General features: G+C 42.6%; 2 protein-coding genes across 3 annotated transcripts; both read left to right on the forward strand.

The window, feature by feature from the left end:
* The first annotated feature begins 20,577 nt into the window (after nucleotides 1-20,577).
* On the forward strand, nucleotides 20,578-88,243 carry LOC147900502 (uncharacterized). 2 transcript variants are annotated; one of them, XM_087376536.1, is made up of 16 exons: nucleotides 20,578-20,769; nucleotides 21,067-21,225; nucleotides 21,368-21,464; nucleotides 21,581-21,673; nucleotides 44,728-44,832; nucleotides 45,623-45,706; nucleotides 45,967-46,082; nucleotides 48,210-48,311; nucleotides 60,071-60,184; nucleotides 60,366-60,422; nucleotides 60,571-60,637; nucleotides 60,736-60,789; nucleotides 73,959-74,033; nucleotides 87,631-87,666; nucleotides 87,752-87,850; nucleotides 87,951-88,243. In XM_087376536.1, the coding sequence occupies exons 2-15, from the start codon at nucleotides 21,209-21,211 to the stop codon at nucleotides 87,836-87,838; spliced, it is 1,104 nt and encodes a 367-aa protein (XP_087232662.1). In that variant the 5' UTR covers nucleotides 20,578-20,769; nucleotides 21,067-21,208; the 3' UTR covers nucleotides 87,839-87,850; nucleotides 87,951-88,243. The 2 variants fall into 2 exon arrangements, with proteins under 2 accessions (XP_087232662.1, XP_087232663.1); XM_087376537.1 differs by lacking the exon at nucleotides 21,067-21,225.
* Nucleotides 88,244-115,137: 26,894 nt separating this feature from the next.
* LOC147900503 (non-specific lipid transfer protein GPI-anchored 14-like) lies at nucleotides 115,138-116,195 on the forward strand. Its single transcript, XM_087377548.1, has 3 exons — nucleotides 115,138-115,551; nucleotides 115,639-115,716; nucleotides 115,823-116,195. The coding sequence occupies exons 1-3, from the start codon at nucleotides 115,224-115,226 to the stop codon at nucleotides 115,981-115,983; spliced, it is 567 nt and encodes a 188-aa protein (XP_087233674.1). The 5' UTR covers nucleotides 115,138-115,223; the 3' UTR covers nucleotides 115,984-116,195.
* Nucleotides 116,196-144,179: the final 27,984 nt, after the last annotated feature.

Here is a 144,179-nt window from a genome sequence, read left to right on the forward strand (position 1 = left end):
ACTCTTGAGATTCATCAAAAGTCTCTAATTGGTAACCACAAGAGATATTATACTCATCGGCTACAAAGAAGACACATACAATAAGGGAAAAACCAATAAGCAAGTAAACTTTTTATGGATGAGAGCTCAAGGCATCATCAATCTTTCAATATCTTGCCCATCAATTGGATTCTCATAAATAAAGCATGCTTATTCTTTTTTTTTTTTTTGAGTTGTGGGGACCTATTTTGCCTTCATAAAGTCTTGGAGTCAGTTTCCATATGTCAGCAAATTGTGTGAGAGACATTAATATTTTTGGTAGAGAAAAATGGCTACAAGGGAGTATGTGCGAGGAGCGATTTTTGGAGTGAGTTTTTTTTGGCAACCCACTATTTCTTAGTCCACCTATTCCAATTAGTCCCCTCTCTCTCTCTCTCTCTCTCTCTTTGTGACATCTCTCTCAACTATTCAAGGTTGAGGGCACCTGTTTCAACACTTGGATCATGGGATATGCCTTTGAGGCATCTTGGGATTGTTCCTACCACATTAAAACTTCTCTCTCTCTCTCTCTCTCTCTCTCTCTCTCTCTCTCTCTCATAGTCTTTTTAACCCTCTGTGTGTGTGTGTGTGTGTGTGAAACTCTCTCTCTCTCTCTCTCTCTCTCTCTCTCTCTCTCTCTCTCTCTCTCTCTCTCTCTCTCTCTCTCTCTCTCTCTCTCTCTCTCGTCCCTGTGTGTGTGTGTGTATAACTCTCCCCCCTTCTCTCTCTCTCTCTCTCTCTCTCGTAGTCCTTTCCAACCCTCTGTGTGTGTGTGTGTGTGTGTGTGTGTGTGAAACTCTCTCTCTCTCTCTCGTAGTCCCTCTGTGTGTGTGTGTAAAACTCCCCCCCCCCTCTCTCTCTCTCTCTCTCTCTCTCGTCTTTAGCAATTGTACATGGCATGTGGTTTGTAAACTCAAAAGCCTTGCATTCTATTTTTGCATGATGGGGTTTTGCAATCATTGGCCAATTAATAATGATGGTTTATGGTTTGTGCTCCAGTTTTGTGTAAGAAGAAGAAACCATTAAGAACAACAATAATTCTATGAAAGAAGAACAAGCAATGCATTCAAGTCCATGCTAATCACACATTTTTTTGGTGAATCGAACCCAACATTACAAAGGGCACAATACTCTAAATTTCTCCACGATATTGGTGTATGATACATAATTGCACCTAGAATTATGTTCCAAGGAAAAAAGCAAATAAATAGTTTTGCTACATATTTGGGGTTGTGGGAAATGTTCTCTTATTGCCAAAAAAGACTTGCAAATTGTCATCTGAAAGCATGGGTTGGTGTATGAACATGTTCACATTGGCATCATCCATCCCAAACACGTGGAGGTACACAAAATACAAATGCTTGCATGGAAGGAATGCCTTCCCCTCTGTCACTCGATCCATGAAATCCCGACAACCACATGCTGGGTTCTTGGCGACGTCGATTTCCCCCATCACTCTAGACTTTTCAGTCTCTATCTTGAAAACTTCATGTTCAAGGCTTTCAATATTGTGTGGTCCTTTACTGTTGCTTCTAGAGCAAGGCTTGAATTGATCCTTGTAGCTACAGCTTCCGAGACTCCCGGTCAATATCTTGGTGGTGCAGATGCATTCGAATGACACTATCAGCACCTTTTGTAGAACAAATCCTTCCGTCTCTAGGGAGTTTATGTCATCCTCAGTGAGATTTGTTCCACGAGCTACTGGCCATACTTGGTGGAACTTTGGCCGAGGAATTTTTTATCGAGGAGCATATATTCTAGGTATGGTCCACGTTGTCATTGCAAAACCACATGTATTGCCTTCGCAAGCCCGCTTGATTGCTTGGCTGCCCTTGCGAGGTGGACCACTCAATCATCCCCCAAAAGGATGGAGCTGGCAATCCTGCTATGTTCTTGATATTTTTATTGCACTTCCCCTGTCATGCCCCTAGCCATCCTTGACATTGCAATTTGTTGCACGGCGGAATCCTTCTAATTGCCCATATGGTATTGTGAACTTCAGTCTCCACCACCTTCTCCAGAGATTTATCGACCGTTGTGGGCTCCGTTTCCACTTGTTCTACTGCGCTTTCAAAGTTGAGTTGTCTTGCTCCTTCCTTGCAAGGCTGGTTTGTTGCCAGAAATTCTAGCCTATGAGAGGAATTTTCCTCCTCTGTTGTCACCTTATTGATGCTTTTACGCTTACGAGCCACTGTTTGTTGTAGCCCCTAAATTCAGGCTCTTGATGCATAGGAGTGCTGCTTATGACGCCCTCCACCATCCTCGACGTTACTGTAGGGGTTGGGCTTTTCCCTTGCTGAGCTCGCCTCACAAGGTTCTCCGCACTAGGGCCGGCACCATGGTACTTCCCACCAATGAATGGGGGATGAGCATTTTCTGAGCGAAATCTTCCGAGCGTCCGAGCGAAGGAAAAAAAAAGCTTCCAACTATGCATAAATATGGCAAAAATTAATCAGAAGAAAACATAGTTTCACTTAGAAATATGCAAAGTATTATAGCAATGCCTATTTTATACAAAAATCTTTAGGTGAATCTGTAGGAATGGTGAGAGCATAATGGGATGGCTTTTGAAGAAACCCACATGTAGAGTAGACTTCTCTATGAAAATTCCCTTATGATCCTTCTTACAACTTTTACTTAATAGGGGGTGACATTGAAAACCCTCTCTCAACCTATCTTCATGAAAGAGTTTCTTCAAAGAAAACTCATTGAAGCAAGCCATCCAGGTAGTTTCGCCAGCGAAACCCCTTTGAAGCAAGTCTCCCAAGGTAGTTTCGCTGGCGAAACTACCTTGGACAGCACTTTTAAAAGTGACATAACTTTCATATCCAATGTCCAAATATAGTCATTCAACCACTCAAATTGATTGGAACACCCCATTTGAGCACATCTATGGAGTTATATTTTGGAAAATCTTTCATATATAGTATTAAATATTACATGTATTTTATGAGAGTGATATATAAGCCCAAGTTAATACTTATTTATAGTAATTTAAACTTCTTTAGAAACATGTTCATAAATATGCTATAAAAACACTAAAAAGATATTGCCATATGATATGAATGTGTTAATAAGTAATTATATATGCATAGTATTATTACATTGAGAGTGATTATGAGGAATGTTTCTTAAAGGAATCAACACTTTTTTAAGGTAATAACAGGGGTACAAAGGGATGTCTCTAAATAAGAAAATTATGTTGTGTAAAAATGAATGAGTGACTAGTCTGTATATTTTTATGATAAAGAGATCTAGTTCTAGTGAAAATAAAAGTGTAAAAACCATGTTTCCTAAAGAAAAACATTTTTAAAAATCTCTTGAAAAACATGCTTGGATAAACCTGCTCATAGGTTTTTGCTCGTAAAATTGACGCATCCCAATGAATGCGTGTCTCTTGGTGCTTTGCAACAACGCATTGGCCAAGTCAGTGACACATGCATCGTACAAATTCAACGTCCCCTTGAAGCCTTCGACAGCTAGGTACAGGCTTAGCAAGATTTGTCATGGGCACGTGCGATATGTCCTCTACGTCCTATCAAGAATGAAGTATAGTGAGTGGTTCGTTTGCAAATTTTGGTGGGAAAATAAAATTTTGTATTAGTGAATGGATACTCATACCAACACAGTGCTTCCGCCAACATGGATATCGAACATGCCACCAGCTCAGCCAACAATCCATCACAGGGATGTTCGAATAAAAAACCTTCCATGTGGCCCACCAAGCCCGAATGAACCTTTGCTGTGTCACGGTTGTGTCCTCCTCTATTGATGTACACCTCCACAATCGGCACAGGTGTTTGCGATCGTCTTGGAAGCTCCTATGCACATACTGGTAAGTGTGTATCTATAGGCTTTGCTCCCAATGGAAAAGGCAATACTTATCCTAGCCATGCATCATGTTCTCTGGTCCATTATTGAAGACTGTTCGTACTGCCCTCCAGTTCTCGCCAGCCTCATTTGCCATGAAGCCATTAAAGTCCGCAGTGGGGTGCCCACACTTCTCCATGACATCATTTAGCTTCAACCAGAAAAGGATCTGAGCCTCAGTGTCCTCCTCTTTCATCTCGCACACGGCAACATGTAAAGAGAGTCAGAGAGAAGGAAGGAGTCTCACTTGTAGCTTTCTCACATATACAATGGGGGAATACACACAGAGGTGGAGGCTGAAAACAGTTTTCCTCTTTTTAGTTGTGAAAGCTAAAGGAACTCTAAGTACAAAAGAATAGGTGAACCCTATACGTGGGTCTCAAACCAAACTCAACTAACTAAGGTGGCATACTAACTGAGCCACTAACTAGAGTACATAAAGATAGCTGTCATCCAGCTATTATTCATGGGCGGTGTACCAACCGCATCTGCAGCTAACAAGTCGGTGACAAAAATGCACAACAGTCACCCTGGCATATCACGAGTGGAGCTCGATATCTCAACACTCCCCCTCGAGCTCAATCCCAATTCCTGCACACCAAGCAGGTCTCTGAACTTACGCAGCTTCTCTGCACCCAATGCCTTCGTGAATATGTCAACTACCTGATCCTCTGTGCTGACATAAACTAGATCAATAAAACCTACTAGAACCTTCTCCCACACATAGTGAATGCACCTCAATGTGTTTTGTTCTATCATGATAGACCGGGTTATTTGCCAAGTGTATATTGCTCGTGTTGTCATAATAAATGACAACTGGCCCATCTGGAGACTAATGCATATCATAAAGTAGCTTATGCAACCAAGCTACCTCACATGCAACCATTACTGCAACCCTGTACTCAGCCTCTGTGCTTGACAAGGCAACTGTAGGCTGTTTCTTGCTGCTCCAAGTGACTGCAACACTCCCAAAAGAGAACATATATCCACTTGTAAATCGTCTATCAAAAATACTACCAGCCCAATTAGCATCAGTGTATCCATGCAACTGTATCTGAACCCCAGTCTCATAAAATAGTCCATACTGCAATGTGGACTTCACATACCTCAGTATGCATCTAGCCGCATCCAAATGCGGTTTCCTTGGAGCCTGCATAAACTGACTTACCAACCCAACATCATAGCTCAAATCTGGCCTGGTAATAGTCATATAAATCAAACTTCCTACTATGCATCTGTACATAGTAGGGTCTTCCAAAAGCTCACATGCATCTACACTCAACTTCACATTCTGCTCCAAAGGAACTGAAATAGACTTACAGCCTGCTGTCATCCCATATTTGGATAGCATGTCCAATCCATAATGCCTCTGCAAGAGCCATATCTCACTTGTGGATCTAATCACCTCAATGCCCAAGAAGTAACACAGCTCTCCCAAATCCTTCATCTCAAACTTCTACTTCAATAGCATTTTCACATGAAGGATATCTTCATCACTATCACCTGTGATGACCAAATCATCAACATAAATGACAAGTAGCATAATGCATTTCTTTGTTTTTCTCACATAAAGTGAGAAATTTGCCTTGGAAATCTAAAAGCCAATAGTAACAAGATACTGTCCTATCTTGTTAGACCATGCTCTAGGTGCTTGCTTCAAACCATACAAGGCTTTCTTCAACCTGCAAACAAACTCAAGATGAACAACATGAACATAACCTAGTGGCTGCTCCATATAGACCTCTTCTTGCAAATCACCATGCAAGAAAGCATTCTTTACATCCATCTGATGTAAAGACCATCCCTTTGATGCAGCCATAGCAACGACTGCTCTTACGGTTGCCATCCTTGCAACCGGACTGAATGTTTCTTCATAATCAATGCCATATGTCTGTGCATACCCCTTGACAACTAATCTTGCCTTGTATCTGTTCACAGAACCATCTGCATTGTGCTTCACCTTATAAACCCACTTGCAACCAATTGCATTCTTGTCTTTAGGCAAAAGCACCAATTCCCATGTAGCATTTGCTTCCAAGGCATCCATGGCTTTCTCCCATTTTTCTTTTCCCATGGCTTGCTCAAAAGAAGTGGGTTCTGGTTCATGTATCACTTTGACCATATAGGCATTGTGAATGGCTGTAAATTCATCATATTTCAGCTTATCCACAAGATACCTAGCTCTGGTAGACCTGCACAAAATAGGCTCACTACTAGGTGCTCTCAAAACATCCCTTGTCTTCCTTACTCCAGGCAACAGAAGGAATACCCAACTCATCATCAAGGTTTGGACCCATGATCTGCACTCCCAGCCCTTGATCTAATCTTCAATCCAAGGGATACATTCAAATTGTTGTAAAGCACTCCCAGCCATTAGTACCGTATCCTCAATCTGCATCCTAGCAAGAATGGCATTAATGGTATTCAAGCGAGATGACATCATCATCTTGTATGATGACAAATACAATCCCATGGCTCAAGTGCACATCCATCAGACACATGAGTCGGAAGGCATTCGATCCAGCGATGGTGTCATCATTTTGTGCATGTATGAGAAGGCCCCATTGAAAGGAATCAACAAGGATGGGGCTGAAGTGGACTTCAAAGAGAACGTGTTACTCATGTGGCCCATTGAACATGTGGTGAGCTCTTATATCATGTCCTTCTTCCTTTGCATCAACTTAGAGTGGTCTTTGTTGGATTTTCTTGAACCTATTTTACCAATTTGTGTGAATAGAGACTTGATGATATAGCCCAACCTGATGTGATGGAGGACATGCCTCCGACGGGGGGTGCAACTTCTACGGGAGGAAGACTACATGGTCCCAGGGGTGCTACTTCAACGCAAGGGGGAGGTAGACAAAAAAGGACAATTCGGCTCAACCCCTCGGACGTGCAGGCTCTTATCGGTCCATCATCGATGGGAGGCCTCTCCTCAAAACTCTGCGGAGCCTCGGCAACATCTGTTGGGGCTAGTGCTGACGCTTCTAAGTGGGATTCCAAAGGAAAGAGGAAACTTGTGATGCAAGAGAGTTTAGTCGAAGAAGAGGAGGAGGAGGAAAATGAGGATAGTTCCTTCAGCGAGCATAGTGAAAGTGTGAGCACACCCTGTTCTTGGGGGCGACGTGACAAAGGCTGAGGTTGATGTGCACCAAAGCAATTGGCTAGAGAGGAGTACGAGGACAATGATGAGGAGGGTGTGCTTGGAGCGACGGCACTCAGTGCCTCCTGCGACAAGACAATCATATGGGAGTGCATCGAGGATCAGCTCTAGAATCATTCACTGTGAGTAGTTCGGTCTTTTGAAGGTCTATAATCTCAAGGCACAAAGTGAGAACAAATGTTTGGGCTAACTTTAAAAAAATCCTTTGTAGGTGGAAAAAAATATCCCTCTACCCCCGATCCCCTTGTGTCGATTGCTCCCAATGCCCACTATCTACCAGATCACCTCCCAATAACGAGCGAAAGATGCAAAAGAGAGATGTGGATGAGGATGTGAAAAGGGAGTGGAATGTGATGCAGGGTGCGGAGATTTGGCGGAACTCGCAGTGCAAGAGGGGCAGAGAGTCTTGTGCATCGCCACAGAGGGAGGGGAAGCACGATTTCTAAGAGGCAGAGTATGGATTCGAGTTTGACATCTGCATGAATGTTTGTTGAAATTCAACTACATACAATTTGGTTTTTCCTTTATGCAATATTGCACTTTTGTAATCTCATCGAGCTGGTGGCTATGAATAGTTGCCCCCAACTTTGAGGAAGCTCGTGATTTTTAATTTGAATGGGGTGTTGCTGCATAGGAGGCTAAAGACTCAGGGTGCCTTGCCGGCTAAGGCATTAGACCTGGGGAGCCACTGGATCCTATTTAGACCTGGTGTGGCTGAGTTTCTACATGAGGTGGGGAGGCAGTTTGATGTGGCTATTTGGAGCTCAGTAATATAGTACAATCTGCAGAGATTGTTGGGCCTGCTAAAGGGAGAATGTTGCCAAGCCAGTGGCTACATGCCCTTCTTTGTGTTTGAGTATAGCCAGGATAGATGTACCACACAAGCCACAGATGTAGGAAGAGGATAGGGGCATGCAAAGACCAAGTTTGGGAAGCGCTTGGCCGACATCGATTGGCCACACTTTGACCCTTTGGCAATGTTGTTTGTGGATGACAATGCAGAGAAGATGGATCAAAATCCCACAAACAGGTACATAGTCCCACCCACTTTTATGTGGGATTGCATGGATACAGTTCTCCACTCAAGTCTCTTGCCCTATCTAGACCAATTAGCAAACCATGCCAGGATAGTTGAGGAAATACCACCGAATCCAATACCATTGATTGCAATTGAGCACTCAAGCCATGATCACTTCTACTATCACCACTCCTAAAACATTGCTTCAAGAAGATATGAAGACTAAAGCTTGGTAGTTTTTTTAGCATGGTCACTGCTTTAATTTTTTCACCCTCCATATACAAGCCGAAACAGACCCTTTGTTTGCTAAAAAGAAGGCTCTTGATGGTTTTGGCCAAGAGTTCTTCTTCATGTAGATCTCACAACATCACTCAAAACATGTAGGGTTGATATAATTAGAAGGTGAGACTATGTCAAGGATGGGAAATTTGATGTCACAAGCAAAGCTAATTGTAGTCAACCAAGGTGCAAGAATGAGGAGAAAAGGTGCATGGCAACAACACTATCAGGGAAGATTGTGATGAGATGCACTACGATGGAAGCCATGTTGATGCTTATATCAACAAGACTGGATCATAGAGAGTTCTTGAGGGAACTAACTAAGAAAGAAAGCTTAGTGAGATGTGGAAGCAAGGAAAGAAGAGGGGAGAGCAAAGAGGAAGAGCGAGTGGGAGGAGGCAGCCATTAGGAAAGGAGAGATGTGGAAGCAAGGAAATGAAGGGAAGATCAAAGAGCAAGAATAAGAGAGAGGAGGGGGCCATCAGAAACAAGGGAAAGTGTTGAAGAAGGATACAAGAGGGAGAAGATACATTGTGAGAGGGAGGGAGGAGGAAGGAGCAAGGAGTGGGGAGGAGGTAGCATAGGGGATTTAAAAGGAAAACCCTTAGCAATGAGGTTAGGTTCAAACTAAAATCCCCCTTTCATTAGCCTTGGTTTGATTTAGATGGATCCTACACAAGCTTACCTCCCCTCCTCTTCTTCCATTTTTTGTTTTCCCCTAAGTTCATTTCTTGTCTATATCCCCTCCGATTCTTTCTTTTTTTGCTTTTCCCATAAATTTCATTCCTTGCCTCTCCATCTTAAATTTGAACCACTACAAGGAAAAATGTAGTGTTAGTTTGTTGCCAATTCTAAGTACAATGAGGGAAAACTACACATTTTTAGCTCAACCTATCAATGATGTTAAAGCCATTGCAAAGGTCACTACTACTCCGTGCTCCATTTTGATCATTGAAGTTTATAAAATGGTCACTAGAGAGAGTCCATAGGTTCTTGCAAGGGGCTCACTTGATTTATAATGTGAACATCACAATAGGGTACCTCAAATTTGGAGATTGACCATTTCACGCATGTGGTTTGGCCCTTAGTCTATGTTAAGCCCTCCTATCACTTCCTTCCCTTCTTCTTGTATTTCTTTCATTTTTCTCTTCCTTTTGTTTCTTTGTGTCTCCCCTTTACAAAATTCAATTATGAAAATCTCCATGATAGTCCTATAATTCATGAAACCTATATGCAAGCAATGCTTTTCAATAAAAGCACATATCATACACATTTTATGTATAAAACATCTTAACCATGAAAATTGACCACAAGAGGGTTCACAAAATCAACTAGCATGCAAACTAAATTGACCATAGCTCATTTGAAAGCACATATATTCCTTCAATTCAATCATAATAGAAACATTTCATACAATTAGAAGAAAACCTATAAAAGTTTGCAAGATTCTACATGTGCAATAATAAAAATTTCCAACAAGCTCCATTGACCAAGACATGTATAAAAAGACACATTTTTTGGGTACTCAACCAATTTGGAGAGTCCCAAAATTGGGGGATCTTTCCACTTTTCCCAATATGGTCATTTTTTAGTTGCCAATAAAAGTTGAGTGTTGATATTTGTGATCCTCAACCATTTGCATGTCTAATCGTTATTTTTTCAAAAGCTTTGTTTAATTTTATTTTTGAGAGTCAAGATTCTTGATTCTTTCTTTGATTTATAAAACAATGCAAACATGCAATGTCAAGGTCAGAAACTATATTACATGTTGGTCTAGGTAGACTACTATCATCATATTCCAATTCATCTCAAAGAACTAGGATGTTTGATATTCCATATTTCCATGTACCATAGTTGTTTTTATTGAGCTTTGTTGAAGACTCTAGGTTGCTTGATGGTTATGGATCTAGAAAGTACGTATCAAACTAATACTTGGCATGGTGGATCATTGTCCTCCACCCACATGAATGGGCATCCTCCTGCTGTGGTGCTTGCACAAACTTAACAACCTTAAGATATGGTTTATAATGCAAGAGGCCAAAACATTGTTATACACCTAGAAATTCCCTTACCCTTAAGCCAATTATTTCAATAGAATCTAGCAAGTATATATTCGGAGGACAATGGTCCAAGACATCCAATAACCTTTTCACACCTCTACAAGATAAAATCCTATTGTTAACAATGGACAAGTAAACACTCAGATCTTTATTTATATGGCTAATAAAGAATAAAACATATAGATCAAGCTCCTTATGTGTTCCATAGAGGGAGTTGATACGAAATACTTGTTTTCTTGAAGATCAATATAGACTAGGCTCCAATGTTTGCTGCAAAAAAAAAGGATACATCAATGAACATTACAACAACAAATGATACAAGATATGAAGTAAAATGTCTTATCCACTTACTCAGATTGATAAGGTAAGAGGATGACAGTGATCACGATGAAGCCATAATGTTTAAACCACTTGACAAGATCATTCATAAAAATCTTTGGATTTCTTATTAAGGGAGAGATGCAAGGATCAAGTATGTGAACCTTGACTTGATATTGATCTTTTAATTCTACTCTGTACATGCTAGTAAAAATATTGTTATTAGTACATTGTATAAGAAACATAGTCCATATCATCACCCACTATTGCTAAATGTCAATATACTTCAATCTAGACCAAATTATGCAAAATATGCACACTTAAATGATGGTTTTAAATTCTTCTAAAGAATCTTTAAAATTTCTTTAAAAAAGTTGGACTTGGTTCTTAAAGACTACACTCAATTTTGATTTCAAATGACCAAGATATGATACAAAAACCAAGTGCATGGTCTAAATTCCTGTAATCATTTTCAAAATTGTGCCAAATGTCATGAAGAATGTTTGAATAAATTGGTCTTTCAATGTGCGACACCTGGGTCTAGACAGGTTTGATATGGAGTCAAAATGGATGAGATATGACCTTTGAGAATTGGGTGAAAACAATACGGCCTTTGAAAAATTGGGTGAAAATTATTACTTTTTGGCCTTAAGACTTTTGTGTTCATATGTGAATAGACTTAAGGGCTAGACCTAACAAGATTGGTCTATTCATACTAGCTTGAGACGTCCAACGTAACAGGATGTGAATAAACTTAAGGGCTAGACCTAACAGGATGGGTCTATTCATAGGAAATTGAGTCATCCACATCTAGTCATGTTGGTCTAATTGCAGTTCATATCACCTAACGTCACATTAGGCATGACCTAAATATGGTCAAATTTACTGAACCTATGTTAGTGATTAACCAATGCCGTTATCAATCCACATGGGTGGTGGAAAAGATAGATGATGTGGTACAACTATTTGCCACATGTCACATTGCCATTCTTCTCCATTTTCATTATTGCCACTCATTATTTCTACATTTGTCTGTGTTTTGTTGATTGTGTGCACTGCATGTGTTCTATGTGCTTGGCTATGCATGGGTTCACTGTGTGATGTTTGAGTTGTTTGGTTATTGTGTGTGTAATTGTTGCCTATGTCACCATGTTTGCTAGATCTTTCAATTAAAATTCTTTCAATAAAGAAATTCCTCATAAGCCCATAAGAGCATTACAAATAACCTCAAAGTGCAATATTTCATGCTCTAAGAAGTAGAATGAGGAGATTATTAAGCTAATATGGAGGGGATATCTACAAGTGGGCAGAAGAGATGTGGGATTTCTACACTTGCAATTCCCCACCATGGGAAGGCAAAAGATTGTGTGAAGACAGAGTATAGACAAGTCTCATATGAAAGGCAATGCATATACAATACCTTCCAACATTCATGAAGTGTATATGCCTCATTGGTGATTGGGCTTCAATACCATGAAAAAGTGAAAAGGGTGAGAGTGAGAGAGTAGACTAAAGAAACCTAAAACATAATGAAGGAATATACCCTTATATACAATTAGGGAATAGGCTTAGTGTTGCTCCCCATTCACCCTAGGTTTTCCCTAGGGAATAGGCTTAGTGTTGCTCCCCATTCGCCCTAGATTTTCCCTAACATGGACCTTAGTCTATGCCACTTTATTCTTGCACATTGTTAATAATATGCACATGTTACCATTTACCTGATATTAAGATTGTTCTTCTCAACACTTTGGAAATCAAAATTGAATAGAAAGTAAGGTTTTTAATGTCTTGTTTCTATTGGAGCGAAGGCCTTGTCACTTGCAATGCAAATCCATCACATGGAAGGCTGCAAGCCATCTATCTCCAAGTGCATCAAATGTGCAAGCCATCGGTCATATAGCAAAAGAGTTATGTTGCTCGTTTGTGTTGACTTCTTAGATGCTACTATAGGCTCCAGTGAATGACTACAACAAAGACAAAGATTGTAACAACCATTGATAGATATCTAGAAGTGAAGTGATGGTTGCTAAGACAAAGATGTGACAACCATCGATAGACATCTAGAAGTGAAGTGATGGTTGCCAAGTCCATGAGACAAGAAAACAATGGGCTGAAAGGGGCGATCAAATGAATAGAAGGTAGGTTGAAATGAATCCAAACATGGAAAAATGTTTCGCGGCCACCACTGGAGTTGCGCCTATTTGCCACTGCCCATCCATCAAAACCTACAAATCTGTAATCTTAGAACTTGATTATTTTTTCATTTTTCATATTGATAACTTTGTGAGAAGACTATCCTTTATATTTACATTATATGGAGATTTTAGATACTATTACACTTAGATATGACATGCATTTTGTGAGACCAGTTTACAAGACATCAAGAATCACTTTAGCATTAGAAGAAGAAGAAAACCCTTTTGCAACACGAGACTATAGTTGAAGATATGGCAATAATCTAGTCTCTTGTTCAATTGGAAAAGGGTGCAATCTTCATGGGAAAATGCATCAATGCTTTAGCTTGACTACCATTAGAAGAAGAGCTAATGTTGTTGATAAGTGAGCATCCTTTCCAAGCTCAAAAGGATTGCATTAAATAGTTTCTGTCCATGTGGCCTTGTCCACCACTATTGACTCTATGAATAAGGTAGACGAGTTGGCTTTATGCTAAAATGTCTATATTGTGGTTGAATTGCCTCAAACAACAAATAGATCTCATATTTTTGGAATGGATCAGAGGTTCGATGGCCATGTGTGGATAGCACCCAAAGAATCTTGGAGCAACGCCAAAGAGAAGAGCTTCTCACCCAAAGCCTTGAGGTCAAAAGAGTAAGTTAGGGGATGAAGAACCAACAATAGCCCCTTTGCCATGAAGAACATGATCACAAGCTCAATGCAAAATGCAAGGGGGACCAATCACCATCGCATCACCCATCTCTCCACATCAAATCCCCATGAACACGGAGTAAGTGATGAGGCGTGCAATCAAAAAGCCACCTGCTCTCTTCGCCTATGCTGTGGGAGACGATCAACACAGTAAAGTAGACGAGTGAGGCTTCCACACCATGACTTCTTGGAACAAGTGGTTGAAGAATGCATCAGCACTATGAACATGGCCACTAGCTTCACCTTCAAGTGTCCATTTAAGGAGCAATAAAGATGTAGGACAACTGTGAGGGTGAAAGTCAAGGCGCAGTAGTCAAAGCCAAGTAAAGGGTGGCCTAATACCATAGGCGGGTGAATGTCATGTTGTGAATGTAAGAGCCCTTGAACTCTTGTAAAGGCAGTGGGTAGTACCATTGCTTGTGTCAAATTCACACTAGTATAAATAGGAGTCAAAGTCTAAAAGTTTGGATTGGGAGTCTGAGAAAGATCTAAGGCATGTATCGGTGCAGCCAGGTGCTATTGTATCTAGCCAGCTGGCCATATGCAATAGAATCTCTATTCTCTCTAAGTCACTTTGATCTAGGTTTCATCTTCATTCTTTCTTTCTTCTGTGCAAGTGATCTTTCTAGTACGTTTTGCTTCATCTTCGTTGCAATCGCTTCGCCTGCGTTGCAACACTCAATCCAATATTTGGAAATGGCAATTGCCATAGTACCACGTAAAAGACAAAGGGGCCATGGGATGATACACCAACCCACAACATGAATTCCACACTTTTGTCATTTACACTAACAAGTTAAGTGTAGTATCAGTACCAAGTATCGATGGGGATCTCACAAGTCACAATTAGGTCACAATTCTATGCAATTTTCACATGCTAAGAATGGGTGAAGGATGAGCTCAATACTTAGTCCTTGTAGGCCGCCCTTAAATAAGTAGAATTAATAATAGATGTCCCTCATATTGAGTAGAGGAAAATATACACACCGTTTTGGAAGCTTATCTAAATGTCCCTGAACCTACACATGAATAGTTGTTTGAGCTTGACATCTCTATTGAAGACTATACAGAGTGAATGTCAAGTAAGTTAGGGCTTTCTGGAGTAAATAAAATATTCTAAGAAGAAATGGAGGAAAATATACACACCATTTTGGATGCTTATCTAGATGTCCCTGAACCTACACAAGAATAGTTGTTTGAGCTCGACATCTCTATTGAAGACTATATAGAGTGAATGTCAAGTAAGTTAGGGCTTTGTAGAGTAAATAAAATATTCTAAGAAGAAATGGAGGAAATGACTTCTAAGAAACCTCTTATGACAAAGCACCCATGGTATGAGTGGCTGATGTTCGAAACATGAATTTGGGAACACTTGGGAATCAAATTTAAAAAAATAAGATCAGAACCCAATTAGATCCTAGCAATCAAACAAGTTGATAGGGCTATGAATAGAATATGTTAATGTACTTGCATGTACCTATCAATACCTTAAAAGTATCCATCACTTAAGGGTTGTAATGATATCCCATTGAAGTCGAATGCCAAGCATGTTTGACAACCATGCCAAAGGCTTGCAAAATCCAAGAAGTCAATAGAGTTGATGAACCTTTAATATGTAGAGTTTATGAAACTCCTTAACGACGGTCTCATCTTTCCTATCATGTCTTTGATTGTGTGCAACCTTGTAGTGGTTGACTCTCAAAGGCAATTGAATGACCTTCCTACATTAATATGGCTCAAATGGAAGGATCACTAACAGTCATACATACCATGAAGAGAGACTTCTCAAAGTTTGGCAAGGTCTATACATGACTAGTCATCAAAGCAATCTTTGATTCCTCAAAGGCCCTTGAATGATTGTCATCCTAGTGAAAGACAAATTGTTTATTAAGAAAACTAGTGAGTAGAGATGCAATCTTAGATAAATTTTACATGAATCTTTGATAATAGCAACAGAAGCCAAGGAAGGCCCTTAATTCATGTACACTCTTAGGAATAGGCCATTCCTTAATCACTCAATTTTTTTGGGTCAACCTTGATTCCGTCTTCATTACTCACATTGCTCGGATACTTAATCTAAGATTTGAAGAACTCACTTTTACATTCAAGAAAGCTAACTCTTCTTCAAGAGTTGCATCACTTGGGAAATCTGGTTCTTGTCCTCCTTTTCATTTTAGTGATATATCAAAATATAATCGAAGAACGTGTCAACAAACTTCCCTAGATAGGGTCAAAGGAATTTCTACAATCTCTTAGCATTGTCCTTAGCAAACATTAGTTTTGAAATCTACTACTAATCTCATTGAATATACTACTAATATCACTCATTGTCCTCAGCCTTAATTTATACAATCTCTTAGCATTGTCATTAGCCTTAATTTACAAGCATAAATTTTGAAATCTACTACTAGTCTCACTCATTGAATCCCTCTCGAAATGTTGCAATCACTCCCCCTTGAGGATCTAGTCTTCCTTATACTTAAGTGGCAAGAATGTGGTCTTCAAGAGACCACTTTGTCATGGGGTTAGTAGCCTCAGATTGATGCAAAGACCACTAGAGGTCTACATCCATTTCTAAGTGTAGGGTAGCTGATGCCAACTTATCCACATCATGATGCTTTGACTTGAGTAAAGTACAAATCCAATTGGCAAATCCAATTAAGAAGTTTATCTAGATATAACAAGACTATTATACTTAGGAATTGCATATTCTAGATCACGAGACCAATCATACTTAGGAAACTCCAAGACTCGCTCGAGGTGCTCCTTAAGGTCCAACTTTGTCTTTTTCTACCTATTAGATGGTGCCTCCTTAACCTAAATAAGCTTTGCTTTAAGAGAAAAACTCATTGACTAGTATGTCCTATCAATCTAGTGATACCCTCAAGGAACTCTTGCACTGCATTGGTACGACCATGTGGAGGTGAAGTTGATACATTGTAGGAACTGTTATACTACATTAGTAGGATCGTGCAGAAGCGATGGTACTCTTAGTGGAGGTTCGATTAGCAGAGATGGTGTTCAAGGTTTGTTTTGGTGTAAAATAGTGCATATGGTGTTGGTCTTATTTGAGGTGTATACTCTTGGTTGTCATCCATTTGTTATGTGGTGTTTGAATTGGTAGCTAGGATGATTCAAATGATGTATATGGTGTTGGTCTTATTTGCGGTGTGTATTCTTGGTTGTCATCCATTTGTTATGTGATGTTTGAATTGTTAGGTAGGATGATCCAAATGGTGTATATAGTGTTGGTTTTATGAATTGCACTCTTGATTATCACCCATTTGTTATGTATGTTTGGGTTGGTAGGTAAAATGATTCAAATGTGAGTATTTTGATATAAAAGTGATATAAATAATGTGACTCGTGGAAATATATGATTAAAGAAATGTATTTCACCTTATTACAAATGAGTTCCTTATTATGAAGTGAGATTTAGCAACAAGGAGAACAATGGTACTTCCCATAAGCAATCCCTTGAATGCATGTTCAATAGTTTGCTATTGTCACTAAGCATCTTCCTTACTTTGACGAAGGTATTATAAAAAATTCATCAAAAGAAGGAAAATATTTAGCCAAATCTCTCTTCAATAACCATAAGGAATCCAAAGAAAATGTTAATTTTACACATTTATACATACATGCATGCATATACAACTCTCTCTCTCTCTTTGTGTGTGTGTAAGTGTAGGGTAGCTGATGCCAACTTATCCACATCATGATGCTTGACTTGAGTAAAGTACAATTCCAATTGGCAAATCCAATTAAGAAGTTTATCTAGATCACAAGACTATCATACTTAGGAATTGCATATTCTAGATCACGAGACCAATCATACTTAGGAAACTCCAAGACTCGCTCGAGCTGCTCCTTAAGGTCAACCTTTATCTTTTTCTACCTATTAGATGATGCATCCTTACTCTAAATAAGCTTTGCTTTAAGAGAAAAACTCATTGACTAGTATGTCCTATCAATGTGGTGATACCCTCAAGGAACTCTTGCACTGCATTGGTACGACCATGTGGAGGTGAAGCTGATACATTGTAGGAACTTTTATACTACATTGGTAGGATCATGCAGAAGCGGTGGTACTCTTAGTGGAGGTTCGATTAGCAGAGATGGTGTTCAAGGTCTGTTTTGGTGTAATGGTGTATACGGTGTTGGTCTTATTTGAGGTGTATACTCTTGGTTGTCATCCATTTGTTATGTGGTGTTCAAATTGGTAGCTAGGATGATTCAAATGGTGCATATGGTGTTGGTCTCTTTTGCGGTGTGTATTCTTGGTTGTCACCCATTTGTTATGTGATGTTTGAATTGTTAGTAGGTAGGATAATCCAAATGGTGTATATAGTGTTGGTTTTATAAATTGTACTCTTGGTTGTCATCCATTTGTTATGTAGTGTTTGGGTTGGTAGGTAAAATGATTCAAATGTGAGTATTTTGATATAAAAGTGATATAAATAATGTGACTCATGGAAATCTATGATTAAAGAAATGTATTTCACCTTATTACAAATAAGTTCCTTATTATGAAGTGAGATTTAGCAACAAGGGGAATAATGGTACTTCCCTTCACCCATTGAAGAAGTGCCTTTTCTTCGCACAAGCAATCCCTTGAATGCATGTTCAATAGTTTGATATCGTCACTAAGCATCTTCCTTACTTTGACGAAGGTATTGTACAAAATTCATCAAAACAAGGAAAATATTTACCCAAATCTCTCTTCAATAACCATAAGGAATCCAAAGAAAATGTTAATTTTACACATTTATACATACATGCATGCATATATAGCTCTCTCTCTCTCTCTCTCTCTCTCTCGCGTGTGTATATATATATGTGTGTGTGTGTGTGTACACACACACACACACACACACACACACACACACATTTAGATACACATACACATACACATACACATGCACATGCACATATACATATCCTATGCATATACATATATGTGTGTGTGTGGAGAGAGAGAGAGAGAGAGAGAGAGAGAGAGAGAGAGAGAGAGAGAGAGAGAGAGATTTTGCATCAATGAACATTTGCGATGAACACATCTTCTCTTGGATTTTCATTATTTTGAAAATTTTCAAAACTAGTCTTGATAACATTTCATATGAGCCATTGCACTTGAGTCAAGCATAGGCATTCTCTTTTGGTTCAATGTTATATTGTATGGACAATACATTTAGCTGCTTTTGAGCATTTTGATCATCAACATTGGCATAGTTTCCACTTTTTATGGATCTTTGTCCTTTTGATTAGGTGGAGGATAAGGGTAGGTTAGCACATCTGAATTGTTCCCATCTTGCCTTGATCTCCCCCTACCTTGTAGTGCAGAGGACATCCTAGGAAGCAGCCCTAGCTAGAGGACGATCGATCACATACTTTTTTTTTGGTCGAGAAACTAGGGACATGACATAGTGGAGACCCAGAGAGTCTGATTCAATTTTCACAATAAACCAGTAAACTATATACAATGGATCTAACAAAAAAAAAAACTACAAAATTTAAAGAAAACCCTTAAAAAATTCGACAACCTTAAGTTTTGTGATTTGTTGAGTTTTTTTTTTTTGGTGAGCACTGGTACAACTTGACACTCAGGTGAACCCTCACATGAGGACCTTCTTTAGTGTTTGACTTGGGGAGATAGACCACTGGCGATAAGCTAAAGATTGTAGAGGAAGAGGGAGTGGCCTAGACAAATCGACCAGGCTGAGCACCACTACGTTCAATTACAGATTTCCTTCCTCAACGGTGCCAACCCCCACAAGATTCAATCCCACTACCTTTTAGGATCAACTTGTTTATCCCTAGCCGACCTCCCATAGGCAGCATACACAAGTCCCATCACTGGAATGGTTGGTTGCCAAGGACCTCCCTCCCTTTCATCCTTTGTATTTGGGTATTCTCACGTAAAGTTGCAACAGTGCGATGCCCAGATACTAGCCTTGGGTGTGGATGCCCATTTTATTTCCTCACCTGAGATATCAACCTTGGGTGTGGATGCCCATTTTTGATGGCCCCACCCGTTAGCTTTCATTGTATCTAGTTTTCATCTCATAGGTCTTCCAAAGATGTTAATAAACTTTCTTTCTTTCTTTCTCACCCAACAAGAATTAAACACTTACTACATATTATCATGTTTACATTTATGCTACTTATCCTTTAGGATTGAGTTGGGGAAGGGTAGGCTAGGACAGGTTGGGTGGGTCAAATTTGTAATAGAATAGAGTGGGGGAAGGGTGGGCAAAAGGTAGGTAAGGGTAGGGGTAGTTCTATAAATCAACCAACCTATTATCCCTTATGTAAGGGCCACACTTCTACCACATGAAGGACAACAAAGGCTCTTAAAGTATAGTGACTCCTAGTTTAGGGATCTCAACATCAATTATAATTTGCGAGGAGAAAATGAGAAGGATGCTAGTAGGTCATCCTGATATGGATTCGTGCAACTGGCAAAGCTTTGGCACTCTTTGGAGATGCTCAAGAGAGAAGGTACACACGGCCCACCACTGTAAGCGCAAGAGGTGGCAGCCTTCAATGGGGAGGGTGTTTACACTGTGCCAAGCAAGAATCTTTTAAAATAGCCAGTAGGCAATGCATTGCTGACAATTTTAAATGGAGAGATTGAAACGCTACTTGAATTTGAGTGGTTGATTAAGTGGATGCCCAAGTTTAACTGGGGCCACCCAAGAAATTATTTATCATGAGCACGAGTCAACTGCCACCTAAGCATAGGAAACGAAAACATGTTTAACGAGGTTTTAAAAACTTTGATTGGGCCACATCGTCACCTATCTCTCGGCAGCTATGGTGTGTAGCCATTACATGAAAGCAGGCCAAAATGGTGGAGGGTTAAGACAAGGAAGATTAGGGATCTGTAGTTTTTTGTCCATAAATGGTAGGATGTTTTATTAGAGAATAATAATATAGCTCCATTTGCTTTTTACAGTCCGACCACGTTTCAGGCATTGTCCTTGGGCCCTCTGCTTGCATGTGAGAGATCAAAACCTTTGAAATTTGGCCTCAATTTGGAACACATTCGTCCGATCGCATTCTATTTCTTCTGTTTCTGGTCGATGTTTGCGTCGATCGGTCCGATTGATTGACGCTCTTGCTACTTCCGCCTGTCGATCGGAGCATCGAATCGTGTAAGAAGCCTCCCAGCCTTCATTCATCATTCGTAGCTTCCGACCATCTCTGCACAACCATGAGTTGTTTTTGAGGCTTCAGCACACAGCGCTTTCCACAAAGTCACTCTGTTGACTTAGGTGCACAAGAGACGCGTTCCTAACGCAATTGCCAGACTTTTCCTTCCTTTGGCTCGTTTTGAGCCATACTTTGTTAATTGGACTGAATCCATCCTCCAGTTTTCAATTTCAAAATCTACTGACAAAGGTTTTTGCAACTACGACGTATGGGATACGTACGCATTCGGCCCAAAAAAGAAGAAGAAGAGGTCGTTCAATTTGCAAACCTGAGTCGCATCCGGCACTCAGACCTTTGGTATATGATTACAAGTAACAACTTGTAGAATCTCGATTACGAACGCTTTGAGCTCTAAGACTGGGAGTGAAGACGGCCTCCTCGATGGTCACCACTCGCAGGTCTACAGCTGTGCATTGATGTAGTAACCAGAAATGTAACTCCGGTAGACATGGCAATCGGTGTTAGGAAAGTTCAATTCGCTCGTTCTCGGTGGCCCAAACTTCACTTTCCAGTTACTTTTTGGGATTTTCATTGCGACAGTGGTGCACCAAGGAAGCCAACGGAGATGATGAGACTTATAGTTGCTGCTGCCATCGGACTATTGATTGGCGTATTTCTTGGTGTCACCTCCACAAAGGTAATTTGGCCAAGAAACGGGAAGGCTTTTGTGCTTTTTTCTTTATTCCCCCTGGATCACATAATACTCCTGTGAGAACTTGATTGCGTGATTCTAACAAATTTTATCACATCCAGTATGACTTGATTACAAGGATTCCTTTGATACAAGCAGCTCAAAATCCTTCGATAAACTTAGGCGAGAATCGACGAACTCAAACCGTTTCCAAGGTAAGATGAGAGTTTGCAACGAATTTGTACTTGCAAATACGTTTTGCCGGACAAGAGCTTCATGGCAAGTTGGTGTTTTCCTTGATTGTAGCGTGTCCTTTTTGCAAGTTTAGATTTAGATTTAACCAGCAATAGTTTACTTGAGTATCTAAAGGTATTTCTTACTCGGAACAAAACTTAAAATTTGCAAAACACAAGTTTGGCTTCATTTGGAAGCATAACTCTGATTAAGTCTGAGACTAGTTATGGCCATGGGAAAAAGCTAGGGTAAGTTTGGTTGCTGTGCAAACTGTCATGGTTCCTGGGGTATGCATGTACTTGGGAGAGAGACCAGATTGTCTCATTGTAATTTCCCGATACAAACCAACCACCCTTAGTAGATACCTGTCTAAGAGTTTATACCTGTGTCAGAAAACAAAACAATTGGGTGGCTAGCTCACCTCCCAGCCATAGACCAAGAATACCCTAAGTCACCTCGGATGTATGTCCAACTTCACCCTCCCTAGTTAGAGCATCCCCGTCCCATACTGGATTATCCCCAACTGAACAAGTTAACCAAGTTTGTACAATCTAACTAGTAAGCTTGGGACGTTTCACTCACGTTGCAGACAAATTGACTTGAATTTTGAAAAGCTTGACATTTAGAGGCTATGATTCTACTTAAATGGCCACCATCCACCAGTGAATGCCGATATAATAGAGCTCTCATTTACCACCCTTTTGTCTTCTAGAATAACTTTGCAACTGTTCTGTCTTATAGATAAATACTGATATATTGTGAAAAGCTCGTACTTTTGGACTAATGTGGAGTTCATCTGTGCTGTCTTGTATTGATTTATGCCCATATGGTCAGGATGTTATGTCAAGGGGCAAGGCTGGGCCTTGTAGGAGGAATTATTGCATTGTTTGTTTGTATATAACCTGGTCAACCTTTTTTCGAAAAAGCAGAGCGTGCACATGCACAAGGTTTTGTACTAGGGGTGGGTGCATGAAGTGCATCGTATGCGACTTGTTAGAATGGTATACATGGGCGTTACTTTTCCTTGAAAAAAATGAGGGGTGGTGTACCTAGTTGTTTCTTCCACCCATATTGAAACATACCTCAAACAGGATCTTTCATTGTAAGAATACCTGCAGAACAACCAGGAGGAAGAAGAAACCCTTATCTCGTGTGGCTAGTGCATCACCACCCAACTGTAGATTCTTGCGAGGATCACCCCTGAGCTAGTGGTGAGGCAACACAGGGCACATGCTCTCCTCAGTAAGACTACGTGTCCCACACTATGCAGCCCCACCCACGCCCATTGGGTGTCATTGTAGAGTCACCGGTCTCAAAGGGCAACTCTCTAAGTTGGGTGCTTTTGGGAAGCCTCAATCCCAAGACGCCCCAAATGAACCTAAGCTCTCACTTTTAGAGCCTAGGATTGTCCTAATTGTCTTTACACTAAGACTGTCCTTAGTGTACCAAAGGTACCGTATGCCCTAACCTTCCCAAGGTTAGGACTTGTGTCTCTAGGCCACTTGACCTCCATAACTAGCCATGTTATGGCCAAGCATGGACATTCCCCTTTATTCAGAGAGGGTTTGTGAGATAGCTCTAGAAATTGGCATCAAAGAGAATCCACTCTCCCAAGTGTTTTTCTCCTTGGAGAGATCCTTCTACTTAACCTGTAGCTTTGAGACCATTCTTGAGACTATTCTCCTGATCAGATCTTCTAATGTTACTAGTTGATTATCGGAAAGTAAGCTATCTCTAGTACGCAATACTTCTTTCAATCGGTTGACCTCAGAGATTGGGTGTACGGAATATGATTAGATGGTTGCAACTTGCACGCTGCATCATTACTCTTTTTAAGGATAAGTATGGACGACAATAGCGGAGAGATTTCTTATAGATCATACCAATCTTCATTACTTGAGAGTCCTCGGGGATTCTCAAATAGACCCAGTAACCTTTTGAGAGAACTCAAGGTGAGTGCTTCTGATTGGCATAAAATAACGTGCTATCATGAGCACTCTTTATGTTTTCCCTTGCTAATTGCATGCAACATTTCCTATTGCTTCTGCAACCAATCAGCTGCAGCTCCAACCTTCTGCAAGCCAACTACTCATTGGGCCCTAGGCTGATATTCGTACATTAATATGAGTGACTCTCCTTAGTAGAAGATTCCTTAGCATTGTTATAAGAAAACTCTAGTAATGGAAGAAACTCTTCCCAACCAAACTGTTTCTGGAACATGTCCATTCAGTATATCTCCCATAGTCTGATTTTCTTGTTCAATCTGTCATTCTAAGATATTCTATTTAACCAAAGCCGACTTTCTTTGACTGGAGTCAATAAAAAGAATTCTCTTTATTTCTTAGAAGTACAAATTCGTGATGTCCACTTCATATACTGGACTGGTTTTCAGCTCTTATGGCCCAGCAATGCCTTCCATCCTCCACCACAAAGTCAAGCTTTGTGCTCCACTCCTTGATCTCTCATGTACCGTGTCACTTGTGGGTCCGCAAATCTATCTCAGTGGCACATGGTGTCATCACTAAGAATAGCTCCTCTCTTACCACATTGTTTGAGTGGGATGATCCACCTAATCCAACTTTCCTTCAAGAGATTTTTCAGCCCATGTGCCATGCAAGGAATGAAGGTAAGGTGAGGGCTCTTCTCCTCAAGAATCTTCCCCACTGCCTTGTTGGACTTTGCACCATCGAAACAAACTGAATAACATTATCTGCCCCTGCATCCTCAATAAATGCTAGCTAACCTCTTGGCTGACTTTCCCTCCTGTGAATTAATCATTAGCTTTAATAAACAAGCGAGTACAAGTACTTGTGAGCACTGCCCTTAGAGGGACGAGTTGATTTGGGACGAGAGAGAGAGAGAGAGAGGGAGAGAGAGAGAGAGAGAGAGAGAGAGAGAGGGACCATTTGATTTGGGAAGGGGTGAGGAAAGAGGGAGGAAGAGAGAGAGAAAGAAAGTCTATTAATGTCCACGGGAGACCAAGAGGTTTATGGGACAACATGAAAACCAACTAGTACATCAGCTCAGGGAGGGCACAGGGCAGCTCCATTTGATTTAAAGTACCTAGGTGATAATCTAGATAAAACATACGTAGATAAAGCTGGCCATACATCAGTTTAAGACTGAGAGTCTTTACTCTTTAATGAGTGCTACTCTTTCACGATAGACTGCCCATTTACCGTCCTTCCTTGCAGCCCGAACCTTTGCTAATTCCTTTGCCTTATACTTCAATTGAGCTCTTGTGAGTTCTTCGGCTATCCATATCTTAGTCCCTTTCAGCCTATGAGATTGTCATAGTACTTGTATACGTAGGTCTCGTGAGTTGAATGTAATGATAGCATGACCATTACACCTACCGATCTGGACTGCTCGAGCTTCACCACCATCATTAGGATTGTCAGGATTGTCATCTGCGTCAGCTGTCCAATCAATAGTAGGCATGGCTGCTTTGACGTGTGCAAAGGTATCTACTATCACTGAATGATTCCTCTTCTTTATACCATTCATCTGGAAGCCCCCCAATTCTGATTTTCAAAGCATTATCCTTTCTAGCTGCATGTTCTTTAATCTCTTCCTGAATTTCAGCTTTGTTGACCTTTGCATCAAACTTCACAATCACTTCTTGCTTGGCTGTCTGCACTTCTGTTTGAACTAGATTTTTGACTGTAGAGACTAGTTGGGGGGTAGGGGGGGAAGCATTACATGACTTTACAAGCTTGTCAATGACTTCCTTCTTAGTAGGTCCTTCCAAAACTTGAATTCTAGTTATGGCATCCGCCAGTTGCTTCTTCAAGTGTCTCACTTGATCCTGTAGGAAGCAAATTTGTAGGGAGAAAAGAAAGAAAGAAAGATGCATTAACGTCTGCGAGAGGCCTCGCGGGCTAATGAGACAAAGTACATGCCAAAAAGGTAACTCATACAAGCCACTGAGGGCTGAACCAAAGGGTTCACTAAGACCCTTGCTGAAAGCTAAAAAGCTAAAGTGCTAAAACTAATGAATCAAGTGTCGAAATGCTAGAGTAGTGAAAGCCAAATAACAGAGGAGTGTCAGGTGCTCAGAGCTAGCACTCCTACTACATGCTCAGGTTCTCTGCCTATAAATGCTTCTGTGGGGCTCTCTTCTAGGGCCTTCGGCCCATACTCCAAGGCAGGGGCCCAGCCCCTAGGTCAACCCTATAACTGGCCTGGTTGGCTGGCTCCAACCAGCCCAACCAGCTCCCCCATGTGGCCAACACTCCTGCTGGTTCCCCCCGCCATTAATGCGCCATGTGCTGGCCTTGCTGCTGGTTGTACACCTGCCCACAGGCCTGCCAAACAAATCACCTCCAACGCGTCTATTCCCCAGGATACCTTTGTCCTTTGGTGCTGCTCCAAACTTGCCTTTGACAAGCCAGTGAACCTCCATAGCCAACTTTCTGTCCATGAGCCTCATTTATCAGGTTCTTCTTTCTTTTTCTGATCTCTGCCCCCATGGCAGCCATAGTGCTGTCCATGTGGCCGCCTCTCAGCTCCCAGGTCCACCCCCCCCATGCTCTCCTCACCTCATATGGGGGCTTACAGATGGGGATGTGACCCTTTCCAACATGAGTATCTTCCCCTTGTTGTCCACCATAGCCTTCGGCTTCGCTTCCACTCCCGTTGTCAGTTTCCACAGCTTCCGAGCCACTAAATGGCCCCGGATCTTCATCTTCCAGATTGGGTAATTTGTCTCATCCAGTTTCCCAGACTCTCCAAGGTCCAGGATGGTGAAAGAAAGAAATCTGGAGTAGGAAGGGAGAGAAGGGGCTGAAGAGGCTTCTGAGATTGACATCTCTGCTGCTAAACCACACAGCAAAGTCGAACAAACTCAACCTTCCGTAGCCTTGACCTGGTCTTTTCCTAGCCCACACTTCAAGGCAGGGTCCCAGCCCCCTAGGTCAACCCTATGACTGGCCTGGTTGGCTGGCTTCAACCAGCCCAACCAGCTCCTCCATGTGGCTGACCCCATCTGCTGGTCTGCCCCGCCCTGTTGTGCCATCTTCACGGCCCTGCTGCAGGTCGTACACCTGCCCACAGACCTGCCAAACAACTCACCTCCAAGGAGGGATACCCTCGCCCTTTGGTGCTGCTCCAAACATGCCTCTGACAAGCCAGATCCAGGCTGAACCTCCATAGCCAACTTTCCATCCATGAGCTTCATTTGTCGCAGCCACCATGGCAGCGATAGTGCTGCCCATGTGGCGTTCCATCAGTTCCCAGGTCCACCCCCCCATGCTCTCCTCATATGGGGGCTTATAGATGGGGAAGTGACCTTTCCAGCAGGCTCACCTCTATAGGAAGATGGTGACTATCCCGGCAATGGAACCACTGTAGCCGGCCTTCAAGAAACTAAAGGGCAGTAATCTTCGTCTACTCAATCATAGACCTCATAAATAGCGACAATGCAAGCTTTAGTCACTTCAGTCACTTAACAATACTTAGAAATAAAGCTCAACAATGGGGAGGCTAGAATGCCCCTGCTTAGAATGCCCCTGCTTAGTGAAAATAGTACACAATACGCCCATTGGCCCCAAATGCCTTGGCGCCTCTTTTGGTATTTATTTAATGCTTCCGAATGGAAATGCTTTACACCAGGGGCTAACCCCTGCACTGTTTCTCTCTGCAAATCCTATGTTTGTCTTCTTGGCATCTAATCCACGTGCACCACTAGAATCCAACTGGCAAGGAAATCTTAGGCCTTGACCCAACTAAAAGGCATCCAATCATCCAAACCACTAGCAAACTGTACCCAAGCAACCTCAAGGCTTTCACATGCAACACACTGGCCCTCTGGCCTTTCCCTAGGCACACCCTTTGCTTCTGAGTGCTCGTTTAAGCCCGTGGGGACCAGAAAGGACTCCAAGCACAAGAAAAACACTGCAACTAGCTTCAAAATGAGAAATAACAATCAAAAGGAAGACAACAACCAAATACCCGCTGTTCGTGGCAGTGGGTCGAGCTCAGTCCTTGCGCCTATCCCGTGACCAGGCTCCTAGCTGTATGGACACCTAGCACACAGTAGCTGGGCTGCTGTAGGTGAGTGCAAGAGTTGGAGCAACAACAAATGCGGGTACAGAGCATTAAAAAGCAACAGCCCAAGCCAGAAAGAGAGTCAATTTTGCTAGGAGAGCTTCAGCTAGGCCCTGCAATGCTCTTGGAGGGTGAGGGGAGAGAGAGATGGTAGGCGGTAGAAGGGCGTGCACCTGCATGCATGACACTTGGCCCTTCATTAAATCTCTAACCCACTTGACCAAGGAGTTGGTTGTCCTTGGGCCCAACTTTTAGACCCCTCTCTAGTGCACCACTAGGATGAAAGGGACCTAGTGGTGCACTTAGACTTTGCCCCGAGGAACTTCTAGGAAGTTTGCACTTCCTCTAGCCAGTCCCTCATGGCCAAACCATTATTAGACTTAACCACGGTTAGCGTCGATTAAGCGTGGGTTGAGTTACAAAATACATTACATTACATCCACTCTAGGGATATTTCACAGTCATTTTATTTAAGTCTCTATAACTAATGGAGAGCGTTTCACAGCTTGTTGACTCAGACGGGGTTTTACAGACACATCAAGATATCGTCTTGCAGGTAGCTACAGATTTCTATGCCTCCCTTCTTATAGTAGATCTTGACACTCAAGCCAGAGATGATGCTCGAGTTGTTATTTGGCAACACTTACCTATGTTGCTGACTGGAGATATGATGGTCTCACTTGATGCACCATTCACCAACATAGAGTTCATGATTGCTCTCTCTTCCCTTCACAAGGGCAAGTGCCTTGGTTTAGATGGGCTTACACCCTCTTTCTTTATTTCATTTTGGGATTAGATTGGGGATCACATTACCTCAGCCTTGCAGGGCATTTGGGACTTGGGTGAGATGCCAGACTCACTTATTCAGGGCCTCATTCATCTTATTCCGAATTCAGTGTCGTAGTGGAGACCAATCACTTTGTACAAAATCCTAGCAAAAGCAATCAGTCTATGTCTGACACGCAGACAGGTTTTATGCATGGCAAGAGCATACATGATAATATTTTCTCATTTTGGGAGGCTTCTGAATGGGCCATACATAATGGCCATAGGCTTGTCATTCTACTCTTGGACTTTGAGAAAGCTTATGATAAGAGTAGACTGGGGTTTTCTAAAGGGTACCCTCTCTCGCTTTGGATTCATGGATGCATGGATCAGAGGGGTGGCAGTTCTCTATAGATCAGCCCATAGCCAGGTTCTCATTGGTGGAGTTAGGGGAGACAGATTTCAGATTACCAGATCGGTCCGTCAGGGATGCCCTTTAGCCCCCTCTCTCTTTTTATTTGTGGCTGAAGCTATGAGCTACTACCTTAGAGCTCAAGCTGATATTATAGGGCTGAGTCCTTCGTTGAGGCAGGAGGATGAGCTTTTGGATAGTGAGTTGGCAGATGATACGGCTGTTTTTTGGGATGCCACACCGCATACACTCACCTCTTTCAGGACAGCCTTGGATTTGTTTTGCATTGCAGCAGGGGTCCATATTAATTGAACAAATCCAATGGCTTTTGGCTTAGTGATGAGACACTCCAGAGTGGGGGATTGACATAGGATTCAATTGAATTCAGAGGCTTGTTTTAATCAAGTACTTAGGATGCCAGGTTAGTGTGGGCATCTCTCCAGCGCAACAGTTTGCTCCCGTGTTGGAGAGCATTAGGAGGAAATTCATTTTTTGGAGTTTTGCCAGACTTGACCTTGCATCCAGAGTAGTGGTGTCAAAGTTAGCTAACGTACCACTTGTTCAATCCTCCCTAGTCAACGATCAATCACGGGGCAAGTACTCAAATTTTCCTCCCAGCCGATTCTCGGTGACAGCAAACTCTCAAAACAACCACCTTACGTGAAGGCTCCAGCTCACATATTCCACCAAGCCCCAATTCCCTAGATGGGTCTAGTATGGCACATGTCTATATTCTAGGGTACCTCTTAAATGCATATTTACTACCCCTCTCTTGGGATATCAATTTATTCACTTGCTCCTAGGCACATTTCCCACTTAATGCATTTAAGACCCATTGCCTTAGACCCATCTAGTCAGTGCCTTGTCACCCTCATCAAGGACCTTGACATTAACCCTTTTTACCATTTACATGAAGCCCAAATAAATATAATACAAACATTGATCCTTTGCAAAGGAAAAATGTCGACTGACCCTTCCGAGGTCATGTTGCCTCAACTTGAGCGTAACATTCCTTCCCTCTTCAGGCATCAGCGTCCTCGATGATAAACTCTGGGAACACTCTCTGTAACTGGTATACGGATTCCTAGGTAGCTTCTGATAGAGGTAAACCATGCCATGCAACCAACACCGTGGGTATCTTCCGATTGCGTACTTGCATTGTTCCTCGGTCCAGGATTCTTGTTGGTTTGTATCCTGCATTATCCTCTATCTCCTGAAACAAAACAACACCCTCGATTAGTGAGTCACCTATATGGAAAAATTTCTTTAAATGAGAGACATGAAACACTGGGTGCACCTTACAACCCTGTGGTAATTCTAATTTATAGGCCACCTTGCCTATTCTTTTTAGAATTAACCACGGTCCACAATATCGGGGTGATAACTTAGCACATTCTCCGGCAGTCAAAGACTTTGAATGCAAAGGAACTTTGAGAAAAACTTTTTCTCCTTCCTTAAATTCTCTAACGGATCTATTTTCATCCGCATATGCCTCAGCTCTATCCATAGCTTGGCGGATGTTAGCTCTCGCAAGTGCTAGCATCTCCTGCATCTGAACCACAAAGTTCGCGGCACTAGGTACTTTTTGAGGTACTCCAACTGTAGTTGGCTTCGCTGGTCTATAACCATAGTTCAGCTCAAACGAACTGAACCCTATAGAGGAATGTTTTCTATCATTGTAGGTAAATTCTAATAGTGGCAACCATTTGTCCCATGTATGTTGCCTCAATGACACATATGCTCTAAGCATATCCTCTAAAATTTGGTTGATTCTTTTCGTCTGACCATCCGTTTCTGGATGATCCCCACCACTCATTTCCAACTCAGTCCTTAGTGTCTCAAACACTGCAATTCAAAAATGACTGGTAAATTTGACATCTCTGTCTGACACTTGGGTAATCCATGCAAATGAAATATATGTTTAATAAACAAATCCGCCACTTGCAGGGTACTAACAGACTCTCTAGTTGGAATGAAGTGAGCCATCTTGGTAAGACGATCAACTACCACAAGGATAGAATCATATCCACCTTGTGTCATAGGCAGACCTATAATAAAGTCCATGGAAATGCTATGCCACCTACCTAGTGGTATTTCCAAAGGTTGTAAAAGTCAGGGTGGCTTCACCTGCTCTGCCTAACTTACCTGACACGAAAAACAATGTGTCACATATTCATGAATATGTTTTTTCATTTTCAGCCAAAAGAAATCTCGCTTCACGAGATCATATGTTTTTTCGACTCTTGGATGTCCCGCACATGGGCTATCGTGGCATTGTTGAATGACTCTCTGCCTGAGATCATTCTGATTAGGTACTACTACCTTGCCATTTCTTTTTAGCATACCATCTCTTATGGTATATGCATAAGTTTGGCCCTTTTTGGATGCCAGGTCACCCTTTTCCTCGGGTTTGAACACATGAGCCTTAGGCCAAAGGCTTTGGACGAACTCGTCCACCTTTTAAGTTTCTCTAATCTCGGTAATTAGAGCACTCTCTAATACTGTGAAACTCATATTATGCATAATGCATGATAACGCATGAGCAACTTTATTATCCTTCCCTCTTTGGTACCGAATCGTCAAGTTAAACTCTTGCATGAGTTCTGCCCACCTAGCTTGGCGGCCTCTCAAGTCAGGTTGTTTACAAAAATGTTTCAGAGTATCATGATCAACATCAACATAAAACTCTGATCCATATAAATAATGTCTCCATGTTTTCAGAGCATGGATAACAACATATAACTCTAATTCATGAGTTGGCCAATTTCGTTGAGAGGGAGAAAGTTTCTTACTTTCAAAGGCTACTAGCCTTCCCTCTTGGAGGAGAACTGCTCCTATTGCAATGCCACTTGCATTGGTTTCAAGGAAAAACGGTTTCCGGGGATCAACTATTTTTAACACCGGTCCTGAGACCACAGCTTGTTTTATGGTGTTAAAACTCTCCTGTTGATTCTGTCCCCATATAATAGGTACTCTATCTGAGGTCAGATCAGTCAATGGCGATACTATTTTGGAATATCCTTTAATGTCTTTGATAAAATTGGACAAATCCCAAGAATGATCGCAAAGCGGTTAAACTCTGAGGGATAGGCCAAGTCAGTATTGCAGCCACTTTCTTTGGATCCATTTCTACTCCCTCGGGAGTAATAATGAATTCTAAATATTCAAGTCTTACCATACAGAGTACAATTTTCTTTTTATTTACATAAAGACTGGCTTTTCTCAAAGTATTAAACACTATTCTCAAGTGTTTGGATGCTCAGCAATACTTTTGCTGAACGCAAGAATATCGTTAATAAAATGTACTACAAACTTCCCGATATACAGACGTAGTAGATCGTTCATAAGCATGATGAATGTAGCTGGAGCATTGGTAAGTCCAAACGGCATTACCAAAAACTCATAATCTCCAAACTTGCTTTTGGTTTTATGCACATCCTCGGCTCTAATACGGATCTGATGGTAGCCACATTTAAGATCTATCTTATTGGAAATTACGGCCCAATGTAACGCATCTAGCAAATCATCGATCCAAGCCATCGGATACCTGTGCTTAATAGTGATATTATTCAATGCTCTGTAATCTATATAGAGGCGAAAAGTATTATCTTTCTTTTTTTTAAAATATCACTAGCGAAGCAAAAGGTGAGAAACTGGGTTGAATTTGTCCCAGCTTGAGGTATTCTTCTAGTTGTCTTCGTACCTCCGCTTCTTTGGTAAAACTTAATCTATAAGAAGGTCTATTTACAGGTTCTGCCCCCGGGATTAGTTCAATCTTATGCTGAATATTTTGCTTTGGAGGTAATCCATAAGGTAACACATTCCTAAAACAATCAAAGAACTCCTCTGCTATTTGATCAGCCAGCTTGGCCATCTTTCCATTTTGGGTTACATCAGTGCTAGTTGAAGAATCATCAATCGGCTCTACCGATGCTGTACAAAGAAACAAGAACTCTTCTTGAGCTTTTTCAACTTCCATTACGGAAATCAATGGTCCTTGAGGTATATCTTTTTCACCTCGTAAGACATACAGCACATCATTCATCTTGAATTGATAAATGTGCTTTTTTCAATCTATGGCTAGATTCTTCCTAGAATGCCAAGCCTTACCCAGGGCTATGTTTGCGTGAGCAAGCTTTGTCATTTCAAAATCAAGCTTCTCAGCATAGTCTTGAATTCGAAGTTCCAACTGATTAACCCTTTGGTCCCATACTTCAGTTGAACTTCCGTCTACCATTCTGACTGTATATGCATAGTCAGATGGGCTAGTCTTTAATTTCAGCCTCTTTACAAGCTTGGAGTTAATTACATTGTGCGTTGATGCTGAGTAAAACAACACAATGACGTCATGATTGGCTACTTGCCCCTTCATCTTAATTAACTCTGTATCGGTAAAGGCTATATACCCCGTTGCTACGGGCTTTGATAGGACATTATCAGGTGCATTGGTTACTAGCTTAGCAACAGACACACATAACAAAACATGTACTGACCTTTGAGAAGATCCCGCTAGCTGAATTTGCATCTATTCTGCTCTGGGACTTTCCTCCATTTCCACGTCGCATTCTGAGATCACCATCCCAGCCATTCGACGATCCTTGTTTCGTGGACAGTCTTTCCACTGATGAGGCTGAAGGCATCCAAAACACAAGCCTTCTCTCCTCGCTTTTTCTCTTTGCTTTGGGTTCAAAGAAGACTTTGGCCAAGCCCGGGCTGCCATTGGTGTTACTTTTCTTTTCACTCCAATGGTGGTACTTGGTTTAGGAGTCTCAACTGGCTTCGCCTGTTTGGCTTGACCACTAGGCTGTGAGGCACTTCCTTTGCTAATCCACTTCTTCTTAAACCTAGTTTTCTTCGGGTACTCATACCGAGTCCCAACTTGCACAAACCCACTTGGTCTGATCCCTTTGGCATCCTCATATTTCAGGGCTATGGCAATTGCTTCATCTAGCGTGTTCGCATACTTAGCCCGAACTTCCATCTTGATCCGATCATTCAGTCCAAAGATAAAATCTTTTACTTGGGTTGACTGAGTTAGAGGTTCATAAACTTTCATTACACTTTCTTTGAACTTATTAGTGTATTTCACCACTGATAAATTTCTCTGACGAAGGTTTCAATACGGATCCCAAGCTTAGGATGCTTCGTCAGGAGGTAAGAAGTGTTTTCTAAATTCTTTTTTAAACCCCTCCCAAGTAGTGGATGCCACTCCATCTTTCTGCTGTTTTATCCACCACCTATCTGCTGTCTCATTAAACATATGGGTGGCCTCGCAGATTTTCTTCATATCATTCCTGATTGCACAAATGGCGAAGGCCTCGTCCCATTTGTGTAACCAGGTCTCTATGATATCGGAACTACGGTGAGACATCCGACCAAAATACTTTTCTGGCCTATAATTGGCAATATTAGGCACCTTAGCCCTCCTAGGCTCAACCGTATGAACACTGGATTCAGGCTCCATTGGAGATTTACCCTTCTCTTCACGAGATGGTCTAGCAAACATACTATGAATCATTTTTCTGAGCTCGGATTGCCCTACATTTGCTTGTAATTGTTGCGCTAAAATCTGTTGCAAGGCATCTTCCAATAATGCAATTCTACCAGATAGTGTATGGCCTGCTAGGCACGACACTTGCAAGGTCAGCCGGACTCCCGATTCTACAAGATCCACCCTTGAAGCTTCTTCTTCCACTTCCATTTAGGTTGATTGGGTTTTTTTTTTTAAATAAAAAAAATAGCACTCTATATAAATTGTAAGTACAAACTGTCACAACTTCCCTATGCTAGGGAATGCCTGCAATCCAAACAACTACAACTTTACAATTGAAAGAACCACGCCTTCCCTATACTAGGGAGATATCAGTAATCTTTAGTAATGGGAGATAACCAAACTCACAATAAAATTTTGAAACTCAAACAACTCAGGCATAAAGAAATAGAAAGCTCCCTGGTCCAAACTTCAATGTTCAGGCTCCTGATCGCCTCTATTCGACACCACGCCACTTTGATACATCCAAATCCACTCAAAAGCGCCTCTAAACTAATTTTCCATCAAGTTCCGTCAATATTCGGACGGAAAAAAAATGGAATTTCGTCAATGATTGACGGAAATTTCTTAATCAATTAATTTTTTTTCTCTTGGGCAAACTGTATTGCAACCAAGCTCCCCGTAAGCCACTCCCAATTTGTATTTATGATCTGTCGTGCAACCACCTGCCTTTACGTTGGAGATCAGCCGTTATAAACAAATACCCAGGCTCCAGCCTCTCTTTTGTTATTGCACACGAGGCTCCCAACGTAACAAATGAGTTGTGCAATGAAGCGATGAATAGCCATGTGGGCATAGCATCCGTCAACCACACGATCACGAACGAGTTCATCAACCACCTGCAAACTATCACTATAACAACGATGTGAACTCCTGCATCCACGCAATCTCTATGGTCTGACATGCTTCTCACAAATCTCTCGACCTTTCAATGTTTGCTCAAGCTTAAGGTGGATAACGATAGAGAGCTTCTTTTTCAGACGCACACTACACAGGCGTCATGCAAATTCGAGGTAGCAATAGGAACCACTTGATACGTTCACCCATCGCACCCTCCTTTAAAGCGGGCAAACCTTTCACGTCCGGATTTTCCTGCTTGCAATTGTGGATATTACGATTATCTGCCTTTCAGGATAATCTTGACATCACCACTCTAGCATCTCGACACAGGTGCCTTTATACGTTCATACACAGAGAGCTCGCTGACCAAGCCTTCCTGCACCTTCGTAACCTGACGCTCTGATACCAAATGTAACGTACCACCTGTTCAATCCTCCCTAGTCAACGATCAATCACGAGGCAAGCACTCAATTTTTCTTCCCAGCCAATTCTTGGTGACAGCAAACTCTCAGAACAACGACCTTACGTGAAGGCTCCAGCTTGCATATTCCACCAAGTCCTAATTCCCTATATGGATCTAGTATGCCACATGTCTACATTCTAGGGTACCTCTTAAATGCATATTTACTACCCCTCTCTCGGGATATCAATTTATTCACTTGCCCCCAGGCACATTTCCCACTTAATGCATTTAAGACCCATTGCCTTAGACCTATCACCCTCATCAAGGACCTTGACATTAACCCCTTTTACCATTTACATGAAGCCCAAATAAATATAATACAAACATTGATCCTTTACAAAGGAAAAACATCGACTGACCCTTCTGAGGTCATGTTGCCTCAACTTGAGCGTAATAAGTGGTTGTGAACTAGGTATTATTGGCTATTGCCTGGTTCGTTTGCCCTTGTTGGTGCAGATCTAGAGGTTGTATATCTCAGCTCATGAGACCTGTCAGGAACTTTCTTTGGAGTGGGTTAGATGGCACCTCAGAGGTTGTAGCCAAGGTGGCTTGGGAGACCCTTATTCTCCCCACTGGGGAAGGAGGTCTCAATATTATTGATTCGAATTTGCAGTGCATGGCCTTGCTCTGCAAATTTGTGGTGAGAGGATTGAGCCTTGGAAGGATTTTTTCCTACGCAGCATTCAATCTTGTACACCTTCTCACGGGGGAAATTGGATGGACAGCTCGAGATGGATTTTTACTTCAGCCCATCTTAGATCTCCCTCTTCCCTCTCATGGCTTCCATTCTGAAAGCTTCAGGTAGCTTCAAAGAGACTCTTCGGAGAGTTACACCCTCCTCTCGCGAAGAAATAAATAGACAGGCAGTCAGTTATGTGGAATGAATCCATATTGGATGAGCATGGCAGATCATTGGGAGTGTCACATTATATGTAGTGGTCTAGATGGGAGAGAGGACCTACTTCTACTGTAGGTTCTTGGAAGGCTTTTCGACAGGTTCTAGAAGATCAGAGACTCTTATCAGTAGGCCATCTCAGAGGGAGTGCAGTCAAGATGCAGCAGATAGAGGCAGCCATATTGGTGTTCCCTTATAGGTCATTGCCTTGCGGGATGCACATGAGGAGACCCTTGTCTTTGATGTTTAGTCGAGTGGTAGGCTTCTTAGATCTTTAGAAGATTTTCTTTTGGAGGTTGCCTTCTAGCCTGTTAGGATTGCAGGTTACATGGAGTGGGGCACGGACTCACAGTGGCATCTTGATCCTGACCCCGTTCTCCTGGCACTTGGGTCTTGGAGACTCTAGTTATATGGTGGTTCTCCCATCAGGTTCTTGCAGTGGGACCCAGGGGAGTGGGAATGAATTGATGAAGGGCACCGAGAGAAGAGCATCCCCTTCTTAGTCAGAAATGCCAAGAGATTTTAGCTTAGCAGTAGATGTTGGAGGTCCTCCAGAGCTCCTGATTGGGATAGTTTTCATGTTTCTGCAGAGGTGCAGAAAAACTTTTGGGGGAGGCTTTGGAAATCTTTCAGAAATAGAAAGATCACTCTCTTCTTTTGGCTTTTTATTCATGGAGGGATTGTAGTAAACTTGTGGAGATCCAGGTTTGGGGCTGACCCTACTTGTCCTCAATGCCACGCAGAAGTTGAGTTAGTTCAGCATTGCCTTTGGGAGTGCAGACAGGTGAGGACGATCTGGAAGGGTGTTGTCAGGATTCTTTGCATATTTCATAAAGCATCCTTCTTCATGACTTGGGGATTTGTGGCATGGTTCTCTCTTTTTGGACCTCAAGTGTTTTTTGAGGGACATGACTTAGACTCATCCTTCATTATACGGCGACACCCATTATACATTATACGACGACACCCTGTGGAGTCATGCTCTCTCCAAGATGTTCCTTTCACTCCTTTTAGAGCTGCTCATGCCTCGATAGGCACATCCTGGGAGATTCTGGCTAGCATTGTAGCTTTGATTGGGTGAGTTCGCTCTGGAAGCAGAGACTATGCTGTGGTGTGGTCGCCTATAGGGCTTGTTGTAATCTGTTTTCAGCGAAATAAATAATAAAAAAATACCGCAAGGTGCGCTAGCTGATTTGCAGCCAATCGGTGTACTGTGTCATTGAGCAGGAGCATTCTAGCTCCCTTGTGATTTTGTATTTACTGTGGGTGTGTTGCCAGTAGGATAATACTTGCTAAGTTGTGATTTTACCACCCTTATTTTATTATAGGCCGGTTGCAGGCCGTCTCCTGTCTAGTGAGCATAGAGGGGAGGTCCCCTGATGTGTCTAGCTCAGGTTCTCGTATCCGTCATCTACATAAGTCTTGCGGATCGCTGCTATCTGGCTGGAAGAACTTAGTGATCATGCTGACTGGGTAGTCTGATCATGCCTGTGTGCCCGGAGCTAAGACTCCATGTGTCAGATGGCCTTATGAATGAAGGTTGCCAAGCACCTCTGATTTGGGTAGGAAAGGAGACTAGATAGGGGTCGGAATTCATCCGTGTAGAGCCTGTGATAATGACCTCTAATCTTGTAGTACACGTGACATCTGAGAGCAAAGTGCTTCTCTGACTCGATCTCTTGGTGATCACATAAGAGTGCAGATGCAATATTTGGAGGGCCAGATGTATGGAGGCGATGGAGGGTTCACAGGTTCACCCGTCCCAATCTATGGCCAGAGCTTTGGAGCTTTGATTGTCCGTGGGTAGGCGTGAGGTGATGGCGCACTTGCCATGTGGCGCAGCAAAGGCAAATCTACACAGTTTCAAATGGACAGATGGTAGCAAGGCTATAGTTTCGATTGTTGTGCTGCAGCATAGACAAAGGACAAGGCAACAAGCCCACAAAGACCGGTCAATCATGCACATGTATTGCAGTGGCGGCTGCGTCTTGGTCCGCACAAAGCCATCGACTAGCAACAAACAATACACAGACATGTTGTTGACAAGGGGACCACTTGTGGATGTATGGGGAGAAGCTCAAACCAGTACCCACCGTTGGTGTTGTTTGCATGTGTGCATGGCTTGCAAATATATCAGGCTACCTACAAGTTACCTATATAATGTAACTATCTTGATTGTTCCATAATTTCTCACCTAGATTCATTGGTATATTAATCAGCTTGCATCCTCCATTCTAAATCTTTTGAGCATTTCATTTGCATACTCTGTTGGGATATGAACGTTCTATTCTTGTCTCTCCAGACTCAATTCCCAAACAGCAATGCGTATAGCCAAGGTCTTTCGTATTGAAGGCTTTATTCAGGTCATCTTTGGCCTCTTCCTCAGTTCCTTATTATTACCCGTGATGACTGTGTCATCAACCTATTGCGCTATGAGAACTATGCTGCCTTTGTTTCATAATGCCAAGCACGAGGTGCTTTTTTCAACGTATAACAAGTTTTATGTATTTTGCTGACCCGACTTAAATCTCAAACTCACGCGTGACTGGTCAATTCAAATCACCATTAAGAAAAGCAGTTTTAACATCCATCTGATAAAGAGGCAAAATATAGTAAGTGGCAAGGGATATTGTCAATCTAATATTATCTTCCTTCTAGGCATAACCTTTTGTAACCAATCTAGCTTCATACTTCCATCACTCTTCGTTTTGGTAGACCAATTTGTTTTTTACTTGGTGGTAAATGTACTAATTCGCAAAATACATACATACATACATACGTACGTACATATGTGTGTGTGTGTGTATTGTTGTCATTAAAACATGGTGTATGTATGTGTGTGTGTGTACACACACACTTTTTGGTAAAATCCAGTGTATTTATATTATCATAAATTTACAAGATGGGAAGTCTCCCACTCACTGACATGAGACTCGAAAAAAGAGCCCAATGGAAAAACTCAAAAACAGGTAGAGAACACTTCAAGGCTAGTGGCATCCAAGTCCCTTGCAGCAAAACTGTCATATAAGGATTGCTTGAGGGACATTTTGAAGAAAATATATGCCTGAGGAAACTGTTGACCCATCCTAGAATGCAGTCTCTGCGTCCAAATGGTCCATAGTACCCAAAAGCGAGTCCAGTAAAAGAAGAGGAGGAATGGAGACATCTGAGATGAGAGACATCCAAACATCCAGAAGAGTTTCCCAACTCTGATAGAGGGAAACCGAAGCTGCAGCAAATGAGAAACATGAGTGATCAGTATGCGGGATTGTGGGCAAGACCATAATAGGTGAGGAACTGTCTCGTACTGTTGAGAGCAACGGGGACAGGAAGGGGAAGCAATGCGGCGTGCTGCCAATTTAACCCCAATGGAAAAGGCTCCCACAATACATCTCCAAAAGAAAAGCCTCTGTTTCAATGGCAATTTGGCTTTCCAGATTTTCATGAGTCGTGATTGCCACCAAGATAAAGGCCTATCCAAATTCCAAAGAGTGTTGGCATGCTTGTCAATCCATGGCGGTGGAAGAAGAAATCTGTAGACCTTCGAAGAGGTCAGATTGTGCATTGAGAGCGTATGGGTAGAAGGAGGTAAAGAAGTCAAATTCCAGTCCATTAATCTGTCTTGTGCAAACAGTGGAGGAACTGGAACAAAAGGCTGCAGCATAGCTGAAAGTGTTCTCCAAATGGACCTATGATGCAGAAGAAACAGGGCAACCAGGAATTTTCCCTTGAAATGTGGACATGACTGCTGTGTACACACACACACAAACACACACACACACACACACACACACACACACACGTGTGTGTGTGTGTGTATTGTTGCCATTAAACATGGTGTCCTTTGGATCCGAGTACATCTTTTCAGTCCATCCCCACTTGTTGAGGGTTCATCTGTGATGTGACCTTTAGATCCTTGACTCATCCTCACCAAATCTGATGAGAGAGAAAAAGAGTGATAGAAGAGAGAAAGTAGATCTATATTAACCCTGCTCAACCATCCTGAAAATGAATCTGACCCAAGTACAGAATCTGGGATCGTTGCTTTCCTCTACTTGATGTCAGTAGCCTTCCTTGCACACCTCCTAAGATGGAAGGTGAAGAAAAAAGTGTTGGAATGCACCATGCCTCATCACTCTTGCTCTCTTGAAGGGAGGAAGAGGAAAGAGAAATGAGTGGAACTCCTATTTTATAGCGAAGGAATTGGGCAAAGAAACTATAATCTTACCTACCAAATCAGACAACCCAATATATGTCAGCCAACCTATCACAAGCTGACAAGCTACTCCGGCATGTTAGCAAACTACATCTTCAATGTCAGCAGATTGCATCTACTACCATGTCAATAGTCTACGCCTACTACCACATCATCGTTAGTATAGTGTCATGTCAATGAACGTGTTTGCCACATATCCCATATGCCACATCATCTCTTTTGGTTGTTGTTTGCCACTTTTGCATTCATCTAAATGCATGAAGATGATCTGGACATACATATGCTCTCCTATTATGCAACCCATCTCATCAAGATGATGAATGGCTGCATATTGATACTCATGCATCTTGTTCTCACCTATCGTAACATGGTCAGGGCATCTCCTCATTTATGGGCTTTAAAAGTGAGCAACAAATGAAGAGTAACAGAGGGTAGAGCATTAAATGCCAACATCTTTAGCAACATGTTCATTCTCGCTCTCCTAGCTCAGTGATAGGGTAGAATGATATATCTTGTTGTGAAGCTCAACCGGTTCCTCCATCATCAAGAAATTGCATTCCTGCCCTTGTGATCATCACTGTAACCAACAAATATGCCTTTGATTGATTTATTTCCTTTCTATTGGCATCAAGGATGCAAACATAAGCCGTGCAATCAAATATCATTATGTGATCTATTTTAGGCTTTACACCTGTAAATGCCTTCTGTTTGGTAAGCACTCCAGTTATGGAGGTACGAATGCTTCATCCCGCCCCTTCTCTCCACTCCTACTACCGTTTCAGCACCCATCCAAGCCCTCTCCTCTCAGCCCCTTCTCTCTACTCTTTCCCCTCTTTCTCAGCCCCCCTGGGCCTTCGCTCAAAGCCCCCCCTTCTCTCAGCTCCTTGGGCCTTCTCTCCACTCTCTTCTCTTCTCTCAAACTTCAGCCCTCTTCTCTCAGCCCACTCTTGCCCCCATCTCAGCAACCCCTTCTCTCAATGGGTCCTCCACATGGCATTGAGATGGACCTGAAATTTCCATGGTGGAACGAGGTGGATCCCCACTCCACGTACGACAATTCGAAAGGAGGAGCACGCAAGTAGATTTGCCACTTTTGTAAAGTACCAAAATCCAGAGGCACAAACGAAGTGCGGGCTCATTTATTGAAACTAAAAAGTCAAGGCATTAACTATTGCCCTTTAGTTTTGGATTCAGAGCCCGCACATTTCCAAGCACTTGCAAAGAGATTGGACATTGCGGCTGCCATTCTTGATCCTCGAGGTTGGCCCCACATGCAGCAACTTTTAATGAATGGAGTGACACTAGGAGCCGCTCTATTCATGGCATCATTGCATACTCCACAGGGGGCGAGCTGTTTAGCACTGTCCTGCATGCAGTGCTCTCCTTACACTTTTCTTAAAAAGTGTCCCTCCAGTTATTTTAGGCCACGTTTTACAGTTTCTATTCTGAGTGACATCTCTCTCTTGCTTTCATTCATCGCATCATTGCATACTCCACAGGGGCCAGCTTTTTAGCACTACCCTGCAGGCAGTGCTCTCCTTACACTTTTCTTAAAAAGTGTCCGTCCAGTAATTTTACGCCACGTTTTACACTTTCTATTCTGAGTGACATCTCTCTCCCGCCTAGTGCCTAGCTCCCCCCATCTCTTTTCTTGCTCCCGCTCCTCCCGGCTGCTGTAGTTACAGCAGCACAGCACACAGCAACAGCAGCACACCAGCAAGAGGCGACCCCAAGAACTAGTTCGTAGCGGTGGCAGCGTCAGAAGCAGCAGCCCGTTTCGAATCCAGGTCGCACAATAGGGGGCAGCCCTCTTTTCGCAGATCATCAGCCTAAGAAAGATACAAGAGCAACCTATCTTCAGCCCCCAGGATGAGCTGAGCCTTGGGCTCAGTCTGGGGTGTTAGAGACAGCAAAAAGGCCCCCCAGTCATTCACAGGCCCCCCAGTTCCCAAAGGTGAAGACCTTTGTTATGGCCCCTATCAGCAAATCCTCCTACTGCGACATCGCAGCAACACCCAGCCAGCTCAGACCCACAGGAGCAGATATGCTTCCAACAGCAGGAAGTAAGGGAGCTTGGACTTATGGTTGCAGCTCTCGGGAAGAAAGTGAAGGAGATGGAGAAAAATGGCAAACGAGACATCATACTGGAAGTACTACAGATGCACAGGGAAGCAGCACCTACACCACAGTTGGTAACCAAAGTCGATGACATGGTTACCAATGAGGTCAAATCGGTCAAAGAGGAAGCCTCAGCAACAATGGACAACAAAATCAACAGAAGTGAAGTATATGGAGAGGTACAAGAACAGGAAAAAAGGGTGGCTAATGCTCAATGGCTATGCACTGGAGGATTACCTAAAGATTGGCATGAAGGGAGCCTGGCAGAAACAATTGATAATAAGCAGTGCACAAACTGAGTCAGTTTATTCTGCAGCCAAGAGAGTTACAATGGAGAAAATATGAGGTACCTGAAGAGTACGCTTGATCTTGGCATGTTTTATGCCAGACCTTGTGAGCTTGAACCACATGGATATACTGATGCTGATTGCGCAGGCTCAGTGGATGACAGTAGGTCTACTACGATTTACACATTTGCTTTGGGTTCAGATGCAGTAACTTGGAGTAGTAAAAAGCACCAAACGGTGGCTTTATCATCTATTGAAGCTTAGTACAAAGCAGTGAGCATAAGTACGTGTGAAGCCATATGGTTGAAGCTTCTACTGAGGGAAATTTGGATGCTACAAACAGAAAGTACAGCTGTGTTTTGTGATACCAGAAACTGTATTTGCCTTGCTAAAAATTGAGTGTTTCATGCCTGGATGAAATACATTGAAGTGCAGTATCACTTAATAAGGAAAAGGTAGTGCCACAGGAAGTGGATGCCATCTTTTGCACCACAATAGCTGATGTCCTCACAAAGCCATTGGGAGACAAGAGGTTTTGAGTGTGTGTAGGACTACGCTTGGGTTGCAGGATAGGACAGTAACCATAAAGGGAACTATAGAAATTCATGCATACGTTGTAGTAGTTGGGATACCATTTTTGGATCAACCAGTGGTCGATGTTGAAATTGGATGTCAGTTAAGCGCAGCTAGGGAAACTTGCAGACACAATGGATTGGTGGAAATCTTTGACCTGCCTCATGGCACTGCCACATCATCAGGTCCTAAAAAACCTAAAAATTTAAGTAATAGAGATAGACTTGTCTTATCTTGTCCTTTTTCATACACTCTTGTGCATGCTATCCATCTCCGATTGTGAGAGCTTTATCAAATACAAGTGGCTGTTTTCTCTTTTTTCTTGCTTCTGCTTGCATTCAATTGGTCTTTATGTACTCTTATTGTCTCGGCAAGGGTTTGATTATATCGAAATTCTCGGCAAGGATTTGATGATGTCAAAATTGGAGTAGGTAGATACACAGCAGTGGTTGCCCTCCTATTCAGATGTGTATTGGTGACATGCTGCATGAGTTACCTTTAAAGAGGCATGTGAATTAAGCATCCACTCAAGAGCTGTAGAGCTGACATATGAGCCTCTAAGAGGCATATTCATGGCAAGGATACCTGCTGATAAGGCTGGGGAAAAACATTCCTTTGAAGGGGTAGCAAGCAGCAATGTGTGTCTGGATTGTCCCAAATAATTGATGAGGAAGATTTGTTGTATTGATAGCGATACTTAGACTTCAGAAGTTAACCTTGATCAAGGTTGCTGTTGCTGGTCAGTACTGTTAGGTAAAATTTGTGGTCATTAAAGAGGTTTCCAGTTGAGGTTGATTTTCCCATCTGTGAGGCATTTTCACTTTCTCTTAGGTCTAATTTCCTGCTAATATTATTGTGGTTTTTCAGGTTACTCATGGAAGCTCTACTCGTGGTGCAGAATCTTTACCTCCCGGTATTGTTGCTCCAGAAACAGACCTGTATCTTCGGAGGCTTTGGGGTAATCCAGATGAGGTACGCCTCCATCCTGTTTCGTGGACATCAATTTGCCTACAAGGTATATGCTTGTGACTAGTAATCGTTAGTTCTCCTGGCAGGTTAAGTGGATTTCTGTTTCTGTAATATAGACAATGGTTTTTGAGCATGACATGATGGGGGGACTCAGTTATTTTATGAAATTTACTTTTAGTATCGTTGCTTGTGCGTGTCATGTCTGTCAGCATCTGCCAGATCATACATTTTGACCTGCTTTCTTGCTCTCAACTGGACATTAGCTGCTGGATGTGTATGCATGCGTATTTCATATTATTTGATTCACACTTATGCATATACATTCATTGGAAGACCTTCGCATGAGCACTCCCATCCTTCTTTGTGCTCAAGCTTGCCTAACCACAGCATGGGAGAGGGCATGCATATTTCATAGTATTTGATTCACACTTGTGCATATACATTCATTGGAAGACCTTCGCATGAGCACTCCCATCCTTCTTTGTGCTCAAGCTTGCCTAACCACAGCATGGGAGAGGGTGTTTAAATTGTTCATACTTTTGTCTACCCTTGTTGAAAATGGAAGACATGTCACAGCGGCATACATTGGTTAGATTCATGGGGAAATGAAGTTTTCTGCACTGTTTTTCCCTTGTATGGCCTTGCTTGTTCTTCTGTATGTCGAAGCTATGTGTTGTCTCTGATTGTCGTTTTTGAAAGGACTAATAAATTTTTTGACATAAAATAAATTATCAAATCTCTTAAATTTTTTCCTCTCCTTTGAAGAGCTGATGTGGTTTAACGGTAAATACAGGATTTACCATTCAAGCCGAAGTATTTGGTAACATTTACAGTTGGCTTTGATCAAAGGGACATTGTCAATGCAGCCATCTCTAAGGTCTCTTATAGCTTTAAAATAAAATTCAGGTTAAAGCAAATATTGCGGTAAAGATATGACACTTTAGTTTCGTTGTTCTTGTGCTTCTTAGGGTTTTCGTTCTTTTTGTGCTTCGCAGCATTTAAGTTGTGAAGAAACTTTGTGATCATTCCATGTTTATCTATTTCATATGAAAGAGTGCTGTAGTTTTATTAGCATTTACAGTGAAAAGATGCTCTCCATTGTAACACATGTCGGTCTGTTGTATACTCTTCTGCCAGTTTGCCACAAATTGGACAATTGTACTTTTTCACTATGATGGTCGGACGAGTGAGTGGGATCAGTTTGAGTGGTCTCAGCGAGTAATTCACATAAGTGCAAGGAAACAGACCAAATGGTAGGGCAATGTTCTTCTATTCAAGCTTGAACACTTCATCACTGGAATTTTCTCGTTCAATGGACTTATTGGTGCAAATTATGTTGTGAAGTTGTGCAAAAAAATATTTGGATATATGGACTTTAGTCCCTCATACTTTTTCTTTAATGGAAATAAATATGTATTAACGGGGGAATGTAAAGAGATTTCCAGATGTAAAATATGTTTGGCAGACAAGTATGCCTCTAGCAGTAAACCAAGGATGATGATTCCTAGCAGACCCAAAGATGGAAGGCCAAGTAAAAGGGACAGAAGGTGACAGATTCAACTAGACTTTTCCTTGCTAGTGAGTTGTGACATGGTATCTTGTAGTATTTGCTGATCCGCAGGTCTTAAAAAAATAAGAACTTGCAATTAAGCTTGGAAATGTGGAATAGAACTCTGCTCTCCGTGAGGGTGCTGTGTGGACCAGCCCCTTGCAGGCTTTGTGGCTCCCCTTTCTTTATTACTTCGGGTTTCGTGGCCTGGCTCTTCTTTACAGGGCCTCAGATCTTTTATGAGAATGAGGTCCCAGGGTGTGCAGTTTTGCATCCTTCAGGCTCTCCCTTCTTCTCAGTACAGGCATGTGCGTGCTTCAGTGGACAATTGCTGGGAGATTATAGCGAGCATCAATGCTTGGCACGTTTGGAGATCTAGATGTATTGAGGTTATTGATGGCCTCTAGGTCCACCCAGCTCGTACCTTAGCCTGCATTTGGGCAGACACTGTACATATTGTCATGGCTATTTGGTGTAGGATGCAGGTTTCTCCAGGTCAGCTTCGACTAGGAGGATGTTTTCTCTTAGAGAGTGGAGCAGTTGTCCTTTCTTTTCTGAGACCATCACAAGATTGACGTGGCATTCCGGCCACAGTCCTGGTTTTTATCTTGTTTTTCATTTGATGGCTAGGTTATCATGTGCCCTAGACCTCGAGAGGAGGAGATCAAAGTATTTGTAAAGCGCAACATCCCAAGCTTTGAGGTGTTTACATATAGGCAATCGACTACCTCTGGTCATGTTTGCATATGCTCCCACTAGATTTGGAAAAGGTTGCCATGGGCATTCTCATGATTTTTTTGCAGACATTGCAAGCGAATACTTACACCGGCCGACCAAATTGCAAAAAACAATGCTAGGCTTGGTGAATGGGAACCTATCCATAAATGCTGATAGAAGCTGCTCAAATGTCATCGAAGAGAAATATTATCCAGGTGCTGAAAATCAGTATCACCCTTCTGATACTATGGGATCTGCTTTATAACATATTGAAGTTAATACAAATTCTGGACAATGTAAATTTGACCTGTAAACCATGGCAAATGAGAATCTCCCCATAAATGGTGGCAAGGAAGCTGGTTTGCTAGATAAAGCCGCTCCAGTAAATGCTGATAGAAGCTGCTCAAATGTCATCGAAGAGAAATATTATCCAGGTGCTGAAAATCAGTATCATCCTTCTGATACTATGGGATCTGCTTTATAACATATTCAAGTTAATACAAATTCTGGACAATGTAAATTTGACCTGTAAACCATGACAAATGAGAATCTCCCCATAAATGGTGGCAAGGAAGCTGGTTTGCTAGAAAAAGCCGCTCCAATATCAGTGGAAAAGACCAACGCCTAGCTGTTGAAACGAGTCTCACAGCCCTTCTAATCCTACATGATATTTCTTTAGTGAGTTAAAAACAAAGTAAAGTACAATCCTCTACATAGCGCCCTCTAGTGCAGTGGTTCACGGGACTCGACTTGGTAGAGCAATAGTTTTGGCTAGAATTTCCCTATAGGACACTTGTGGGTTCAAATAGTTTAGCAATGAAGGGGCATGACATGTTTCTGGTAATTGGCAGATCAGGATTATGTATCAATCAAAGAATTTTGGCTAGAATTTCTTATATGAACAGTTGTGGGTAAACTAGTCTAGCAATGAAGGGGCATGACATGTGGTGGTAACTGGCAGATCAGACTTATGCATTGTCATTGCTTCATTATCGTGATTTGCTCCGCTTATTTTGGTTAAACTATAAATCCTGTTTTGAATCAGTCACATCCACAAGCTTTTGGGAATATTGGAGATTTTGAGCTTATAAATGCATTGGATTTGTGATTTCAGGTGGTTTGCAAAAAGATTTCTCCATCCTGACGTTGTTGCACCTTTTGAATACATATTCATCTGGGATGAAGATTTGGATGTGGAACATTTTAATGCTGAGGAGTAAGTGTATTTAAAGCTATGGATATCCTCCTATGGAATGAAATGAAAGGAGGTTTTCAACTTCCATTAACTGCAATCGTGACCATCATGTTTCATGAAAACTTGCTTTCCCTTTCCAGCATCCCTATGGAAATAATGTTAAAGGCCTGGAAGTATGTGGCTTGTACTTTTATTGTATTACATCTGCACTTATGCTTTATATTTTGCACAGAAATTCAAATTAGATAATATATATGTGGGGCTTTGGTGACCTTTTGAAGGACTTCACATTGCATTGAATTGTTACCTTAAAGGGATTCCTTTCTAACATAAAATGGTTTTTGATTTCAAGATTTGGCTACCAAGATGGCAACCGAAATGCCAGCTCATAGAACTAACTCTAAAGCATGTCCCGATACTAGGGTGGCAGGAACTGCGATCGGATGTCTTTCACGAATTCTGTCCATCTATAAAGAGGTGCCTCCTTGTGAGGTGCATGGGTGCATCACTGGTTGTCGTTCGTAGGCACAACTGAAAGTAACTTCAGACTGATTGAGCCACCGTCGTACCGAGTGAAGTTGGGCTTCCTAGGGAAATTTTTGACGGCGGTCAGACTCTCTCCCTTTCCTCCCTATGTGGTCGGAGTACAGAAGCGAGGAGTTGCCAATCCCATTCTTCTTTCTCCTCTGGAGCACTATGCTCCCGTTCTTCCTTCTCCTCTCGAGCGGTACACTCTCTGAGCTCCCTGGCCTCTTGAGCCTCGAGCATTTAGAGCTTCTTGGATTCTGAGCCTCCCGATCGTGTTCTTCTTTCGCCTTCTGAGCTGCTCTCTTGCGTTCTCTGGCGCTTGCTCACATCTCTTGGAGCTTAACCATGCAGTCAAAGAGACTCTTGGACTGTTGTTGATGCATCTGCATCATAATCTGCATCATGCCATCATGGCAAACATTGGAGATTCTGCAGGATTCTGTGGCGATAGGATTTGGGAAGCGGATCCCTTATCCCCAATGAGTTTGGACTTCTCATTTGTACTCATGGTGTCCTTTCCAGATCTTGTCTGTATCATAAAACAGTGGGGCTGTCCCTAAATTGACCCTCCCTATCTCAGGAAAGAAAATATGACGCTCTGATACCAATGTAACAGGGAAATAGCCTAACTCACTCTCTCTCCTACTCACTACTATCTGAATTGAAGAATGATGCACTCAAAACAAGAGGTATGTGGAGTGAGTGTAAGAATCAGAGGGAGAGAATATAGGGGAGAGTCAACATTGACAAAAAGTGAACACGTTTGATTTTTCCCGAAATGTCAACTCTGCGTTTTTGCACCCACGCTGTCTTTTGGGGCTTCTTGACATTATTTAATGGCGCTGCAACCTATAGGCAGCATGCCATGGGCTGTGGATGCCCATGACAAGGTCATACAAGCCACTCTGGGTTGAAGTAAAGTGCTCACTAAGGCCCTTGCTGAGTGCGATGCTAAACTTAAAACTCAAAACTAGTACTCAAAATCAAAATCAAAGTACATAGGTAGGTGCCATGGTGGCTCTCCTATCAGCTGTGAAGATATTTCGTATCTATGCTTGTTGGGTCATCTCTCGCTATGGCGGGGGGTGTGGTTTCCGTGATCTTTGTATCTGGTGGGCCATATTGAGAGTGATGCCTCAACTCGGATGGTCCCTTCTCGTTGTCTCCTCGGTGGCAGTGTCACGTCCTGTGTGTCGCCGCATCTCCATCAAATAGAGACCAACACAGATCTGAAGTGAAATAGCCGAAAGAGTCACAGTAAGAAGTTCAGGATTCCACGTCAGGTGATGGTGGGAATGGGCAGCAAAAGAAGAGCTGGAGCGAAGGATAGTAATGGCTATGGCGAGTACTTGGATGCAATGATGAGAGCACTCTATGCTAAAGAGAACCAATGCTTCCATTGTCATGTGCCAAGCCACAAGAAGCAAGATTGCCCGCACTACCAGAAGCTTCGAGCAGAAGGAGCCATGTCAAGTGGTTCATCCACATCTTCAACTCCTACAAGTACAACCTCAGTGGTCCTCGAGAAGCTTGAAGACCAACAGAAGGGGGTCAAAAGGTCCTTATCCTGCCTGATTCAAGAAGCTCAGAGGACATCATTTCCACCAAGACAGTTAAATAGGCCTAGTTGACTCTTACACCAGCGAATTTCATTGCCTTGAATGGGGCATTTCTGGAGCAGGAGATAGAGAGCAACATGGAGGTCTCTTCAGCCATTCTGAAGATCTCAGGGTGGGTAGATAGTTGGCCACTCAGTGGATATCATCTTGGAAACACGATGGTGGCACCGAATTATCAGAACCAAGGCTTAGATATCAAGATCCCAAGCCATGGGTCCAAGTTCATTTCTTGGCTTAGAGATGTTCTGCCTCAACCTTTGATTTCAGTACTTCAGAGGGCTTGAGTCAAGAACCCCCAACAGGACATAGTACTATAGCAAGACTAGGATGCTTCCCTCACAATGAGTCTTCCTCCGCGCACAGAGGAGAATCATATTGAGCATCTTCCTGGGTCATTACTCGGCAGCAAGAATCATTACTAGAACTTAGCGGAAGACCTTAGGATTCAATTCCGTCAGATCAGGATTTATGAGCAACCATTTCAGAGGTCAGAAACCCATTTCAATGAAATGCCTGAAACCATTTCAGTTTCACCAAATGAAACCTCTGTTTCAGGCCCTTAAAGGTTGACATGGGGGGGTAGATACTTTGAAATTTAGAAAGACTGTTTTGTTATTAACTCTAAGAAGAAGTTGAAACTTGGATATGCATGGTTGAAACTTTATCACTTTGATGCTACTTTCCATTTATCTTCCATTGAATTTAGTCTTTGGGCTGATTTGTTGCTTTTTGAAGATTTTTAATAACCTTTGTTTATGATCTATCGTCATAGAAGGAGCGTTGACTCTTAAATCATATAACCATGTAGTGTATTATCTTGCATCTAGATTTAGTCTTTAATCAACACCAGGGGGATACCAAGACAGTGAGTGACTCATTATGCCAACAAGCTCACTTAGGTGTTCATACAGGTGCACTTGGAGGAAAATCAGCAGCTAGCTAAGTTTTTCCATGGGCTGCATTCAAACATCCAGTGATATGTTTGTAGTTTCAAGCCACGGGATTACGAGTGTGCATACAAGCTTGCTCAAAATTTTGAGCTCATACCCAAGGGTCAAGGATCCAAGCAAGTCAGCCCAAAGCTGTCCCTCTTGGAAGAGACAGTGATACCGTCCTTAGATCTCATAGTAAACTGGATAGGCACATAGGAAATGCTCCTCTGTTTCCACCTTTGTTTTTTTTTCAAGAAAAATACTTCATTAAGTATGAATGAAAACCGTGAGAGCAAGCTCAAATGCAAGAATACATCATGCTATGCATGAGGAAATTAAAAAAAAACAGCTCAAAAGGAGCTAATAAAATACCAAGGCGGAGGCTGAAAATGCCACCTCAACCCTGAGGGAGACTCAGAGAAGAAAGGAGATCCTCTCCAAACTCTGAAAAAAGTAACTCTCTTGGCAGTGGCTGCTCTGGAGGATCCCTGCATGCTCAGGACCAAGGAGTCTAAAAGGAGAACCTTGGTCTGCGGGTCCTGAAAGTGCGAGTGGAAGCACTGTCTCTCCAGTCGAGCCAGGGAAGTGTAAACCTATTCAAGCGGGCCTGCATTGCTAGTCTCATCGTGAAGATAGGTCTTGAAAACATAACTCCCAAGTAAGTGTATGATGATTGAAGATCATAACCTTGGTTTACCTAGGTTGACCTTCAAGTCATGAGACTCGCAAAAAGCCAATAGTGCATCTAGATGTCTTTGGAGCCCCTCTGCAGATGAGGATAAGAGCACCACATCATAAGGATTTGGAGCAAGTAACCGGCAAGAGAACAACCATCACCTCCTAGTGTCCTGATAAAAGACTCAAGCTCATCTATGTAGAGGCCAAACAAGGTTGGTGAGAGTGGGCGACCTTGTTTGACCCCAATGGTCTCATGTGTCCATCCGCCCCTTGTTTGAACCCTGCTAGGAACCCTCTCATAAAGTGCCACAACAGACCAAACTGTCCCCGGCCCATACCTAACTGTTGATGAGGCGTGCTCGAGGTACTGTATCAAAGGCTTTGTGGAAATCCACAAAGCAGCAATATACCCTTTGTCTCCGTGTCCTGGCCTCCTCTATGACATTCCTAAGTGTCAGGATATGATCCATGGTCCCGTGGTCACGACTCAGGTTGAAAGCCTCCCTGTCCATCTACTATGAGTCCTTGCATCTCTGCATAGCGACTGACCTCCATATCTAGCACCAAAGCATATATCTTGGACATGACATGCCCGATCATAATGGTCCTATAGTTACTTGGATCCATGGGATCCCTTGCCTTGTGGATAGGTGTGATAGTGTTGAGGGTCCAAGTGTGTGGGAAGCCTAGCAAAGCTATTAGGATATCAATCTCGTATGCAACAAAATCCGTGCATAATCCCTCGTGATCCTTCGCTCGGCCATTATGAAGCTTCATGACCGCATCTTTGATGCCCCCCTTAGTGAAAAGAGTGCAAGAGGTAGGTCGTGGTATGTGCGAGAGATCAGGTGTGGGCTGGTCGGGGATGTCATAAAGTGTGCGAGCGTAGTTGCGCCAAACTTGAGTGTTTGTGTGGTGAGGGGGACCGCCGTTCAAGAAACTGTCGCCAAAAGTCTTTGGAATTATTACCGAAAAGGATATTCAGTAATTTATCCTCGTTTTGGCAAACAAAGTTTAGTTTCTTTTGGCGAACTAGACGGCGATACTCGCGTAATGCGTCTGGTTCACTTGGTAGGCCATGTAGGGATTCGAATCGGAGTTGTTGGTGAAGAGCCTTATACTCATCATCATACCACCATTGCACGGACCCTAAAGGCGGTGGACGGTTAGAATGTGAGTAACACACCACATAGTGGCCATTCTTGAGCAGGGGGAAAGGTTCCTCATAATCTATGCCTTTTATCTGAGCATAGCCTTTAGCAACATCCAACCGTGCCTTGTACTGATCAACGGTATCACCTGAGTTTCTTTCTAGCATATACACCCATTTCGTACCAATTGCATTCCTACCAACAAACAAATCTACTAGTTCCTACGTGTGTTGTTTTTCAGCAGAGGCATACTCTGCCTGCATGGCTTGCATCCAATGAACATGCTCTCATGCATCCTTGTAAACTATCAGGTTCACCCATATCAAGCATAATGCTCATCCAAGCTATGTCAGCATATTGTGCTCCCTTTGGATATCTTGAACCAGCCCTTGTGCTACTAAAAAGAGAAGCTATTGTCCTGGAAAGTTGGTATAAGCACCGAGGGATGATCTGGCTTCTTGTGCAGCTGTTCTCCCTTCCCTAAAGTATTCGTCCACATCATCATGAAAGATGGGATGTTCGTGAAGCATCCAACGCCTGTGCAGGCTACAAATAGTCTGCACACTGCAAATGATGATCTTCTGCTAGTGGTTTTAACCTTCTATTGGCAGTGGAAGCAACCCTTTGAATACCTCTCGTGAACCTGTAGGAAGCTGTCTTTCAAACTCAGTCGACTAAGGACTACCTGAGTTTTCTGCAAAAACCACATCTCTACTGAGACACATGTACATATGCTACGCAGCCAAACATCCTAAGGTAAACAATCCTGTCATGCTACCCCTCGAAGGGTGGGACGGTTTTTGTGGCTTTGGTCGGGCATCTATTCAAAATGTGTGGGGCGAACATAATGGCTTCCATCCAAAATTTATGAGATGGCTCTCTACCCTTGATCATACGTCTGGCCATCTCCATTAGAGACCTTATTTTTCTCTCAGCCACACCATTTTGCTAAGGTGTGTATGGCATTGTGCACTGGTGCTCAATGCCTTTTTCCTGCAAATATGCTATGAAAGCATTTAAAATGTATTCCCCCTCTCTGGCTGTTCTCAAAGTTTGCACCTTACACCCTGTCTAGTTTTCAGCCATGGCAACAAAATGCTGAAAACACATACATCATCAAATTTCCCCATGGAGAATAGACCCATGTACATCTGAAAACCTTATCAAATAAGGTCACTAAGTTTAGATTCTTTCCCAGGATAGTGTCCTCATGGGACCACACACATAACTGTGTATAAGCTGCAATTTTCTAACAACCCTAACTGATCCAGCCCTTGGAAATGCATTCCTATGCATCGTTCCAAAATGCATCCTTCACAGGCATGTTTTGGTAGGGGTCTCCAAAGTGACATATTCAAAATCATATTATGTTTCTGTAAGAGCTTTGAACTACCATAGTTCACATTGTCAAATCTAGCATGTCACAATTTCTGCAACTTTCATTTCAGATGTTATTGTTGCCAACAAGCATTCTGCATGCTATTTTCATGTATCCAACTGATATGAACCATGATGTAAAGTGCTGGTAGTGACTATCTGGTAGTCTTTTTCTCTATCTCTATCTCTTACAATGCATTGATCATCCTAAAAACGATAGCATAACCCTATTCTATCGAAAGAGGAAACTGAAAGCAAATTCTTCTTTATTTTGGGAACGTAAGGGGCATTTGGAAGCCACAAAGCAGTTCTATCTACTGATGAAAAAATAATTTTTCAAACTCCCTTCACAAGATACGAAGAATTGTCGGCACAAGATATTGTTTTGACAACATGGGGAGGCTGCAAATCAACAAACAAATGTTTCCTAGAAGTAATGTTCCTAGATGCACCACTATCAAAATACCAAACTGCATCTAAAGTATCACTCACAATGAGTGAATCAACCTCAAGGTTAGAAAGAACCACTCTTCAGCCATGTAATTTGCTACAGCATTATCCTTGTTAGCATCTAAAGCATTAGAAACTGAACTCACATTTCAGCCCCCTTGCTTTTTCTTTTCTAATCTTTCCTGCCTTCAATGATATGATGACCTAGCTTTTTGCAATACTGGCAACTTCCCTTCTTCTTGCTTTGCCTACATCGTCCTTTGCCTTGTTAGATAGCTGTCTTGAAGCAGCCTTAAAATTCATACCACCTTTATGGTTGGCCTGACTCTTCTTTTACAGTAAGAAGTAATATATTCCATTCAAAATAAAATTATTACAACAAACATGAGCGTATATTCTCCATCCCAAGCCTCCACAAAAAACCAACAACAGAGGCGGATAGAAAACTTGATCCGAAACCTCTTGCAACCCTACTCAGGAGGTGGGAGACAAACTTCAATCCCAAACCCTCACTATAGATCACCGAAAAAACAAAAACCAAAACCCAAAAGGCTACTCAGGCCTGCGAAGGGAAAACCTGTTTTCTTTCAGCAAGGCCTTTTGGACAGCAAGTGCTTGATCACTTCTATGGGAGGAGAAAGATTTATTCTTCCTTGTATGTTTGTCCTGCAGCAACAAGCCAAGAAATTCTTGAAATAAAAGAGGCTTAGCATTTCTTCTCAAAGACAGAGTGGGAGAAGTATGGAAACTCAGGTATGACTCCCGCAATGACTGGAGATCAAGTCTTTTCTTACCAATATTAAGGAGTTGCTCTCTAAGAACCTGGACTAGTCAGATGCTCTAAGATATTGTCACCCTCATGAATATTCAGATTCTGAAGCTCCTCCTTGAAAAATGAAACCCTTGCCTCATTCTTTGTCCGATACATGACATGCCATGCACGCAAAGAGGTCCTGCAAGACCTGATCTGTGGAAATATAAACCCTATGCTTGAACAGGCCCAAATGCAGCCCAAAAACCTAGGCAACTACTAAGTAGCAGCCCAAAAACAAAGGTGCGAGCTCAAAAACAAGTGCTTCCAGACCTGAAACAGAGGCAGCCAGTCTAAAAAGCTGAGCCAATCAGTAAAAGTTTACATGACGGAAGTGTGCTCTAATTGGAGCTGCAGCTGGCAGGGGTGGGAGGGCAAGGTGCAACAGGCAAGGAGCTGGGACAGAAACTCGTCCAATTCAAAATAAGTCAGAATGAGTGAGAGCAGTACAAAATCGTGTCAACATTACAAAACCCTAACTCAACAATTAACTAGGATTGAGAGCACATGCACACCTACTAACTCAACCACTAACTATGGTTAAGGAGGGAAACCTTATACAAGGACAAAAGTGCCCCTAACTTTCTAACCTTATTAACACACAGCAATACCTTATATTTCCAACACCTGCCCCGATTCCCAAATTGACACATTGGGTGTAAACAATGTCTAGGTTAGGTATTAACAAGGTGGCTGCAAGGCAAGTTTGCTGTCCACTTATCAATAGGCTGCAATGTGCAACCCATTTATGCCAAACTTTAATGCAAGCCACTGCCCCATAGATCATCCTCAGGTAGACGAGAAGGTGCTTTGTGTGGATCTTAGCAACTTGAGTGATCTCTTGTAGCATCATTCTAGATAAGCTGAAGAACCTAGCTTTGCCTCGAACTCAAAGGCCTAAATGCCCCTAATAGCTAGAGCAACATGCCCCTAATGAAAACCTAAGGTCCCAACCAAAGTCGTCATAGCTCCAAATGCCTTGGATCGCAAGGCATTGCCGCAAGAAACATTGAATAGCTCATGAACTCCTGTGCAGCAATGATAAGGACCATCTCTCCCCATCTACTCTAGCCAAGGGCCACTATGGAGTCTTCCATGTGTGAGAGATCTTCCATGATTCATGACTAGAGCAAACCAGGTCTAGAATTTGAAGAACTATCATCAGCACTGCTTTGTCTCTTAGGTGACAATCTGCAGCAGGAGGAGGGAACTAGCTCGAGCCATCTACCAATGCAGTGTGAAAGGAAGGTGCAGCTCTAACTATTGAGGTTTCTCAGGCCAAAATCACTCTCCGAGATCCCACTGCACTTCCTTACATAGGCGGCCCTTTCAAGGATAGAGTCCTAAGGCTAGCTAGGTCTACCTACATCATGATCCTTTACCACTGCATTGCCTCAGGAACAAGATCGGCTACTAGAAGGTGCTTGCGACTCGGATTGCGATGTACCTCCACCACAATATAAGAGAACAAAGGAAGGATGTGACGTGGGAGCATGGCGAGTGTGGGAGAGATCCCATTAGAGAGCGGCCTCTTGTTATACGCTTCAGGGACACTCAGGCATGCCTGGCAGCTTTGCGTCATAGATCAGCTCTATGGGATCACCCCACTATATCTATGGATGAGGACCTAACTCCTTTACAAATAGAGGAGAGATGTGCCGTTTTGCAACTGCGTGATGCTGCCACATTCTTGAAGATATGCATGGGATCAAGCAAGTGATTGATCTTGAGGTGGGACCAATATGGTAAACGATAAAAGATGGAGTATCTAAACAAAATAAAGTGTTAGCGGGCAATCTTTATTTCCAGCCAATATAGCACACAATAGTTAGAAACCCTTACCGACTCATGCCAAGTGGTGGAGGAGTCGTGGAACCGTCCCAAATTCTCATCCAATCTCCCGCGGTGAGTGATTGTGGAAGGACTTCATTCCAAGGGGCAACATATCTAGGATGATCAGGTGGGAGAAATCGATGGTGATTCTCATAGATGACCTTATTCAATGCATCTGCCCGTGAGGCAACTAGCGAAGGGAGACAAGAGATCCACATTCTAGGTTTTTTTTGGATCCGCCGACTACGACACACCACCAACCGTGATCTCTTAATAGAGACCTGCTACTTCCCATCAGAGACCTCACATTTTGCCAGGGCAATATGGGAGGAGGCAGAGACATCACTATGTACACCCTCTATCATGATATCATGGATTTCTTGAGCCGCAGAGATGTTCTCCTAGTGGGGGACTTCAATGCGCGGATAGCATGCCAAGTGCCACTACTAGATTTTCGGGAGGATGTTATTTTACTTCCCGACATAGATATGACTGACACTAACATATCAGGAGTGTCTGCTGATAGACGGTCCCCTATCCCTTCTTACGAACATGCACTACTGGATCTAGGTACGGCACACGATCTCATTATCTATAATGGTCTTGAGCAATGGCCCTCCACCAATGGCCCTCCACCTGCTTTCTGCATGAGGGGGGTCTAGCGTAGTTGATTATATCTTGGGATCCCCTGCCTTCACATCACATATCACAGACTTCTCCATCTCACCACCACCACCTGGGGCTGATCACACATATCTCTTCTTCAATATCACGACTCCCCGCCTTGCTCTACCACTCACCACACCACCCACCTACACTATATATCACGACATACACTTTGACCAGAGCCTCTCACCCATATACTCTGCACGGCTCTACACTTTACTCACCTATATTGACCACATACCCCTCCTAGAGGACCGAGGCACGTTGATTAGCCGATCACTGCACGAAGCTGCCCTTCATGCCTCCCGTACACCAGCTATGGCTATACATTTTGGTTAGCACGTGGACCTAAAAATAGTGTTCGTTAATAGGGACCTGCTAGTGTTTATGATCGAGCAAAGAGATGCCTCATTTATTTGTGCAATAGTGGATCTAATATGCAGTTTGTGATATCACAGTTGAGCAAATATATGCATAGCATAAGGACGCAACGTTGAAAGCGGTTAAGCATGTATTTTGTTATTTGCAAGACACATAGTCATATGGATTATTGTTTACCAAGGGGGGTGACTTGCAGTTCCATGCTTACAGTCATTTGAATTGGGCTAGAGACTTTTCTTGAAATCATGCATTTTTTGGTTGACTAAGGAACAGTCTATGGGGCTACCTCGTCATGTGAAGTTGAGTATAGGCTAGCTTTCACTACGATGGCGGAATGTGTATGGCTTAGGAGATTGGTTGCAGATCTTCATAGGTTTTTACAGTCACCCAATCCAATTGTCATGGACAGTGCCATTGCAGTAGCACAGAATCTTGTGTTCCCACACGAGACACATTGAGGTACATTATCATTATGTCAAAGAGAGATTATATGCAGGGGAGACTAATGTGCTAGAATGTGGCATCGACCGTGATGGTCTAGACGTCAGGCTCGGGGGTGGCTCAGGGCACTGAGCCTACAGCTGGGAGGTGGACTGCTAGCTCGACCCTTGCGGGATTGTCCCATGGTTTTGAGGACTTTGGCTTGGAATTGTACCCCACCAGGGTTAGACATCATTTGACCTGGTTGGGGGTGTTTCAAAGTGTATTAGTATGGTTAGAAGGTTAGGTGCACTTTTTCCCTTGAGTTAGTGTGTGCGCGCGCGCACACTCTCAACCCTAGTTAATGGTCAATTATGCTTTTGTCATGTTCACACCCTTTTCTTCTACTCACTCATTCATACTCATTCTGAATTGGATGAGTTTCTGCTCCAGCTCCTTGCCTCCTCGAACTTGCTTTCTTTTGTCTCCAGCAGGAAAGCTTCAGGGGAACCTCAAAGTGTTGTGCACATTTCTGCAAGGTTCGGCCTGCAAGCACCGTCTACATCCTGACAGATTATGGAATGTGGTGGTCGTATATTCTATCACACTTGCTATTAGCGCCTGCTCGTGGGTTACTTTTTTTAATCTGGATTTTTGCAAGCATATATAAGAAGTTAGTTTTTTGGGGAAAATTTGAAACATACCAGTAGTGTTACTGGATAGCACAATGTTAGTGCTGCCTATTTAACAGGCCTGTGGAGTCCAGTCATACCAGATGGATGGTTCACAGATATCTAAGGCAGGGAAGGCAGAGAGTAGGCATTAGACATATAACAATAGGGAAAAGTTTGTGCTGCCATCACCGTGTTCAAAATTTCAGATTGTTTGCTATGTGGCAATAATGATATCAAAAGGTAGTTGTATGGGATTTCAGGTATCTAAAATTGGTGAGAAAGCATGGGTTGGAGATTTCTCAGCCAGGCTTGGAGCCGACTAGAGGTTTGACCTGGCAAATGACAAAGCGACTGGGAAATTCAGAAGTACACAAGTGAGATCCTGTACTTTCAATATACATTTGTCAATAGATGAAATGCCTCATAATCACCCTTTGTTTGTATATAGAGAATAAAATTTAGCGCAGTTTAAGAATGTTAAATGTTTGAAAATGATATAGTATAATTAAATTTGGATTTGAAAGGCTTTTGCATCAATTTGCACTTGCTTTTCAGGACAACAGAGGAGAGGCCTGGTTGGTGTGAAGATCCCCACAAGCCACCTTGTGCTGGGTATATGTCCTTCCTCTCTTTTGCTACAGTGCTTCCAAACTGAGAATGGCCTTTTTATTTTCTGGCTTAAGGAAGGCATTGAATTCGTAAGCAGTTGGATTTTGGTGAACAAATTCTGAGTGGCAGCTTCTCAAGGTATTTGATGCAGATTTGTGGAGATTATGGCACCTGCCTTCTCAAGAGCTGCATGGCGATGTGTTTGGCACATGATACAGGTTTGTGATCCATAAAAGTGATGGCAAAATGCTTTCTTTAAATCCGGTGTCTGGGTCGATGTTGGCTGATCAATAAACGTTTTCTTCTGGTTTTGCAGAATGATCTAGTCCATGGCTGGGGCCTCGACTTTGCATTGGGAAGATGCGTTGAGGTGAGACTACTAACAGTACATGTTTTCCATAACTATATTAATAAGTCAAGAAATTGAATCTCCCAATTCTGTAACGGGCCTTGAGACATCAATCACAGTGTGATCTAAGCTCAAAAGTTCAAAGACCACAGAACTTGTGAGAAGAGACTTAAATGGTTCCTGCTGCTGATCCTGACCTGAGAGCTTTGCAAAATGGTTAACCTGTGTATCGAGCATTGAGGCATAGATCTTCGACATGACATGCTCAATTATAATGGTCCTAGAGTTTTCTGGGCTCATGGGGTCCCCTGCCTTGTGAATGGGAGTGATGGTGTTAAGGGTCCAGATTGTGGGGAAAACCGGTGTAGACGGCTTCATTAAAAAGGTTTTCCAAGATTGGAATAGTCCATATGCAATGTATTCAGTACGTAGTCCTCACGACCTTTGGCTCAGCTATTATGTAGCTTTAGAGCTGCGTGCCTGATGCCACCAGTGGTAAACAATGCACATGAGGTGGGGTGGGGTATCTATGTGATAGGTCTTTGTTAGAAATGGACCCCATGGGGAAACAATATTGCAAACCTTCTTTATTTCAGCCCATGATGGAGATGCATTGCAATAGAGGCCAAAATGGACTAGAATAGGCTGAGAAGCTATAAAAGCTTGCCAAAGGATAGAGAAAAGACTCCTAAAAAATAAATAGTATCAAAATTTGGGGGTGGGTTGTGGTTCTAGTTACTAGGGAACATTGTTCCTCCTTCTGGAGTGGGTGGAATGCCGTTCACTGTTGGGAGCCATACCCAAAGTGCTCGGAACATTTCTGAAACATGTTTCCGATCCAGAATGCCAGGGAACTCCGTTCCCCTATGTTTCCCCTGTGTTCCTTACCTGGCACCATGCGGAACCCTATAAAATTCCGAAACAGTGTGTTTTTGCACTGTTTTGTGTTGCTTCCACTCTTTAGCGTTCTACTCAACGTCTCAGCCCCCCTCTTGTTTAGCCCACCCTTTCCTCTTTCAGCCCCCTCCTATTCTCACTACTAGCCCGCCCCTCCTCTCAGTCCACCCATACTTCTCAGCCTTTTCCTCTCAGCCTCACCTTGCTGCTCCTACTCTCAGGCTTGCACCCCCTTTTCTTCCAGGTTCTCACTGCTCAGCCCCTCCCTTGTGCTGCAAATTTGCAGCCCTTGAGCATACAAGTGGAATTATCGCTTTTGTAAAGCACCAAAAGGTGCAGGCATAGAACCGAGTGCGGGCTCATTTAGTGGGACTGAGGGGGCAAGGTGAAACCAGCCTCAACAACGTAAAGGGTGGTAGGATCCACGCAAATACAGCATATACAGTAAATAGACAAGAAAATTTGCAACACACCACAAATCACAGGGGAGCTAGAGCGCTCCTACTTAGAAATGAAGACACCGATTGGCCCCAAACGTTGGCGCCCCTTGCGGTATTTATTTAACATTCATTTGAAGCCAAGAGGCTGGTTACAAAGGTCTTTGGTAAGCTGCTCCATAGGCAAACCAACGCCCTCATACTTCCTGTCCAGCCCACCCTGTAATTCCTTGCTCAACTTCAAAGGGTGAACAGCATCCAATCCCTAGGCAATCCTATATCCTCAGCCAACTAAAGCATGCACAGAGACCCCAATAGCATCCACTGTGTGAACCACTCCTGCAATCGCACATCCAAGTGCCCAACCAGCCAAACACAGCTGAACAACTGCAAGACAAAGCCCTCAACAGCTGAACTCTGGTGCAATCAAACAACCAAACACCAGTCAATAGCCTCCTTGGCCACTGCCCAACAGCATAAATCAACCCTTCTTCGCGAGGAAACAAATGCAAATGCAATAACTAACCAACAACCAACCTGGGAACGGAAAAAGCAAGCAAAGACAAGCCTTCTTCTACCTAGAATCCATAGAAGAAAGGTCACCGTGGCTAGTTGATTCTGCTCTGCTCTGGCACAGCCCCAAGAGCAGCTTAGAAGCGAACACCCACGCTTGGAAAGCTACCAAAACTAGTTGCAAGGCCCAGAAAGCTCCAGAAAATCAGGGCGAAATCTCCTGCAAAGCCTGAAAGCCTGAAAAGGCAAGTCGCATTTCACCTAGAGCATCCTGGTCAAGTCATGAACTCCTGAAACAGCCCTAGAACCAATCGCAGGCACCTAGAACAGCCTCGAAGAGCCCAAAAGCAAATCACAAACTAGAACAGACACCCTGGTAAAAACCGCCACCTGCAACAAGCTCCTGGATCAATTGCGATTTGCTCTGGCAGGCCCAAGATCACCTGGAACTGGCCCCTGGGTAAAAACGAATTTCCCTGGCAAGGCTCTGGATCACTTGAAACTGGCCCCTAGGTAAAAACGAATCTCCCTAGCAGGCTTTGGATTACCTGAAACTGGCCCTCGGGTAAAAACAAATTTCCCTGGCAGGCTTTGGAAGCTCCAAACTGATGATCTGGCTCCTCTGAAACTGATTTGGCCAACTGAATCTAAAAGAAGGGCTCCTCCCCCCTTTTAAGCCCTAGGCTCCAAAAAGTAGTGTTTTTTAATTGCACCACTCTTCCCCCTCTTGCACATTTGGCCCTAGGAATTAATTGCCTAGTAACTGGACGCACATTCACTATTTCCAAGGGCCCACTAGGAATTTTAATTCCCGAAGTCCCGTCTTATGGCCGGATCCTCGCGCCCCAGAGACTCAAGGCAGTCACGAGTCGCAAATCAAAAGTCCCATAATATCACGTGGTCATGACAGGCCCCCCTCTTGAAAGAAGGCAAACGTCCTCGATTGCTTGCAAACCAAAGAGTAGCAATGGAAAAATCAAAAGAAAATGAAATAACCAAAGCTGAAATAGAAAAATAACCAAAAAAACCAAATCTGAAAGACAGCCAACAATGCCATCAACAGATTAACCAAGTCTGAAGTGGGAGCGACCCAACAGACCAACCAAACCTGAAAGGACAGCTTGCCAATGCCGCCAACAGTTCAACCAACAATGAATATGTATGTGTAGAGCCATGGTAACAAATACATAATACATTGCGCATAAGATGCATCAAAACCAAGTGGTTAGCACACCAATCATAGAGGCCATCACGGCGAAGATACTGTCAGCAACCAGTACTTCGGGTGAAACGAAATGCAACACCAAGTGTCCTCTAAGATACATGAGCGGGTCAGTATAACAAGAATGGAAGCGCTAACTCCCCCCCTGTGCATTAGGTAATGCTACAGACACCTGGCGCTCTGCTGAACCTGAATGAGTACCACGTAAAGTGGGCTCCAACTGGAAAGCCTCAAGATAAAGCTGTAACACTTGAGGAGTATGTGCCAACTTGTCCTCCATCCACTTCGCATGCAATGATGAATAGTTACAAAACTTCACCAAATATCGTCGGACAACTTTACCTTTTACCTTCCTTTCCCGATGTGCTAGGATTTGCTCGGGTACGAGGATCTCATCCAAGTCCTCCACCTCTAGCTGAATCTCCGAAGGCAAATCCATAGGCACATCACCTTGAAAAGGCTTAAGGAGACTCACATGAAAAGCATTGTGAATCTTCCAATGATCAGGTAACTGTAAGCAAAATGCTACATCATTAATCTTTTGAGTTACCTTGAAAGGCCCATAGTAGCTCATACTTAGCTTAGGGAATAGCCGAGTACAACCCCGTGGACTTTTCAGCCTTGCTTTCTGAAAACGCAGCAAGACATAATCACCTTCCTTGATGACAACGTCACGCGTGTGCTTGCCTGCTGCCTTTTTCTGCTTCTCCTGTGACTTATGCAAAGCTTGCTTCACCTTTTGATAGGCTATGTCCAAGCTTTCCACATACTTACCAGCCTCAAAAATCTTATCTTTTGTCTGCAAGATGGGTGGAATCTTACGTCGGCCTTCCACTATCTCAAATGGAGCCTTACCTGTGGAAGAATGTACCGTATTATTGTAAGCATACTCCACCAAAAGTAAGAACTTCTCCCGGTGCTCTGAAACATAACATTTCAGCAAATCTAGAGCTGTGGAATCAGCCTCCTCCAATTGCCCATCGGTCTATGGATGAAAAGCAGAAGAAAATAGGAGAGTAGTGCCCATATTCTCAAAAATTCCCCACTAAAACAAGCTAGCCATGCGCGGGTCTCTATCACTCATAATGGACTTTGGCATACCATGATACTTGAAGATATTCTGCATGAACAACTTCATCATATGATCTGCCCCAATCTTCTTCTGTGCAGGAATGAAGTGCGCCTGCTTACTGAAGTCCATATTCCATCAGTACCTGTAGGTGTCCTTGGCAAATAAAAAATGAAATCCATGGCTATGCTCTCCCATGGTTCATCGGATATGGGCAAAGAACGTAACAGTCTAGGAGTCTTCCTGCGATCATACTTCGCCTTCTGATAGGTTAGGCATGTGCGGACATACTCATCAACATCGTGATGCAACGTAGGCCAATAAAAGAAATGCTCCACCGCCTTAACCGTAGCATCAATACCTCGATGTCTTGCATACGGTGGATCATGACATTCCGACATGACCTTTTGCCTTAGCTGCTTAGTTACACATAATCTGCCATGCATCATCATAAACCCATCCTTAAGCACATAATGCTCGTGATGTTGTCCATTAATAAGCTGGTCATAGATTTCAGCAAAATACTCATCTTCCGCATAATAATCCTTCATTTCATCCAACTCATTGTGATAAGCAATTGTCACAGCTGAAACTTGTGGCTTCCTGGACAAGGCATCTACAACCACATTCTTCTTGCCCTCAACATGAACAATCTGAAAAGAAACATTGACAAGAAGTTTGCCCACCTCATGTGCTTCTCGGAGAGCTTAGACTGCGTCAAGAAGTAGCGCAAAGACTGATGATCCGTCTGTACTGTAAAATCAGCTCCCAATAAATAATGCTCCCAAGTGGATAAACCATGAAGGATAGCCAACATCTCCTTCTCATAAATCTGTAAATGCAACTCAGTTGGCTGTAGAATGCGACTCTCATAAGCCACAGGATGCGGTGTGAGAACAGCTCCAATACCATTTTTACCGCATGCACATGAAAAGACTTTCTCAAGTCTGGTAAAATCAGCACCGGATTTGTTGTAAGCTTGTGCTTCAACTCCTCAAAAGAGTCATTCTCTGCTTGTGCCCACTGGAAAGGTCTCTCCTTCTTGGAAAGCGCATGCATAGGGGCTGCAATTTTTGCAAAGTGACGGATAAAATGACGGTAGTAGGAACACAAACCCAAGAAACTACGAACCTCACGCAAATTCTTTGGTTGTGGCCATACTCCGTATTGCTTCCACTTTAGCTAGATCCATACGCGAACCCCATGCTTAGAAACAATATGCCCTAGAAAATGAATCTCAACCATGAAAAACTCACTCTTCTTGGGGTTTATGAGCAACCTTTGCTTCCTGAGCTCTGTGAACACAATTGCGAGATGCTCCCGATGCTCGTCCTCATCTTTCGAAAATACAATCATGTCATCAAAGAAAGTACCCACAAAGGCTCTGTGCTCTCGAAAGATCCGGCAGGAACATTAGTGAGTCCGAAAGGCATAACCAAAAACTCATACAACCCAAAAGAAGTCTTGAACGCCGTCTTATGGACATCCTTTGGTCGTATGCGAACCTGATGGTACCCACTCTTCAAATTCAACCTATCCAGAATATCATCGATTCTAGGTATAGGGAAGTGATTCTTAATGGTGATTTTATTTAGGGCGCAGTAATCAATACACATTCACCAAGAACCATCCTTATTTTGAACCAACAGAACTGGAGAGCAATAAGGCGATGAACTTGGCTGAATCAACCCCTTCTCCAAAAGTTCATTTACCTGACTCATGATCTCCTCCTGCTGTGCCACACTAACTCTGTAAGGTGGTCTATTGGGTGGACTACTGCCAAGTATGATGTCAATCCCATGGTCCTCTGGCCTTTTTGGTGGAAGCTCACTAGGCAACTCATTAGAAAAGCAATCTGAAAATTCAGTTAGAAAAACAGCCCTTTGCTTTTCTAAATGGGAAACAATATGCTCTTCATTTACAGGGGGTATCTCTCGAGCAAAAACCATGTACGCAGAAATATGACTTTTCATTACAGAATTAATGGCCGTTAAAACTGGGACAGACTCCCCTTTTAATTTCGCGTCAATTACATGGGTCTTCCCCTTATGCAAAACTGTAATTTTTCTCTTCTTGGCTTCGATCACCGCATCCCAACGATGCATCCATGGCATACCCAACAAAACGTCACAACCTGCAAGTGGCATAATGGAAAAATCTTCGTTGTCCACAAAAGACTGGATATGTATGCGCAACTTCCCTATATTAGGTGTGACAGGAGTAGTGAACTCCGGGTTAGCCATGCTAGCTTCACAACTCGGTCCCATCTCCTTAGCTCGAATGCCCAATCTCACTGCCATCTCGAGAGAAATAAAATTGGCCTTTGTACCGAAACCAGCCTCAACAACGTAAAGGGTGGTAGGATCCACACAAATACACCATATACAGTAAATAGACAAGCAAATTTGCAACACACCACAAATCACAGGGGAGCTAGAGTGCTCCACAGTAAGGCTCACGGATCCCTCCCTATGTGACATATTTATTGAATAGTATGCTGTCTCCTTCATTGGACTCGCACCAAGCCAACCACAGGCTCCCCTCTTGAAGAAGTTAGGTGGATCCCGGCAATGGAACCACTGAAACCAACCTCAACAACATAAAGGGTGGTAGGATCCACGCAAATACAGCATATACAGTAAATAAACAAGCAAATTTGCAGCACACCACAAATCACAGGTGAGCTAGAGTGCTCCTACTCAGAAACAAAGACACTGATTGGTCCCAAACGCTGGTGCCCCTTGTGGTATTTATTTAACATTCATTTGAAGCCAAGAGGTTGATTACAAAGGTCTCTGGGAAGTTGCTCCACAACACTGTCTGAACCACTCCTGCAATCGCACATCCAAGTGCCCAACCAGCCAAACGCGGCTGAACAACTGCAAGACAAAGCCCTCAACAGCTGAACTGTGGTGCAATCAAACAACCAAACACTTCCCAGCGGGTTGCCACAGTCTATAGCCTCCTTGGCCACTGCCCAACAGCATAAATCAACCCTTCTTCGCGAGGAAAGAAACCCAAATGCAATAACTAGCTAGCAACCAACCTGGGAATGGAAAAAGCAGGCAAAGACAAGCCTTCTTCTACCTGGAATCCACAGAAGAAAGGTCACCCTGGCTAGAAAACCAAGATCCTGCAGAGATAAGTTGATTTTGCTCTGGCACAGCCCCAAGAGCAGCTTAGAAGCGAACACCCACGCCTAGAAAGTTACCAAAACCAGTCACAACACCCAGAATGCTCCTGGACATCAGGTCGAAATCTCCTGCAGAGCCTGAAAGCCTGACAAGGCAAGTCGCATTTCACCTGGAGCAGCCTGGTCAAGTCATGAACTCCTGAAACAGCCCTAGAGCCAATCGTAGGCACCTGGAACAGCCTGGAAGAGCCCAAAAGCAAATCGCAAACTGGAACAGACACCCTGGCAGAAATCGCCACCTGCAAGAGGCTCCTAGATCAGTTGTGATTTGCTGTGGTAGGCCCTGGATCACCTGGAACTGGCCCCTAGGTAAAAACAAATTTCCCTGGTAGGTCCTGGATCACCTGAAACTGGCCCCTAGGTAAAAACGAATTTCCTTGGCAGGCTCTGGATCACCTGAAATTGGCTCCTGGGTAAAAACGAATTTCCCTGGCAGGCTCTGGATCACTTGAAACTGGCCCCTGGGTAAAAACGAATTTCCCTGGCAGGCTCTGGAAGCTCCAAGCTGATGATCAGGCTCCTCTAAAACTGATTTGGCCAATTGAATCTAAAAGAAGGGCTCTTGCCCCCTTTTAAAGTCCTAGGCTTCAAAAAGCAGTGTTTTTTAATTGCACCACTCTTTTGGCCCCTTGTTGCACATTTGGCCCTAGGAATTAATTGCCTAGTAACTGGACGCACATTCACTATTTCCAAGGGCCCACTAGGAATTTTAATTCTCGAAGTCCTGCCCCATGGCTAGACCCTTGTGCCCCAGAGACTCAAGGCAGTCACGCGCAAATTACGGGAGTCGCAAATCAAAAGTCCCATAATTTCACGGCCTCGTGACACAAGGCATCTCCGGTTGCCCTTTAGTTGCAATAGGGAACCTCAACACGTTTTGAAGGCACTTGCAAAGGTGTTGGACAGTATTCCACGACCTGTTCTTGATCCTCAAGGTCAAGCATTGCTAACCCCAGGTGCAACCGGTTCTTCCACATGTGGTAGCACACCTGCTTCCGCTTCTATTTCTGCCTTCTTCTTCACGTGGCATACATCATCGATGCACAATGCTTATACTTCTCAATAGAATCCCGTGGCTGAGCGGAAGAATAGGTCAGTAATGGAGATGGCCAGGTGCATGTTGAAAGGCAAACATTTGCCTAACAAGTTGTGGTTGGATGCCGTCATGTGTGCTAATTACATTTTGAATAGATGTCCCGCAAAAGCATTGCTGACTATCACACCTCATGAGGCTTGGACGGGTCGTAAGCCTCGCATTTCTCACATGAGGACTTTTGGATGCTTGGCCTATGCTCATGTGCCTTCACAGACATGCACCAAGTTGGATGATAAAGCTGTCAAGTGCATTTTTATTGGATAGAGCTCAGAGAGCAAGGGCTATAAGCTCTATCAACCCTGCAGGGACAAGTGTTTTGTCAGTCGGGATGTTGTGTTTGATGATTCTACCACTATGCCTTTGTTGGACGGTCAAAAACAGCCTGTTGTTGATGCCCCAGATATTTTTGATAGCTCGATGCCTTTGTTTCCATCCGATGCTCAGGATGATGTTCCATTTGAGGTTGTCCCTCCTCCATCTGTTGGTCATTTGCAGCCACATGTGCAGCCAGATATTCAGCCTGATATGCTTCTCATTGATCAGGATCATTTGCACAGGGTTCTTGATCAAGAAAGAGCTGAAATCTAGAAGCCCAAAAAGGTCCCCTGTTGGCTCCTTGACACATTAAAAGACAGCAAACAAGATACTCCTCTGCTAGCCCGTACTAGAGCAGCTGTCCGGAAAGAGCATGCTAGTTTTGTTGCTTATGCATGCGATGAAAAACCATTATGTCATCAAGATGCCTTTCAGAATGATTGTTGGTTGAAGACTATGCAAGTTGAATTGACTTCTATCCATCAGAATAACACTTGGGAGTTTTGTCATTTGCCTCCTGGCAAGAATGCCATTGGAACTAAATGGGTTTATAAAATTAAACGGAAAGCTGATGGTTCAGTGGACCGTTACAAAGCCCGAAGGGCTACACTCAGCAGCAAGGCATTGACTTTGAGGAGACTTTTGATCCCACTTCTAGGATCACTACTATTCATATTGTTATTGCCTTTGCTGCCCACTTTCATTGGGAGGTACATCAGCTTGATATCAAGACAACTTTCCTTCATGGGCATTTGCAGGAAGAGGTCTATATTTCCCAACCCCCTGGCTTTGAGGTTGAAGGTTTTGAAAGCAAGGTATTCCGCTTGAAGAAAGCCCTTTATGGATTGAAGCAAGGGCTTGGTATTTCAAGATTCATACTCATTTGCTCACACTTGGCTTTCAGAACAGCCCTACAGAGGCTACCCTTTACATCCACAAGCGTGGGACAGATTTGCTGATTTTAGTCCTTTATGTGGGTGACATGCTTGTGACTAGGACACATGCTGAGCAAATTGCATATTTTAAGCTCGACATAGCAAATGATCTTGGTCTTTTGCACTACTATCTGGGCATCCAATTTGCGAGCAATGAGGGGGGCATTTTGATGTCACAATCCAAGTACATTGGACAGCTTTTACAGCGTTTTCAGTTTAAGGATTGCAAGCCAGTATCCACACCATTAGAGCTTGGTTTTCACTTCTCTTCTGAAGATGGCAGCGGTACATGTGATATCACTCTATATCAGCAAGCTGTTGGTTGTTTGATTTACCTATGTCATAGAAGACCTGATTTACAGTATGTTGTCTCACAGTTGAGCAGATATATGCACAGCCCATCTATGCACCATTGGCATGCCGTGAAACGTGTCTTTAGATATCTCAAAGGCACTCAGCATTTAGGCCTTCTTTATGGGGCTGATACTTCAGTTGTCATGCATGGATTCACTGATAGTAATTGGGCTGGTTGTTCGGACAATCGTGTGTCACATAGTGGCAACTGTTTCATGCTTGGTACTTCATGCGTTTCTTGGTTTTGCAAGAAGCAGAGTATAGTTGCTACTTCTAGCTGTGAAGTTGAGTACAGAGCAGCCTTTACAACTACAATGGAGTGTGCTTGGCTTCGGAAGCTACTTGCAGATCTTTATGCATGTCAGACTACTCTTACCGTCATCTTCACTAATAGTCAGAGTGCTTTGGCTGTTGCATGGAATCATGTTTTCCATGCTCACACAAAGCATATTGAGGCTCACTATCACTATGTCAGAGAGCGATTATCAGTAGGTGATATTCAGTTGTCTTATGTTCCCACTGGAGACTTCTTGTCAAATCTATTTACGAAGGCTCTACCTTGACCTAAGTTTGAGGCTTTTCGGCAAGCTTTAAACTTAGTACCTTTTGTAACTTGATCTATTGTACTCTGTACAATCATAGGTTGCTATATCTCTACAGGATGAACATGTGCAACCATGACATTAGATATTCAAGTATCCTGAGCTATGTCCATGATACTTCAGCCCATACCATGGAGGGGGGTTTGGAGGCCATTCTTTGGGCTATCCATAGGTGCCACTTATTCCTTGGCATGTGCCATGTAGGCCTAGTTATAGTCAGTTAGGACTATTGGTACAGTTAGCACATGTACCACCGAGGTCAGTTAGGACACTTAGTCCAGTTAGGGCATTTAGCCCTAGAATTTTGTCATATTGGCTGACACTTGAGCCTGCACTTACTATTGCAGCATTGTCAATACATCATCTCGTTTTTGCTCTTCCATCACCCATTTTTGGGCTCCCATTTTCCAACAGAAAACATGATTAAGGGCCAAGATGTCGCCCCCCCCCCCCTCCCCTTTCTCCCCCCACCTTTTATCCAAGTTCGTTATTACAATGAGATACAAGAACAAGGTGTTGTAGTAAATGTTATCAACACCTTCCACGCTTGAGACCAAACTGGGAAGGACTCAAGGCTGAGCAAGCTATGTACAAGACATGAAAAACGCTCAAGGCTGAGCAAGCTGAGCAGTAAGCCTATATACATAAGAAATGTCTCAAAAGATATCCTAGCTGGGTGCTCGAGCCTCCAAGGGCTCTACAATCGTGAGGGAAGATGCCTGCACAATTACCACTGCTTTGACACATCAGTAACACTTTGCCAAAGTTTTGGAAAAGGAGATTCTAATTTAGCATAACTGCGTGTTTCTAGATCTCTGATGCAACTTCAAAAACTATGCAGAACTTAGTGTAAATCTGCTACAGATTTGCCTCAAAATTTGATGTAGCTGTTGGGAGGGAGTAGGATTGCATTGGTAAAAGTGCTGCTGCACGACTGTGTGGGAAACAGCTTGCAGGAGGGGCTGCTGCAGGAGGAGCTACTGTAGAAGTAGTTTCTGCAGAAGAAGAGGCTGCAGCAGGAGGACCTGTTGCAGGGGAGGTTTTTTTAGAGGAGCTGCTGCAGAAGAGGGAGCTGCTACTGCTGCTGCTGTGGAACTGCAGGGAGGAGAGAGCTCCATCAGGGAGGGACTGTTGTAGACTGTGGGGAAGGAGCTGCACCAAGGAGAAGCTGCTGCAGAACTGCCTGGAGAAGGAGTCGCAGCCGGGAAGAGCTGCCGCAGACTGTGGGGGAAAAGAGCTGCAGAGCTGCTGTGGAGAAAGAGCTGCTGCAGGAGCTGGAGGGTATGCACCAGCAAGAGAGGAAAGAGAGGAGAGAATGTGTGGAAATGAAAGAGGCAGTGATATCGCCCTCGGATCTCATAGTAGACTGCACAAACACATAGAAAGTGCTCCTCTGTCTCGACCTCCTCCATCCGGCATAGTGTGCAGATCCTCAAGCTCTCTGGGTATGCCTGCAGCTCTTCCTGCCTCAATCCTCAGCTGATGTGACGAGACACGCAACTGTTAGATGGCGATCCTCAGTGCATGTGAGACTCTCCTATCCTCGCGGTACTGAGGTCTGATGACGAGACTATGCGCCGAGATCCTCAGGAAGTGGTCATGGTAGGACTGGATCTTGCTGGGGGAACTCCTCTCCCCCCCAAGCCCTAGTTGCATGGAGTTGGGGGAGGTCCAACCATATGATACGGTTGATCTCATCTCGTGGGATCATTTTGGGTGGTGCATCCATGCTGTACTGAAGTCTGAAAGTGGGGGAGTATGTCCATCTGAATACCATGACTACCGAACCATGTGGATACCCGTGCGTACCATGCTGTATCAACTCCGCTCTTTGCCAAGCGCTTGGAAGATTCTAATGCTAGCCTTGGTAATCTCCACTAGGGTAAGGCCGAGATACTCTGGAGGAATGTCACTTCCTGAAAGATGGCATCAACTTGGAGAGGGGTCATGGCGAACTTTGCCTGTATAATTTGATGGGGGACCGAGGGCTTACTTTGAATCATCCTAGATCCCATAGTCACCTGTAGCCTCTCAGAGAGAGTGGCCAAAGACAACCCTGTAATTGTGATCATACGCTCGGATCCTTAAATTGCCTTGAGAATTTCGGTATGAGGTCCTAAACACATATTTTATTAGTCACCCTTCAATCATGATCATTTTTGTTCTTTTCGATTTTTCTATCTTTGGTTCTAAATAGGAATTTATGTCAATGACTGTTACATATATATAATTGACTACTAGATATGTATTTTGATATGGGCTTTTACACCTTCTGCTGAATACTGGCTGTTATAATGTACAGCACATTTAGGGAAATGCACCCCAATTTTCTGTATTGCAAGCTGACGCTAAGAGACAATTCCACGAATTTGTGTGAGACAGTCATAGACTGTTGATAAGTAAACATCTTTTGAAGAAAAGTCAAAATATTTAATGGTGATGCACCATTGTCTCTCTTAGAAACTCAAATGTAAAATAGAGAATGAAGGATTCACAGTGGGACAATGGTTGATTGTTCTAATTTTCAATTACTAAGTTCAGGTTTCTTACCTTGCAGCCTGCTCATGAGAAGATTGGAGTGGTTGATAAACAGTACATTATCCACAAAGTTGTGCCATCCTTGGGTAACCAGGTACTTTTAGTCAATATTTATGCTGTTACTTCCACTCTCATGTTATCATTCATGTTGTCTGGCTTGAAGCATATCTTCCAATGCAGATCACTTTCTCCCTGGGGATCCCTGGTCTGCACACTTTGTCTTAGTTTCTACTATTGGGTCTTAATTTTGTCAATCTACTCTGTCTCTCTCCCCGCTGCCTCCCCGCATGAACACATAACCTCTCTCTCTCTCTCTCTCTCTCTCTCTCTCACCGTGTATAAACCATCCTTCCCCATCAAGTTTTGTAAAACCCGCGTGGGTCTTGGTGGTTGAGGCTCTGGTTCGTGTCGTTGTGTGTGTGTGTTCGATCCCTGTGATCGACTTCGGATACGCCTGATTGTGCGTCTTGGGATTGTTCCTACGAAGTAAAAAACTCCTCTCTCTCTCTCTCTCTCTCTCCCTCTCCCCGCTGCCTCTCCTTGCTGCCTCCCTGCTTTGCTCCCTGCTGCCTCCCCGCTTTGCTCTGCTCTGCCCTCACCCGCTCCGCCCTCACCCACTCTGCCCCGCCCTCACCCGCCCCACCCTCACCCGCTCGCTGCTCCGCCCTCACCCGCTCGCTCCCTCCCTACCCGCCTAGCCTCCCTACAGCTGCCTCTCCCGCCGGCTGCCTCCTGCGCCCGCTGCCTCTTCCAATCCTCCGCTCCTGCTGCTCCCCCCACCCACCTGCAGATCCGCCCTCTTGCACCCCTCCTGCCTGCAGCTCCTTCGCGCACTGCCTCCCTGCCTGCAGCCCCTCCGCCCGCTGCCTTCTCTACCCCATAATGAAGGACAAAGGGGGGTGAGGACAGGGGACTCACTTAGGCGGGAGACCGTTTGGTCCAAATATACATACACGAGGAGATGGGGAAGGGAAACGGGGACAAGGGAAAAACACAAAAGCAACTCAACCTGGAGGACTTCAACAAACGCAGCAACCGGAGCGGTTTGACAGTGGACAGCACTGCTACCCAAAAGAAAGGGGCCCACCCGAAGCCTATGTCGCTCATCACAACCTCGACCTCTATGAGTACCACCACCACTTCGCCACCATCATCCGCATCTGCCTCATCATCTACGGCACCTCTCCCCTCCCCCTCTCCTGCATCATCATCACAGGCCTTCTCCCCAATAGCCCCATCAACCACGGTTCCATAGTACTTCTCCCTCGTATCCCCTCTACCTCTCAGTGAGCCACCCTTCATCGCCTCGTCCGGCCTCGCTACTCCTACACCCCACTCCCCCGCCCTCTCGAGATCCAGTTCCCACCTGGACCAGGATATCTTAGATCCCCACGAGATGCTTGGGACTCCCTATTGGCTGAGATACATAGCATCCGGGCCCGTCAGGCAGATCTGACACATTACACTCAAGAGTAGGCTCGATACACCCAGGAGCAAGCCTGCATTATACACGAGCAGGGCACCCTTATCCAGGGGCTCAGACATGACATCACAGCTCCGAGAGGAGCTCGGGACCCTGAGAGCAGCGCTTGGAGGGACCCCAGTCACATAAATGAAGGCACAGATAGCCACGATTTAGTCGGCTATAGTAGAGACGACTAGATGGGTAGACGTGGCAAAATGGGAGCCCGCAAAGGCAACCGTTTCAGTTGCCATACAGGAGCAGCAACAGAGTGTCTCGAAGGCCCTCAACATCCAGATACGAGGGGTCACGCGAGACATCACTAACACCATGATGACGCCCATAGAGGAGGCGATCACCTTTGTGACCACCACCATGGGGGTCCCTGACCACAGCATAGAGGGGAGCATGGCGTGTTGGGAGAGACCCCAACCGAGTGTAGCTCCTAGTCATCCGCTTTAGAGATTCACATGCTCGACTAGTGACACTTTGACATCGAGCCGCTCTACGAGAGCATCCCACCGTGTCCATGGATGAGCATTTGACACCACTACAGATTGAGGAGCGACGAGTTCTTCTCCAACAGCAGGATGTTGCCCGCAAGGAGGAAAAATGGGCCGTGGTCCGAGATGGTAGGTTGTTGACCGGCACACATCGGGCTCTCACCCTTGCCCCCTAAGGGGACGAGGCCTACGAGATTCAGGTTTTTGAGACCCTAGCGTGCACCATTTGGAACTGTAATGGTACCTTATGGTCAAACCCAGGGAACTTCTCGAAATCTTACACAGGACGAGACATAATCTTTTACATGGAGACACACCAGAGTCCAGAGCGTCCACTACCGATAGTTAGTGGCTACACATGGGAGTCAGCCTTCAGGGATGAGACGAGGGATACAGGAGGAGTTTGAGGATCAGGCGGGGTCGCAGTATTATACAGGTCTTCCCTCGCTAGAGCCATCTCTGTTGAGAGGAAGGACGCACACTCCTGATTCATGTGGATCCGGATTCGACACACGGCCACTCGTGACCTTTTCATAGCAATATGCTACTTCCCACCAGACACATCCCACTTCACCAGAGTTGCGTGAGAGGAGGGTGAGACATCGTCATATGCACCTTTACATCCGGAGATCCTAGACCTTTCAGCTCGTGGAGAAGTTCCCCTTGTTGGGGACTTCAACGCCAGGACGAGCACGTGCCAGGCACCACTCCTGGACTTCCGAGACGACTCTATCATGCTACCAGGCATGGACTCAGACGGAGTAGGTATGACTAGGATCTCATCGGACCGACATGGGCCTATTACACCATATGGGCACGCGCTCCTTGACCTGGGCAGGATGCATGATCTCATCATCTACAACGGGCTTGACCTATGGCCCTCCTTAGGTGGTTTTACTTACTTCCCACATGGGGGGGGCACTAGTGTAGTAGATTACATCATGGGATCCCCTACCTTCAGCTCACGTATCACCGACTTCACTGTAGCACCACTCCCTACAGGAGTTGATTCCACATACCTATTCTTCACTATTGCCACCGCACGCTTAGCCACACCACATATGACGCACGACGCCTACCATGACATACACTTTGATCATAGCCTCTCCCCTGCCTACTCTGGACGCCTAAATAGACTCCTAATCTACATCGATCACATACCACTCATAGGGGACCGTGCTGCCTTGATTAGTCGCACACTCCACGAGGTTGTCCTCCAAGTCTTTTCCCACACCACACGATCCACTAGACCACCACCTCTTGGTTCTGTTCCCTGTAACAACTGGTACGATGCGGAGTGCAAGGCTTTTCGCCGACAACTCCAACTTGAAACCAGGTGTCACCTCCCGAACACACCAGACACGGTACGCAAGTACCGACGTCTCATACGTCGGAAGAAGCATGCATTTCTTTGTCGAAATGAGGAGGAGCTGCTGAATATCTTGTACAGCAACAACTCTAAGGAATTTTGGCAGAGATTCCTTGAGCGTAGGTCTCCATCACCCCTCACCGACATGAGAGTTTGGCACACGTATGCATGCCATCTTTATGATGTCTCACACCAGCCTACTCTAGATCTCATACACACACCTCGCCCCACCACTTGCACGTTGTTCACCAAAGGGGGAGTCAAGGACGTGACATTTTGAAACTGCACAATGGTCGAGCTAAGGACCACGAGGGGCTATGCACTGAGTTTATCGCATATGGGATCGACACGTTAGCCCTGATTCTAGCAAAGCTATTCAATGACGCTGTTTGCCTTGGCTTCCCTCGCACTTGGACACTCAACGCCATCACCCCCATCCACAAGGCAGGGGATCCCATGGACCCGAGTAACTACAGGACTATCATGATTGGACATGTGATGTCCAAGATCTATTTAGTAGTATTGGATGCGTTGGTCAGCCTGTCCGCAGAGATGAGAGGGCTCAGAGCAAAGGGTCAGGCCGGTTTTAGGCGAGACCATGGGACTATGGATCACATACTCACACTCAGGAGTGTCATAGAGGAGGCTAGATCACGGAAGGAGAGGGTATATTGCTGCTTTGTGGATTTCCGCAAAGCCTTTGACACAATACCTTGAGCTCGACTCGTCACACACCTACAGGTACTGGGATTTGACTAGGAGACCATCTGGGCAGTCATGGCACTTTATGAGAGTCTCAGGCCAAGTTCAGATAGGCGCAAGTTGGACAGATAAGATCTTGAGCACCATAGGGGTCAAACAGGGTTGTCCCTTATCACCAATCCTGTTTGGCCTCTACATCGATGAGCGTGAGACTTTCGTGGAGGCTTCTGGAGGGAACGGTTGCTCACTTGCTGGGATCATCATCAGGATTCTTCTTTATGCAGATGACGTGGCACTCTTGTCGTCCACACCCGAGGGGCTCCAGCAACACCTGGATGCACTGCAGGCTTTTTGTTTATCCCATGATTTGGAGGTCAACCTTGGCAAGATGAAGGTCATGATCTTTGTCACGTTCTTCAATGCAGAGATGCATATGTGTGTAGATTGATGCATAAATTGAGAAACATTGGCTCTCCAAATGGGGTGGAAGCAGTGCCCATTGCCCATTCGAGTGTACTTTTGCTATTTCACCAATCTAGAATGCTCATGCAATCCACAAACCACTTATGAATGCCTAATGCCTCATGCACACATTCCATGCATACGAGAGGTCACAACCTCTCATGCCTCTTGGGATCCATCCCTTGGGCATACCCCATTATTCTACCCTTAGCCTATGACACTTTATGCCTACCATTTATTAATGCACCCATGCATTCCTACCCATTCCTATCCTAGGGTCTACATCTGTGAGTGCACCATTTATATTAATCAATTAACATATCCAATACATTATCCATATGGCATTTAGCCATTTATACCTACCTAGCCTACCTCCTAATTATTATATTTGATCCTTCTAGCCTAATACATTCTAGACTACAGAATCGTGTCATGACATGCCCTCTTGCTTGGGACATAGATGTCCTCATCTACTAGGTATTCTTCTTTGTCTTCATGGTCTTTAGCACTCATTAGGTTTCTGTATAAACTTCCATACAACAACTTGAATCTTTCATCTTCATATTTGGTACTCTTGCCAAACAAATCCAACATTAGTAAGTTCCTTTGAAGTCAATTTTCAAATAAATCAATAAGAAAGACATAGTACTTATCTTTCACGTTGTGTCGTCCATATACTCCTTTGCTTTGGACATTCCTACAAAGACTAATACAACTTTATCCATTAGGGTTAGTAGGAATCCATTTTTGTTCTACTTTTCCTTTCCGGTAGGATACCATTTCCTAATCTCTCTCTCTCATATGCATGCATTGGTCCAAGTTCCAAGTGACCAGTTTGGAACCATTAGTTTTAGGTTGATTAGACCCAAAACTTACAAAATAGGCCTAACTTATAAGATCAAGATCACCAGATCTTACTTGAGTACTCATTCTAGACCACCAGGTCTAATTGCAGATCCACCCATAGTCATGCGTCCATGACTCACTAATTACTTGAGATCTCTCCAAGGTGACCAGACCTTACTAAGCGCTTACATATCCACCACCTATGACTATGTATAGCACCCTCTTGCTTGGGAAGAGTCCAAGTAGTACCTTGGCTCATCAACCCAACCTAAGAGAATGACTTAACCATCTCTAGTACTCCAACTTCAAGACTCTTGGCACCATGGATGCCTTCCAAAGCCCAGCTTGCCCAACGTCTCTATATGATACCAGTGTGTACATTTCCAAGGTAATAATTATGCATGTGCTCAATTCTTGAGTTTTATTTCTAGTGTATGATCCTACATGCAAATACATTTATTACTTCATTAGCCTACATGCAAATGCATTATTAATTCATTATCCTAAATGCTCATCTTAAGTTTGAGTAGATCAATCCTTGGACCCTTGTCACCATCATGCAATTGTGTATTCCATTCTTTTCTAGATGACGAGTCACTTTTGTAGCCTTCATTTGAGTGTCCTCTAACTATTCCAAGTTCGTTACCATCTTCATAACCTATTCAGGTTGATACATCACTTGTTATGTCCATTCTTCATAGAAACTCACCATCATGTTTCCACCACTACTACCAATCTTTCCTTTCTAAGTGTCTTGCCTTCACAATTCTAATTTTTGTTGATTATTTGATCCAAAGTTGTCTCCCTATCAAGCTATCATAATCTAACCCCACATTGGACATCTCATTGTCCTTGAAACTAAAAACTAATCTCGTCTTATGTCTGTCTCTTTTTGTTTTTGTTTTTTTAATAAAGTATTTTGTAGTGTTTCTTCCCCTTTTTAATTATGAAGCGACCACGCTTCTTCCATGCTACTTCCTAATTAGTGTCCTCCCTTCTCTACTAAATTAGTCTTTCTTTTTAAATATAACTTTTCTCTTCATATTCTAGCTTCTAATTGTTTTATATAACTTTTGCTTTCTATTTTATATAATCCTCGTTTTTATTTTAAGCACTATGTTTTAACTTCTTTTTTTAAATTCCTTCTTTTCCTCTTATTTCCTTCATTTTTATCTCTATCTTTATCTCTCTTTTTTTTTCTTTCTAATAAACCTTTTCTTGTTGTCTTTTCTTTTAAGCTCTAGAGGGATAAATAAGGAGAGGGAGGAGGGGTGAATTTTTGAAATACAAGGGGTAAAGGGAAGGAGAAAAAAAAATGCAAGGGTACTTAGAGAAAGGGGAGAAGGGGGGGGGGGGGGTCTTCGAAATGCAAGGAGGGGGGGGGGGGGGGACAAGTTAATGCTGATAGCGGCAAGGGGGTCAGCAGAGCTGCAGAGGACGCAGCGTTGGCGGCGGGCGCCATGCGGGGGCGTGTAGGACTTTAGAGGCAGCCGGCGCGTGGTGGCTATAGGAGGCGAGAGGGGCACAAAGGAGGCAGAGCGGTCAGACGCGATGGGCAAAGGTGGCAGTTAGCGCGACGGATGGGTAGGTGAAAGTAGAAGAGGGGCTAGCCACGTCGACACATGGCAGCTTCAAGAGAGATGCAGGAAGGTGGGTAGCGGCCATAGCGCGATTTGGGGTGCCGTGCACACACGGCCTGCGCCAAGGCCTCACAAGGCCTTATTATACACACGAGTTAGAGACTCAGATGTTTACGAGGCGACCGAGACAGGGACTGCTTTGTTGGCATGCACTTTCTATTAATTTTTGCGCAGATTGAGGTAGCTTGACTTCGATTCATGAAAAGATGATTTCCTACCAATTTTTATGCCTCATTTTCTTCTATTTCTCACGGGAGTGCCAAAATTAACTGCAGAGAATAAGATGATCAAGAAGCCCCCTGGGTAAATTCTTCAAGATTCGATGACGTCATGATGATGTCAATGTCTGCTTCAACTTCCTCATGTCAGGTCGACACAGTCAGAGGATCACTGCTCTGATATGACTTGTCACGTTCTTTAATGCAAAGATGCATATGTGTGTAGATTGATGCATAAATTGAGAAACATTGGCCCTCCAAATGGGGTGGAAGGAGTGCCCACGTGAGCGTGCTTTTGCTATTTCGCCAATCTAGAATGCTCATGCAATCCACAAACCACATGTGACTGCCTAATTCCTCATGCGCACATTCCATGCATACAAGAGGTCACAACCTCTCATGCCTCTTGGGATCCATCCCTTGGGCATACCTGATTATTCTACCCTTAGCCTATGACACTTTATGCCTACTATTTATTAATGCACCCATGCATTCCTACCCATTCCTATCCTAGGACCTACATGTGTAAGTGCACCATTTATATTAATCAATTAACATATCCAATACATTATCCATATGGCATTTAGCCATTTATACCTACCTAGCCTACCTTTTAATTATAACATTTGATCCTTCTAGCCTAATACATTCTAGACTATAGAATCGTGTCGTGATAATCTTTAACACCTCTCAAGCAAGCATGCACTAGAAGCAGTTCACTTTCGGTGGGTCACCAGTTGAGATCGCATCCTCATACACTTGGGGGTCATTTTCTCCGGCCCGATCTTCACGATGAGACCAACGATGCAGGCTAGAATGAGCAGGGGATACGCCTCACTGGCTCGGCTAGAGAGACAGTGCTTCCACTCCCACTTCCAAGACCCTCGGACCAAGGCTCTTCTCTTGGACTCCTTGGTCCGACCATCCGGTATGTATGGCAGCCCTTGTTGGGGACCTGACATGTCAGATATAGAGTGGACACTGGTGGAGCCCCTGCATATCCTTATCTCATGGATGATCCGAGGGAAACCATCTATATCATTCAGGCCGAGTTTGGTGCTTCTCCACTCCAACTAGATGCAGCCTTTTAGACCATCACATATCTACAGCGGGTTAGATCATATGGGGACTGCACATCAGGGAGACAGAGGTTGTTATGGTTGGCTCTTGATTCCTCCATGAGGTTGGCAGCAGAGGGAGACGAGCGAGGTTGGTATGCACGGACTCACAGATGGTTTGTGAGACTAGGGTTTCACATCGATAGGATACCTGCTTTTCAATACAGTTTGGATGCCCCTCCGGTACTCCCACCCACCATCCCGATCGGGTCACACACCAACCAGGTCATGCGAGAGAATCTCCTGCAGCTACACACCTTTAGGACCTGGTTGAAGAAGGAGCTTCCAGTGAAGCTGATCTTCTACAGAGATCACTGTCTTCGTATTTTGGAGGAGGGATTCATCACACCACTGGGGTACTCTAAGCTTCACATGCCTCACTCACTACGGATCTCCATTGGACAGTTTCGGGTATCATCACACCGCCTCCGCATAGAGAGGGGCAGAGCAGAGGGGATCCCTAAGGAGCATCGCATATGCACATTGTGCGACTGTCAGGAGGTTTCAGGAGGTTGAGTCGGAGGAGTATTTTATTTTCAGGTGCCTAGTGTACTACGAGATCCGAGGTCGCTACCACTGTCTCTTCAGAGATGGCTTCGGGCTCCTTTCCAGATTCCTCGCCTACCCAGATCAAAGATGCCTCGTGGCCTTCATTCACAGGGGGGTCCGACACAGAGAGTACTTACTCAGGCGACGGGGCTTGGCCACACCACCAGACACCTCTCAGAGCAGGATCAGAGAGTTCTTCCCATCGAGTGATATTGATCGTCCAGTCTCTAACCGTAGACGTGATAGAGACCCCGACCCGACGACCACAGCACGACACACGAGGCATCGCGGGGACATAGATCACTCTGGGGGACCTCCCATTATTGTTTAGACCTGGGACATCTCACGGGAGTCACAGTGGCTTTGGTCTTGCGTCGAGCCTCCTCCAGGACACCGAGACGCACGGCACCCCTTGACAGACGCCAGCGTCCCATCACCGGCTATGCATTATGTCATGTTCACGGATTGGTATCCGACGTGTACTGGGCACACAAGACTAGCTTAGGTAGCCTGGAAAGGCTTAGAGCTAGGCAGGCTTGATTCTCGAGTTGAGTGGCAAGGATACGAACTAGTTAGAGGTCTTCGCTATTTTTGGCGCTTGGGGCACGAGTCTATATAAGGGCCCAGAGGTTTAGTTCTCAGGGAGTCGATGGGAGCAAGTTTCGTTCCTAGGTGCTAGGTCTGATCCTGGATTGAGTCGCGGACATGCGCCTGCATCATAGCGTAAGGCCCAGCAGCAGATCGCAGGCTTCATAGCGCCACCTGGTGGTATATGACACCAGGCTGGTTAGGATTTGGTTGGGAGTTCGTGCCAGTAGCTCAGCTCGTGGCTCGGAGGGGACATCTCCTGATTGGGGATCACATCTCGTAGATGTCATGGTTGGGTGGTGAGCAGCCTGCTCAGTTTCCTCATGTTGGTGTGTTCTTGTGTTTGCTTGCATATCAGAGGTTTCAGGAGTGTTGGGGACATGTCAGTTGGTATCAGAGCCAACTCCTGAGGTAGGAACTTCTGTTCCAAGAATTTTGGACGATTTTGTCCTCCAAGTATGCCCTAATTTCGAAATTCATGTTTATTACCCTGCACGTGCCTTATGGTTCATGGTTAATGGTGGTGGTTAGATGGGGAAAGAAGGAAGGAAAGATAGAGAGAAAGGGTGAATTCGCAAGTAGCAAGGTGGAGTGGAAGAGAGGCCATGAGAAAGGTCGTCAGTAAGGGGAAGAGCTTGGGAGCAGTTCGTTAGTTGTAGGAGTTGGCGCAGGAAAGAAGTAGGAGCGAGTTACATAATAAAAGCAGAGAGCAAGGACGGGATGAAAGGCCGCGGGCAACCTTCAGGATGAGAGTTAGGGAGCGGGTATTGATGGCTGGAGTGAGGATGGAGGTGCGCAGCAGATGACAGTCTCGAGGGACTGGGCTTGGATGCAAATCAGGCAGGGGAAAGCTGCGTCCAAATTTGGGCTTGGAAAGCTAAAAAAAGCAAAAGCCCTACTAAAAGTAGGGGTCTGTTTTTTTTGGCGTGCAGGCTGCTAAAGCCTGGAGTATGGCGCTCTTTGTTCAGGCGGCCATCTCGCATGCTCTAGTTGGCAGTCCATGAGTGTGCATAGCCAGCCATCCACCCGCCCTCACCTAGTATCACCTGTTAGCTCAGGCTGCTGTATCGCAATTCGGAGTTAGAAACAGCCCTTCTCTCATAGCCTTCCAATTCGCCATCAAACTGCTCCTCTGCTTCACCGCTCTCCCCTCTAACGAAATCTCCTGGCGCAGATCGTTGTTTACTACCTGCTTTGGGATTCCGTTTTCTCTGCTGCCCCCTCCTTTCCTCACGACTCTCTCTCCTTTCCCTTTGGCCTTCCGAGCTCCTTCACTCCACATCCTTTATGACTGATTCTGTAGACCCTGAGCTTGCGATGGGAGACTAGGATATGAACTACCATGCGAAGGATGACCAGGGTCTCTACGATGATCTGATTACGAAAAAAGCCTTCAGTGAATTCACCACTGCTCTTGATGGAAAGTTTGCGCAAGTCAACACCAATCAAACGGGGTTGACACAACAACTCCAAGGGATTCAAACTTCACTCACACTTTTGACTAGCACTGTTTAGGCGCTCACGCATGTGGATGCCATGGCTTCAGTGTTAGGTCTGAACATCACTCCAAATCCCTTTCCCGGAGATCTGAAGTCTTGTACCAAGGAGGTTGTTGACACTTGGTTGCACAAGTGGCAAGCACACTTCCAGTTTCACCCTTACCCAGATGACAAGAAAATACAGCTTGCAGCCGGGTTTATGTCAGGAAAGGCTTTATTGTGGTGGAAGGAACTCCAACCCAAGCTTGCAACATGGATAGAATTCGAAGGGGTCTTCAGGAAAGAGTTTCTGAAGGAGGAGGAAGATTATGATATCGTAGGCAAGCTCAAAGCCCTCGATATGTCCAAGCTGAATTTGACTTTTGAGGTTTATCTTTAGAGGTTCGGGATTTGCAGACCAGAGCTACAAAGATGGATCTAGTGACCTTGCTAGGTTTCTTTGTGGATGGTTTGCCTGACTCGTACAAGTTACAGATCAAGAACAACAAGTGTACCACGTTGCAAGATGCCATGAATTACGTGCGCATTTATGATGATACCATGGCCAGTGCAAAGGGAACCATAGTTGCCGATACGGGTGGGAAGAATAAGCGGAAGTTCTTCCAGTCTACCACTGGTACCGGGGAGTCGAAGTCTATAGAGAACGCCTCCAAGACACATTTGACTCAGGCGAAGAATGGTCGTGCCCGTTTCCTTCGTACCTTGAAGCTAAAGAAGGAAGGACGTTGCTTCTTCTGCGAGGAGCGGGGCCACACTAAGAATGATTGTCCTAAGCGCAAGAACCAGAAGCAAGCGCCGGGACCGAAGCTCCAGGCGGGTCTGGGTACCAAAGCTAAGGGAGCTAATCAAGTTTCGATGACAAGTATTCCTGTAAATGTCATTACCTGCCCACTTTCTTGTAATTGCACTTTTAATACTTCGTTATTTGGTTCCCATGATCTTTTTCGAGTTTATGGAGAAGTTAGGGACCAAAGAGTTCACATTCTTTTTGACCCGGGCAGCTCTCACAACTTTGTTAATTACAAACTTGTGTAGAAGATGGGGTTGTCCACGATACCTAGCGATCACACCTATGAGGTGCAGCTATCAGTTGGGAAGCAATTTTAGGATCGCAAGATTTTCAAGAATACACAGCGGCTCGTACATGCTATGTCATGCACTTGGAGCATGTGGACTTGTTAATCGGAATAGAGTGGTTTAAAACCCATGATATTCACATTGGATGGAAGGACCATACTCTTTCTTTTTTGGATAAGAACACCCAATTTTGTATTTAGTGTGATAATATTCCCTCTTCTCAAGGCCCTATTGTATCTGCGATGCAGCTTCGGAATATATTAAACACTTCTCATTATGATGTCTATCGCTTTCTTCATTTTTTGTCTCTGTTAATAACAAGAATGATTTAAGTGTGTTTGAACACCATGAATTAAGAACGTTGTTAGATGATTTCATAGATGTATTCCCTGCTCAACTATCGGAAGGTTTACCTTCAGAACGGGCAGTAGATCATCGCATAGACTTAGTACCTGGGGCTCAACCTATTAGTGTTCCACCTTATAGGATGAGCCAGCTTGAGATTGATTTGTGTATGGGATATCACCAAATCCGTATAGAACCGCATTTCGAACTAGGTATGGCCACTACGAGTTTCTTGTATTACCTTTTGGTCTGACCAATGCTCCTGCCACCTTCTAGCAAATGATGAACGATTTGTTCTGAGATTTTATGGGCAAATTCGTTGTAGTGCTCTTAGATGACATCTTGGTATATAGCCGAATGCTAGAGGATCACATAGGACACCTCCGCAAGACTAGCTCAGGTAGCCTGGGGAGGCTTAGAGCTAGGCAGGCTTGATTCTCGGGTTGAGTGGCAAGGGTACGAACCAGTTAGAGGTCTTCGCTATTTTTGGCGCTTAGGGCCCGAGTCTATATAAGGGGCCTAGAGGTTCAGTTCTCAAGGAACCGATGGGAGCAAGTTTCGTTCGCAGGTGCTAGGTTTGATCTTGGATTGAGTCGCGGATGTGCACCTGCATCATAGCGTAGCCCAAGGCCCAGCAGCAGATCCCAGGCTTCACAGCGCCACCTGGTGGTATGGGACACCAGGCTAGTTAGGATCTGGTTGGGAGTTCGTGCCAGTAGCTCAGCTCGTGGCTCGGAGGGGACATCTCCTAATTCGGGATCACATCTTGTAGATGTCATGGTTGGGTGGTGAGCAGCCTGCTCAGTTTCCTCATGTTGGTGTGTTCTTGTGTTTGCTTGCAGATCGAAGGTTTCAGGAGTGCTGGGGACGTGTCACATTAGCCAGGGTGACATGACATACGAAGGATTCCACTCCGCTCTAGTCTTTTTTCTTTTCATTGTCACACCCAAATGTATTTGATTATGTATGATCAGACTTAGGACCCAGCATGGGTGATGATGCTCGTTTAGTAGCTCCACCCTTACTGTGATTTGTATCAGGTTTTCTTTCAGTCTCATAGACCCATCGGTCTTCCAAAGACTCTAATAAAATTTCTTCCTTTCTTTCTTTTTGACTGCTCCAATACATGCATATACTTGTACAGTAACTCCTTGTACTACCACTCAAACATTGTTGTGTGGTTGAAGCTGTTTTTCCATGTTCTCAGGACCGAACCCTTGGCAGGATAGGCAGTTTAATAATTTTTATACTAGAAATGGAGTTGCTCATTTAAACTACTCAATGCTTAGAAATAAAACTGATCTTTGTCTCAGGGAGAAGCTGGCAATGGGAAGGCTCCTTGGGAAGGGGTAAGATATTAAAGCTTTGATGATTAAATTTTCTATAGAGTTTTCCTTTTTTTATAATCTTGCTGACATGAGTCTCTTGTTGCAGGTGAGACAACGCTGCCATCATGAATGGCAATTATTCAGAGAGCGCATGCAGAAAGCTGAGAAAGACATGGTAGCATCGAGTCAATGAAAAATAAGAGCAGTAAGATGTTACAGTTTAACCGATGCTTTGATGGCTAAATTTTGTGTCTATAGAGTTGCCATTTGTTCACAATATTCCTGACAGGAGTCTCTTTTCACAGGTCAGATGATGCCATTATGAAATGACAATTATTCAGAGCGAATGCGGTAACCTGAGAAGGATATGGCAGCATCTAGACAATGAAAAATTGTGACAAGAGGGTGGATGAATGGTTAATTATGAATTTTGGTCGTGAATACAGAAATGTTGTTGTGTACTCTGAAGTTAGTTTTGATAATACCATTTAAGTCCATGCGCCTTAATCAATTCATATGAGGGAATTACAGGGAGAGACATAATTTGTAGTTTGGATTATGATTTCTTCTTTCATCCTCTGAAGTCATAGCTTATTGATGGAGGGAGCCACATTGGCTTCAATCATCGAGTCACTTTCTGGCATTTGCAGTCCAAACTGTGATTGTTCTGCAATGTCCTGTATCATTTCCTTTTGCAAAAGGGTTTCTCTTGAGGCCATGTTCCACTACAGAGCTTATTTTCTGTATGCGACGATTTGAGGGGAATGGTTATTTAGTTTTGTGGCCTTCACGGTTTGTAGAAGCCTAGTATACTTGAGAGAGGTTAATGCAGTTGACTGGTATTGGGGTTGCTATAACATTATATGTTCATATTGTGCATAGTACTAATACAAAGAGTGCTAACAGTTAAAGGGTTGGAAACCCTAACCCTAACCCTGACCCTAAAGGGGTATCTACATTCATTCTTTTCAAGCAATATAGTGTACAGTTAGGACAGCGAAGAAAGAAGGAATTGGAACAGGACATCAAAGGATGCGGGGGAAATCACTCACATGGGAAAGCAATTCCTCACAGTGTGGATGTTTTGGGTTTCAAATTTGCAGTGGCACATCGAATTTTCAAAATACGGGAGGATTCACATGCAAGACAACTGACGGAGCAAGTGTGGTTTGACTATATGATCACAAATTCAAATGCAAAACACAAGATTGACTATATCAAGTTTGAGGAGGAGGCTCTTGAGGCTGATCATAGGTCAATATCTATAGGCATTGAGGGACAAATAATGATGTGGAAAAACAAAAAGTTATTGCACATCTCAGGTTAAGAATGGACTTCAAAAAAGCTCATATCTATGAAAGGGAGATCGAGGAGGCAATGGCACAAGGAATCATACCTTACACGTGTCACGAAATGAGCACTTAACACGAAATGTTGATAGCTAAAAAATGCTTCACTAAAGGCAAGGGGAGAAGCAAAGGAATGCTATATAATCAATGGTATGACCAAGATTGTAAAGGCGCAAATAGAGAATGGAAGAAAGCTGTGACAATTGAAAAGGAAGACAGAGCTCGAATAAACAAGATAGTGAGTAGCTTGAAAGCTTCGATGAGCTGAAATGAAATCCCAAAAAGTTTTTCAAAAGTTGCATGGCGTAAGACCCCAAGAAAGGAACACAAAATGGGAAGACATGATACAGTTTGTCAAAAGCCTTTACGAAAGAGATGGCAAAGAAAAGAAAAATCACAAATTTACTATTAAAGCAACAATTGGAATCATAATAGAGGAAGACACATGAAAAGTCTTGCTAATGGGAAGGCTCCAAACACACAAGGGCTAGTAGCAGAAATGTTGACATGGAGAGGGAAAAGGATAGAAAATGCTTACCAAGCTTACGAATATGGCACTAGAAGGATTACCATCTGATTGGGAACTTAGTAGGATTCTATTGATCTCTCTGGAAAAAAAAAAGTTGGATTGTGTTGATTCAAAAGGGGGGAGATAGCAAGATAGCAGACAAAAATCGGACAATCATGGTGAGCATCCTAATGGCAAAGCGTTATGGTACTTTCTTGAGCAAAAACTCAGCAGTTGGATTGAGGAAGGAGTCAAGGCACCATTCCAAGCAGGGTTTCGTCCCAAATACTCAAATGTTGGTTATTTGGTTGCCATAAGGGCCGTCACTGAAGGAGTCAAACATAAGAAAGAGGCTATCTATTGTTGTTTTGTAGACTTTAAGAAAGCCTTTGACACAATCCCACGTAGGAAATTTTGGGAAAGATTGAAAAAGCTTAAAGTAACTCAAAGAAGCCACCTACTTAGTCTATGAGAAGAGCTAGCACGGCCGCTAGTAGATGGGTCATGCTCCATGAGAAAAGGTGTAATGAACAGTGATATAGGGGTTAAGTAAGGATGCCCCCTCTTGCCAACACAATTTGGTCTCTTTATTGATGGTCTGGAGAGGTGGATGATGAGTGGGAAGGAAAGAGGGAGAAGAACAACGGGGAGAGAGAGAGAGAGGGGAGACACAAAAGATGTGGGTGTGAAGTGATGAGCCACACCACAAACTCATAGGTTTTATCAGGATTAGGTTTTTCACCCTATGACTGTCTTAAGACAGTCATAGGTGTCATCTTTAATAAAGGGGTGGCAATGTGCCTTTACCCCAACAACCTCCCACCTAAAGGCCAATGTGCCTAAAGGGGAGAAAAGAATAAAAATTACAGCAATATACAGTTACTGTATACAAGACCATAAAATAAGAATGGTCTCATCCTAATCCCATGATGTGGCGGCAATGTGCAAACCGCTCTGTAGGCAAGTTCTTAGTGAGCAAATCTGCAGGATTATCATCAGTATGCACTTTCACAAGCTCAAGTCGCTTGTCTTCCAGTACCTCCCTGATGAAATGATATTTCACATCTATGTGCTTGGTCTTTTGATGAAAGACCGGATTCTTTGCCAACATGATAGCACTCTGACTATCACAATGCAAAACTGGCATATCTCCTGTAATGCCCAAATCTCCCACCAGCCGAGTAAGCCATATTGCTTCCTTGCAAGCCTCAGTGGCTGCAACATATTCAGCTTCAGTAGTTGACAGTGCAACGCATTTCTGCAACCGAGACACCCATGATATAGCACCTCCTGCAAATGTGAAAATATAACCGGTAGTAGACTTCCGGTTATCTGCATTCCCTGCATAGTCTGAATCTGTAAAACCATGCACCAATGCATCCTGCCTACCATAGCATATGCACAAGTCTTTGGTACCCTTGAGATGTTGAGAGTTCATGCTCGACATCATGTGATCATGTGTGCATAGCACCATCACGTGATCATATGTGCATAGCACTAACCTTATAGAGTGCTATAAAGGAAAGGGTTAGATCCCCTAACCCTAACCCTAAAAGGGTTTGTATATATTCTATTTTTTCAACTAATTCTAGTGTACAGTTAGTCATTTGTGGTGTGCTCTCTAGCTGTGCCCTCTCTCCTCATCTCCACTCTTCTCCTCTCCCCTCTTCATATTTTGTCATGGTATCAGAGCTCCCTTGTCTTCCGTTGAGACATTGAGATTCTTGAGATTGTGAGAGAGATTGAGAGATTGAGAGTTTGTGTTCATTCTTTCACTTCCGTTGAGTGATAGAATTTCCGTCCATGTGAGAGAGATTTCTGCCCATTCATTCTCCGAGAGAGAGAGAGAAAGATAGGTATTTGTCTTGAGAGATTTGTGACAGCATACAAGGAGAAATTTCTAAGATATAGGGAGAGATTTGTTTTCTTTTTGAGAGACACTTCTGTTCCTCGAGAACTGGGAAGAGAGAGCTCTCATGCAAAGCAAAGCAGAGCTGCAACAGTGCGTTGAGACTCCAAAGCCTCTCCACCGACTATAAGGCTCAAAGCTCTCCTATTTACAACAGCCCCGCGACCTCAGTCTAGCAAGCAGCAGACGGCTGCCTCTTGCTCGCAACATCCAACGTGCCTCGCCATAGTTAAACGCAGCCAAGGTTGTTTTTTGGAGAAGGCCCAACTCTCGACCGGGTTGCTCTTGCTTTGCTGCTGCTAGCCAAGTTTGAGGTCGTAGCGGCCGAGCCAATCCTTCTACTCGAAGCTTCTAACGCTCCAGCCGTAGCACTACAGCCACGACCATTTGCAACTTTCGGATCCCAGCTTCAGCCAAGCCAAGCGCATGCAAGCTCTCGTGAGCTCCTACGCATCTTCTCCACCGACAACGACCGTAGCTAGCCTCTTGCTCCAAGCTCACGGGCTCCGCCGCCAACGCCTCCTCTATCAACCGGCCAAGCACCGAGAGCTCCAGCAGCAACTACAGCAAGCAATTCGTTGTACACTGGAGCAGCCAGTAGAAAGCTTAAGGATGGAGTAGTAGGCGTCCTCGAGGTCCTGCTTGTAGCTAGAGCCGACGCTTCGCTTGCGATCGAGGCAAAACTTAAGGCGGCGAAGGGACGGCATCAGAGGCAGAAGGCGCGACGGGACTGGGCAACTGCTGCACAGGGCCAGAGTCCCCCTCGCAGTGCTTGCGTTTCTTTAGCGGAGGTTCGATCGCCATAGCTTCAGTCGACGGAGAAGAACCGAATCTCAAAAGATTTCGACGCATCTTGAGAAGATTCCGGCGGCCCACGAGGCGACACGTGGCATCCCACACTCAACCCAACCTTATCCTCAGGGTCACCACTCACCCCAGAAGTGGTCTGCAGGTTGACACGTGGCAGACCTTATCTGCCATGTCACCATCAGAGCCACGTCATCAGTGCCACGTAAGCAGTCCACGTCATTCTGCCACGTCACCTGTCACGTCATCACTGCCACATCAACTGCCACGTCATCACTGCTACGTCATCATTGCCACGTCAACTGCCACATCATCACTGCCACGTCAGCTGCCACGTCATCACTGCCACGTCAGTTGCCACATCATCATTGCCACGTCATCACTGCCACGTCAGCTGTCACGTCATCACTACCACGTCATCAATGCCACGTCATCAGTGCCATGTCACCCTGCTGACATCATCTGTGCCACCTCAACACAGAGCTTCACTGGCACACCTCTTGCTAAGCACAGTGCCACATCATCACTGCATGTGACTCACAGTGACACATCATCATTAAGCACCATTTGCACTCCTTTTGCCCCTCCACCTAGATCAAGTCATATCTCTTGATCCAGGAAGAATTTGAGGGTGCTCCAAAAAGGAAAGTCGCTCGATTTTTCGTGCTCTACGCGCTCGTTACATCACGCGCACATTTCGGCGCAAGTTACACTCACATTTGAGCCTCGCCGACAAAACCACTTCCTTCACGCACATTTGCCTCTACATCGACGCATCTGACCCAGCACTTAAAAGGAACAAAGGAAAAGGAATTATTTGCTGCTCTTTCATCGATTGACGGTTGGTTTAGATCTAGATCAGAGTAGACTAGATCGCCATAGAGGGGACGCTTTGAATTCCCCAAGTTGCCAATCTAAGCCATGCCCGAAATTCCCGACTAGTACCTACTCGGAGTCAGTCCATACGCTCACATCTGATTTCACATCATTACATTACCTGAAATCTTACGTTCATCAGTTCAGTGAGCAGACTTCAGAGTTCAGAGGCATTGCAGATTGATTCAGTGGGCAGATAGCACTTGATTTCACACACACATGCCACCATTGTAAAGCCTATTTGGCTATCTCACGGCATCGTGCACAACATTTTTCAGCCTTGTAAAGCCTCTTGGCTATTCCCGGCATCATTGCCACAAGCCTTGTAACACAGGTCAGATCTTATTTACTGCAGTTCTATCTTCACCGACGGTACAGAGATTTCACTTGGCATCTTCAGTGTATTTGCAGTTGATTCATACAGAGTTTTTTCAGGACACTTTTGAGTACATTGTTTGCACCATGTCGACTAGCAACCTCAATCTGGAGGCATCTGCTAAGTTAGACAACTCCAATTACGGTACATGGAAATACCGAATGGAGACCATTCTTGTGCTTTAGGACAAATGGGAGTTGATGGATCCATACCTAGACCATTGGCCAATCCAGCCACCAGTAGCTCTACTCCATCTGTTGTCACAGCACCAGTAACGGGATCTACATCGGGATCTACATCTACACAAACAGTTTCCGCACCAGTAGCAGATCCTGCCATTGCCTGAGCTCAAGCAGAATGGGATAAGAAAGACAAGTATGCCTATCACCTGATCAAGCAGAATGTGCAAGATGTCATGCTAGGACAGCTCAACATAGTCAAGACATCAAAAGAAGCATGGGATATGTTCGCAGCTCTCTACGAGTCCAAGAACACATCCAGGATTCTCACCCTGAGAAACCAGATCAACCAGAGTTTCCGCAATAGCAATGAAACTGGTCATGCTTATGTACTCCGCATCAAAGACTACAACAATCAACTTGCAGCAGCAGGAGAGACTATGAATCCCGCAGAAATGGTTCAAGTAATCCTGAATGGACTAGGAGAAGGATATGAGAATCTGGTCCAGAGTATTGCCATCCAACGGCAAATTCCAACACTTGAAGAACTTCAGTCAGTTCTACTTGGTGAAGAACTCAGGACTCAGGCCATTCAAGCACGTAAAGGTCATTCTAATGATCAGGCATTCACCGCTTCAGACAGAAGCAGAGGCAAAGGCAGAAACAGAGGTAGATCATATCAGAAAAGTGGTCATCATCATCAACAAAATCAAAGTCAGAATCAGCATCAGCATCAGCAGCATCCTCAGCAACATTAAAATCAGCAAAGAGGAAATCATTCCAACCGAGGAAGATTCCAAGGACGAGGGAATGCATCCACCAATGTGTCAAACATTCAATGCAACTATTGTCACAAGTTTGGACACTATGAAAGAGATTGCCGCAAGAAGCAGTATGACCAAGGCGGTCAATCCAGCAGTAATCGAGGGAATTCCCGAGGAAGGGGAAATCATCGTGGTGGACATTCTAGTCACAGTCATTTTGCAAATGAACATGGCAATATGTTTCTTGCAAGTGAGGAATTGCATCAGACTGATACAATGCACCAAGACACTGATTTCAATCCTAAAGAGGATTTCAGCTATCAAGTCGACCAAGTGGAACAGGATCCTTGGTACATCGACAGCGGTGCATCATCTCATATGACAAATCATCAGGAATGGTTCACAGAAATGAAGCCATTAGAAGGTCAAAAGAATGTCATCTATACAGCAGACAATACACCGAATCCAGTTCAAGGGACAGGTGTTATCCCTATGAATAATTTCACTGGTACAAAAGGATTAGTCAAAGATGTGCTCTATGTTCCGAAGCTCAGCAAGAACCTTTTGTCAGTAGGTCAAATGACGGAACACAACTACAAAGTCATCTTCGACGGTGATGAATGCACTATCAGAGACAAATCCAAAAGAGGTCAGCTAGTAGCAAAAGGTGTCAAGGAAGGACGCTTATACAGGATGCTAGCTACAGTACCAGATAAGCATGCCATGTCAGCTCAAATGCAACAGATGCCACTATCTGCAAAATGGCATAAGAGATATGGTCATGTCAACTTCAAGTACTTGTTAGATCTAAGGAATCAAAATATGGCAATTGGGATTCCGAAGCTACAGTTTCTTGGAAAGGTTTGTGAAGCATGCTGCTTCGGCAAACAAAAGCGAACCAACTTTGTCAGAAGTACCTCTCGTGCACGAGGTATTCTTGATTTAATTCATACAGATGTATGGGGTTATGCCCAGACCCGCAGCATCAATGGTTCACTTTATTACTTGACCTTCATCGACGACTACAGCAGATATTGTTGGGTCTACTTTCTGAAAGAGAAATCTGAAGTGTTTGCCAAATTTCAAGAATTTAAAGCCATGGTAGAAAACCAGACAGGCAGAAAAATCAAGGTCATGAGATCAGGCAGAGGAGGTGAATACATGTCTTCAGCCTTCATGAACTTTTGCAAAAATCACGGCATTCGAAGACAATTCACATGTGCAGATACTCCTCAGCAAAATGCAATAGCTGAAAGGAAGAATGGGACTTTAGCAGACAGTGCTAGAGCAATGCTTAGTGAAAAGCATCTTCCGAATCAGTATTGGGCAGAAGCAATAGCTACAGCTAACTACTTGCTTAATCGGCTTCCTACCGAACCGATACAAGGTATGACTCCTTATGAAGCATTCACTGGACACAAGCCACGCATTGGGCATCTCCGCATATTTGGTTGCATAGCATATGCCCACATACATGATGATCATCGCAGAAAATTGGATGCAAAGTCACGCAAATGCATCATGGTTGGCTACAGTGAAGAAAGTAAAGCATACAAATTGTATGATCCCATCAACCGCAAAGTCATTATCTCCAGAGATGTAATCTTCGATGAGGAATCAGAATGGAAAACCTCACCTACACAGGAGATAGAAGCATCGACTTCACAGTCATCTACAGAACAGGTTGATGAAGAAGAGCAAGAATTGCCAGCCACACCCCAATCAGCGTCACAGCAGCTCAGACGGTCTACTAGGGAAAGCAGACCACCAGCCAGATTGACATATGCTCAGAAAGGCAAAGCAATTCAGGTGGAAACCACCAACTATGCTCTTATGACTACCATCATGGCTACAGAAGAGCCAGTGTACTTCGAAGACGCAGTAGATAAGCCAGAATGGCAAACTGCTATGAATGAAGAAATGGATGCTTTGTATAAAAACAACACTTGAGGTTATGCGACCTTCCACCAGGAAAGAAGGCCATAGCCAATAAATGGGTATACAAAGTGAAGTACAATCCAGATGGCAGTATTCAGAGATACAAAGCCAGATTAGTTGCAAAAGGATTTGCACAACAATATGGCCAAGATTATGATGAGACTTATGCTCCAGTAGCAAAGATGGATTCCATACGGTTCTTGATATCACTAGCGACACTCAGTAAATGGAATGTGTATCAGCTCGATGTCAAGAATGCATTTCTCAATGGTTATCTAGACGAGGATGTCTACATGCAACAACCAGCCGGTTATGTTGAACCAGGAAAAGAGAACAAGGTTTGCCATCTCAAGAAAAGTCTCTATGGCTTAAAGCAAGCACCCAGAAGTTGGTACAGCAGAATTGACAAATATTTTGCTGATCTGGGATACATGAAGTCCAATGCAGATCATACTCTCTACTACAAAGTTCAAGGGGAAGATATTACTATTGCACTTTTGTACGTAGATGATCTGATTGTGACAGGAAGCAAGGATAGCTTCATCAGAAAATTAAAACAAGACTTATCTGCAGAGTTCGACATGAAAGATCTTGGACTTATGCACTATTGTCTTGGAATTGAGTTCTGGAGAGATTCCGATAGCACATTCATGAGTCAGCTCAAATATGTTGATAGTCTCCTGAAGAAGTTTCATATGGCAGATTGCAAGATTGCAGCCACTCCCATGGAACAGAGTTTGAAACTTACTAAAGATTCAGAAAAGCCTACAGTCAATGACAGATACTACAGGCAACTCATTGGATCTCTTATATATCTGACAATCACACGGCCAGATATTTGTTATGCAGTAAGCTCACTAGCACAGTTTATGGCAAATCCAAAACAGTCTCACTGGAATGCAGCCAAAAGAGTCTTGAGATACATCAGAGGTACAAGACAATTTGGGATAGAATACAGAGGAAGTCATCCACGGTTGCATGGATACTGTGACAGTGACTATGCTGGAGATCATGAGACCAGGAGATCGACACAGGGATATGCATTTTTCCTTGGTCAAGGTGCTATATCATGGTTGTCAAACAAACAGCCAACTGTTTCTTTGTCTTCGACTGAAGCAGAATATAGAGCACTCACTACAGGTGCATGTGAGGCTATATGGCTCAGAAGACTATTGTCAGAAACAGATTACTTTGATGAGTCAAAGCCAACAACAATATACTGTGATAATCAATCGGCTCAAGCATTGGCCAAAAATCCAGTATATCACTCCAGAACAAAGCACATTGATGTCAGAGAGCACTTCATCAGAGAAAGAGTGTTACTTGGTGACATCACACTGCAGCATTGTGATAGCAAAGAAAATGTTGCAGACATCTTTACCAAACCACTCGGTAAAGAGCTATTCGAGAAACACCGACTAGCTCTTGGTTTGATGCAGAGGAAGGACATTCCCATTAAAGGGGTGTGATGGAATGTAATGCTCAGTCCTTCTTCGATTCCCCAGAATCATCATCTTGAGGGAAGGCCTACTTCATGATGTTGATCTTGAGGGAAGGTGTTGAGAGTTCATGCTCAACATCATGTGATCATGTGTGCATAGCACCATCACGTGATCATATGTGCATAGCACTAACCTTATAGAGTGCTATAAAGGAAAGGGTTAGATCCCCTAACCCTAACCCTAAAAGGGTTTGTATGTATTCTATTTTTTTAACTAATTCTAGTGTACAGTTAGTCATTTGTGGTGTGCTCTCTAGCTGTGCCCTCTCTCCTCATCTCCACTCTTCTCCTCTCCCCTCTTCAGATTTTGTCATGAGATACCTCAAAACACCTTTCACTGCTTCCCAGTGCCGCTTGCCTGGATTTGCCATATATCTGCTGATGACTCCCACCGCAAAAGCAACATCCGGACGAGTGGCAACCATGGCATACATCAAAGAACCAACTGCAGATGCATACGGAACCTTGGTCATTTCAGCCTTATCATCATCTGATCTGGGGCTGTCCTTACTGCTGAGTTTTAAATGTGGAGGCAACGGGGTACTAATAGACTTCCCCCCTTCCATTTTAAACCTCTGCAGTACTTTGTCAATGTACTCCTTCTGTGACAGAAACAAAAGTCCCTTGGACTTGTCACGAGTAATCCGCATGCCAAGAATATGGTTTGCATCACCCAAGTCTTTCATGTCAAAAGACTTATGCAGTTGTTTCTTCAAAGCACTAATCTCATGCTGAGATTTACTGGCAATTAGCATGTCATCCACATATAGAATGAGTAGCATCAAACTGCCATCCTTTGCCCGTTTGGTGTACAAGCAATGATCGGTCTCACACCTATGATACCCTTGGGACTGCATGAAGGCATCAAACTTCTTGTACCATTCTCTTGGTGCCTGCTTGAGTCCATACAAGCTCCTCTTGAGCTTACACACAAGCTGCTCTTTCCCTTTAACAGCATATCCCTCTGGCTGACTCATGTAGATCTCATCATGAAGATCTCCGTGAAGAAAAGCAGTCTTCACATCCATCTGACATAAATCCATGTCCTCATGAGCAACAAGAGCTAACATTGCTCTCAAAGTAGTCATCTTGACTACAGGGGAAAAGATCTCATCAAAGTCAATACCCTTCTCCTGCTTAAATCCCTTGGCAACCAATCTGGCCTTATACCTCGGTAAAGCATTTGAATCCACTTTGACTTTGTAAACCCACTTGCATGGCAAAACCTTTCTGCCTGCAGGTAGCTGCACCAAGTCCCATGTATCATTTTGAAGTAGGGAGTCCATTTCTGACTGCATGGCTTTCTCCCACTTCCTTCTCTCTGTTCTTCCCATAGCTTCCTTGAAGCTGGAAGGCTCACCAGAATCTGTCAGCATAATAAAATCAGCCACATTATTGGCTCCTGGAACAAACCTGTCAGGAGGCCGTTGTACACGGGTGCTCCTCCTAACAAAATGTTCTGGATTAGGCTGCTGTCTAGCCTGTTCGTCATGCATGATGGGTGGCTGTACCACCATATCTGGCTATTCTACAACCCCATTTGTTGGCATATTCAGTGGTGCATCATTGGCAAAATTATCTGGCTGATTTTCAGCCTGTATACCCTCTTGAACAGGGTTATCTGCAGCAGCCTGCTGCTGCATATTAATGGGCATTCTTTGCTGTCCGACATCATCATAAACAACCCTCCTGTATTCCACAGGTTGCACGGGTTCTTTGTGTACACTATCCTCTTTAAAGATGACATCATTGCTGCGTATAATCTTCCGTTTAACGGGATCCCATAACCTGTACCCCATTTCACCTTCGTCACCATAACCCATAAAGATGCATCTGGAAGACTTTGGCTCCAGTTTGGTGCGCAGTTCTTTGTGTATATGAGCAAAGCACTCGTAGCCAAACACACGTAAGTGCTTATATGAAGGTGGCTTGCCAGACCACACCTCTTTTGGCACTTTCAACTCCAAAGCCTTGTTAGGCGACCTGTTAATTATGTGAACTGCTGTTTGCACGGCTTCTGCCCAAAAGCCATGGGGCAATGCAGCATAAGACAACATACATCAAACTTTCTCCTGAATAGTTCGATTCATTCGCTCACTCACACCATTTTGAGATGCATTATGAGGGGCTGTGAGTTCTTGTTTAATGCCCTTAGCTTCGCAAAACTGTACAAAAGCATGTGACACATACTCACCCCCATTATCGGATCTAAGGCATTTCAGCCTGTGTCCTGTCCGATTCTCAACCTGAGCGACAAACTTCTTGAAAGCATCTAAGGCATCGCTTTTATGCTTCAAGAAATAGACCCACACTTTGCGTGTGGCATCATCAATAAAAGTAATGAAATACTTTGCACCCCCTAGTGATAACTGTGGCATCTCACACAAATCAGTGTGCACTAGATCAAGCGGTGCTCTATTTTGGGGAGTTCTCCTCTTATGAGGAGTCATAGAATGCTTGCCAAATATGCAATGATCACAAGTAGGCAAATCTGAAAATGAAAGAGACGGCAGATAACCCAAACGTGACAGTTCTTGCATTCCTTTAACGGACATGTGTCCCAACCGGCTATGCCACAATGAAACCTTTGGCAGCTCGGTTATGGCAACAACATGATTACCTACACTGGAAACATAAAGAGGGTACAAGGTATCACTCTTAAAACCCTCAGCCACTACAACCTGGCCATCAGTAATCACCCATTTGGAATCCCCAAATGTGGTGTGGTAACCACTGTCATCCACAAGCCAGTGGTAATTAGATTTTTCTTGATTTGCGGCACATGGCGAACACCATCAAGCATAAATATGCGTCCATCAGGGAATACTATCTGTATACTGCCAATCCCTGCAATCTGACATGCATAGTTGTTCCCAAGGTGAACAACTCCATGAGTACCTATGTAGGAAGTAAACCACTCCCTATGAGGGGTAACATGAAAAGAAGCACCTGAATCCAAGAGCCAGGTGTGCATGTCATGGCCATCAATAACCAAAGTATGTGCAATTATAGCAGAAGAGCATAAAACATCATGTCTGTCACTGTCACTGTCCTCTGCTGCAACATTCACTGCATCCAAGTCATCTACCTTGGCCTTGCCTTTGCCTTTGCTTCCACTGCCTACATCCTTTGCCTCAGCCTTTTTGGCTTTCTGATCCCGTATAAACTTGAAGCACTTAGACTTCACATGTCCCTTCTTGCCACAATAAAAGCATTCAATATCCTTTTTGCCACGGGACTGACTGCGGGATTTGGACTTACTAGCAGATCTCCCCTTCTGCTGAGTCCTGCCTCTTTCCTGTACCTGTAAAGCATTTGAAGACTTGTTGCCCGCATTATTCTTCCTGCTCATCTCCTCCATAAGAAGAGAGCTCTCTACATCAGCATATGTAAGAGTGACATTTGAATTAGACAGGGTGGTCTTGAAAGTGTCCCAACTCTCAGGGAGGGTACACAACAAGAAAGTAGCCTTGAACTCCTCATCAAGGTTCAACCCCTGTGCAATCAGCTGTGTAAAGATGGCATTGAACTCACTCAAGTGTGAGGTCATAGCTGTACCTTCCTTCATGCGAAGATCAACCAGCTTCTTCAACCAATACACCTTACTGGCTGAACTCTTTTGGGCATACAACTCTGCTAGCCTCTGCCATACGCCATAAGAGGTCTTTTCAGCCTGAACATTGTACACAAGAGAATCACTAAGAGTAAGCATGATAGCAGCCCTCGTGGACAAATCTAGCTCCTCCCACTCATCATCTGACATCCCAGATGGCTTGACACCCTTCACCCTTATGGGCTTAGAAATCTTCTTAAGCAGAAGTACATTCAAACACTGTTCTGCCCATAATGCATAATTGTGTGCCCCTTCTAATTTCTTTATGTTCAGAATTGATGATTCACTTCCCCCTGATGCCATATCAAATAAGGAAAGTACCTGACTCCCTGTAAGTCAAAAAGACTGAATAAAATTTTGATTTCTCAAAAAAAACCTGCTCTATCAAGAGCCAGGAGCACTCACAATAGTGCTGTTTTTACTGTCAAAAAATCTGCAGCAAAACAGAAAAAATTTCCCTCCAGTTACTGTACCTTCTGACACACTGTACCGTGCTCAAATAGGCATAAAACAGTAATTTCAGAATGCTGCAGCTGTTCCACAAGTGCTTTAACAGTGCATCATCAGCTGACGAAGCACAAAACACTGCTGTCCTGATCACTTCTCCCACCTCAGATGAGGTATTGCACTGATTTTATATGCATAAACCACTTGTCATACACTGTTTTGTTCACTGAAAAGAGGCTCCAGACACTTCAGCCTGTCACAAACCTGCAACAAAAAATGGGACAAATCCCAAGCAATCACCCTTCTGCCAAGGGGATAAAAGGCATCTGAAGGTCTCAAACAGTAACCCAAGTACTCTCAAGCAAAATCTAGGCAAAAGCCCCTTGATTTGACACCTGTACCAAGTGAAAGACACCTCAACAATGAGGTAGCATACAAAATACAGTGCTCTCCTGGCACTTTCACCTGACAATGCAATGCATAAACAGCCCTGTGTACACAATAACAACACAGATCCCAACGTACAAACACTGAAGAGAAAATCTTTTGAGCACTGTCAACGATGGACAGTTAGGGACCGAGTAAACTTGATGCGCCCTGGCCAAGCGTGGCTCAACTGAGATTTTCCAAAGTGTCGTACACAAAATGTGACCTGCAGAAATGTCACTGAATACACTGCGGAAACAAGACCAATGTGGGCTCCCTGGCTCCACACTGCCTCAAGGCATACACTGCATAAGCTTCCAAGCAAAAGCCCTTTGAGAATGTCACCCAAAAGTTGAGATTTGCACTCAGCAAAAGCATAAAAGCCCTGTTCAAAATCAAGGCATTACCTTCCCGAAACAAGATAACTGTGCAACCACCACACACTGTGGTACTAGTCACCTCAAGCACGAGGGACAAGAGGGTACTTGCTGTACCTCCAACACACAGTTTTAAGAATTGAACAGCCGGGAATACTCTCTCTTTTTCTTCTTTTCCCAAAGAAAAACTGCTGTACTTTTTGTACCTGTGTACTTGTGCAGGGTACCACTGTACCTACTATACCTGTGCAGGGTACGAAATCCCAGAACAGAGAGAAAAATTTTTTTCGAAATGCTCTTTCCTGACGCAAAAATTCCTGATGCAGCTCCCTGTACGTACGGTGGTGTCCGTACAATACGGACGCCTATACGGTGTCCGTACGGCGGTACGGACGTCCGTACGTCCGTACACGTGCGCGCCTACGCACCGCCCTGTTCGAGGCCCTGAGGCTGCCTGGGTGCGCACCCGTGCTGCGCACTGGCTACGCTGCTAGCAGCAGCTAGCTGCTGTTGTTGCAGCTGCTGGCACTGCTCCGTGCCGCCCTGATCTGCCTGCACGCACGCTGCCCCACGTTGCTGCCCCAGCGCTGCCCCGCTGCAGCCCCCGCTGTTGCCCCGCGCTACCGCCCTCGCTATCTCGTTGCAGCCTGCGCTGCCTGCACAATGCCAAGCTCCGCCCACGCTGCTGTTGCTGCTGAGGGCACGAGTCCCGAGGGGATAAGGAGGGGGAGTGGTAGGCAGGAGTGGGGAGGGAGAGAAGATGGCTCTAATACCAGTTGAGTGGGAAGGAAAGAGGGAGAAGAACAATGGGGAGAGAGTGAGAGAGAGGGGAGACACAAAAGATGTGGGTGTGAAGTGATGAGCCACACCACAAACTCATAAGTTTTATTAGGATTAGTTTTTTCACCCTCTGACTGTCTTAAGACAGTCATAGGTGTCATATCTTTAATAAAGGGGTGGCAATGTGCCTTTACCCCGACAGATGAGAGTACATAGCAAGGAAGGTGTTCAGATTGTAGGTTATGCTTTGCCAATGCTTATCTACACGGACAATGTGGTATTCTTTGCAAAGAACAAGGAGAATTTGCAAGCACATTAGGGGGCACTTAGAGAATTCTAAAAGCATTTAGGTATACATGACATAGATAAGTAGATGTCACCTTTGAAGGGGAGTCTCTAGAAATAATTAACACATATAATACCTAGAGCTGGACTTCATAGACAACTACAAATGAAATGCATGTGTGGAAAGGAGGATTCTAGGAGGTTTGAAAGCTTTGTATAGCTTCCAAAATAAATGTAGGAAGGCTATCTGTGAAATTGGGAAATGGGAGTTTTCCATGCTAGTGCAAACATTAATCCTCTACAGGTGTCCAGCTTGGGCACCCAAGCTCTCTAGGATATATTGGGAAAGGATTGAAACTTACACAAACGTTTACTGATAGGGGAGTTAGGAGAAAAGGCACAGACACAGACACCCTACCCCATCTTAATCGCTAAAACATGTACAATACCTTTAGAAGGGGAAGCATTGTGTCAATTCATGTTTATCTCAACAAAGTTGAGAAGATGGATGCCAGAAGGATACCACACAAGGCGATGGAAGCTACACAAAACATTAGATGGTACAAAGAGGGCATGAGTGGATGGAATCATGGGGTATAATAGTTGGCCAATATACTAGAAGATGCATGTGAAATCAGAGAGAGTGACACAGAGAATGCTACAGAAACTACCGTAAAACCCGAGGATACAAATGCAGTTTTACAAACAAGAAATCAACTCGATGGAAAGTTATGGGATGCAGAAATACCTTGGAGAAGACGTATCAATATTCAAAAGACAGTTAATATGCAAAATCAAAAACAGTTCAAATGATCGCGAGGCGGAGAGAGGTAGATGGGCAAGACCTAGGATCCCCAGAGAGGAACGGACAAGGAAGGTAGAAAATGAGCAGCATGTACTTCTCAGATGTAGAGCTTATGCTCACATCGGAGAAGGATATGAGGGCAGCAAAGATAGTTTGAAAAATCCGCTGGAGCAGCCAGCCACAACAAGCTAGGGAGTTACTTGAAGGAGGTTTTGAAACATTGTAACAAGATACTGGGAGTATTACATGAACTAGCACAAGTACTAAATACATAAAAGGTTGTAATATTTTCTTTCATTGGATGTAAGGGGTCACTGTTAGCTGACAGTGATCACCAGTTCCATAGATCTTGAAGGGTCTCATAATGGAATTTAATAGAACCATATCATATGTTTGTTCATGGTATTAGAGCTCCCTTGTCTTCCATTGAGACTTAGCAATCCTCGTGAGAGTGCGTGAGAGATTGAGATTAAGTTTGTTCGTGAGTGTTCATTCTCTCATTTCGTTATGACATATTTTCTTTCATTCCTTTGAGAAATTTTCATTGAGAGAGATTTCTTTCTTGAGAAAGAAAGATGAGGGACATACTTACTTTATCTACTCTGTGTGAGAGAGCTCTTTTTTGAGAGATTCGTGTTTTAGTTGCTTGATCTTCAACAGTTAGCCTATCTCACAACCCACAAGAAGAGCAACCTTCACCTGCAAAGTTTAGTGCAATATATGCAAACTATATTGAGCATACAATGGATAGCAAAAAGATGCAGCAAGCAGCCACAAGTAAACAAGAATTGATACAGGCTTCGTAGGAGCTTTGCAAACAACCAATTGAATATCTATGATACCTAAGAAAGCCAACAAAAAGAAGTAGATAGAAAGCTAACAAAAGAATGTAGTAGGCATCCACGAGTAAACAACAGTCAACACAGGCTTGGTAGGAGCTTTGCAGGCAACTATCTACAAAAGCTAAGAAAGCCAATTAAAAGACATAGATAGAATTTATTTTTGGGCACTAAGGCATCAAGGCACATTCTATCATAATTACTTGGATTACTAATAGCACATGTAGAGTTTTCAAGTTAGATGTTTGAGTCTATATGCCTCTCAGAATTCGTGGTACTTTGATCCTTGCATCTCCTAGCTCTTGATTATGGGATGCAAAGCCATTGTTTCTACAATCTTGCTATTCATCATGCGGGCTGCCACCAAGACATTACTTGGCATGAAAATCTCTAGTGATGGGGCTGCAAGAAGCACATCTTCTAGTTTACAAGTTCACTCTAACTTTGGAGTATGATCAAAGGCCATGGGAAAGGGAAAGGTATCATTCCCCATTTGTAAGAGTTCAAGGCCTCACGATGATCACACTCTTAAAGACAAAGAGAATATCATAGAATCAACGCAGCAAACTTCAAAGACGTAGCTCATGATGCGTCAACCCAATCTCAGGATTTTTTCAAAGACGTAGCTCATGATGCGTCAACCCAATCTCAGGATTTTAAGTTTCATATCAATAATTTAGTGTCACAAAACATAATATGGTTGGAGAGGATCAAACTCTATGAATATAACTTTTATCCTAGTGGAATTGGGTGATGAATCTGAACACAACAAAGTAGTTCCATAATTTGTAGAATACACAAGGGTTTTGACTCCCATAATGTTAATTATTGTAGAGCTGGTTGTAGATGTATTTAAGTTGCCTTTAATTCTAGATGCACAAGTTAAGACATCACCTAGGTGTCCTTATGAACTTATGATTACAGAGTTTGGAAAACCTGTGACCCCTAGAAATTGTTGTCATAAAAATTTGTAGAAAGGATAACGAGAGGACTCAATTTCTTTGGTTTTTAATAAGAGTTTTATTGTTGACCAAGTATGATCACATGTCTAATGATAACTCTTCCTTGTTGCTTTATATAATGAGACAGGGCAAGAAAGCCAATTGGGATAGGATTTTCCATGCATAGATTATGGGAGAAATTCAAGGAAGAGATGAAAGAAGAAGTGTTCATCATTCAAATCTTAGAGCTATTTTGGTAGGTCTATATTCTATTGTGTAAACTACGAATACGTCTAAGAAAGGATTGATAGCCCTTGGGGATAAGGAGGAAATGGTGCCTAGTTATTACATAATAGAGACAAGTTAAACTTTGATGGAAGTTGGATATACCTAGAAAGAAAGTGATTTTCCTTTTCAACTAACAAATTATGATATAAATGAGTTCTTAATACTAGAAGCTCCAAAAAAAAGGCAAGCTAAGCCCACTTCAAAAAAAACTATTAAGTTGAGAACTAAGAAAGAAGTCGAGACCAAAGAAGGTACTGTAGAGATGTTAGACACAGTGGTCATCACTGAAAAAGTAGAGGTTCTAATGCTTGTTATAGAGGATGCAGAGATTGTGTTAGTAATGGAAAAGGATGCTGCTACTATGTCAGAAACACAACATGTGTAGGAAGCATGGGAAGAAGAACTTGTACAAGAGGATAAAATAGAGCCCCAACCAAAACAGAGGGATGTTAAGGAAATCTCTTTTAGAGAAGCCACTAGAGTTATTCAATTTTATTAAAAATTCCTAAAATTAGCAAAAAACTAAACAATTGGGTATGAAGAAGATCGGAAGGTGCTTAAGGGAAGAAAATATGCAATTAATAACTCAGAACTAGTTTTTGAAACAGAACTGAAGGATAAGATGGAGGAAGCTAGAGCGACAATCCAATACTTAGAGATTTAGAAGCAAGAAGTCATGTCACACCTTTTGAACTATAGAAGAGGTTAGAGCAAAGAAACAACCTGATGCCTCAGATCATATCATGGTTATTTGAAATGAAAAATGTGTATTTTACTCAATTAAAGGAAGTGGCTTAGTCAAATACCAAATTGATTGCAAAAAATGTATTAATTAAAGTCAGATTTTTGGCTATTATTCACCATGGAGGGTCAAATTAGGGCATGGAAAATGAGGTGGCAGTGGACATTGTATGTGCTTTTGTCAGTAATACTAAACTTATAGGGATGCAACAACAATTGTAAGTTTATGGAAAGGAGTTATGGCATAAATTGAATGCTTGACTTTTGCACCTACACCAAAAATCCATTGAATGTACATCAAGAAGGTAAAGAATCTGTAGAAGCATCTTGCCATCTAGTAACGTAGAATCAAGTTGAGAACTTGTAGAAGGAGCTATATGCTTTGAAAGCTCATATGTAAACTATTTCTAATTTAGGAAATTTGGAAGAGACGGTTTTTGTTAAAAAGGAAACAAGAATCACAACATCTCACTTCCAGTGAGGAGGAACCCTCTAAAGAATAGAAAACAAGTTTAGACATTAAGTCTGAGTTTTTTGAGAAATTAAATGTTTTCTTGTTAATCTTGATGATGATGATGTTAGTTTTCATTTGGATATCATAGGTGCTAAATGAAGCTTTTAAGAGCAACAAGCATGCTACAAAAGCATTGCTCATGGCTTCAGTAGACATTCCAACATAGAAATTAACTAATATTGTAGAAGAAGACATTGCTCATGGCTTCAGTAGACATTTGAATATAGAAATTAACTAATATTGTAGAAGAAAATGAATTTGTTGCACTTGGTCATGCAAAACCTACATTGAATAAGATTTTTGACAAGACTTTTACTAGTAGTAAAGAGAATGAGAAAGAGATAGTAACTGCCTACAAATAATGTAATTTGAAAGTGCATGATAATTTGAAAGTGTTCAAGCTTGTGGACTATGAAGAGTAAGAAAATATAGTACATGAAAGACATATTTTACGTAGGATTTGGACAAGGAAGTTCTATAACTAGACATTGGAGATCAAATAGATGAGTAACTTAGTAAACAATTTGACACTTAATAAACTTGTTACTAAGAAGGAACCTTTGTTAGAGTAGGTAGTCCATCTATTTTGAACTATGTTTTTGAACACACTATTTTTTGAAAAATGTAAAAATGTAAGTCCTCCCTTTGTGTTTTAAACATAAGTACCCAAGTTTTGGCACCTAATTTCATTTGAAGGATTTAGTATGTATATAGAGCCTTTGTACTTTGTTAAGCTCTTCGTTAAAATTTTTAGAAGGCCTTCAAACTGGTGTGATGCTCCATGTTTGAGGGGAGGTACGAGCTCTTTTGGAGGTGTTACCAAAGGCCTAAGGCCATGTGTCCGAGGTGCAAGAGTGTGACATGGGTAATAATGAGTGGGGAGGCGAAGCTACGAACTAATTCTCTTAAGCACTAATGTAGTAAACTTCTCTTTAGCACTGGCGTAGTAGGCCACTAAGTGATGGTGGAAGCATTTGTGCTATCCAATGGTGCAAGCACAACATGGTATGAGTATGGGGTGGACAACGGTGTAAACAAGTGCAAGTGCTAAACCAATAAGGAATGCAACATGCTTGGAAGGTTGGTAAATCGAGAAGGAGAACACAAAATTTGGCATGGTCACAAGAGCTAACCTTCCACATGAATGAGATGGAACTCGAGCCACATGACACAAGGTCTGTTATACAGGTGAAGGGATAGGAAGAGAGGAGAACACATCAGCAAGAAATATTAGAGTAGTGAGAGAGAGAGAGAGAGAGAGAGAGAGAGAGAGAGAGGATTGCAAATGATATAGCTACCTATACACTATGTTGTATTGAACATACGCATGAATACATACATGTGAACCCCTAAGGCTTAGGGTTAGGGTTTGACCCTATTACCCTATCTAGATGATGCAATTTACACCATCCTCATCAACACCCCCTCTTAAATTGCACTGCGTAAGTAAAGGGTGCATGTACAAGATCTTTCTGGATTTCATTTGGTGCATGTGATGTGAGCACAGTAACCGTAGCGAAAGCATGTACAAGAGTACAACTTACTAGATCCTGTACATAACATGCTTTTCTTAAGTTGTGGGTCATCCTTTGCCTTTGGGAATAAAACCCAAAAGATAGGCTAAAGGGAAGAGAAAGGATATGTGCAGAAATTAAAGTCCACCTGGATCAAAGACTAGTCGATCGGAAGATGATTGCATGAAGAATTGCATGTATGGCTGCATGCTGAACATGTCAAGGCTAAACATGCCATAAGTCACAGAGCACTATGTAGCTGCTCTATAGAAGAGGCATCCGAATGTGAGGCTACTCGATGTAGCTATGGAGAAAGAATCCAGAAGGTTGTGACATACAAGGGTGCCACCAACCTAAAAGAACTGACATCAATGTTGAAGATATGCTACAGTAGAGCTATTCTCTCTGTCAAATGATACAGGGACAAAGAAGAATGCATAGTTGTGATCGAATAATCAACCCGATTTGCTCACGGAGCGATATGAAAGGTCCGGCATTGTCCAAACAAGCAGATTGTGCCATGAGCAAAGAATCCACTTGAGTCACTCACGGAGTGGTATGGAAGGGCCGGCTTCATCCAAAACCCAAGATCATGCCATAGTTGAATTTTCCAAACGAGTCCTTTTCAAAGTGATATGGAAGTTATGACCCCGTCCTAATGCATAAATTTGCATCATGAGCGAATAATCAGACCAATTCGCTCATAGAGCGATATGGAAGGTCTAGGCATCATACAAAGGAGTAGATCTGTGCCATGGGCAAAAAATCCATGTGAGTCGCTCGGAGCGATACGAATGGGCCATAGTTGAATTTTCCACATGAGTCTCTTACGAAGTAATATGGAAGTTCCGGCCCCATCCTAATGCATAAATTTGCGACATGAGCGAATAATCAGGCCGACTCGCTCACGGAGCGAAATGGAAGGTCTAGAATCATCCAAATGAGTAGATCCTACACCGTGGGCAAAAAATCCGTCTGAGTCACTTGTGATACGAATGGGACAACTTTGTCCACACATATATATCTACCCCGTTGGCAAATAGTTCTATGCATGTCACCCACAGAGAGTGTAAGATTATTTGCCAGCCTTCGATCGTATGGTAGAGTGCTGCAATAACAAGTCTCCAGGAGGCATGCATAGACTTTTTGGTTGATTTTTTGAATGACAGCAGCATTTGTGTTGCTCATGCAAGAAGAGTTACTCTCATAGACAAGGACATGGTTGTCGCATCACAGTAGGGTCAGATATAGGTTTGACAATTTTAAAACCTTTTGCCATGAGAGATGAAAAGGCTTTCAAAATTCTGACAATTCCTCCAACCACCATCAAGAGGAAAGCTGATGATGTTGGTCTAAAACTTGAAGAAGTCACAACTCTAGGTCAAAAATTCACAAGATTGGTAAAAAAAGAAAAGCCTATTGTTGAAGATGAAGGGGAGACTGCCAAATGGTTATAGCTTGAGAAGGAGAATGATGAGAGGGTGTGCAAGGTTCCTGGACAGCTTATTTGCAATGTATCCACTACAAAAGAGGTAGATTTCTTGTCTATCTCTCCTGAAGACATCCCGATGCTAGTTCGAAAGGATAATAAAATTAGTGATAGTGTCGTGTACATGTGTATAAGGTATCAACTTATTAGATCTCTTTACCAATCAGATTAATAATAGTAAAGATCTGTCTAAATACTTTTCTTATGTCTTTATGTAGGGCACTTTTGAAGAAGTTGTCTCTAGAGCTGGCATAGGAGATGTTTATATGTGATCCTGCCATATCCTTATCACTAGTCAATCTTTCAATAAAGACATCACAGCTTGAACATTGCTTTAGAAGAATGAGCAGCAACTACTACTTTGTTATTTTGCCCTATGTGGAGAAGTAACTGCTTTGCAAATTCTTGCAATTTATTGTTCATTTTGTTGATCTTTATCATTTTGTTGGTCTTTTTTTAATTTTCCTCTCATTTGCAAATATTTATTTTTTTCTTTAAAAAATTTATAGAGGACATTAGAGTGCCGTTGCTATCAACATTCCCAAAAGGAGTGTTATTTTCATGAATAGCATAATAGGAATGCACGCGCAAGTCAAGCTGTAAGTTTTCTTTTCTCAAATTGTGTTTGCAATGTAATAGAGTTTGTTATTTTTTTAGAGCATTTAAAAGAGCTATTGCTACTATTGAAGACATCCATCCCCATTTTAAATATGGAGAATATTCTTTTCTCAATTGTCTAGTACCATTGCAATCAGATGCAACCTCTTGTGGTTGGTATGTGATTGCAAACATCTGGAAGTTTCTTCTATCAAAGTACACTGAGCTGGATAGAAATGTATGTTTAATCTTACAAACTATTTTATTTAAAGTTAGGTTTTCTTTTTGTGATCTCTCTTTAATATCATTAACTTGAGAATTTTTTTTTAATCCTACAAACACTTGGAACCCCTGAATCTTGGCTATGGAGTACATGTGCAAAAGCCATACAAATTATTTTGGACAAAGCTATTACTCCCCATGATCCAGATAGTCCAATTCATCCATCAAGACAAAGCTTCACCTTCCAAGAAAAAGAAAAGACCTTTACATTCTTCACTAAAGCTTTTTGCATACAAACACAAAATTCCATAGAAAGACTCCAAGGAAAAGACCACCAAGGAGAAAGAACTCAAGTTTGATCCCACCAAGGAGAAGAAACCATCTGAGAAAAAATTTAAAGGACATCAAGGAACAAAGAAAGCTAGAGACCAAGAACAGGTTGAGATGCAAACCTAGCCCTCCAAAAAGAATGATCGAGATACCCAAGAACCCCAAGTGAAAACTGTAGATACACAAGAGAAGATGGATCCAAAGCCCTCACAAGATAATGCTTGATTTTTGAAATATATCACTTGTAAAAATTGGGGAAGACCATCCCCATGCTTTGTTCCTCTAAAGAAATATATAAATCTTCTTTCAATTCAAAGTCCCCCCTTTTTCCCCACTTTATTTGATGCATAGGATTTTATGTTTTTATTACTTTTATAAGCCTGTATTGAATACATTTTTATCCACTAAGATATATTTTTGGGACTTGCATATATAAAACCTTTCAACAAGGATGGGGAAAAAACCCTGTCAATAATGCATTGCAAGACATTGTGATCAAAACACTTTTGTATTTTAATTTACAAAAGAGTTGGATTGAGATTCCAATCATCATCCAAGGAGGGAGAGCAAGATTGTATGCAACAAATGAAGAAATACTTCCAAGACTCTGCCCTAGCTTAGCCCTCTATCCACAACCTTGCAAAGAAAGGCCTACACTATAAATCTAGATCAATGATATTGAGGCCCCGTTTTTGTGTGGGGAGAATCAAGGTCTCCCAAGCTACTCTAGCTCTAGTATCTATAGAACCATTAAGTCCACTCCACAAGAAAATTCAATATCAACCTTTTTAGCTAAGTAATGTATTCCCTAGAGTGGTGGCAATAGGAACTCTTTGGCTAGCCATCATAGAGACAAAGGACAAGCTAGCACTAACCAAAACTCAGATGCCCTCACAAAGCTTACCCTAAAACTCACTTGAACCCAACTCTTCTCACTACATTAAGGCTTAGCTAGCTGCACATCTCACCATTTCATTTATCCTCACTTCTCGTTAGCACACCATGCAATAGATCCCAACAACATGCAATAAACCCCAATAAAGCCCGATTGGCACATTGCCTTCCCCTTTAATACAATATTATTTTCTTTGAATTTTCTTTCTTTGTTTAGCACATTTGCCACTCAAATGTTTAGTATCTAAACTTTAACTAGCCTCAACTCACTTGATCACACTATTATAGCCTGTTCACATGAAGCTCTCGGTTTGCAATTTTCAAAAACTTGCTTGCTACTTCCAACGTTCTCATGGTGTGAAGTCTTTACAATGATTGCATTTCTGCAGAAAACTAGTTTTCTAACGAGCCCCTACTTCGAAGGAGGGGCTCAAGAGAAAACCACCATCACCTTGTGACACATCAGATTTTTAACATGGAGAGTTTAAACGTCTGCAGGAAATTCCTTGCAAACACCTTTGCATGAACTAACAAAGTGAATGATATTCAATCATTCATAAGGCCTACCCAAGATAAAAAAAGTAAACAAAAAGGAATCCATTGAAAATGGTGTGAAGGAAGAGGAGATAAAGGGGGGAGAGAGAGAGAGAGAGAGAGAGAGAGAAGGGGGGTTGTGGGAGAAAAGGTGGAGATAGTGTGTAAGAAGACTTGAGGAGATAAAGAAGTGAAGAAAGAGAAAGAGAGAGAGAGAGAGAGAGAGAGAGAGAGAGAGAGAGAGAGGTGAGAGAGAGAGAGAGAGAGTCAACCACTTTAAAGTCTGCATTCAAGTCCAATGAAGGAGAGAGCGAGAGAGAGAGGGTGGGTGAAAGGGGGATGGTTGGAGGGAGTTGAGAAGAAGAGAGAGCACATGTGCATTCAAGAAATGCATAATTTTTGCTTTGCCAAAATCTCATCGTTGCTAAGGCCACCCTGAGGATAGACCAAAAAGAAACCACAACCTTGATTTTTGATTAGTTTTTCGCTGCGAATCTGATCTGCAACCACGCCTTAACATGGGAACAGGCTTTCCATCGGACAATATACGCAATAACCCCCCCCCCCTCCCGAAAAGTCTAGTGGACACATGACACACCCCCATGGGCCATATCCCCATAGACTTGGCACACTCCCCATAAACGTGGACTATTTGAAAAGAAGTCTCGTCAGACATTGCTGCCACGCCAATTTAATGAGGGTGCATGTCATTAATAAGCCAATGCATGAAGATCGTGGCCCGTGGGTTGAAGCAAATGATCTGGTCACTGTGCACTTTCCGGCCACGTTATTAAGGTTGAGCTACACTTGAGAAGAAGTGATTGGAATAATGGACGATGCAAAGCGCTCGAGGCGATTGTTTAGAGTCGTCAAATTGACGATGATATTGATTCCTGGGGTTTTTGGTGACTGGTCCTTCGACAGGTTAACATTGGATTGGTCCTGCACATGACATGTCTAAAAGGTTATCAGCAGGATGAATGTTCCAAGGTTCGCTTGTCAGTTGTGACGATGAACAGGATGAAGTTTCGCTTGTGGGTTGTGATGATTGTCCGCTAGATAATGCCGATATACAGGGTAAACAAGTTACAGAGGTGATTTTTCTTGCTTTCGTATTACGTACTATTAATTTAATATAACAGTACGTAATACGTTGTAAGTTGTAAGTTGTAACTCTTAAAGGAGCTTTGCTGTTGCCTTGCAGTCATGGTCGGGAGCCTCGGAGGCTGGAGCAGTGGATTATTACGCTTGTTGACGTAGCGCTCAGCTTTCGGGCAATGCAGATCGGAGTCGATGCTATTCCTAATTGGAAGGTTTGCACGATAATGATAATTTGGATTCTGGAAGCGAGGTTTGAACTTTGCAGTGTTGCACGTTACAACTTCGCTGTCGGAGATTGCAAAAAGAAATCATTCAGGATGACGACCAACTTTTCTTTATTTATGGGTCTTGAGTCGTGACTGAGCTTTTCTGCGATTGCCAGTGTACAATTTCGCGTTGCATCACCTCAAATGAACTCAGCGTGCTGTTTCCAACAGCGTCCTCATGGCCTTAGATTAATCAGATCTCTTCACCATTTGATCCGACCTGTTCTTTCGAATTTAATCAAAGAAACAGTCCATGACAGGTGCGCTTTTCCTTGTCTTTGAATCCCTTCGTCTTGCATCACCTTCGCTATAGCCAACAGCTTGCTCTTCCATTACTGCATTCTTCCCTCCCTCTTGACTCTAATCCCATGGAAGCTCACAGAACTCTACCCGCCTTGCTCTTTGGAATCCTCCTCCTCGTCTCTGGCAGTACTCAAACCGCTGACCAGACGTGTATCGCTCCCCTTGAAACCCTCCTCGCCTGCCTTCCTTACGCCCAGGGCCAAGCTCAGGTGCCTTCCACCGTATGCTGCACCAACATGCTGAAAGTTTTCCAGAACCAGAAGAAGTGCCTCTGTGAGCTTCTGGCTGCAAGTACGCAAGGAACAACCAGCGGACTTCCCCCCATCAACCAGACTCTGGCACTCAGCCTTCCCGGAGCCTGCAACCTGCCGGCTGATCCCAGGAAATGCCCCGGTAAAGTTTCAGTTCTACCCTTCTGCACTCAGTGACACCAACAAAGCAAAACACTTTCTTAATTGTTTCCCAACATCCTTTTTGCAGACCTTCTTGGCATTTCTCCATCCTCGCCTCAAGCCCAGATTTTTGAAACTCCTACCACATCCTCTCCGGCAACCGGAGGTTAGAATCCACATCTTTATGGCTTGAATAATCCTCATACGATTTGATACGCCCATTTGAAGTCTGAAGCATCTTACGAACGTTTATCGTGGTACTATGAATGCAGGGACCTCTCCCACCACAAGCGCGCCAAGCACTACTTCTAAGGCTAACCACACCTCACCGGCGACTCCCAACGAAGCGAACTGCATGACCACCATGGGCAGGAATGTTCGTCTCATCCTGTTAGGGGGCCTACTGATGCTTTTGGAACTACTCTTTTATTGAGTAGGAGATCAGTTCTGGTTGGTGGCATGGGGTTAAATGGGCAAGCAGGAAAGAGCTCAAGCAAAATGTCGAGGAAGACCTACATCGAAAACAACTACGATCTATCACGATGGAGAAGGGGATTTGTGAAGACTTGCATGCTTCTTTTTGTAGAATTCCGCGTAGTTACTTTTTCACTCTGGCTGTCAAATATTAAAAAGGGAAGGATCTTGTTGTTGAGACAACCTGCATATTGTCTTTCAGGTGATCTATGGTTTCCATCTTCATGCCTTTGAACTCCCCTTTCCCCTCGCATGATTAGTGTTCTCCCTCTAAGTGCTCCCTTTTATCCCTTCTTTTTGCTTTTGCTTGCCTCTTATTATTCATCTACAACTATAGTGGAGGAAAGGCACTCTAGCCGTGATTATTAGCTATCGTGTGTGAAAGCCATTGTAGCCATGACGCTTGGGGCACTCTTGGAATATGCATGGTAAAAGCCTTGAGAACTTAGCAAATAATTTACAAGACATTGCATAGGTTGTGAGAAACAAAAAAGCAGATATGGAGTGCAATTATAGTGAGTGCGAGGCATGAATCTCTCCAATGACACCTGGCATAAGGGAGATTAGGGTTGGGGAAGTGATGGACTATAGAGTGTCAGTGATGGGGGAAAATAATAATCATGTTTTGAGTCTACGAAGGGTAGTTATGGAATCTAGGAAACCTCAAGATTGTATATAAGATGCATTTGTACTGTGAGAAGGGACTTTGACTTCTTTTAAAAGAGGAGACTTTAAAAGCTTTGTCGACTACTAGTCCTTCAAGAGGAACACAATCTTCTTAGATTGAGTGAGTTAATAGAGACCTTTGTGAAAGATGAAGTACGTAAATCCAATCTAGGAGGATGGGAGAGGTAATGCAAGCCGAAGTAGTGCTAGCTAGGCAGATGCACGAGTATGTAAGGGATAATGTAAGCAAGTGGTGCTAGCTAAGCAAAAGCTCTATACAATAAATGTGACATCGAGGGCATTTGAATAATCTTGTGTAGGAATGAGAGATACGAATTTTATGTTATAAATTATAAAATGGAAGTAGCAAGTATATTATGCATTCATCTACTATGCAATGCATGAGGACTAAGGGTTCTACCAAGATGTGCAACTTCCCATTAGTACAATGCCTATAATGGATTGTGTAATAGTTGAGCATGAGGTCTATTTAGGCTTGATGTCAAGTGAGTAGGAATATGATGCTCATCATGCAAGAGAAATAGAATGAATAACTAGAAACAAGTATAATGATTATAGACTATAAGTAAGCATATTGAAGCTTAATTATACTTCATAAATAAATAAATAAATACACACACAATAAATTTGATTAGTAAATGTATCTCACAAACACAGACACTTATTTCTTTACACATACACACACACACACACATGAATATTTTCATAACTACGAATTATTCTTTTATGTATCTCCGTGAAATCTTCCCTTTACACTTTCTTTTTAACCACCCCGCATACCAAGCCCACTAATTGTCCCTACCAATCCCGCCAATCATCCCTACCTCCTCTAATCCCTTAAGCCATGCACTCATTCGCTCCTTACTCCACTTGTGACTTAAACTTCACTAAGAATCCATATGGTTGTCTATATTCCTTCGTAAAGTGATAATAAGTTGGGAAAAACAGGCATTACCTGCCTACCCAAACATAACTATGATGGTCTAAGAGCTAGTTTATTTGGGGTGAAAGCATGCTATGGTGTCTAAAAAAGTACTCCTTTTGGCAAAGGTTCTAGCATAGATATAGTACTAAATTGTGTACTAAAAGGCACTGACAGTTGGATTAGATTTTCACATATCGAGGAGTCCACGCCACTCTCAATCGAGGATGATTTCCTCACACATCGAGGAATCTGCAATCTGCAATCTACTCTCAATTGACTCTCTTCTCTCTCGTGGAGTCCTGTCTCTATCCCTGTAATTATCTCCACTCATCTTCACTAGAGGTCCATTGCTCTCTCTCTCCCCAGCTCTCTCCATTCTCTCTGTAAATTGGCTCTCCCCTTCTCTCTCATTGAAGCCCTCGCACTTTGGACCGTATGTAAGATCTTTGTGGCGCAAAAACCAGTTATGTTTGAGTGATTCTACAGCTCTCTCTCTCTCTCTCTATAGAGCTCGAGATCTCACTCTCTCTCTCTCTCAGGATGACTTTCTCGTACAATAAGATTGAGCATGCATGTTTTGACGTAATGTCTTCTTGTGTCGTTCATTAATTTATGATTTACCATAGAAATATGGTTGTGTGCAAGATGGAGAACTCTGCACTAGAAGTGCCACACCATGAAGGGAACTCGCTCAATGCACTGCCACAGCATTGCTCCAAAAGGAACATGAGACACTTGACATTAACAATTGTGCGACATTTCAAGCATACCACAAAGAACTTGGACTTGAGAACGAAGGCTGACATTTTGTCTAAGGTTATAAAACATCTAGATATGCAAGAGGTTGTTGATGAGACAAATTTTCAAAGCTAGTCCATATCAATGGCAATAGTGGATAATCTAAAGACATCATTGAGTCTTGTGAAAAGAGTAGAAAGTGCTGATAAGTTAGCTGCGAAGAGAGCAGGTCTCCACATGATTGCGAACACTTTAGCATTTAAAAAATATAGTGATAGCAAAGTAGCTAAAGCCCTTGGAATTCAAGCATGGAATCTGAAGAAACATCGCATGGACATAAAACAAGCTTCCTTCAAATGGGCAGATGGAGGTCAAAAGCATAGATAGGATTCCTTAAGTTGTGAGGTTGTTCAATGTGTTGTCTAGTTCTTGAAAGACAACACCAGGGTTTCCCCAAATAAGAAGCATGTTTACAGGCGTAGGCTTGTCCCAAAAAAGTATGCAATACATCCCACCCACCATTTCTTGGAGCGCACAGAGTGTTAGAAATTACCCAGCAAAGGGTACGCATAGCGGAAGACTGATAGTAATGCGAGGAGCTCACACAGTGTGGTATGGGGTGTGGAATCACAAACTTCTTAACTTATGTGCATAAAATAGATGTGCAGACTCATCAATAGACAATGAACCAGCCAGATAGAGAAACCACCAAAATAATATATTTCCATCCAAAAACTATGGACACAATACAAAAGAGATAGATCCAGAGTCCCACCAATGGTGTGGTCCTCTAATCTTACCACAAGGTCCTTCTCCTATCTGCTAGTTATCTCTAGACTCGAGCTCGAGCCCGCGTGCTCCACCTCGAGCGTCTGTAGACTTTTCGTCTAGTATGTTCTTCTCCACCTTATTGCCTGTGAATCAGCCTAGGTGGGTAGCCCCTGCCAAGCTTTGTCTGTAGCACACAAGTCCCCTTGGTCCTCCTGAATGTAGGCCCCAAGATAGCTGTTCCATTGCTCCAACCTGCTTGTGACTGGCTGCTCCAGAAGATGATGATCTCAGCAACTTTTGCCCTAGAATACAACCGAGGTCCAGCCCTTCCTAGCTAAGTCTGTAGCCCTTCAAGCACCCTCTCACCTCCTAGATATAGGCCCAGAAGGTGGCTTCCTGCTGCTCTTTTCTACCTCTTGGATTGCTGGCTGTTGGATGATGAAATGAGGCAAGTGCCTCTCCTTTTATAGGCCCCAAGGGGCTAGCAAAACCTACCGACCCAGGCCCCTAGATCTAGCCGACCTGGTCGATTCTTCCTACCCCCCCTAGCTAACTTTTTTGGCCCCTCCTAGGCCTCCCTCCTAGGCCTCACAAAATCGCCTTCTTGGGCTCTCTTTTCTAGGGCTTACTGGCCCACGATTCCATGCAAGGGCTGAGCCCTTGGCCAACCCTAGATAGGGCCTGGTTGGGTAGCTTTGCCTAGCCCAACCAACCCTCCATATGGGCTGCCACGTGCTGCTCCATCCCTCGCCATGTCAGCGCCTGTTCCCCCTGCTTCTACTATGCCAACTTATGCACCATCATCAAGGTCTGTTGTAGGCCCTTTGCTTGCCTACTACCCTCGCCATATGGCTCGCCATGCTGACAACATCTGCTGGTGTCTATTGTAGGTTGCAATCCTGCCCATAGTCCAGCCATGACTCCATGCCTTGTGTTATCCTGAAGGTGTCCTCTAAGTGCCTCATGCTAGGCTTGATCCAAGACAATGTGTCCCCACCATCTTCCTGCACATGAGCTACTCCTGATGCAGCCTTTCATCCTTAGGATACCCCACCAACCATGAATGCTCCAGATCTGTCCCAGATCCATACATCCAGGTAATCTCTCTTTGGGCACATCCTGCCCTAGGTCTCCCTCCCCCACACTCCCCTCATTTGGGGGCTTACAGATGGGGAGGTGGCCATTCCAACAAGAGGTGCATCTTCCTTCTTTCAATGGAGCCCAAGTTACACACTATTGTTTGGTACTCTATATGAAGTGAATTTAGCACTAAATCATAGAATCACAGTACTAAATACTACACTGGGGACTTAATACGTTTATAGTATAGACCATATTTTAGAAATCAGTCCTAGGAATAAAGATAGAACAAAATAGTATTATTTGCTCTTTCAAGTCAGTAATAGAATACTCGTTATGACTAAATAGTACTATTTAGTGTTAATTAGTAGTGTGTGATGTTTAAAATTGTTTGTATTAAAGAAGGACTTCGAGCATAATCATTCTCTCCTTGCACTAACCCTGCTTCTAGTTCTATTTAGTACTATCTAGTACTATCCCTTGATGCTAACCCTGCTACTAGTACTATATAGTACTGTTTAGATATTGTTCTCTTTCTTGCCTTAACTCTGCTATAACTACTATTAGTTCTATTTAGTATTATTTTATAGTATTTTAGCACTATTTAGTACTATGTAGCACTTAGTAACATTTAGCACCGAGTAAGTACTATTGACTGAGTACTATTTAAGACTCAATAATTCTTAATGCTTAGTAATATTAGCACTTAGTGAGTACTCTTCAATACTATCTAGTACTTAGTAATATTAGCACTTACTATTCAATACTAATAAAACTATATAGCACCTAGTAATATCACACTTACCATATAGCACTTGCTATTTAGTACTAATAGTATTATAGATCAAGCATTTACTATTTTTAGTAATATTAGGACTTGCTATCCAGCACTTACTAATATTAACACTTCCTATTTAGTACTATCTAGCACTTACTATTTAGTACTACCCAGCACTAGTAATATTAGCAGTTACTAATATTACCACTTAATATTTAGTACTAATAGTACTATCTAGCACTTACTAATATTAGCACTTAGTACTATATAGCACTTAGTAATATTAGCATTTACTAATAGTACTAATATTAGCACTTACTAATAGTACTAAACTAGCAGTTAGTAATATTCGCACTTAGTATTATCTAGCATTTAGTAAAATATTTAGCACTTAGTACTATGTAAACATATTTAGTACTATCTAGCATTTACTATTTAGTACTATCTAGAATTTACAACAATACTTAGCACCTAGTACTATTTAGCATTTAGTACTACCTAGCACTTACTGGTATTTAGCACTACTAGTAGCAGTTAAGACTTAGTAATTAAGTGATAGAACTTAGAAAAATAATGATGGCACTCTAAGTTTTAAATAATGTATAGTTTTTTTGTTTGCTGTCTAGGTTTAAATAATACTAATTGAATTCTTCCTTAATTTCAAGGAGGAGCATCCTTCCATAGATATTGGTTTTTTTTCTTTTCAGAATCTGAAGCCCTATTTCATTAAAAAACTGAAGGAAATGAATACTTGTTGTTATATTTACCATACAAGAATAGACTTGTTCCAACTAGCAATGAATTCCATGAGGCAAAATAGCATAGCACATTGTTGCATGGAGATATGTGTGATTGCCTATGCAAGGTTTGTAGGCCCCAAGGGGAGGACATGTGTGTTGCCCATGCCAACAGTTGTTCTTCTGTGTTTAAAATGTGGTGTTTGGCAGTATGTCCAAAGGAAGAGAATGCTGAATGGCACAAGCTTGAATGCTTATTGTGCAAATGTGACAAGTACCCACAACGGTTGTTTTGCCCATATGAGTTGGATGATGCAAATGGTGCATTGATAAGATGGAATACGTATGAATATATCACCGAGGATACGAGAAAAGGTGATACAAAGAAAAGAATAAAATTCTTATACAAGGAAACTCATCCATCCATCATCATCCCTCAATACTTGTTGCAATACTTAAATGTGTTTATCACTCACAACTTCCGTTGTTACTGGCAACACTCTCAATTCAAAGAGTGCACCACAAATTTTCCTGATGATGTGGTGCTTTCAGTTGTTGACTTTGTAGAGAACTATACATTCAAAGTGCAGAGAATGAGGTTCAATCAATGCATTGGCATAATGACCAAGTAACCATCTTGGTTCATATTTGCTATTGGAAGGAAACGAGCGAGATAAAAAGCAATCCATCTTTTACATTTTAGATAATGAAGAACATGACACACTATCTGTGCAGCATTGCTTTATGCTCCACCATCAATGGTTGGTGTCTAAAGGCTTGAATTTTAAAAGACATTGGGTTTGGTCAGATGGGGTAGCATCTCAGTTCAAGGCCGCTCACCCATTTTACTTTGTTATAAGGTAAGACATTGGACACTGCCCCCTTATTTTCTACATCACACTGAAGATGTTGCATATTTTAAAATGCAATATATCTGTTGTTTGTTATGCTAGGTATTGCTCTTTGACTGGCATTCGGATGATGTGAAGCGGTCATGGCAAGGGAGAACATGATGGGGATGGTGCAGTCATAAAGCGTACACTAACCAGTAAGCAATTGGATGTAAATGGTGCAAAGCTACAAAATGCACACAATGTTGTGGAATGGTTCGCATGGAAGATGGGAGATGATTCTAAACAAAGGCTCTTCGTAGAAGTAAAGGTTGGTGATGTTGACAGGTCTAAAGCATGGAACTGCCAAACCATCAAAGGAAGTCGTTCGACACACTACATATTGGGTTTTAGTAACAAAGATCCCACACAAGCCTTGTTTAGACATTTGTCATGCTTTTGTTCATTTTACATGGATGAAACATGGGATAAGTGCACCAATTTATCTCATGCAAGTCCATGGACCTTGAACAGGCTGGAGCCCATCAATGTGGACAAAATGCATCAGACATGGAGAAGGAATCTGTAACATATGCGATGGATAGAGACTAGCTGGCTGACATGCTTCAGATGGGTGACAATTTTGTAGTACTACGATCCCCTACAAATGAAGATAATGACGATTATTATGTGGTGCTATGCTCAAAATTAAAAACAGTCCTTATAGAGCAAGAGACAAATGGCTTGGGTAATGTCTTCAACATTGGGGATCAAGTGGTTTCTGGAATCTTTTATGCAAAAATCCCAAAATGCAAAAGCAGTTATGCATTACTAAAAGATGCATCTCCTACTATAGTGCATGCTGATGCGGTGTTGGCAATAAAGATCCAAATGTTGCAAGCAAAGCACAAGGTTAAAGGCTAGAGAATGGTGTATCGTGTACCCTAGGAGGTGTGCGAATGAATCTTGGCAAACATTTCTCTATAAGAACTATTGCTGAGCATGTATTTTTGCAATGGCTCTTACATGTTTTGGTGCATGTTTTGTATTTTTAATTGTCCCTTTGGGGGCTGCTTTTTGTAATATAAAGGCAACTTGTCTTCACCAAAAAAAAAAAAAGTTAAGTGTGTTTTTTTTCAGTACATTGATTAAATGGGAGTGTTTCCATCCCAAGTGAATATCAAGCATTTAAATGGGACAAATAAATATGCATCTACTATGGTAAAGAAAAGGAATCCAAAAATTGTGCAAGTGTAGTGATAGTGGAGCTAGCAACTAAATCTTTTCATAACATGAATTATTTGTTTCTCTCGGGAATGCTCCGTAGTAGTGAGGAACTTTAATAGTTTTTAGTACTATTAGTTTTAATTGTGTACTATTATATTATTATTGTTTAGGTATTGCTGTCATATCATACTATTAGCCCTATTCTTTAGTGATTGTGTACTATTGTAGTAATTTTTGTAGTTCATATTAAGTTTGTTCTACTATCATATCATACTACTTATTACTATTTGGCTAGTACTATTTAGTACTATGTACTACTATCTTAAGTAACTCATCTGCTATTAATTGAGAGAGAGAGATTGAGAGAGAGAACCATTGTACTACTATCATATCATACTACTTAGTACTATTTGGTTAGTACTATGTGATACTATATGTAGTACTATCTTAAGTAGCACATCTGCTGTCAATTGAGGGAGAGAGAGAGAGAGAGAGAGAGAGAGAGAGAGAGAACCATTGTACTTCTATCATATCATATTTTTGTAATGTTGTTCCTCTTTTTATTATATTGCACTTATAATTCAGAATGAGCCATACAAAATCATAAGGCGCCATATAAAATCATAATGAGACATATAGAATTAGTCATATGACATTATGGAGCCCAAACGGCTTGGATACAACAACTTTGCATTGCACTCCACACACCCCAATATACAACCCGTTCAGGGTTGGATACATATAGTAGCTCTGTGGCGCTGCACTCCACACCCCCCAATATACTATGTTCTTGGATGGAACGACCCTATAATGTAGGAGTTTTTGGCCCTTCTTCCTCAGCATCCTCATTAGTAGCCGACCCAAGGGACTGTCATCTCGAACATCTGAAGTTGCTATTTCTTCTGGGACATACCTTGCATCTGTAAGGTCTCTAAAGATGTTATCAACCCTTTTTGCAATTCCATCCTATAGCTCCAGAGCAGAAGAGTGTACAGCTCTATTACACATTGATGGATCTATAATGCCAGTCAAAAACAACCAAATGTATGAGCACCATAACAGACATGACACATGATTTCTTAGCTTAGACTTGACTCCAGAACCAAAATTGGTACTGTATGATTGAGCAAAAAATACCATAAAAGATAACATATAAAAAAGGACCATATATTTTATTGCATCAACATTGGCTATTTATGGCTATTTATGCACTAGTTAAAACATGGCTCACCTAGTACTTTTATAAGCAAACACCATACCATTTAACAGCACCAATACCATGTAAGAACACCAGTACATTTATTAGCTCACCATTAATTTTATCAGCAAAGTAACGAGCAAAGTCTGTATTTAGAAAGTAACAACATCTGTATTCATCAATGTACAAGTCCTTTACAATCTGGCCTTCAAGGCCTAGTGTATGGTGTGTATTGGTTTACATAAGGATTATGGCTAAGAATCTGTCAGCACATCTCATGTGGAAGGTCTTCTATTCTTTGTTGGATGATAAACCAGTCCATGGGCTTTGGATCTTCAATTAACACAGTGAAATGATAGCATCAAAACACCCCATGTCAGCATAATCTACAAAGAAGACTTCAACGAATAATTTGGTTGGATGCTCACCATGGGCAGCTGCAATGCACTCAAGCACATGGCCTTCATAAGAGCATCTCATTGTAAAGGCAGGAACACTTTCTCTGGCATTTGCTAAATCCAATAAGTATAGGGGCAACTGATTTGAGAGCTCATCATCATTAGGATCTCCATCATAGGCAAAAGGAGTTATGCAAGAACCGGGTGGATTTAATGCTACTTTCAAAGGAGTGTCATCAACCAGGAGTGTGTTCATGGGATCATAGTCAATGTCATGTGCAGCCAATGCACTAAATGGCTTAAGCAAACACATCTCATCCAGCCATGTTGGGTGGTGGAATTCTTCCTTTATACAACAATCCTCCTGTGCAAAGTCGAATAGGAACTTGAACTCCCTAAACCCATCATATCCCAATTTGCTTTCTTTCAAAGACATTATGGGACTGACATTTCTCCTTGTCATACTACTCTATGTAGCAATCTCAAAATGCTCCCACAAAGATTTCATGAATTGATCAACCCTTTGGCCGCAAAGAGATGACATGGTTGCCTAATTTATGAACATCACCACCTTGGGCCATTTCAGGAGCAGTCCACCACCTCTTTAACAATTTTCCATTCAAATCAAAGATTAACAACTTTTTTGAGGCAGAACATCTCCGGAGTCATTTAGAAGCAACAATAACACATATACAAATCCATCATACTTGAGTTGATGAATTGCAAAAAGAATTTCATTAAAAAAACAAGGAAGATAAATTGCAAAAATAATTTCATTCAAAAAACAAGAAGATAAATTGTAAAAAAAAGAAGAAAAATTGCAAAAAGAGTTTCATTTAAAACTTGTGAGACCAGCTCTCATACAATGTCATTTCATAGATGATTTGGTCCTAACATTTGGGGTTGGGCATTTATTAGGATCAATCAAATATGACTTAGTAAGTATTTGACTAAATTTCCTCTTGTTTGTCACTGCAGGGAGAAGGCTACCTAGTACTGTGTCATCCTCCATTTGCTCTCCATCAAAACTATCAGGCAGTTTAGGCTTTAGCCCCGATATAATCTCAGTTGCCTCAGTGACCCTCTCACTACTATCTGTGTTGAGCTTTTCACCACTATCCGTGTGTTCACCCTTGCTGTTCTTTCTAGTCAACTCCCCACCGCCACCTATGTCTCTATCCTTGCTGTGGCTTCCTGGCAAGTCCTGCATGTCCAATCTTGCTATTTCTTCCTCTATAATCCTGTCCAGTTGCTGTAGATTTTCTTCATCCAAGTTCAATGGATCATCTTCATCCAAGTGCTGATCATCTTCGATGTCTCCAGTTAGATTGTCTACAAAGAAATATAAAGTCAGTTCAGAAATACATTTGAGGTGATGTACACAAAAGACTATAAATGTGCATCTTCACAAAAAAATACATACCCTCCTTTTCCTTTAAATTCTTACTTCCATACAATGACCACACAACGGAGTTCTTCTTGTGTTCTATGTGGTGCTTCATCTTAGTAAGAGCTTCCTTAATTGGAAAACTTTCATATGCTAAACAATATATAATACATGAATAGATGCAATATATAAAACAGGAATAAATGAAATGGGTAAAACATGAACTTATAAAAATAAATACCCTCTTTTGGCCACATAGGAAAAAAAACAGTCCTACCTCTCTCCTTTGCGACTTTCAAGTCCCCCTGTGCCACTGTCTACTGCTTTTTTACTTTGTCCAATATTTCATCCTCATCATATTCCTGATCCCAAACATCCTCCAAGGAGTTGTCATCTTCCAACTGACTTCCATCGAATAGTTGTTCATTGTCTTCTTTTCCACATGAGGCATGCCCCTCTACCTGTTGTTCTTTCTTGGTTTCTATGAACACATTTGAAATGTTAGGAGTTTCGCATTTCTCATTTTCAACAGCTTCAACTTGTTTTGTACTAGTCTTCAACTTTTTTGGACATGGTATTTTGGTGTCTTTACCTGTTTGTGTAAGGAAAAGAACAATTATTTGAAATTGATTTCAAAAGGCAAATAGATTATTTAAAGATAGACAATAATCAAAAAAATAGTAGTATTTAAACTTGAAGGAAATATGGCCCTTGAGGGGTCCCCTTTAGGGGCAAGGGACATATTCCAACACATCCCTTGCCCCTAAAGGGAACCCCTCAAGGACCATATTTCCATTGGTTGTGTTGGAGTCCATATGTAATTGGTACTTAAATAATACTAAGTGCTAAGTGCTACTAATAGTGCTAAATACTACTAATACTGCTATAAGTACTGGTACATAGTACTAAAATACTACTAATACTACTAAGCACTAAACAGTACTAATGCTAATCCTAATACTACTAGATAATACTAAGTACTAACTAAGGTACTAAATACTGCTGATACTAAATAGTACTAAGTGCTAACTAGTGCTAAAGACTAGTAAATACTATTGATACTCAATACTACTAAATACTACGAAAACTCAAAAGTACTAAGTGCTAACTAGTGCTAATTACTACTAAATACTACTGATACTAAATAGTACTAAATACTACTTAATACTACTGGAACTTAAAAGTACTAAGTGCTAACTAGTGCTAAATACTACTAAATACTACTGATACTACTAAATAGTACTAAATGCTACATATTAAATAGTACTAAATGCTACATATTAAATAGTACTAACTGCTAACTTAGAGTGTTGAATAGTAGATGATAAATAGTATTAAATGCTAAATAGTATTGAATGCTGAATAGTACTAAATGATGAATAGTACTAAATACTAAATTATAGTTCTAAAAACTAAATAGTACTAAATAGTACTCAATGCTAGATAGTGCTAAATGGTACTAAATGCTTAGTAGTATTTAGCCTTTTAGGCTATCCTTTTAGTACTAAATGATATATAGTACTACATGCTAGGTGGTGCTAATATTACTAAATGTTGAATAGTCCTAAATGCTAAATACTACTAAATGCTAAATAGTGCTGAATAGTACTATATGCCAAATACTACTAAATGCCAAATAGTGTTAAATGTTGAATAGTGTTGAAACACACAATACTAGCAGTGCTAGATAGTACTAAATAGTACTAAATGCTTAGTAGTATTTAGTCTTTTTAGCTATCCTTTTAGTGCTAAATACATAGTACTAGTAGTGCTAGATAGTATTGAAACACAACTGTACTAGCAGTGCTAGATAGTGCCAAATAGTAATAAATGCTTATGCTTTTAGTACTAAATGCTAGGTAGTGCTAATATTACTAAATGTTGAACAGTCCTAAATGCTAAATAGTACTTGATGCTAAATAGTGCTGAATAATACGAAATGACAAATACTACTAAATGCCAAATAGTGCTAAATGCTAAATAGTGTTGAAACACACAGTACTAGTAGTGCTAGATAGTGCTAAATAGTACTAAAAGCTAAATAGTACTACTGGATGCTAAATAGTGTTGAATACTACTAAATGCTAACTACTGCTAAATAGTACTAAAGTCTAAATAGTGCAAAATGTTATACATTGCTAAATGCCAAATAGTTCTAAATCCTAAATATTACTAAATCACATAAACAGTACTATTTAGTATCAAATAACTGACTTCAACAATATTATATTACTCTATTGAGTAATAAGTAATAAGAAAAAAAGAGTGAAGAAAATATACCTACTTTATCAAAGCCCATGGTAGCCAACCATGCATTTGACACCAATACATTGCAGGACAGATGAATACATTGCGAGTTCTCAAAAAAATGGAATGTTGCACACATGATGTGGTATGTGCGCAAGCATGGTGCAAAAAGCATATCAATAGTTTCTTGAGAAAATCCAAGCCCACAGAAAACACACCTACACATTTATTGAAAGGGTAAGTACACACTACTTGTAAGAGGACCCAACTCTAAAAAGTAAAACATCGATTTGTACATGGAAGTTAAGAATCTCACCATTCAATATTCACGTTCATAGTTGTTGCTGCAGAGCCTATGGGATGGTGAGTTGGTGCTAGATTCAGAACTTTGAGACCCTGACTTGGGAGCTTCTCAATCAGATGATGCATGTTGCTAAAAAAACTTGAGCTTGCTTGGTAGTGCTCTCCAATGCTGATTCACTGCCTTTTTGCTTATTCAAATATTACTTTTGCTGCATCTAGTTCTACCTCAAGTTTTGCTACATCCTTCAAGAACTCGTGCTATAGTACACTACCATGTAATAAATTGTCTACTTTACTACGCACCCAACTAAGTGTATGTACAATTGATTCAACTTTTGTGAGGGCGTCTCCCTCAATTGCAATAGTAGCCTCAAAATCTACATGCAATCTTGCATTCTCCTTTAACAATGTACCCTTCCACTCATGCAATACACACACTGAGCTTCCGTTGATTTTGTAAACTTACAAGCTCCCATTTTGCTATAGACGTGCCTACATCATGTTCGTGCTTGATACACGTGCTATCCAAGATAGCTGAGCGCATATTCATGTCTCTATGTTGAGCAAATTCATCCCAATTCACATCTACTTCATGAGTAGATGTAGCGAATGCCCGTGCCAACACTATACCAACTTCATTGTTCGTGACAGTTTTTGAATTGTAAATCCTATAGTAAATCTTCATAAAATTGTTCAGCAATGATTTCTTCAGTCAACCTATATGAAAGCCACGCTGGCTCTCTTTGTCATTGTTTTCCCATATTTCTCGGATCCGGGTGTTCAACTCCAGATATGAGTTTGGCTTCACTCTTAGGAAAAATCTCCATTCAAGATTGACCCAAGTCGGGAATTGCTATTGGTGTGCTATCCTTAGTCTTTGACTTCTCTTTGGTTGGAATCGGAATAGAAGCCACTTTGTTGTCCGTAGCCTTTGCCTTCTCTTTGGTTGCAGACTTTCTGGATGGAGTATTTCTTCTTGGAGAAAGGACATCGGGCTTCTTGGAGGCAGGACATGTGATGCCTTTGGGCTTCCTTGGAGACATGGCAGTCTTCAGCTACTACAAAGAGAGTAACATTTTATACTAAGACTCACACTAAGATGAAATAGAGTAAATAACAAAGAGAGAGAGAGAGAGAGAGCACAACAACAAAAGCAAAAAGTTTGCATGTCGACAAAATGAATAGCAAAAGACAATCACATGCAGGAATATTGAATTATGGGGGGAAAGCATTTAGCGAATGGAGGAAAAGCAAAGAATGAATAGAGAATGGGGAAAAAGAGAAGAACTAAGAGAGAGAGAGAGAGAGAGAGAGAGAGTACTCACAAGAGAGCGACCTGCGTCAATGTCTTGTAAAAAAATTTGATGTGGAAATCATAAGTTCAGAAGTTCAAAAGTGGAAGCTGGAAATCAGAAGTTCAAAAGTTTGAAAGTGGAAGTGATAGAGTGCAAGTTTGAAAGTGAAACACCTGAGAGGAGACATTGAAAATATGTGTGAGCATGAGAATGCGTACATGAGAATATCTTGTGCATGAGAATCTATAATCAATAAATATATTAGTGCACATCGATTCGAGAAATCTCTCCATATAGCACACTACTTAGTACTACCACATTCTTGCCAATAGTACATACACAGTAGCATGCTTTCACCCTTTGGATGGTGGCAGGTAAATGGACCCCGACGTCAAAACCAAGACTGCCTGAGGATTCAATATCTTTTTTCATTATGTTTATCAAACACAATATTATCAAAAATTCTTTATTTTGATCAAAATTTTTGCAAACTCTAGTTGCAATTTTCAGCTTAGATGTCTCAAACATTTTTTCCTTATATGTTTCCCTTTTTTAACTTTTTATCCAATTGATGGAATTAATTGTATGGCTCAATTATTGATGGGACTTTTTAATCTAAACACACACACACACACACACACACACACACATACATATATATATGTGAATGTACATGCATACATACATATTGTGTGTGTGTGTGTGTGTGTGTAATTGCATGGTTAGCACTTAGCTCCTCTTCCACTCATCACGCCTTTCTACCTCTTATATTCTCTAAATAAAGTCTCTGGCATAAGACCTCTCTCTTCAGGACCCCAAAATACCACTTCACTCATGCTACTCAACACCACATTACCCTTCATTCTCCTCTCCTTCTTGCAACATGGAAAATTGGGCACATGAATGGCTATTGCATAGACACCACACAAGGTCTACTGATCATTGGTGGAATTTTGGGCATGTGAGATCGCTCCAAATGAAGAAACTAACATGACAGGCCACAAAGCCAGAAATGGAGGGCCATGGTGGGGATGATGGGTTTCATGAGACCTAATAGAGTCATAGAGAGCAATCAGGGGCTCGTGGAGATCTGCATCTAAAGATGCATAGATGCAATAAAGAAAGCAATGTTGCACACTTAGAGTGACAGAAGGAAGAACAGACTATAGTAAGTCTGACGAGGGCTCACAGATGGCCACACATGTGCACATGCCATGTGGCACAATGATGTGGGGTATACCACCACAAAAACTTGTGACACGATGCATGGAATCGAGACAACAACGACATGTAGCATGCCATATCTGGAATTTTCATATATTCAAATTTCACATAGGCACACACATATGCACAGACTTTTATATATATATATATATATATATCAAAAAGTCTGTGCATATGTGTGTGCCTATGTGAAATTTGAATATATATATATATAGAGAGAGAGAGAGAGACTACACACACACACACACAATGTGTGTTTGTGTTTAGTCTTAGAATTTCACTAAAAGAGTGTGTGTGTGTGTGTGTCTCTCTCTCTCTCTCTCTCAATTGAGGTTTGAGGTGGCAATATCTCTATGTCTATGTGGAATGATGTTGATAAAATTCAAATTTCCTTTCTCAAGAGCACGACCCCCTACTCTATCTTGCTCCTAGAGATGGGTTGCCACCCGATTGAGCTTCATGCAATGGAGAGGGTTCTCCACTATCTGCTTAAGGTGCAACAACTAGATGATTATAGGTTGCCAAAAAAGGCTTGGTTGGAAAGCATTAGACTGTAAAAGAATCATAAAAGCAAAGTGTCCTCTGGTTGGGCTTTGGATATTCACGGCTAGTTCATGAGATGGGGTGTGGATCATTACTTGGACATGCAACCCGAGAAGGTGTGGATATGAGTACTTTTTGCATGGACCTACTAGATGCACTATGTCAAAGTGGATGTCTGTTAGTTAGAGAGCCAAGTTGAATCCTGCTTTGAGTTTATCAACCCGTGTTGCTGGGATTTTGTATAAGACATACATACACCAATCGATACCCATGCATGTGAGGTGACTGATTGCCTAGCTGCGGCAGCAGTGGCTGGGATCACACATTGGCTATTGAGAGAGATACATGATTATAGATCCCTCTTGAGGAGATGTGGTGCCATTTCTATGACATGGGGGTTGTTGAGACAGAGGAACACTTTGTCATGGTCTATGTGGTAGACACACTCAAGATTTTGGATGGCCATGATTGACTTGCAGTATTGTCTACCACCCCATCTCACCTAGAGGGTCTCATTACCATAATTTTTCAATGTAGAGTGACCCTTGAGGGTGCTGAACATTAGTCCATCAGTGATCTCCATACCCCCTCTTAGAAAAGGAGGGGGAAACTCTATACTCTGTACTCTATGGGTCCCATGGGTCATATATGTCCCCTCGTGGATGATAATACATCCTTCTTCTTCTCCTCTCTCTCTCTCTCTCTCTCTCTCTCTCTCTCTCTCTCTCTCATCCATTTCTCCTCTTGGCTTGGTGGCACCCTCTTCCATTCATCTTCCATTGAGAGCACTCTCAACTAGTATCGGAGCTCGAGTGGTCTATCTGATGCTTGTGGGTGTTCTAGCTGAGCCCGTGTATGTGCCTAGAGTATGGAGTCTACTGCTGTAGTTCTCTGGGAGGACAGAGCAAGCCTGTAGGTGCTTCTTTGAGTTGTCAAAGTGGTATTGTAACCTTGTAGAAGCTTGCAAGTGGTTTTTGGGAGTCTTTGAGTGGTTTTTTGCAAGCCTATAGGTGGTTTTGGAGCAAAAAAATGTTTTTTGACGATTCCCTTGTTCCTTTCGATGGGGATGAGAGTCTAGAATGACTTGCAGAGGCAACCATTTCTTGCTTTTGGTGTCCATTGCACTTCAATAATTCAAAATCCCCTTCATTATTGAATTTGGTATCATTTCCTTGGATTTCTAATTGACTATCTCTGCTTCAACGTTTTTCTACCGATGTGTTGGAACTCAAGTGCAACCATTCACAGATCTGTCAGTTTTGGTGGATTTAAGAGGTTGCAAAACTTTTGTGTTGCTCATAATTTACACTCGGATGTTGTTTACAAATAGATTGGTTTACTTAAACTTTTTTTAATCTGTGTGCAGGACCCGGTGATTGGGACCATGGTTTTTAAAACCGTCTGTTCCATTGCGTTTTAGAGGGCCAAAAACCTTTACCTATCAGCTCTTGCATGATTCCGTGGAGCTTTCTAGCATTTCCATCTCTTTGAGGCATTGAATTGTCTGTTTCTCTATCAAAAATCCATTCAAAGGTTCCAACTTTTGATTTTTTGATTACAAGTTAATTGCAAGGGTTGACTCCCCATTTCCCATTCATCGGTTGGGATTTTGGAGTTCCAGCAGTACATAGATATTTGCACATTGTCTTGTTGAGTTTGATTATGAAGTGATGCACATATTTTGAGGCATTTCACGTCCTACTTTCAATAGTAGTCATTGCTGTAGGGTCATGATTTTTGGGACATACCTTATCCAGATCACTTTGGTTCAGTCTAAGCCATGTGCACTCATTCATGGTTTGCATTGGGTTGCAGTGGAAGCTTTACAAGACTTTTGGATGCATTAAGATCCTTGTTGGATGTGCTGATAGGTCCACACTGCCTTGTGGGATGCTTTATTGATGGATGTCTATTAGTACACAGATGCTATTTTATGCTAAGGGACAACTTTAACACATTGCAATTGATGCACTATAGTGTTATGCTCTCTTAGATGAGACATTATTGATGCTGGTTTGCTCATATAGATGCACAGTATATGCACATGAGTCAGATGCATTTTGATGCTTTGAGCTTTGAGATTTTGGTGTTATTACCCTCCATTGTGGCATACATATTTGGGTACACCTAATATTTGGTGTGATTTCTCTCTTGCAAGTACTACCATTTGGGATTTCACTTTATTTGCATCATGGCATCCCCTTTCATGTATGAAAAGGAGATTTTCATAATTAAAAAGTTTGATGGGACAAACTTTTCTCTATGGAAAGAATAGATAAGGGATGTGCTTATTCAAAAGAAGTAGATTTGGAAGGGATTGCAGGTAAGCCTACAGTTATGTCTGAGGATGAGTGGAATGAGTTGGATGCATTAGCAAAGTTTACGATTAGCCTTCATCTTGCAGAGTTAGTTTATTTCATAGTAGTAAATGAGCAGACTATGGAAGATTTGTAGAAGAAATTATGTGCCACTTATGACAAGGAAATTGCCTCTAATAAAGTTTACCTCATGAAGAGGTTGTTTGAGCTATAGATGAAGGAAGGGGTCTCCATTGCTTCTCACTTGAATGAATTCAATATTATTTTCAGCTAGCTTCAGGCTCAAAAGCTGAATTTTAATGCAAAGACTAAGGCAATATTCCTCTTGTGTTCATTGCCATCCTCATGGGATACCTTCCATACAACTATTAGTAACTTTGTACCTGGTAGAGTACTAAAGTATGATGATGTTGTGGGTAGCTTGTTGGATGAGGAGATTAAATGGAAGTCTATGGAAGGAAACAAGCAAAATGCAGCCTTAAATGCAAAGGGGCAGATCACAATTCAGGGGGAAGTACTAAGAGAGAGGGAAGTCTTGTAGCAAATCTAGGGCAAGGAACATTTCGTGTTACCATTGTGATGAGAAGGGCCACATGAAAAAGGATTGCTACAATCTGAAAAGAGAGCAAAAAAATAAGAAAAAGGATTGCCACAATCTGAAAAGAGAGCAAAAGGATAAGAAAAAGAATTCAAATTGGGGTGCAAATAAGAAGGAAGAGAGTCCAAGGGAGGACAAAGGAAAAGTGATGATCAAGGAGATCAATGCCATCTCATTGATAATAGTGACAATAACATTCTCTTCATGTCTAGTCTACCTATAGAGTTGCTTACCACTTCACATGATGCATATTCTAAGAATTGGATTTTCATCATACCATCTCGTAGGCTTAAGCTATTACAAGTGGAGCTTTGTCACTACTCTACACACACAATGCTCTCATCATTGTTGTCCTAGACTACATTTCTGGCCCTTCTTGCCACAGGGTTGACAACTCCCCTTAATTGATTTGATTACCCATCCTTGGGTTATGGTTGACTCTGTAGATGATGTTGTGGTGCAGTTGTCTTTATCGAATGAGTATGGTAAAGATGGTGTTGATGATGGATGGAGTGAGCTTGTTGTCAATCTTTTCCTTGTAATCCACGAACACTATATATTGCTTGCTCACTTTTTAAGAAGCCAATGTCAACCATTTCTTCAAACAAATACACATAACACCCTTGAAGACATATGGCTCTTTGAAAGAGGTGACTTATTGTTTGAGCATCTATCTGTTGATTTGGATTGCAGCTGAGTTTGGGCAAATGGTCATCAATGGTGAGGGTCATCTCCAAGATTATTGCTAAGGCTTCACAGTATTTTGCACTTTCCTTGAGTGTTGTGTCATAACTGCCTTGCATAATTGATGCATGTTTGTCCAAGGCCCTGCTAAGTGTTTCTTGGCTTGTCCATTTGATCTTGGAGTTCCTATTGATTAATGGACAATTGCGAGGGGCATCTACACTCTTTGGGTCATGATGATTGGCATCCCACCAATAGCGACAGGGTACCGTATCAAATGTGGAATGCTTGCGAAAGGAATATGGAACTTGTAAGTAATCAAGGAGATACTTTTCATTGAGCATCTTTGGTCTACACCAAGCAAGATGTGGCTCCAATTTATTATTGATGTCTGGAGTGATTTGCGCTTGGCAAATATTCATTGAAATTTTGGAGAGGTCCCATTCTCCTCTTGACTACATGTCTGGGTATTGCCTCAAAAAATCACCAATGGCATTACCAGGCATGGGAATCCTATCTGTATCCTATTGCAACTCCCATATGGGTGTGCGATTTAGATTATCCAATTCTTGAAGCTCATTGATGGAATCATTAATGGAGCCTTCCATTGAAAACTCAAAGGAGATCTGAGGAATATGTGGTCCTGGGTGAGACGAAGAGGTTATAGGGGAAAAGCTTGAGGTCAAAGAAAGTAGTGAAATTGAGAAGGTAGAAGTAGGGATGTTGGTGTGGTTGGAAAGTGGAGGGAGAGCAAGGTAAATGGATTTAGCAACTTGATAGTCCTCAAGGGATGGATTGTCAAGTGTTGGAAAAAAGTTAGTAGGTGTAACTAAATGATAGTAGTTAGATTCTTGGATTAGGCGGTAGTGTTGAAAGGCATGGACAAAGAGGCATCGCAAGGAATATGGGTTATCATGGATTTCTAGACAGGTGTGGAGAATAGTACTAGAGTTAGGGAGGGATGTGAGAAGATCAGAATAGAGAGTGGTGAGATAGCAAAGATTCTTTTTTCTATTTTCTCTTATTTTCATGAATTTTCAACGTTACGTTGGCCCTCTATTGATTGGTTGAGAGCTTATTTTTCCAATAGACCACATATTCCTCTGGCAAATCTTTGTCACTTCTAGTAGGCATTGTCAGCTTTAATGTAGGACTTTTCTGGGAGTTATATCCCATGGAAGTTGCTGTGGTGATTGTTGCAACAAGGGTAGGAGACCGGCTACTACCTAAAGAGGGGGGCTTCCTATCAAGCATTCATATAGTAGTATTGCATCAGCCTGCAACTATATGAGATTTGCATTCACTAACACATTCTTCTTGTCTTCATCCATCTATTGGCATGGATCTTGGAGATCTTCATGCTTACCTGGTCTAATCAAGACCAGATAGTGCATGTAACATCTTGATTTGCAAGTGTTTCCATGGTATGCGTATTCTTCCTTTAAGATGATCCTCTTGCAAAAGGACTGCAACAAGCTCTTGGTATAATGAAGTGATGCCCTATAGCAAAAAATCTTGCGATGACCCCTCTACATCGTCATCGGCTTGACCTAGTAGTTGAAGTTCCTATTTGGAAATTATTGCCTTTTGATTTTGCCACTCTATGCACTTTTCTTTATACTTACCCAGTGTTGTGGTGTATGCAAGCTTTAGACTATTGAATTGTTGAGCTGCTTTTGGGTGCCCTGGCAATTGATTATTAAGCACATGGAGTTGGAGTATCTCTTGCTCTTGAGTGTCTAGTTCTACTTTGGTGTTCACAAGTGTCTCCCTTGATGCCATGCATTCCTTATGTAGTGCTTGAATTTGATGTTTACCTTCTTTGAGGCTATTTTGCAACTTATTGTTTGTGTCTATTGTGGCATGGAGTTGATCATCCTTAAGAGTAATCTTTCGTTTAAGTGCACCATTTCCTTGTTGAGATCATCACAAGTGACTTGCATTTGGGAGAGGGATAACTCGACCTCTTCCTTTCTGTTCAAGGCATGAGATAGCTATACTAGGTGTTTTTCTTGGAGAGAAATCGTGGCTTGTTGAGTATCCTTTCTACTTTCTACTAAAGCATTTTATGCAATGAGATGTTGCTGCATTTGTTCTACCGTGCTTTCCTTGAGATTATGAATCTTAGTCTCGGCACTTTGCAACTTGGTTTGGAGTGATGGGAGCATCTGCCCTTCCATTTATCTTTCCTACTCATCTGACCCATGGTAGCAAATAATTGTGACCATTGTTGTAATTGTTGACTGTGATGCTGTATGATCTGGAATGTGCTATGGCCTTGCTTGTATTGGACATATAGCTAACTCCCATGTGCCCATGTGGAACTTTAATCTATTCCTCGAGCAACAGTCTATTGTATGGTGCCACTAGAGACATTTGGGGGTTGTGACACCACAATCTAGACCATGAGGTGGAACACACGCAGTAGTGCCTTTAGGTGTTGTTGGTACAACTGGCCCAGGACTACTTCAAAGGATCGGCTCCGCAATGCCAAGTGTTTCCTCTAGTCTCTATTCATGTACTTGGCCATGATGCCAGTAGATAGGAATGTGAGCATCTCATCATACCATGACCATGGTCCTTCTGGAACGACTGTGGTTTCCACTGTGATCGAATCTGCCCGAAATATCATCTCTAGCTCCACATCGGGAAACTTTCCTCTACTCCCATTGGTAGTTCTCTAGATTCTAGTCGAGATAGCTAATTTGCCACCGCATGTTGTGAGCCCAATCGATGAATCACATCAAAATAATATTCTTGCAATAGCAACAACCATCATGCCAATCGGCCCATAAGACTTTGTTGGTTTACCAGATCCAACAATGCGAAATGATCAACATGGAATACAAAAGGTCAGCCCAACAAATAATGCCGAAATTTATTAATAGAATAGATCATGCCCAGTCCTTCTCGCTTCATGATAGAGTAATTCTTTTTGGCTATTGAGAGCGGTTGGCTTGTGTAGTAGACTGGGTGATACCATTTATCCACATCTTCCTACATCAACACACTCTCGATAGCTCTATCCAAGGCATCCACAAACACATGAAAATTCTTCTCCCAATTCGGAGACAGAAGCACCGGTGCTCTGGAAAACTGAATCTTGAGTTGCCGATATGCTTGGTCACACTCTATGGTCCACACAAACACCTTCGGCTCCACATGAGCCAATGCATTCACGGAAATCACCATGTGATCCAAGAATCGCAGATGTCTGCCATGCCATTGAATTTGGCCCAAGAACCATAAGCACTCCTTAGGTGTTGTTGGCACTGGGGCTTGCATAATTACTGCCACTTTGTTCGGATCCACCACAATTCCTTCCGCCGAGATCACATGTCCCAGGAGTCGGCCACTACGGACTGCGAATGTGCATTTCATAGGATTCATACTGAAGGAGACTTCCCTACATCATTGGAAATACTTTCGCAAATGCTCCAGGTGCTCAATGAATGTGCCAAACACACTAAGAACATCTAGGAAAATCCGCATGAAATCTGTCAAATAAGAGCCAAAAATCTCCTACATTGCTCGTTGGAAAGTCGAGGGAGCATTCTGCAAACCAAACCACATGACTGTGCAGACATAGACCCCCCATGATGTTATGAATGTTGTTTTGGGCTAGTCTTCCAGACCCATTTGGATTTAGTTGTACCTGCTATATCCATCCAAGAAAGAGTACACCTCATGCCCCACCACTTCGTCTAGCATAGAATCCATGTACAGTAAGGGAAATGGATCAGGTATAGTGGTCACATTCAGCTTGCAGTAGTCGACACAAATGCACAATTTCTTTTTTGTCTTTGGCACAATGACAATCGAGGAAATCCACTATAGATTCTCAATCAATGCGATGAATCCCACCGATAGCAAACGCTCCAACTCTTCATGCACTTGCTTGACCACGTGCGAATTCATACGATACCTCTACATCTTTGTCGACATCACATCTGGCTTGAGGTTGACCCAATGCTGGTAAAATTTCAGAGCCACAGACCCTTCATATCCGCATAATTCCAAGCGAACACATTGGAAAAATCCCACAAGAGGGCAATCAATTCACTGCGAAATTCAGCCATCAACAATGTGCTGATTTTAACTGGTTTAGATGCTCCATCCTCTCCTAGATAAACTGTATCCAGAGCATCTTCCTGAACTCATGTGACTCAGCTCACCATCCTTCAAATTCTCTCTCCTGCTGTAGGAGATCCCGTAGATCCAAATCCACTGCTACTTGCTGGGGTTCAGTCACCTCCTCCAAAACTGTGCTGGGGGCTCCCGCCAAAAAACTCTGATGTATGTAGCTTTCCGAATGCCTTCTACATCGATGGTGAAGATAGGAACTAACTCCAGATTTGCTTTGAGAAATGCTTCCTCCTCATCATCCTCCAATCCGTCTGCCATGTTCATCGTCTCAGCCAACACAAGTCGTATTGCATCCGCCAAAGGTGCCGCCATGCCCATTGTGACCCGCACTTTCTTTGCACTGAAATGACATTCTACTCCCAATTTTTCTTGACTTTTGCTTGTTGCAACCATGGCCTACCCAAGATAATGCTATACTCTAGTGTTGTGGCTTCTATGTTGAGCACCACGAAGGAAACCATGAATGAAATGCCCACCACCTCCAAAACAATGGCCCGTAAGATTATGAGTGGTCGAACCCGGCGTTGATTAGCCATGCGGACTAAGAATGGCACCGGCTCCCAGGACATCCATCCCATTTCTTGGCAGGTCTTCAAAGTGATGATATTAACCCCCGAACCTCCATCTACTAGCACCTGAGCAAAATTCCACCCTTGTGCCTTTGCGGATATAATCGGGATTCTCATGTCGGAGAGAGGGACTGCCGGTACTAGGCAAGAATCTGCTTGGCATAACTCCACCTCATCTGATTCAAACTCTGTGTGCAAGGAATGCAACAATTGCTGGTGGAACCCTGGAACCAGGTTCAGTAATCTTTCCAATGAAATTTGGATCGGTGCCTCTAGAATGCACTCCAACCCCGACTCCCTTTGTAGAGAATTTTCTCACCTATTGGCTTGGTTTGCAGCCAATGGAGTTGCTTCGACTGCCATTCCTTGGTAAGTGTAGCTTGAACTTGGCTTGAGTCTCTACCTTTGATTGGACAACTGGTTCCACAAACTGCACCTTACATGCTTCACTAGGCATCGTTGTTGCAGACTCTACTAGTTGCATCAATGGTGGCTGCTTCATCACCAACTCACAGACTTGGCATCGTACATGTTCTTGGATTGGCCAATCCAGCAGCTTGTCACCATTCTTGGGAGTCAAGCCTTGCAGCTTGATACCAACATAGGTGATTATACTAATCTCCGAGCACACCAGCGAATCATCATCAACAATATGTACCATCGAAGTGCAAGGCATTTTCCCATACATCTTTTGCCGCTCCACACATTTTTTATCCCATTCTTGAGCTTCTAGGCATTCATTCCACCAATGGCTTTTGCCCAAGCAAAACAGACAGGTTTTTGTTTGATTTTGACCATGACCTCCACCTCCATGTCCATGTCTATGGCCACTGCCGCCTCCGCCTCATTGGAACAATTGTTGCTGCAGCTAAACGATTGTTGCTGTGGCTAAAACGCTTGCTGCTGCTGCGGCTCTTCTTGCACAAAAGAAATAGCCGCATCTTGTTGCTAACCAACTACTCTCTGGCTGCACCCATTATAGTGGCATCCCACTGCGTTGTGTGTATTAGTCAAGTAACTTGTGCACCAATTTGTGTTAAGAGCACACTCGACTGCAAAGTGACCAGGATTACAGTAGTGAGTGCACCAGATACCCTTCAAGACTTTAGGTACTGATCCTTGTACTGATCCTTCTCTAGAAGTCACTGGTGTGCCCTTTTCATCTTTAGAAGCTCTCTTAGTCTTCGTCTCCACTTTCAAATCACATTCCTCTAAACTGGTACCTTCAGAGCTTTCTTTTGAGCTGGTCACATCCATGTCTTCATCACCATCATCTGACTTCTTAGATTTTGGCATCTTCTTCTTAGCTTTACTCTTCATGGATTTGTGGTTCTTGGATGTCCTCCCACGTAGCAAATCCCCCTGCCCACACTACTTGTGCCATGACTTCCTTGAGTGTTGTCTATTTTTTATCCCAATGTGTAGTGTCATAAATATGCACAGACGCTATGAGAAACAAAGATAAACAACATGTGTAACATCCATGAGAATAGAATATAGATAATGCAATAGAGACAAAACACCGAAGATCATTGTATTCTATAGCAATATCTTGCACAACAACTGTGTACAGAACAACATCAGAATGCTAGTAATTGCATGCGCACAGAACCATCTGACGGTTAGGGGAGTGGCTGTTGAAGACTCAACCGCTTGGAGATATGAATCGCCAACCCTTGTGGCTAACCTACCCTTGCACACCCCTCATAGTTACTGTTGCTAACCCACATGGTTATGCAATAACAATATGCTATGGCCTTTCTTGTATTGGACATATAGCTGACTCCCATATGCCCATGTGGAATTTTAATCTATTCCTTGAACAATAGCCTATTATATGTTGCCACTAGAGACATTTGGGGGTTGTGACTATAGAGTCATGAAGTCGTCAACGTTGGTGACTTGTGATTCTTAAAGAGGCATGCTATTTATTTGTTTTTTGGGCAAAAAAAAGTAGTTTTATATTATGTCTCAAGAGACTGCATAAATTTCCAATTACAACTGGTTCCACCAGTAGATCTAAGAAACCAAAATAAAAAAAGGGAGGGCAAATGAAGATCATACATCATTTATAGACTGAGGGTCTATTGGTTTTGCTTTCAAGTCTTTGATCAATGCCTTACCATCTCAATAGATAGCCCATTTGCCTTCCTTTCTAGTTGCCTTCACCTTTGCAAGCTCTAAAGCTTTACTCTACTAGGAATTGATTGGGGAGATGTAGAGGCATGCTATTTGGCTCACTTGCAAAGTCATTATGTGGCATGGCCTCCCCTTGGATTGCCATGCTCTAGTCCTTTTGTTGCGGTAGCAATACTAAACTGAGTTGCATGATTCTTTGGTAGAGTTTCACATTGTCATTCTCTAGAATCTATTCGGATTGCCTCCCATCCATGTTATCTGCATTGAGAGTAGGTGGAGGCTCTAATTCCACTCTGGTGATAATATCAATGTTTCAAAGTCCTCTATATCTTGTGTTGAGAGAGGTGTAGAGTCTTCCCCTTGCTCTATTATAATGACCAATAGATGGGCAATGTAGCTTTTGCCATTATGTGTAGTGGATACATAATTGGTTAGTAGCAAGGATATGTGTTGAGCCCAATCTTGTAGTTTTTCACTACAAAGGAGTGTAAGAGTTTTTACTAACATATTATTTTTTCTCACTCCTATATGATAGAAAATGTCAGCCAAAATTTAGCTGTCTCTTTGCATATGGGATCCAGAATCATATCATGGCATATCCCCATGCTTTATGACTTTGTGTTAGGTGGGAATGAATCTAGAATCTCAAAGAATATTGCATCCAAATGTTTCTTTGGATATTCTTCTTGTGCCTCTAGAAATGACACAGCTTCCTGCATAGTGGATCTATTGAGGAAGATCTATATTTATATGTTACTATGCATTGGTAAGAAAGATTTTAGCTTCTTACAAAGACTTCCTAGACCCTTTGACTGCAAGAAGTTGTATGCATGGGTGACATGGCAAAAGTTGACTCATAGCCATACAAGCTGTATTGTTTCATCTATTGCTACCTCTTTGTTGGTTTGGTCATCAAGGTGTTCTGCACCTACATCCTGCATAGTCAATTGCTCTGCTTGATTTCTCCTACTAACTCTAGGCTCCTTAGGTTCTGTGGAATAACTTCTTGGCATGTTAGATTTATTTGCTCATCAATATCACTATTTAGAACCACTAGCCATGGTCGTTATGCAAGCTTTTCTCTAGCTCTGGCAACCTTGCCTGCACCCCGTCATCAATGGCCATGTCTAGCACACAAGTGCTGGCAAATCTCCTCCCTTAATGAAGTAGCTATCGAGTGCCTCACTGTTTGTTCCCTCTTTGCCAATACCACATGCCATCCAATTGCTACCCCCTCCATTCGACAAAGGGCCTCTTGGCTCCTCCCTTGTAGATATGCTAAAGTGCCAATGGATAATGACTTACACAAAGTCTACCACCTCTAAGCACTAGT

Source organism: Dipteris shenzhenensis, chromosome 7, assembly GCF_047967505.1.
Source record: "Dipteris shenzhenensis isolate YYH24624 ecotype China chromosome 7, Dip_SZ_1.0, whole genome shotgun sequence".
NCBI lineage: Eukaryota > Viridiplantae > Streptophyta > Polypodiopsida > Gleicheniales > Dipteridaceae > Dipteris > Dipteris shenzhenensis.

Coding starts and splice junctions, on each gene's coding strand:
- LOC147900502 (XM_087376536.1), top strand. Junction 45,707..45,966: donor TCAATGCAGCCATCTCTAAG/GTCTCTTATAGC, acceptor CTCTTCTGCCAG/TTTGCCACAAATTGGACAAT. Junction 48,312..60,070: donor GAACATTTTAATGCTGAGGA/GTAAGTGTATTT, acceptor ATGGGATTTCAG/GTATCTAAAATTGGTGAGAA.
- LOC147900503 (XM_087377548.1), top strand. CDS start 115,224: ATGGAAGCTCACAGAACTCTACCCGCCTTGCTCTTTGGAATCCTCCTC. Junction 115,552..115,638: donor TGATCCCAGGAAATGCCCCG/GTAAAGTTTCAG, acceptor TCCTTTTTGCAG/ACCTTCTTGGCATTTCTCCA. Junction 115,717..115,822: donor ATCCTCTCCGGCAACCGGAG/GTTAGAATCCAC, acceptor CTATGAATGCAG/GGACCTCTCCCACCACAAGC.